The 144,179-nt window shown below is 41.4% G+C and overlaps 1 protein-coding gene across 1 annotated transcript; it reads right to left on the reverse strand.

Annotated features, from left to right (window-relative positions):
* Window positions 1-1,514: 1,514 nt before the first annotated feature.
* On the reverse strand, window positions 1,515-113,278 carry RSPO2 (R-spondin 2). The gene is made up of 6 exons (XM_087825359.1): window positions 113,150-113,278; window positions 112,533-112,780; window positions 58,403-58,591; window positions 46,563-46,706; window positions 44,368-44,556; window positions 1,515-3,508 (listed from the first exon to the last, which is right to left on the reverse strand). Exons 2-6 carry the CDS (start codon window positions 112,624-112,626, stop codon window positions 3,411-3,413), a joined length of 714 nt encoding a protein of 237 aa, XP_087681485.1. The 5' UTR covers window positions 112,627-112,780; window positions 113,150-113,278; the 3' UTR covers window positions 1,515-3,410.
* Between the last annotated feature and the right edge of the window lie 30,901 nt (window positions 113,279-144,179).

Here is a 144,179-nt window from a genome sequence, read left to right on the forward strand (position 1 = left end):
TCTTGAAAGGAGAGGAAGGAGGAGGATGTTGGTTAAGACACAGATGCATTTACAGGATTACTGATGATGCCTTTTCTAACATGGTATTATCAAGGAGTCACTGTGTACCAGCTTCTCTACAAGGAACAGAAGCACTGTTTACTTCTCTTGCTTACAGCTCCCCTTTAAAGCAAAAAGAAGCTGAAGAGGGAATCATACATCACCTGTATATGAACCACACGCTTGAGGCTGAGTGTTAACTTCTCTCCAAACGTCTCAAGCAAAATATGAAAATTCCATGTTTGCAATGACTGATATTAACATCTTGAAAAAGAACAGAGACATTTATAAAATTGGCTTTTCTTCAGTGCTGATCTGTCAAATTTTCTTTTCTCATGATGAGGCTATTTAAAATGTATAATCTTGGCAACTTTCACATATGCAGTTAACTGTGTGTTGATTACAGTCACCATGCTGTACATCAGATCCCCATGGTGTTTATTTTGTAACTGGAAGTTTGCACCTTTCGATCACCTTCTCCCATTACACCCATCCCCCACTCAAAGTTCTTAATTGAGAAAGCTGTAGTCCCATCTTTTGCTTTTATGGATGCTAAGCTACCTGAAAATATTAGGAAGAAAACCAGTTTCATATATTCTACTTACATATATTGTATGAAATATAGGAATGGTACAGCTATTTGTGGAAAACCACCAGATCTCTTTATTAGTACCCTGAAGCTATAAATTACACTGTAGTGTGTGTGTGTGTGTGTGTGTGTGTGTGTGTGTGTGATGGCCGTAAATCAATTCCCATAAGAATAAAAGTTTGGGCAGATAATGTCCAGGCATTGAGCAATAAATCGAAGGGAACTGATGCTTTCCTACACATATTCAATTTTTCTGATAAGGAGAAATAAATATTTATGAAATAATTTAAATAGCCAAGGACAGAGGTAATTAAACAGAGTAACAGGTAACAACTTACATAGTACTTAGTATATATCATACTGTGTTTACCATACTTGACACCTTTTACCTGATTTAACCCTCAAAAACACAATTCTATACATATTTTACTTAATTCAGCCCTTAAAACACAGCCCTGCAGGTAGGTAACATTATAATCTCCATTTCACAGATGAGGAAACAGACCTGGAGAAATTAAACAATTCGCCCCAGGCTGTTCTCAGTCTACACTGGAATTCAGATAGCCTGACTCTAAAATCCCCTCGTTTTTTCTAATATTTTTCCCTTTCTATTTAATTTATTGGGACGACACTGGCTAACAAAATTATCCAGGTTTCAGGCGCACAATTCCACAACACATAATCTGTACACTGACTGGTACGGTGTGTTCACCACCCCAAGTCAAGTCTCCATCCATCACCACTTACCCCCCTGCAATCACCACACTGTTGTCTCCGTCCAATCCCCCCAACAGCTGTCAGCTTGCTCGGTCTGTGAGTCTGTCTCTATTTTGCTTGTTAGCTCATAAGAACTCCACTCTTAACCACTCCCCTATCATGTAATTTATAGCTAACCTAGTTAGTATCTTAGATGCAGTTACTAGCATAGGTTTTATTAATTTTTGCCTGTTTTTCTTTTTTAAGGACCATCCTTTGGGGGTAGAGTTTTAAAGTGTTGGGCTTTTTCCTAAGTATACCTCTAAAGAAAAGCAAATTTCCCACAAATACTTTTGAAGTATTTTAATGCATGAGAAGAACATCCCAGAAACAGAACAGGTACTGACTTATTACCGGTGAAGCACGATACCAGAGCCCCCGCCCTGCTTAGTAATAGGAATATAGTGTAAATAGACGTGAAAGGAGGTGAACGCTTCAGGATTAAATGCAAACCCTAAAGTTGAATACAACATTCATATATGGCTTATCTCATAGCAATATATTTTCATAATGATGTATATGACATTTATACTTATTGGTAAGATGCTTTGGACTCAAAAGTTAACCAAAATGCCGAAGAGGTAGTTTTGCCAACGCAAGGTGAGAGAAAGGCTTTACCTTGCTTTGTTTTCCTTCCGCAAAAATCTGCAACCATTTCTTTGTGTTCTAATTTCCTTCTGGATCAGCCAGGAAGGTAGTGATGCTTTTAGAAGTAGCCAAATTCAAGACCCTTTAAGAGCCGATTCCCCCAAGGGGATGATGATGATGATTTTGCAACCACAGCTCAGAAAGTCGTCTCCTGGGAGCTTCCGCGCTGTTCCTCTGTCTCAGGTATGAAGCTGATTCTGGCTCCAAGGGGACCTGTTAAGATCTGACCAGTAGTCATAGGGATTCAGCCAGTTCCCTCCTCGGATTCTACGCATAGTCTCGTGACAGAAACTCCTACAGTGACCCGAGAATACTGGTAGGCGCCCTGCCACTGTAAGTCAGGGACTGCTCGAAACGATACACACAGATACACTGAAGTTTGAAGAATTCTCTAGCTGGCCTGTGAAGTCGCATGATGGGAACTACGAGTGGCTGCATGGATCTCCTCGTGTTTTCAGTTGTGTTCATAATGTCATCACTTCTTAGACGGCAAGGGAGCTCTGGCTTCCGCCTGCCAGATGCTGCTTTATCGGTGCGAGGAGATACTCAAATTCTTGGACACCGAACATCTGACCCTATGTACAAACTAACTTATCCTATCCTTACAGTGAGAAATAAGCCCACAAAGAAAAGAAAAGGCAAGTTCCAAGGGGCAACAAAACATTTGTCAGTTCGAGAAACTAGAACAGCCATTTACTGGACAACGGTTAAGGAACCACTAAAAACCGAGTGACATCTATTATTCAGGTATGACTTGTTACACGTACGCGAGCATAAATATACAGGAAAGGAGAGGTCTATGCGAAGCCCCAGCAGAATATGTACATATCAGAGCCGCCGTGACACTGGGCAGGGATGCCCGCAGCACATCCCCGGCTAAGACCAGTTCCATCCCGGACAGTCCGCAGGCAGCGGGCGCTGAGGACGACACGCGGGCACACGAAGCAGATATCCACACACACTCATCCCTGGCAACGTGCAAGGTGAGAGAGAGAGGGCGCAAGTGGAAGAGCACTTCGCCCGCTGGGCACGGTCCTTCCATAAATATGCGCGAGTCTGCTCCCAGCGGTGGGGGGCCTCCTGCCTCTGCCTCTGCGCTGGGGCCGGGCCTGGGGCGCAGGCTGCACACTGGCTCCGGGTCCTCCCGATTCAGGTCGGAGCTCCCGCCTTCACAGTCTCCAGCTGCGGCTCGGAGCATAAATAACAGAGGCCACGTCGTGGTGGCTGCTCCTCTTGCAGTGTCACCGGGAACACACGCTGGTCAGAGCAGCACACACGCCGCGCACCAGCGTCCGGGAGCGGAGAGTAGCTTTGTGCACTTTTGCAACAAACGACCTCTCCCCCCGCCCCCCCAAATCCGCCCGACGTGTCTTTTATTTTACTGGTTAGCCCTGTCCGTGGCTAGGAAGACGCTGTGCTGCTCCTGGGCCCTTTCTATCAGCTTCCTCTTCTTCTTTGCCTTTGGTGCTCTCTTCCCTACGGGGGGGGGGGGGGGGGGGGGAGGAAGAAAGGAAGACGTGTCAGAAAGGGCCCTTTCTCTAGGAAAGAAAACATAAAACATTAAGAGTTTTACACAAAGCCCATCTGGAAAACATCACCTATGGAAAAAGCAGCCTCAAAGAGAAAATGGTTCACATTAATTTTGACGGAATAATAATAATTTACTAAATTGGATATGCTGTCTAAAACAGAGACTGATCTTCCTGTTACAGGGAACTGGCACATTTAAACACCTCCCAGCGGCCCGATCGGTCTTGCAAATATCATCCTGCCACGAAAATCCCACTCATCCCCTCCTACCTTTAACAATGCCACCTTTTACTAGATATCTTTACATCTTTCTGCTGCTCCACATGTCAGTGGGTCAAAAGAAAATAAGCATTATCTACAGTAAATATACCAGGAGTTCCAACCCCCCCCCCTCGCCCTGCCCCCGGGAGAAACAAATGTCTCGCTTTTCACGTTACTCTCAGCTCTCCAAAGGCCAATATAGGAAATGACATATGTGGGGTATGTCTTTATTTTCTACAAAAATTCATGAGGCCATCATTCATTCTGTGGCTTAGGGCTTCTTATAGAAACCACTCCTGCCCCACCCCCACCCCCACCCCCAGACAAGTTGTTCTTATTAATTGAGAGCAAGAAAAAATGCTCGTTTCTGAAGAACCAACTGGCGGAACGTGTCTTGCAACCAGAAAATCTCACCACGTCATCCACTCTGTTCTCTTTGCCTTAGTCACTAGGAAGCTCAGGCCACAAGCTAAACAGTTGAGTTTTCAGGGGCAGTTTTCCCTTTGCCTCTGCTGTGTTTCACTTCTTGCATCTTGAGGCTATGCATCGGGGTCTTTATAAGGTCTCAGCATTTCTTTACAAGTGTGTGTATGTGGGATTATGAGAAAAAAGAGTGCAGGACATAGACATTCGCTTTAGGTCCGTTGCTCTCTTTGGGTTCTAAACACCCAGAGATCATTTTTAGAGCAGAAAATAGCTTTAAAGGTTACCTGCATTTTACAGAAAGTCAGTCGTCACTATACATCTTCAGTACAGGAAGGGTTTTCCTCAAAAGACAAAGAATCCTATTGCCAGCTCTCCTACCTCCCTACGTCCGATTGTATTGTGCAGTTGTACAAAGCTTTCCCTGTGAGACACCGTGATCTGTACCACAACTAGGACATCCAGTTATAATCCATGCTTTCCAACCTTCCCACACCTAAAAAACTCCAAATCCCAGACCTTTCCAGGACAGGGACATAGGTGGTCAGTTTTCAGTCCAGACCATGGAGAAGGTGGCTGACGTGAGACATGAAGAAACAGCCCAGCGGTCAGAGAGGCGGATACGTGCCCTAGGAAACCAGAATCACTCTGGATTACGAGAGGCCACGGGAGTTCTGGGTAAGGGAGGCGTTTCTCATTTCTGCTCTTTTTGATCAGAAAGGCTCTATTTTATTTGAGGATGGAAAACAGTCTCACTGGTAAGACTACAGCACATGGTTGCCATGTAGTCGATACTTAATAAGTGTTTGCTGAGTAAAACTTTTATCATAAGAAAAAAGATTAAAAAAAGAGTAACTTATTTTTAATTGGACACTACAGTAAAATAATCAGAATATGATCATGCCCTCGTATTAAATTATGAAGGTCCTTGAAGTTAACTTCTGGTTCTCATTAAATTCTGGCATTAACATTATAGTGGCATTTTGCCATCTTTAAACATAGTTAATCCTACCCAATGAAACTTTGGTCCAAGCCATCATTAATCAAAAAAACTGTAAAGTTACGACTGTTTAGTAACACCATATCTAATGATGAGACACACTTAATGAGGGCAGAGAGATGAAATATTTAATATAAAATAGCATATTTAAAAAGGAGCCTCAATGATAGTTATATGAAGGCTTTTCTTAGATCTATATTTTATCTAAACAAACAAAAAATCCTTTAAAGATCATTGCTGACTACATTGAAAAGTTTGGTTTATATTTCATTTCTTTAAAGGCTGGAGGTTTCTTTAAAAGCAAATAAAAATTAAGTGAATGGAAAATAATGCCAACATTCCTTGATTTTAAAATGTATTCTGTTAAGATAAAAATATACTGAGTATGTTATTTAAAGAAAGCTTTTCACAGTCACCATTTCAATTCTTCATATAAATGATTTAGTTGAAAAATCAAATGTGCACTACTTTCACTAACAGCAAATCTAAGCTAAATTACTGGAAACTCATTTTAAGACAGGGTCAATTTCATGTCATTTACCTAATACATTATTCTGATGTAATTGTCAACATCAAATGGTCTTTGGGCTTGCTGGCTGATATAATATTGTGTGTGATAGGGAAGTTATTCAATATTTGCATAAAACTGTTCATATTGTGGCCAAAAACTCAGCAATGCTTCTGAAAACTTACTTATATAAAATAATTTTTCAAATTGTACAATTATCCTATTGGCAATAAGTCATACGGTACCAGTTCCAACTAGAGATGTTCTGGGAGACCTAATTACAACCCTAAAACTTTTCCTCAGCAATCTCTTTTGAATGACATCTCTGTGCTATTGGCTCATCGCTTGGTTTTGTTCTCGGTCAGCCCCATTTCTCATGTAAGATATATTGCAAATACCAAAGAATTAAGATGGTTAGCCAAGATTTGACCACAGATAGGCCTAAATTAACTGAAAATATTTTGTGGTCCATAGTAGGTTACTTTGACTTTAAGCCCAACTCAAAGTAATAAAAGAATATTGAAACATATCCTAACATAAGGTATAAAAAGGGTCTTGCGCATATTTTCTTCTGATCTCTAAGATTTATCAAAGAAATTAATTGGTAAGATTAAATCTAACAAAAATATATAACCCTGTTCTTATTTATATATTTGAAAACATATTGAACATACAAGCACGCTCAGTTATGTTTTCACTTAACGTCTTCACCTCTGTGCATGTGAGCTTAGACTCAGAGAATGACTTCTAGGCATTCAGATTGTCGCACATTTTTCAAGAACATTCACCCTGTACAGGAAGCATTCAAAGGCAAGTTTGATGCTAGTCGCCCAAAGAGTAATTCAACTCATGGATTTAATTTTCTTGCTTTTTAGTACACAGGAGAAGACTTGGAAAATATACTCCCTGAGATCAGCAGAAAAGGTTTGAGTTTTATTAGAAGATAGTCAGCCTCCAGGTATGTCCAACGCTAATGACAAATTATATGTATCTTTGTCCTGAGTGCTTTAAGAATGCAGTTGCCTTGCCCAGCCGGGCGTGGCTCAGCAGTTGGGAATCAACCTATGTATGATCCAGGAGATCGAGGTTCGATTCCTGGTCAGGGCACATGCCCGGGTTGCAGGCTCGATCCCCAGTGGGGTGTGTGCAGGAGGCAGCCGATCATTGACTCTCTCTCATCATTGATGTTTCTAACTCTCTCTCCCCCTCTCCTTTCCTCTCTCTGGAAGAAAAAAAAAAAGGCATACTTAAAAAAAAACAGATCAAGCAGAATCTGATCTACAGAGCAGATCTTTCAGCACCGTTGTGTGAATGCAAGAAGACAACTAGCTTTCAAGCAAAAGCAACGTGGCTTCATAGAGAAAGGCCTCCCCTGGGAGGAAGGACACCTGGGAGGTAGGCACTGTCTTGTAACAGAGGTGTCTGGTGCAATATTATCCTTGTGATTCTGTTTCTACACTTACAGGATGAAGATGCTATAGTCACCTTTCACTAGAAAGTTATGAGACACCGTTAGAAAAGACCGTGTTCCTGGGATGAAAGGAAGATCAGTGAAATACCCCTGGCAAGACAAGATTATCATCAAAACGAACACAGTTAGAAAGGTATTATCAAAGCCACACTCTAACCAACATAATTACACTGACTTGCACACATGTGGAAATGGTCCAGCAGGGTAACCTATCAACTCTTCCACAGAGAAAGGTGAGCAGTGCCTTATGGAAATACTCCTCACGTCCAGCTGTAGATTACTGCTATTAGAATCAGAAACAGGAGAGATTATTTTGAACCGAGATATCAGGCAGCCTCACAAATTACATGAAGCTGTGAAAATACTGACTCCCCTGCCAGTCACACACGAATTTCATTCTCCTATAAGCTCCCAAATGCAAGGGAGTTCTTCAAATGGTTTTTGTTTTTTCTTCTATGAGGTTTAGATAAAAGTCTTTTCATCATTGGAACAATGGTTCTTGTATGTCCATCGGTGAGGCACAAAGGTTGTGAAGCATTTCCATAATGATTACTAAGTGTTTTGAGAAAGACTTTCTAATGACAGATACAATGAAAGAAAACTGAAGAAAAAAATTCAGTAGCTGTGACTAGCAAAAAAGATGAAAGCTTCTCCCTCCGTACACACACACACTGAGGGAAGTAAGCCACAATTATGACAAGTGCAGTTAATGGTAATTAGTTATAGCCACAACTAATTTCTATTAAATTTTAATAAGTTTGTGATGCTAATTTGAAACCTAAGCTTCACTGGATTTATGAAATACATTATGGAGACTCAGGGATCACCTCTAAGAGGTGTATCTTGTCACACTTCAGAGGACACGCCGCAGGCAGAACATAAAAGGTTGTATCCACATCTAAAGTCACAGGGACTGAGTCGTAGTCAACGAATAGCAACTGGGCCATTACTTTCCCTCATATGGCCGAGTGAGTAGCAACAGCGATTTATTTATTTAAGAGTGATTGATGATTCTCTGGGAAAAAAAATGCCAGCTGGTTCCTAAAATATTTTAAAAGCTCATATGAAAATAGACAAAAGACCTAAATACAATTCAGAAGAGAAATAAAAATAGCTAATAAATACATTTAAACGATCAAATCTCACAATTAAAACCACCAAATAAAATGAGTTGGCACTGCAAAGATTCTTAAGAGCAAAAATATGTAAAGCTAGTGAGGATGTGGTGAGGCAGGCATTGGGATGCAGCTTGAGAATATGTAATTGATATATACAGCCTTTCTGAAAAGCCATTTGGCAAGTGTGAAAGAGCATTAAAAATGTTCATAACTTCTTTAAAATTGAATTTTAGGGGAGAGAGAGAGGAGGGAGAGAAACATCGATTTGTTGTTCCACTCATCGCTCATTCACTGGCTGACTCTTGTATATGCCCTGACTGGGGATTGAACCCGCAACCTTGGTGTATCGGGACAAAGCTCTAACCAACTGAGCTACCCGGCCAGGGCAAAAATGTTCATAACTTTTGACCCAGATCAGGGAATCTATCCTAGGAAAATAATCTAAACTTGGGCAGAGATTTATGCATAAAGACTATTTATCATAACTCTGAAAATTACCTAAATTCCCTTCTACACTTTTTCATGACCTCCTCTCTTTATGATTACCAAAGCAGTAAAGTGTGTTTTCCACCATGAAAAAGCATTTTGTATTTTAAGACCACAGTAATTAAATTTATTTCCAAGAATAATTGCATGTCCCTAAAACTTATCATAAATTGGTGTAAGGAAAAGCCTGTAATTCCTACTGTGGAGGTAAGCAGATTCTTTAGTAGTGGCCAATCATAAATGAATCTAAGATATAAAAGTAGGAACTACTGTCCTAATGCTCAGACATTAAGAATACAGACTCGTAGAAACAGAGACCAAAGGGATGGCTGCCAGAGGAAAGGGCGTCGGGAATGAGTGAAAAGGGGAAGGGGAATATAGTCAGTAACATTATGATAAGTTTGTACAGTGACAGATGATTACTAGAATTAGTGGGGTGATCACATTGTAAGGTATAAAATGTGAAATCACTATATTGCACACCTGAAACTGTATAAGTAATATGATGTTCTATACCAACTCTACTTAAGGCTTTAAAAAATAGATGTTAATGTTAGTTCATGAAGGTTCTTTTATCTATAAAGGAGTCCAAGTAGGCAGGTATGATCACGACTGGCACCCACCACAGAATATTCTACATAGTCTAAGATAAAAATCTTCCCTGTCCGTAATAGTTCAGTATAACATATCTTGATGGTTATTGATTTACATTAGCTGAGAGTCAGAGGAGAGTTAGCTAGAACTCTGAGTAAAGCAAATGAATCAATTTTTGGCTCCTTATAGTACAAAGTTCCTTGTCATTTTTAGTAACATTTATCTGTTTCTTTGGTGTGTGTTTTTTTAAAGAAATAACACCCTTTTCACTAAAAACATTTCACAGACAGATGTCTTTGGAAAGCACTGGCAAATCCTTCAATGGCTGTTTGATGACTGTGATCAAATTTTCTTTCAGGAAAAAATAATCTAGAGACAAAACAATATTTTAAAGGGTTGAAAAAATAGCAAGCTACCTACAAAGGAGACTTTACTGGGCATCTTGAATCTCAAGTCATAACTTGAAAACCTTTTCCAAGTGGTTACTTAGTCATTTCATCTTTATAAAAGTGCATGTGTTTTTAAAATCTACACACAATCTGGAGATGACTTACAAGTAGTTGTTGGTATTACAAAACTATTGGAGAGTGCCAACCATCCAAAATAAAAAATAATTGACAAAATGCACTTCTCTAAACAAGCAAATGTAAAAATCACTCAAAATATTTACTACTATACAGATTTATGCTAATTTGTAAAAACTAGTTCAATAAACCAATTCTGTCCTACTGTTCTATCTGTAAAAGTCTGCCATATTTTTGCATAAATGCATAACCCATGAACACAGACAATGGCTTGGGGAAGGCCTGGGGGTGGGGCGGATGCAGGGTGGAGGGGAATTGATGGGGGGAAAAGGGGACATCTGTAATACTTTCAACAATAAAGATAAATTTTTAAAAAATTTATTGGGAAAAAAGTATGAAATCTCTTTCTTTGTCTTTAAGACCACTCAAGTTTTCTTACATAACACATTTTATTAGGCGTGAGGTCTGTTACCTATTTTGTTGAAAGGAAGTCCATTTAGTTTTAACATCTTGTTTCATGTTCAAAACAATGAAGTTGGAAGAAAAGCTAATTCTGAAGATCACCTGAGCCTTTAAAAGTTAATTATAGCACCACTAAGATTTCCTGCACGTGGTATTTCAACATTTCCTGATGTTATAGCCCTGAAGAAAATCATTGTTCTCAGACATATAAGAAGAATCCTAAAGGGGCAGTAAGATATTCCCAAGCCCCTCTCACCTCATTTTAAGTGGTAAGGACTACAGGACAGTAATTTCAATGAGATTTGGGTTTGTTTCATGAAACGTCGGACACTCCAGTGATTTGTTTAACATCTTAGATATCTGGTACTTCAAACAGAAAAAAGAAAAATCCGTCCAAAGACAAAAGCCCATGGGGTTTAAGGAAGGTGAAAATAAATAAACTAGGAGACGTTGTTTCAAAACTATCCAAAGCTCTTTGGATTCATTGTAAAGGACAGAGAGTGCTTCAGGGTAGTGAAGACTAAAATAACACTGCACGTTCGCTTGTGTGAGGGAATAAATACATAACTCTACCACAAGGGGGCAATAATTCACTTTTACTGTAAGTACCTTATTTTTTTTTTTTAAATATGCGAGCTTTGGGGCTCTAACTTCTTACATGCTCTTTTAATCCCAATTGGAAGCCCTTTTTTTTTTTTCTCTCTTTCTAAACAAAGTTAAGCTCTATAGTAAACTAAAGAATAGTACCAAGACCTAAGTGCAGCACAAGGAAAAATATAATTGCACACTGCTGTTAAATTAAAACTGTTTGCACACTGTTGTAAAATTAAAAACGATATTTGCCATTATCTGGTCCATAGATTTATGTCAAGTATGAAAGCTGATTGTAGGTGGTGAGTCCTGACAAAGGGTTCTGATCAGGTTGGCCTCCCAGCACCAAAAACAGCCGGCCATGTTGGGGAGGGTGGAGAGACAGCGAATATTCCAGATATCTCCTACCCCTGCACTAGCCCAACTCTGCTAAAGGGTTTAGATACAAAGCAAGCGAGGCACAGAAAAACTAGAGCGACCTATCCAAGTTCCTACAGCTAATTAGCAGCAGAGCCGGGCCTGGAACTAGATTTCAATCTCTCTCTCTCTTAGATACTTTTATAGTTTTAAAAATCACTGGGTAAGGACATAGTTATAAAGTTGTTTTTCAAGAAAGGCAGGGAAATATTAGAAGACAAATAATATTACTCTGACCAGATTCTAGGAGAAAAGTCATTGGCCTCATCGTAGCTGTGAAAAACCCGCTTTATGAACCGTTAAGTGCTGCCTAAGTAACAACTTCTCTGCGACTGAGACAGGCTGTGAACTTCCACCGCATCGACCCGCTGCTGCCGCTAACCCCTGCGTAAGGTGCAATCTAGAGAGTTTCCTCGGTCGGGCAAGTGGGACGGTGGACGTGCCTACCTTGGGCCACACGCTCCCTGTAAGTGCTTTAGACACATTCTCACGTCACTAGCATGAAAAAACTTAAGCCCTCCAACCGTCTGCCAGAACGCTGTGCAGTTATGCATCCTAAAATTACTCCAGATAGATGAAATCTGCAGAAAACCATCAGGCTCCTTTGGCGCTCCTAAATCAAGTCAGAAAAACATCAGGTTTTGCAGAGAAAATGATACAACTGTTTTCATTTGATTAGGAGCGATGGGATAACCAGGGAAGAATTTCAAGCCCCTCCGTAGCTGACTTCATACTCTAACAGAAGATACCTTTTAAGGTAATTCCATTAGAATAAGAGGATTTAATACCTTCTCCTTGGTCTTCAATCAATAACCATTAACTAAATGAAAGAAAAAAAAAGTCCAAGAAATGATATTCAGGACCGTAATCCCATGGCAAGCAGTTATTTAATTTGGATTCAACACAATTTCTGTGGAACCTGAAGACACACTTACAAGTGAAAAGAAAACCAGAAGTGGTTCCTCCGAGGCAGCTACGTCAGGGCACCGGTATCAGTCCAAGCCGACAGCTCACCCAAGTGGCCGGCCTTGCCCGAAGGGAGTGAACGCGGGACAGCACAGGGATGCATGTGCCACCAAGGCTCGTGAATGCCCCCTCCTCTGTGCCCCTGCAGCACTTGAGCCTCTCGCATTAAAAAAATTACCACCTTCTGTTTTAATTTCATGTTTGCTGATATATTAGGCAATATATTTCTGAATAATTACTAATAGCCACAATTAAGACCAACATATGCCATCGAGTCCTGGTAAGAGCCTTCAGCTACAGAGAGTCACTCAAACATTTCACCTAATAAGGGGAGTCAGAGCAGATACAGGGGCTGGAACCAAAGCCATGTGGTCTTTGTCATCCATCAAAAAATGAACTGTCTTGGGTGCCACATGGTGTCTGCCCTCAACTTCAGCTTACGCATGGTCTGTGAAGGTGCCCCTGGCCCTGAGTAAACACCACGATCTTTCTGCTTACTCCCCTTTGCCTTAATCACACATTCATTCCCAACAGAAGAATTCCATGTGCCTCGCTCCCCCTACAAGTTAACCCATAGAGTCATGGATGGCCGGGCCAGCCCAGCCCAGCCCAGCCCACGGATGGGTCACTTCCAGGTATATCCTGGAGGGGTGGGGCAGTCACTTGACGCTGGACTGGGCAGGCACCTAGAACACATGGTTAAGAACACCGGCTTGGGGACAGACAGCCCTAGATTCAAAGCAGACCTCTGCCTCTTAGAAGCTAACGATCTTGGACCAGTTACTTACTTTTCCTGAGGCTTAGTTTTCTTATTTCTAAACTGATAAAGTCAATGTTACCCACCTCAGCATTGCTGTGAGGGGTAAAGACAATGTGTATAAAGCCCGAGATACTATTCCTGGCACAAAAGGCTAAATAAATTAGAGCAGCAGATGAAGCATAGGAGTTGCCTCACATGTATTATTTCTAACCCTTCCGACGGTCCGCAAGGTAAGCATGATTTCCATTTTGCTGATGAGGAAATAAGTTTAGAAAAGTTAAGTAAATAGCTCAAAATCACATAGCTCGGCATTGATTCAAGCCAACATCTGGCAGATTCTAAAACCTATACTTTTTGGATCCCTTGTGCCCAGCAAACCTCTTTGATCTCATAATCATTTAAATGGCTGCTGAACAAACAAATTAATATACGAGGCCAAAGAGAGCCATCAACCTCCGCACCCAATTCCCCACAAAATCAGGGTTCCCTTGGGCCACATTAGGTCCCCAAAGGGCCTGGCCTACACCTGTATTTTCCACATTAATTATTTACTGGGGTTAAGGCATTCAAAGCCTCAGTTTCCTAAGGTCAGGCAATACATCTATTTTTCCAGCTCTGACAAAGAACATTTTACACAGAACAAAGTTTCTTTAAGGGTCGAGTTTTCACACTGGAAAATAATTCCTGTTAACTAAGGGCAAAGCATGAATTGCTATCTTGCTTCCAGTTAATGTATTTACAAATAAAACAGGGAAATAAACAAATCTGTTGCGGAGAAGTTGTGTGGTAAGTGGGAGGGAGGAAAGAAAGAGAGGGAGGGAGAGAAATGATTGTTACGGCTACCACTCAACTCAAAAGCAAATTGGTGTAGGGGACCATTTTATAAATATCTGCTCATTTAGAAATCAATCATTGAGGTCACCCAAATGACAGGTAAACATTTTATTCATGATAGGACGTGGTTTTTGAAGCCTAACACTACTTGTTAGATCTCATAAGCTGGTATAAAGATCTCTTTGTCACAGGTCCCCCTCCTAGGGGTTTCCATTATAGAAACTAAATCACAAAGCTCCAAAAACACGATCCTCCAGGGGAGTCTGTGATGGCGATGCTACAAAACAAAAGAGCAACATGTGCATCGTAAGCCATTTCGTCCTAAACATTGAAGTGAAGGTGAAAAGAGAGTGTGATGACCACCGTTAACAATTCTGCATTCAATACTGGAAATTTGCTGAGAGAGAAGATCTCAGGTGCTCTCATCATAGAAAAAGGCAGCTACGCGAGATGTTAATTAGCTTGACCGCAGTGATCATTTCACTAAGTATATGTGCAGCAAATCAGCATGTAAATACATACATTTTGGTATTTAAAACAAATAAAATGGCCACTTAATTTGGTCATCAGTGACTTTAAAGAGAGGACCTCAGTGATGCTGAGAGTGCAGAAACCAGGCTGGCAGTGAAGGTGAGTGAAGGCTCCAGGGGAGACAGCTGTTCTGAGAGAGGAAAGGGAGAGACGGGGTCATCGAGGCTGGGGAAAGCTGAGGCCATTGAAGGCTGAGGAGGACCAACTAGAAGGGGGGGATGACTTGTACTGTGGCTAAACTGTGGCCACATTCACATTACCAACGGGGGAAAGAAAAAGCCAAGGGGAAGGATCCTCTCAAGGCAAGAATATAGGGTGGGGAAAAGTTGGCTCACAGTCGTGCGTATAGAAAAACAATACACTAATTAATAATCAATATGGGGATGAACTTTGTGTTTCACATACTCACAACTGTAACCCTACTTCTACCCCACCCTGTGTATCGGCGACTTACCTGTGTTTTAGATTCGAGTGACACAAACCAGTGACTTCCCGCGTGGCCCACTCTGTATCTGAGGTGCGTGGACATCCAGAAGCCACAGGCAAGTTCAGTCACCTTCCCTCACCCCCTATTCCTTTTGCATACTGTCTTTCCTGGGTCTCTTGCCAAGGAGAGGCCAAAAAAATTAATGCTCTTTCCAGCAGGAAAAATTAAATAAATGTATTCTCTGTGCCAAACTTTAATAAAATAAATACTAAAGTTAACATAAAAAGCATTTTAGTGGAAATCCTCTTCCAAATTCGTCCCACATAACTCCACAAATTGTGCATTTCACAAACTGAGGGCCCCGACTGGCTGAAACACTTCTCTTCCCGCTGAGTAACGAATGCTCCCGAGCGCCGGCTAGGGTTTACTTAGAGGCAGATGTTAGATCAGTGCCCAGAAAGGGTTTGCTGAAGGCATAACGTCCTGTGGGTGAAGAGTGCTGTTCCGTGGGAATCTGACAGACTATCGACCACAACAGTTGCACACCTGTACATGTATACATTCAAAATTAAGTGCAGTAAGTTAAAATATGAAGTAGATGAAAGAATAATGAAGTATTTACATATATGTCTGGTTGAAATATAAAGCAGTACAACCTTTTTGAAAGGAGTTTTTTCCCTGATACTTTCTTCTAGGAATTTTATAGTTTCTAGCCTTACATTTCAGTCTTTAATCCATTTTGAGTTCATTTTTGGATAGGGGCCCAAAAGTGTTCTTTTGCATGCACATATTCTGTTTTCCTAACACCATTTATTCTGTTTTCCTAACACTATCCTTTCCTTATTGAGTATCCTCGCCTCCCTTGTCAAATATTGGTTGACCATATAGGTGTGGGTTTATTTCTGGGCTTTCAATTCTGTTCTATTGGCCTATGGGTCTGTTTTTATACCAGTACCATCCTATTTTGATTACTGTAGCTTTGTAATATAGTTTGAAATCAGGAAGTGTCATGCCTCCAGCTTTGTTCTTTCTCAAGATTGCTTTGGCTAGTTGAGGTCTTTTGTGGTTCCACAAAATTTTGGGATTGTTTTAGCTATTTCTGTGAACAATGCAATTTGAATTTGATAGAGAATGCATCGAATCTATAGACACCTTTGGGTAGAATGGATATTTTTAGCATTATTAACTCTCCAATCCCTGAACATGAGATATATTTCCATTTCTTTGTGTCTTCTTCAACTTTTTTCATCAATTATCTTATAGTTTTTGTGTAGAGATCATTCAATTCCTGGGTTAGATTTATTTCTGAGTATTTTATTGTTTTTGATGCTATTGTAAGTGGGATTGTTTTCTTTATTGCCTTTTATGATAGGGCTGTGGTGCAGGGAGCCAGCTGCAGGTGCCTGGGTAGTGGGCCAGTTGCAAACACACAGGTGGTGGTGGGAACCAGGGCAAGCAGCAAGGGCAAGAGCCAACTACAGGTGCAGTGGAAGCAGCAGGGGTCCTAGCTGTCAGTGTGCAGTGTGCTGGCTGTTAGTTTTCTGGTCACTGGTGCACAGCAGTGAAGGTCAGTGTCAGGAATCAGGTACCTAGCTAATAATTGATCTGCATGTAGAGATGGAGGCTGGGGTCTCCAATTCTGCTATTTTGGTGATGTGACCAATAATGATCTATTTTATAAACTGAATGGTATGGTATGTACAAGCATGATTATTTTATCATTGTTATTTAAATTGTATATTTAAATTACATGTACTTTTTGATAGGAAAAAGTAATTTATTTCCAATTTATGAAGATACCCCAACCAATTTCCTAGAATATCACTAAATTCCTTGAAAACATCTATGTAACAATCCAACCAAGACTTTCTGACTAAAAAACATTTAAGTAGCCTCACTGCCTACTTAATAAAACTTAATTCTCTCATCCAGAGTCCAGTCTCCCACGTCCTTCCTCTGCTCCCTTTGAATCCGGGCTGGCCTCACCAGCTTGCGTGTGAGAGATGACACTCTGGGACTTCTTTCATAAGAAGCCTCGCAGCTTCATGTGGATCTACCACACTGTGAGAAAACCCAAGCTAACCACACGGAGATACCAGATGGACAGGAAGATGCTCAACCAACACCAAGTGTTCCAGCCATGCCAGCCCAGGAGCCAAACATGGGAAGCCTTCTGGTGGCTCCATCCTTCAGCAGTTAACTGACAAAGGAATGAGTGCCCCCAAGAGAGAGGCTCCCAGCTGCATGCTGTCAACTCTCACATCCATGTGAAACGATAATAAAATTCTTGATTTTGAACTACTACATTTTGGAATGTTTGTCATGAACAACAGATAACCAGAATATATGCTATCCTATGGGAGGACTGCTGAAGTAAGACTGAAACACACTGCACATCCTTCTTGCTTGGACTCACATCCTACTCAAATGTTTTTGCTGGCGAGTGCATGAAAACCCATTCTAGTGGGGCTGTAAATTTGGAGTAAAATTATTTGCAAATTGTTTCAGCAGATAATGACAATTCAGGTAGCATGGTGCAGCAGTGATGATACCCTGGCTGGGTTACAAGATTATAAAGTTACATTCTTCATCCCCCAACACTTAGGTGCTATATATAGCACCTTTGGACATCAAAGCTAGAAGTCTGAGGACAGCTTGTTTTTTATTTCTGTCCTTTGGATATAAAGTGCTTTCCTTATGGATGGATGCATGCAGAATCTTCTCTTTTTATTCAATGTTTTTGGTAGGTTGTGACTATATGTAGCTCTCTCCCCTTCATGTACTGAGTTGTTTGGCTGTATAAACCCAAACCATCTTTCAACTCCACTTTTTTTATTGTTAATATTTATCACCTCTTCCATCATCAGTTTCAGTATTTCCTTATCTTCTAAAATCTATTAGTTTTCCAAGTTTTTCCTCAGTAGCATTACTCTCTTTTCCAAATGATCAATTTTGTACTTGTCACTCCCTGAGGAAAGTTTTAACTTAGTTATGTTTAGGTTGCCTTTAACTCTTTGTCTCACCTGACCTCTCTTAATCTGATGTTGTGCCTATTCATTACTTCCTAACCTATTTCTTGAATAATAAGTCCTCCCTGCATCCTACTGAGGACAAACATATTTCCTAAATTTTTTCTTCTGTTCTTATAGTGCAACTATAGTAGGAGCAGAGTCTGAACTTTGCTAAGTTTTCAATGATTTCCCTCTTATTCAATAACAGTTATTCCATAAACTCATTTTTCCCCTCAAAAAAAGGAAGTCTACTCAGATCTAAGAGATGAATTGTGGGGACTGCTGTCGGACCCCTCTCTGCCCATCTGGTTGTTCATTAAATTCCATTTTCATCCCAACACATGATTAGGACTTGATTTGCCCACCCCCCCAACCAAATCCAATGCTTAGGTGACTCTGCTATGATGCTGCTGAACTAAGATGGAACCTACTCTTAGCTACTGTCTGGATTTCTATCACACTGAAGGGAAATACATTAAATTATAATCTTTAACAGTCACTCCCATTAGGGTTCTTACATCATCCCCCTGACTTACAGCACTTAAGGGAACCACATTTTCCAGGACACAATGTACCACCTATTTCTCATGGATTTGTTTTCTGGGAGTTGGTGAATATTTGTAGAAAAAGCAATACGAATAGGCTTTGGAGAGACAGAGTGAGAGAGAAATCTGGCTTCATAGACAGGTTATCCTTGCCATGAGAGCACAGGTCTGGAAGCCAGACAGTCTGGATTCAAATCCTGGCTCTGTTACTTAGCTTGTTCAGATCACACAGTAAACACTGATCACCTCTGTGCCTCGATTTTCTCATCTGGAAGCTGGAAAAGACAACACTACCTACTCTATATGCTAATTGCAGTAATTAAATGAGTTAATATACTGAATACAATATCTGGAATATTACAAGTATTCACTATTAGTTATAATTATCATTCTATTGTTGTTATAAAGCAGAGGCCATGCAACAAAAGGACATCTATCCAGTCTTCTAACTGATATAGAACTTTCATTTCCGACTCAGGGGCCAGTTGGCTGGACTGGAGAAAGCCATTTCTAGCTTTCAGGTAGACAGTTATCAATAACATAATGTTAATGACTCTCCACTTGTGTTTTTCAATTCAGTGCTTTTGATTTTTAGTTGTTGGAATTTCCTTCTGGATTCTGATGACAGGTGGCCCATTGGTTTCAGTTTACAGTGTTATCCACTCCACCCTTATAAGTATATTAGGGAGAAGTCAAGGAGAGGGTAAATCCATCTAGACACCATTCTAAACTAATGACCATTAATCCTAAGCAGGTTAGAAAACTGTATTAGAAAGAAAATGTGCAATTCAAGAACAGTTCCCCAGTCCAATTCTATTCTGTTTACACCAATGACAAATGGCAAATTCTAAAACTCTGCTGACTAATCAAAATTATTAAATGTGGACACACACACACACACAAAAATCATAGTGCTGGACATGACTTTCAGGGCTCATCGACTCCATCCAGCTGCCTTAAAATATGTCTATATCCATTTATCCTGGAAAAGTATTTTAGAGACCCAAGAGAATACTTAAGTATTCTTAATAATCTTAAGTATGAAGGAGCCCTTGATTATTTAAACTCCAAACCCTCTGCTGTGGTTATTTAAGTATAGTTTCTCAGAGAGAGAAAAACAGTTGGCCACTAGGTCCCATATAATCTTTATGTTTTTTAAACCTATTATATCACCCTTTACTACCCTTTAAAAAATATATATGTACATATGTATAAACAGATGTACTGCTTATCTAACAAAGTTTACATAAATAATTAGCTTTCTATAAACACATACTGCCTATTCTTCTTTTGAAATGTCATACAATATTTATTTTAAACAAGAAACTAAAAATTTAGTCTTGCCAAATCCTGTGAAGACTTCTCCAACACTGCTTCTGACCTAACCCTGTGACTCCTTTACTGAAGGTACTTACATTATATACAAGTAACGGAACTGGGAGAAATGCCATTTCAAATTTTTGTTGTATGGAACATTTAAACGTGGTGACTTCCTGAAGTGAATGCTTTCCAATAATCATCTTCGTTCAGAAAAGCAATATAGCATAGAGGTTAAGACCATGCTCCTTGGAGACTGAGACCCTCGGTGTAAAAATCTTAGCTCTGCCACTTCAACTCAGCCAAAGCCTCATAGCTGGTATCTTCTCTGAGCCTCAGTTTCTCATCTGTAAAATGTTCCTACCAGGTAAAGTTGGTCTTACGATTAAACAAGAAAATCAAGTAAATTTTAGCCCGTTCACGGCACCCAGTAAGCTCTGAATATATGTTGGTCGCGGTATTAGAAATGGTGGTGGCGGTGATAATAATGATAACAAAAGAGACTATCAGTGAGGCCAAGGGAGCAAGGACAGATCTTCTTAGCCTTCCTTAAGCCAACCACACGAAACAATCTAACTCAGAGCCGAACCACAGGGAGGCCCGAGCACATGCCGGCCCTGCTGTGAGCCCGGCAGGGCTGTGCCCTCCCACCTCAGCCACGCCACGGACTGGTCGCTTTCTGACTTGAATTAGAAGTTGCTCTTCCCACCTCCGATGGATGGCCATGCTGGTTTGGATGGGATTTACTTGACAGCTTCACAAAAGTAATTTTTCATTGTTTTCGAAGGATAAGTAACATTTCAGGAGTACTCAGGTCCAACAGAGGATCACTCAACAAAAGGAAAACACCCACAGGAAAACAAATGTGCGGAGGAGATAAATTCACTTCAGGATGGATGTTTACCAAAAAGAAATTACATCCACAGTTCTCTCTCAGTTGGGGACCGATGGCAAGTTACATGCCCCCTGTTTAGCAGCTGACAGCCAGCCAGATCCTGCGGCTTGGCTGCCTCACAAGCTCCAAATACATGAACTTGCAGAACAGCACCCAAGTCAGCAAGTAATTGCAAACCGCTCTCGGCTAGGACTAGAGAGAGGAGACAAAGCTTTCAATAACTACAAGCTTGAAGAGATTATACAGATAAGTAGGTTCAGCCCTGCTAAGGTAGAAAACATTCCATTAGGGTTTCAAAATCTCTGAAGGACACATTAAACCTCTCCCCCTCCCTCCTCCCCACTGCCCACCCCCGCCTTCTCTCATCTTACACAGGATAGGTTGCAGGAAACTTAGAACAGACATACATTTTCTCTTTCAATAGCTTTTTTCTTCTTATACTTTTCTATCTACCCAAATAGATTTCCCATGATGAAGAAAACTGCGAAGCAATTCTGCTTGTACCATTAACCCTGATTTCTTTTTTAAGGAGCTATAAGGCAAAATGTATCCTGGGGAGGAAAAATGTTGCTGATGGGACCACAAGGCCCCAGCTCAGCTCTAGTATTCATAAAAAGAGCCTATCAGTCAGTAGGTCTGTCTGTCTATCTATCTATCCACCCACCCACCCTACCAGTTTTAAACCTTCTTGGTGATTCTGATGATCTCCTTGGTTTGGGAACCTCTTCTTCAGGTCAGCACCATTAAGATTGCTTTATCTATATTCTTTAAGCGGACTCACATTATCAACATTATTATTAGCTACCACTGAACATGTGTCCAAGTACTATGCCAAGCATTTCACATGTAGTGACCCATTTCGTATTCATTACGACTTTTGAGGTAGGTATTTATGAAAGTTAAGTAACTGCAAAATTCACAAAGCTACTAAATAAAGGAGCCAGGATATGAACTCCAAAGCTTTTGCTCTTAAACAATGTGTTGTATTGCCTGGTTATGGGAGAGGGTCAAGAGTTAGAAATAGAGTCGGAGTGGAGTATAGGAAACTGAGTTTGAAAGAACGAAGATAAAAGATTTAAACTTTGTAGGCTCTGTTAGCAAGATCTCTATCCCTCTAATCGCCATACTTTCCCACTGCCCCCCCCCCCCCCCCCCCGTTCTGAAGTGGCATGGGCCCTTCAACTGCCAAGTTACTGTTGATGAGCGGTATAGATCCCCTCGTACATGTGGCCCAGTCAATGTCCTGCATCTCCCCACCTTGCCATCAGGATTCCTCACGATATGCAGATGCATCTGAACCACAAAGCTGAATAACAAATACCAGTGCACTAAAATTATCCGAGCTTGGGTTTGTAGCTATTTCAAAGTATGTTGCTTCATCCCTAAATAAGTCATCTAACTCATGACGGGCCCTAAATAAAGCCTCATTAAATGCACAACTCTGATCTCACTCTTGGAGAAAACCGGATTGTTGTCGGAAGGGCACATCCACCCTGCCCTAGACCAACAGCACAGCCAGGCCCACGTGGAGGTTGGCCCTATCACCAGACACTTGGCTTGACCACCAGGTGTCATTTTTCAACCTGTGACTGTATGACATGGTTCGAATCCTAACTTCACTCACTGACATGCTAAACTACCAAGTAGGGTTTTATAATCCAATTTGTTTCTCATCATGTGGGCAGCTGTTTTAACCAAACTGGGCTAATTTGTTTCAGAACATACATAAAACCCAGCATTCCTGGACCTGGGCTGGAAACATAATAGCACTTTACCAGTGAATAAAAAAGTCTAGATGGCTCCCATAAAAACCTGTGACATGAAATTAAGCTAATTACAAGACACAAATTTAAGGTTTAAACTACTTAATAATTCTTATTAATCTTGCACTAAAAGCTGAAACCAACAATGGACAAGAGTTACTTTGTGTAACTAACTCTCTTCAAATTAATGCTATTTCCTTTATAGTAAAAAGAAATGTTAATATAAAGTGGGTCTTTATTCTTCACATATCCTCCAAATCATAGCTCTGCAGTCCTTATGGCTCCAAGATAGCCAAAGTCCAGCAATGCCCTTGGTAATCTGAGATCGGCAGTACACTTTTGACACAAGCCTCCTTTATTTTCCCCTTAAATGCTGTCAAAACACATGAATGTTATCACTCCGCATTACTTTATGTTCGGATGCTTGGCTCTCACCAAATTAACCGAATCATTTGTTTGTATCAAATCACAGAAACAAATATTGTATTAAACACAGAAAAGTAAAATAGAATAAAATTTGCAGAAGTCCAGTTACACAAAACTAGAAACTAACAACATGAAACAAACAGTTGGCTGAAACTTTAAAGTGAGGCAACCACACTAATAGAATAAACGCAAAACTGGGGGTTTTTTAAAACCATACCACTAAATAATCGTTCACTTAGAAATTTCAGGAACATGGAATAAAGATGCATATTTGCTTGTTTTAAGGTAACAGCTAGATGGAATAAAAGATTCTAGTCTTACATACTAAGTGGGTAATCTTCTAGAGTTGGCCTCAGGGAAGTAAAAAGAAAAACAGACCAGTCAGACCACGAAAGGAGTCAAGGTGGGCAAAAGGAAAGGGGTAGGGCTGGGCAAAGAGAGGGTGCAGGCAGCAAGGTAAATGAAACCATTCGGGGGTGGCGATCGCAGGCAGAATCAAGGGGAATGGGTGGCCAAGTGGAAATGGGAAAGACGGACAGAGGAGGAGGTCGGACGGTTTCCAAGCCGTGGCCAACATGACCAGGGAGGTGACGCCATCCTCTGGAACAGGGCGCCGTAGCGAGAGCGCATGCTTGAAAGGAGAGTTAGAGATCATTTTAGAAATTTCTAACTTGCAGTAGAGGTGGGGTGACCAGGTGGGTCCGTGAAGGGCAGGGGCTGGGACAATGAGCTGGTAGCGAAGAGGAGGGAAGGATTATACAGGTCATAACAGACGAACGGGGTCCTCTTGGAGAAGGGATGCGACTCGGAAACACCACGGCAGCCTCGAAGGAAGAGGCTCGTCTTCCCTGAGAAAGCACGAGGAGGAAAGGGGGCAGCTCATTTCACTGTCTGCCACGAGGAGAAACATCTTCTGGAAAGGGTCAAGGTTAGGACTGACCACTGCCCCGAGTGAGAGAGGGAGCTGGGGGGGCGGGGGGGGCGGGGCCCTCAAGCTGGCCTGAGGAGTGAGCCAAGACTGCCGGGACTCCTGTCCACCAGGTCTGTGACTTCGTCCTTAGGCCGAATCAGGCCTGGGGGACTCTGAAGTAGCAGGGATCAGACGCAGGTCCCGCCTGTCCTCCCGAGCCTGTGCGTGTTGTGCGATCACGGAAAGACCACCAGCCGCGAGGCAGCCTCCCGCGCACACGGCCCAGTGCAGTCTTCACTCGCACACGCACCCGTCTGAGCGGACGCTGAGCTCGCGAACCATGTTTCTGCCATACATGCCATACATGCTTCATACATGCCATATGAAAAATCACATGGCCTGCTTCTCCCAGCTTACAACCTAGTCCACACACTTGCCGGGCCTCATGGAGAAGTAAATATAAGCTTACACAGAACAGCCAGCTTTTCCCTGGCCAGGGGCTCAGCTGGTTGGAGCATCATCTCACACACCAAAAGGTTGCGGGTTCAATGTCCGCTCAGGGCACATACCGAGGTTTGCGGGTTAGATCCCCAATTGGGGCATGGAGAGGAGGCAACTGATGAATGTTGCTCTCACACTGATGTTTCTCTCTCTCTCTCAAAAAAAAAAAAAAAATCAATAAAAACATATCCTTGGGTGAGGGGTAAAAAAAACAGTCAACTTTTGACAAGAAATTGGCCAAAGAAATTGCATATATACATATATAAAATATACATGTATTTAAATTATCCATTCTCTTTCATGTACGTCTATGCTCATAAAAATGCTGGTCTCAAATTTGTCACCCATTTTATATATATATATATATATATATATATATATATATATATATATATATATGTGTGTGTGTGTGTGTGTGTGTATATATATGTGTGTGTATATATATATGTGTGTGTATATATATATGTGTGTGTGTGTATATATATATATATATATATATACACACACACATATACACACACACACACACATGATTTCTGGGACAGCACATATGCCAAATTTTACCTTAAAGGAAGCTTTTAAAATTTATTTTCCTAAAACAATTTTTTTTAAAAAGCTAATTCTATTTGTCTTGCTGGTGCCTTAATTCTGTTTGTCTTAGTTGGAACCACTCAAGACTCAGAAAGCTTAGAAGACAAGAACAGAAGCTAAAGCTATCATTGTACAACACAACAGGTTATAAATTCAGCATTTTTACTACAACTTTGTACTCAATTCAACCCATCTAAAAATTAAAGACCTTGGACTTGGACATGATAATCTAGTCATAAGCATCCAACTGTGATAATTTCACAACTCTCTGCCATTGTGTAAGCCTTGGACCCTCATCTTAATAAAATTACCACATAATTTTTTATATTCCGTTTTTCTAAGTTTTTAAAGGAATGCACATGCTCTTTGCCTGTCACAGGCAAAGATTACAAAGACAATTCACAAAAGAGAAATGGAAGAGGGATCTCCTCATTAATAAACAAGTATAACTGAAAACAGATGACATTTTTAAAAACATAATAAGATTATGGTTTACAATATGAGACGTAGTCCTGGCAAGGTGTGGTAAGGCTGATACTCACACTTCGCTGGTAGTAAAATGATACATACAAGTCTTGTGGAAAGCCATCTGGCAATTTAAATGTTGGCAAATGTTTCCTTTTATGCAGTAATTCTACTACTCAATCTAGTCTAAGAAAAATAATCTAAAATACAGAAAATTCTATTCATAACGATAACCACAAAAATATTTTCTTGTAAAATAACTTCAGGGTTCTTTTTTCCTGATTATAATACTAAGACAATGTTAATTGTGCAAAATATAAAAATTGTAAAAAGTATAAAGGAAGAGCATTTTTTTCACATCTCTTTTCACTCACATATCTACCGACTACCTGCCTGTATGCAAGGAACTATTACGTGCTGAGGACTGAGTAGTAGCTGTGATGGTCCCCGTCACAAACCATAGTCCCACCACTAAGAAACCACCATTAATATCTTGGTGACAACCAGTTTACTTTTCTGCTCAAATGCATTTATTACATATTTTAATTGGCTGATACTTATGACTAGATACGCTATTGATATTTTACATGCTGATCTTTTTTGTTGTTCAGGAATTACTGACAAAAGGAAACAAGTCTCTCCAAATGCAAAAAAGTCTTAAATGCTCAACTTCATAACTTAGGAATGGTAAAAAAGTAAAAAATCAAAAATCATAGGCTCATTACATGCAAAGAATCTTCTTGTTTCTATAAAATGATTATATATACTATATACTTATATGTTATATATTTATGTAACATGTAATATATTAAAGGATTATATGTAATTTAACATATGTTTTACACATTACTCAGACTTGAATATGTATAAAAAAAGTCCAGATAAGCAAAAATTATGTACTACTGTAAATCTTTCAGCTAACAATTTTAAAGCTTGTTTCAGAAAATATACAGTAATAATACAAAAGATGCTCATTATGAGATAAGGCTCGAAATGGATAAAATCTAAATATTCACCTTTGAGTTTGGAATATCAGGGCTTCCTACTGGGCCCTGCATTTGTGAGACATCTTTCTCTTCCTGAGAGGATTGTCAACATATAAGGAGACCATGACCAGGTCTCCAGGTGGGGAAATTGGAGACAGCTGGCCAAGCAGGTGGGGGGAACCAGAAGACACACAGGCATGATGGGACTAAGACCCCAGGACCCCAAAAGAGTGCTCTATTAAATGCACAATGGCTCCCTTCGAACCTCATGAATAGAGCACCTAGTATCTAAAAGGGGCTGGGAATCTGGGACAATACTACTACTTTCCTGAACCTGAAGAGCGTTAGTGCCTAGCAAGGCATCCAGGTCGGGTGAAGGAGCTGACACACTCACACTGTTATCAACAGCAGCAAGAAGCCAGGAAATGTTGGCTGTGTGCAGACACTGAGTGCTCTCCCATAAGCCTCACGAGCCTGCAAGGCGGATTCCGTCATCTGTCCCCTTTCCAGAAAAGGAAAACAGCGTCAGAGATGCGACAAGGACCAGTAGTTACCAGGCAGCAGCACTGGGGAGACCATCTCAGGTCTGTCCAACTGCAAGCCTTTGCTCTCCTTACTCCTTTGCTACTCTGCCTCCCATCATCTGAAGGTGAAGGAAAAATGAGATGGAGCAGGTGGCCAGCAGTAGAGTCCCAGGTGGTGGTGGCATAGGGGAAGCAACAGGTTGACATCAACTGGAGATGCCAGGTCATGAAGCAACTGAAGGCAATTCACAGGCGAGACACCAAGTATGTGCCCCGAGATGTCTAACCTTGCAAGTCTACATCACTCTCTGCAAGTTTATTCTCACCACCTTCTAGTAACAGTATTTCAACAAGTGGGTTTGAACCATATTATAGGGAGAGCTCGCTCCTCCCGTATTTTCAGCGGACTGGTTGAGAAAATATACATTTTGGTCATACACACACATACAGGGTATGAATGAACGAGGTATGTAAGGACAGATATTTCTTGTATATCTGCTTGAAATCTCGAACCTACGCACAATAGGATACTTGAAATGAAATGCTGTTATCAGACAACATTCTCGTAACATAAAAATTTAGTATCCTTTAAAGTTTAAATTTCAAGTTAGACTCAGAGATAAAATATTTAATAGACTCAAGAATGGAATTCTATTGCCACACATAAAAATTTTAGCTTTGCTACATTTCTTGGCATGTTTATTAAATAAAAGATTTTGCTTCTGTTTACAGTCAAGACTTTATGACTTCAGAGCTTGAAAATACTCAGAAGAAATTAAAATTAACCCAGAAATGTTCAAATCGTTTCATCCCTGGGAAAATTTCCATCTGCCCATTGTTTTCCTAGGCCAGCGCTCCAGGAACCCTCCTTGGAACACATTATCTTAAACCTTTCATTCACGAATGCCTGCAGAATTACTTAACATATTGAAAGGAAAGGTTTTCTTTTCAAAATACACAGTCTCTCTGCCCACAACACTATCGGCACAAAAGGTCATTGATTAAAGCTATAATATCCCACCCACTCAGTGAAAATAAATAAATACAATAAAACAGACCATAACTCCCCAGCCCATCAACCAAATGAATTAAAAATTGGGCAGCTCACCTGATGGTGGCTCTAGGAATGTGAAAAGTATTTGGAAGCTAAACACAAAGCATAGGTTCAGGAAAAAGGAGTCACTCCCAAGGGACATATAATCTCTGAGGAGACAGGTGACAGATGGGCCTATGGGCAGAAATAAAATAAAGATCTGGACAACCAAGCTGCGAAGGAATTTAAACATAACGAAACCTCATGTTAGCGCATGCTGGTGCCAAATGTATCCCGTGATCTCTGGGAGTAAAGCATTTTGATGAACTAAGGCCGTAAGCTGTGGAGTTGAAATGAAAACCTTCGAACCATCCACCTCTGAGTGGCTACCACAAATGTGGCCCAGACTTCGTCACAGCGCAGGGTAACGTTTGTACTTTGGCAATGGACTTGAGATTTTGTTGTTACTATGCTTTTAATTAATGGTAAGAATCAAAACAAAGCCTTGAATCAGCACAAAAAACATCTAAGACCATCTCTCCGAGAGTGAATGAAGCCAGGTCTCGGGACAGCCCGATGTGTCTGCAAAAGAGGAGCTCAGGGCTCACGAAGAAAGGAAACATGTTTGGGAGCAAAAATGAGATTATAAGTCTTGCTTGTTATTAACTCTGGCCAAGGCTAAACAAACATTTTTTTCCTTCCAGTTATTATTGAGTCATATGGCCACTGGCAGGAACTGTTATCACTTCATTTTCTGCAGAATGTTTCAGAAACTTGAAACCTCCCACACTTTCCCCATGTGGATACTCTGGATTTTTAAACAACCATGAAGTGTTTGTTTCCAAAACTGAATACATTTGATGGCTTGGTAGTACAGCTGATCCATCACAAACGGTTTAGCAGGGAGAGCGGAGGGGGTGCAAAAATGATACTAGACCCAAAGTGCACAATTATTAAAATGTTATTAGGAGACAGCTACATCGAACAGCGATTTGGGTTAAGTTTGCATCAGCATTAAGGCCATCTCTATGGTGCCTCTGTCTCTGTTTTGCTGTTTAATCACTCAATTTAGAGCACACTGGCCAGAGTAAAGTCTGAAATGCTTGAAAGTAAAGAAGTAACATTTCAAAAATCTGTCGTAATCTCTGTTATTGGCCCCCATGAAACACCTGCTCAGCTGCACAGGAACTTAAGGCAAAAGATGCTAAATTAAATGCCAAGTATTTTGCCCACATTCTATTAACATAATAAGAAAAAAAACTACCTAGGCTCTCGAAATCCAGTGTGTCCCAGGAGTTTGGTAGTAAATTAATTCTTGATTTTTCTGTGGCTGTTTTACAAAGAAAATGCCTATTTTAGGTAAATGGTTTTTCTCTAAACGGTATCTCTGCCAAAAAACTACACTTGCTTAATATCTTTCTTTTTAAATATATCTTTATTGATTTCAGAGAGAGGAAAGGAGAGGGAGAGAGAGAGAGAAACATCAATGATGTGAGAGTCATTGATCGGCTGCCTCCTGCATGCTCCCTACTGGGGATCGAGCCCACAACCTGGGCATGTGCTGACCTGGAATCAAACCACTATCTCCTGGATCATAGGTCGATGCTCAACCTCTAAGCCATGCCCGACTGGAATTAATATCATCTTTGAACCAAAGTTAACTTTAAGGGAATCTCTAATGCCACTGGATGCAAACTGACCTCCTGTAAGTCAACATAGAACATTATAAGGTAACCTGTAGCCACCCTAGAACCTTCTGATTGTGCTATTGCCACTTCATCTCCAATTTCATCTACAAACAATATGAAAGGAGTCCTGCTTTTTGCCACTGACTGGGCTCAAGGAAGAGCTCTGTCCTGGGTGGATTTCCTCTCCTGCTAGTCCACTCCTTCCTGCGCTCGGGGGCTAGTTCTTAAGTTTTCACAGTGGTGGTCATTTCTGCTTAGCAAATAAAGTGTTGGATTTTGCCTAAAAGGAATTTGAAATGTAAAACACCAGGTTTCCGAGCTCCAGCCAAGTTTTATAAACAGACGCAAGCCAGAAATGCAAATGATTTCTACAAACTTCTAATCCTGTTATCAATCCCTTGAGACACGCCCCCTTACCCTTCATCTCTCCCCTGGCTACAGTTCTACATTTTTATTGCATGTTTTCAAAAAGAAAAACACTAGTAAAGATACCCTAGATTCTGGTTTAGGAGTCCCAAGAGATGACACTGAGGTGTGGACTTGAGCAGTTTTCTAATTAAAAAGTCAGATAGTCCTTTCCTCTTAAAAAAGCTCAACTCCCGGTGTCTGCACAGCAGATGCTCTGCTCAGAGCTGCCCAGCCCAAGGCATTTAGGGTCTGCCTCCAGAAGCCCCTTCCTGAACCAGGTCTAGTAAGCAATGGAGGGTCAATATCAGAGAAGAAAGGACTTGTATATCTCCAATATGTACCATTTTACTAAAAATAAACTTTAAAAATTAAAGTGAGTTTTCAAAGGACTTGGAAACCTGAAGAACAGAAGCACAGTTTTGAAAGAAAATTCATTATATAGCAAAGCAATCTGAAATTTTTTAACAAATTGATAAAGGAGGAAAACCCAAGTACACGGAACTGTTTAGCCAGGGATGAAACACCAATCACAGCTTCTTTCTGATAAAGCTTTTTTCTTTGTTAAGGCTCAGTACAGCTCCTTTCTGAACTTCTCAAGCAGTTGGCATCAGCATTTGTCTACAGCGTCTGTGTCCCCTGCTTTCAGCATTTGGTTCTTGCTTTAATTTCATTGTGGCAGCTTTTAAACTTTTCAAATCTTGAATCCCTTCATCATTAACAGCCCACTGTTTGTAGAACACCTAATATAATGAAAAGCCATGCACCTTACCAGAAAAGTGCATATTCTACCCATTTCTTTCAAACCTGTGGGTCAAGGATGGATATCCCTGCTATAAGGAATATCAATTACCAAGAAGACAACAATTATAGACAGACTCTGGAATAACTATTTGCGATGCGTCTGGGTCTGTGACAGAGATCGTCGTCAGGATCCAAAGAAAAGGGCCAAGAACAGAGATGTTAGAAGTCCCTCTCCTACAATCTTCATCTAGAGATTATCTGCTGTGGTAGCCTTGCTCTAAATCAAACTGCGTGAAAGTCTAGGAACTTGGCTGTATAAAGCGCTCACCAGATCCTGGGTCTAGACAATGATAATAGCAGCTATAACAGCTTAATGAGTGGGGGGAAAATTACTATAACAAGGAGTAGATTCTGAAGTCACTTATGTGGAGGTAATTTCTGAGCACTATACATAACAAATGTGGACCACTTTTTTTTAATTTTGTGTTTTGGGGCTTCATCTGTGAAATGCATTAAGATAGCCCTTGCCAGATAGTTCATGGATCAGTTAAAATATAAAATGCAATGAAATTCGCATCACCACAAGATACCCCTCTGATAAATGTTCATTTCCATTGGACATGGGCGTCAATCAGACCACGACTAAGCGTAACCAGCAAGGAGTCGGCGTTTTGCCCTCACGGAGGATGCTGACTGGCTTCACAGTCAGCAGAACCCAGCCATGCTCGGATTCTAAAGTAGTCTCTGACCAAACACTCTATAAACAACTCAGTAAAACTAAGAAGTGAACTCTTTATGGGTGGTGATTAATAAATCGGGTAGGTTACGCTCACTGAAAACTGACCAAGGAAACAACATGAGAAAGGGAAGGCATTTCAATTAGGTTATGTAAAGACACAAAAGCACACAACTTTGAAGAAATGGAACATATAGAACTTGCTCCCAGGGCCACACAACTGCCGTCTCTGATCTGCGACCAATTATCTGCCTTCAGCTAAAAGGCCACCATCTGTAAGAGTGTCAGAGTGGGGATGTTCTGTGCCAGCCTCTAAAGGTCAAAATTCTATAGTAACTTTTGGGAATTGGCTCAAATCAGAAAGCTGAGATAAGCAGGAATAAGAACCTCGGGGGGGGGGGGGGGGCGGCTAGGCTCCCCACAATTTCTGAATGAAGGCAGCAAGGCCCTTCCACTTCCAGATCCAGTGCACATGCAAGTTAGAGGCCCTGGAGCAGCAGAAGGGTGCTGGCCTCTCATGCTAACAGGGAAAATGTTCTGGCTGAACAGCTCAATGTCTTCTTTCAGTCTTTGGGAACATTCTGAAAACCCTGCAGTACCATGAAATGACACCCATCTCATAATGACCTAAGAGATACAACAGAGTCATTACATAATTTAGCTATATAAGATTTCAGCAAGTTTCATTTCCTCTATATCATTGGTATCAGAAATCAGGATCTGAATTTGGGGGTCTTTTGACTTCAAAATTCTTTGACTCCTTTACAGCACTGGCTTTGTTGCCTGAAATACCAGTAGAAAGTACAATTTAAAAATTAAATTTTTCTTCTGTTGATAAAATAATATTTTGCATTTAAAATACTAAGATTTTTTTGCCCCCACCTTAGGAAAATCCAGATAAGACACCAAAGCTTTTTCTTCTGGTCAACATGAATTATATATCTTCTTTCTCTTGTTTGGGGGCGAGAATAGTTTGGACTAATAGCTAATTCCGATTTTGTTGTTAAAAGACACAGATGCTAAAACATAAAGAAAGTGTGGGTGTGTGGACAAGCTAGTTTTGAAACAAAGCTATAAAATGGACTTAAATTGTGGTTGCTTTTTGCACTTGAGCTATCTTTGTTTCTCACTGGGCTTCTATCTCCAGGAGCAGACAAATGCACTAATTTCCTCAATATGGAAAATGCCAGCATTAAAGCCAAAGAAAGTCGGGTTTAAGATAATTATACTAGATTTCATCAAAGCAACTTGGCAGTCATCAAGATTTAATCCCAGTTAGTTGATGAGATTTCATCAGGCTGCTTAAGAAACAGGGAAATAAACAAAGTGGAGAGACAATGAAAACAATGTGACAACTGTCAAACAAAATGCCAAGACAACATTGAACGTTTCCCCAAACTCGGTGCTGAAACCACTAATTCACATTCTCATTCCCACCCCCACGCACAAGCGGGCGCGCACACACACGTGAATAAGTGATCACCTATTTTGAATTTTTAATCATCTTTAAATGTGCACTCATTGCATAATATTGATTGTGGAATCATTTGTTGCTAAGTTGCATAAAGTTGCATAAAAGATGAACAGTTTGAGGGCTGTATGGTTTCTTAAAGTTTTAAAATATGGGTGCAGAAGAGGTCACCACCCTTGTTTGAACTCCTTTAAGCAAGTTCTTAATAAATGTAAGCTATTATAAAAGAAATGGTTCAAATTAGGCTACTACTGATGTTACAGTTTCGCAACTAAATAGGCTCACATGTCATCCACCTGGTGGAAAATTTCACATAGTGGTTCCTGGGCTATACAGGTCTTATGTTTCTGATAAAGGAGAAGCAGAGTGGTCTGAGCAACACAGAGTACACTGCTTCAAACAGAGCTGCAGAAGCTGGCCAAATAACTCTTAATTCAAAGCATGTTTGATGACTGTATTAGGTCAATCTGTGCACTTGGATTTGACAATTGTACCAAAGAGAGGAAGATCTGCCTCAAATGTCAACAGACACTTGACATTTGAAGCAGAAATTACTTTAAATTACTCAAGTTAGCAATACCACTCTCAACATGAGAATATAAGAATATAAGAAATCTTTGCTCACATGCAAGACATGCATGTGGTTTCCTTCTATAGGTTTTGACATAAGATGAAAAGATATGAGGGAGAAAGGGATGGGAGTCTACACAATACACTTCCTCCAAGGATTAGCCTTTGGTTGCTTTTTACTATTTCATTTCATTAAGAGGTTCATTTCCTTCAGAATTTTCAAGAAAGAGGTAGCTTGAAAAACAGTCTTCTCTATATTGGTATTTTGAAAACAGACTCTTCGTATCAGCCAGTCTATTATACATGTTCTATTTATAAGTCCAAAATAATAATGAAGGACTTATTCCTAACTCAAGTTTCTAATTTCTTGTTATCTTGAACTAAACATTCTAATAACTAAATTAAGACTGTATCAATGACTGAAAGTGACCATTGAACTATATCACCAAAAAGTCCGCCGAAAAGATGTCAGACCTGCCAGAATTTTCTCCTACGAACAAGGGAAGATAATACCTACTGAATAAAATATTAAAGAGGCAGCTCAAGATGAAATAAAGTTGTGTTTGGAGCATATCATGGGCTTTTCAACCTTATACCATATTTAACTGTATATAATTTGTATATCCAAATGAAAACTAGTAAAGTAGCTAAAGGGGAGATTTAAAAAAAATTGTTCCATCATAGAATCTTGCAGGGTCCACCATGAAAAGTAGATACATTACTGAATTCAGTTCATGCTAAGTTTCAGACAACTATTTGGAGAGAAAACAATAAAAAATAAAACGTCAATCGCCATAAAGGATATATAATGCCACAGCACAAACAATCTTAGTTGCATTACCTCTGAGGAATTTCCAGGGATTACTATGGATTGGAAGATAAAGAGACCCTATGGGAGAAAGCTCTAGGTTTGATGTCTAAGCAAACACCAAGCTTTGCCCTTAGCATCTGACATTACCATGGGGACTTCCCTCAGCCTCTCTGTCCCTTAGCTTCCAACATGTAAAAGAAGGGATATAAATGAGTGCACCTTAAAGTTGTGCTGAATAGAAAGACATACTCTTTTTTGAAAAAGGAAAACACATGCAGAATCCCCAAACATGCAAAAGGAAAAAAAGTAAAGCTACTCTCATTCAACCAGGGTGAGGCCAGATCCTTACCTGTGAGAAAACCCATATACCACGACATCCCGCCTGGAACCTAGATTGGCCCCTCTGGAATCTAGATCTAGAGCTTCCTTCTCTAAATCCTACTCTTTCTCAAGATTAAATTACTGATATATAATGGGTTTGAGAAACTGAATTTCCACAGCAAAAATGTCTTTAGTGCAGCGAAGCAACACTCTTCTCCGAATTTGTTATACATCTGTGCCCATATTCCTGACATTAGGCTCATGGCTAGGATGTAAGTGGCTGGTTCACTTGTTATCAACTATGCATCACTGTCACACCCACGCTTCAATTTCTTTTTAAATATTCACATACCCAAGCCCGAGGTTTGTAAATAAGTCACCACAAGTGGACGGAGGCTTCCTCTTCCCTGGGATGGTGCTTCAGTCCGTCTCAAATTCTCCTGCACTGGTCTAAGCCGTGGGGCCCAACGCGGTGACCAGCTCTCACTGACTCGCAAGTATACCCGACACTCCTTCTTGGCATTCGACTCCTTTTGCCCCAAGTTTCCCCATTTTGCTCCCTCTGTTGTTTCAAACGGATTCTTCGTGTTTACATATACACATAATCCTGTTCTTTCACTTCTGCTCACATGACCTTTCCCTCACCCTCTGCTCACTGTCACTTGTTCCAAATACCTGATTCCTGGTCTATATTCAGAGGTCTCGCCTCTTCGGCCACCATTCATTAACCTGCCCCAGCCATCCTGCACCCTTCGTTCCTTTCAACAAATGGGCAGTGACGGTCCCATTTTTAAAACTTAGTGGGTCAGTTTTTCCACCTACATTACCCTGCAAATGAGGTGAAGTGAATTCAACTTTGAAGATGCTGACACAGCTGTTGGCTGGGCTGCGAATTAGCCGGTGCTCCCTCTGCCTATCGAAGGTTACTGCAACCTTCTAGGTAAAGAGGGCAAAAAGGAAAGAGGAAAACACAGCAGAATTAGCAACAGAATTTCAACCAAATGTAGCTGGACGATAAAACTGTACCTAGTTGCCTAAGTGAGCATTTACTCCTTACAGCAATCCTGTGACACACTATCCTCACTTCATCTACGGCTGACCCGTGGGAAATTAAGTCGCGTTCCCAATGCTATCCAGTAAGTGACCAAGACCACCAAACATAACAAATTTACAGCTCTTTACACGACTTTTCCAATATACAATCATCCACCATCACTGAAGCTATAAAATGGAAGCAAATGACTGCTTTCCAAAGACACCCAGGTGTGTACTGGGGGGCATGGAGGGAAGGCAGGAGAAAGCCGCGAGCAGAATGGGTTCAAGGATTAGAATTAGGGGGAACAGATGCATGGTACGTTGCTTCCCACCCAATGCTACAAACAACGCAAGTGGATAACTACACACTTTCCTTCGAACCCAGCATTTAACACAGAATCCTTCTCAATCCAATGTTCCAGGCAACTGCTAGTAAACAGCATGCTTAATAAAACCACCTCAGGTATACAATTGAAATTGGACGCTGTAGGAACATTTCACCCTCGATCTGAATAATATTCGTGTACTTTAAATTTTCAGAGTACTCCAAGCTGTCTGATAAGAAAATCCCACTTTAGAAGTTAACATAAGCTAGACAACAGGGACTAATACATCCCAGCGTCTTGGGAAATGGCATGCAGAAGTAATAGTTACAGAGCAAATAGAGCTCAGTTAGGGTAAATGCAAAATGTGCCTAAATGTAGCAAAAGAAACTGCACTAATAAAACTGCGGAATGGCCTGGCTTAGAAATTTGGCAGAAAAAGATATAAGGGTCATAGCAGACTGCAAGTCAAGGCAAAATCCCGCGCTCTTCAGAAAAGCAAGCGTAACAGAGAAAAGACATAAATATCAGAGCACGTAAGTATTCTCTGGTAATTCCCCCAAACTCAGACTCTGTTTAAAGAGCTGCCCCCACACCTGGGATGTGCAGTTTATGTTCTTACACCTTAACCCGACTTCAGTCACCCCCACCTCCACGCTCAAAAGTCCCCACGGCTCTCCACTGCGTGCAAGGTGAACTCCAGACGCCTGTCCTCTCCACAGAAGCACTTCACAATCAGTCTGCAACTTATATATCTGCTGCGAGCGCCTGTGACTGCCCCTCTCAAACTCCGAGCTTCAACCAGGCTCTTCTGCTCACCCTCCTTGGACACAAGGAGCACATATTGGCATCTATACCTTTCCCCACAATATTCTAAAAAAAATATGTTTTCCTCCTCATATAATTTAAGTTTTGCTCTTTAGGAAGCACTCCCTGGCCACAACAACTAAAAGGTGATACACACACCGCACATATATATGTATCCACGATATATACGCATGCGTATGTTTGTGCATGTATACATACATACATGCAGTGCTTTTTCCCTTTAAAAGCTGTCATGCAATTGATGTTCTACTTTATAATTAATCATTTGTTTTAGATAAGAGTAGAAGGAACTATATTTATTTTCCCCTTTTCCTGGTAAGAAGCCCAAGTCCAAATGTTTAGCCCAATTATTTCAACCAGCACCTATTCGTATGCTCTATTTTCTTTATCAGTCCTGAGCTCTCATTTTAAGTTTTCCCTAGTTCTGATCTTTTAAATTTGTTTTGCTTTAGCACATTATTAAAAATCCTTTCACATTTGGTTATTAAATCCTTCAAGTAACGGGCAGGATTTAAGGGCATAACATCAATTATTAAATGTTTCTTGACTATATAAGCTCAAATACAAGAAAATAATACTGACACAGAAATATTAGGTCCAAATATTGTATACATAAGTCAACTGCAAAACAAAATCTGTTGCTTTTACATCTTTAGCCCAAGTTCATTGCAATAACGTTTGCCACCTGAAACTTTTTGCCCCTCTCTTATTGCACAAATAACTGGATCATCTTAAGCACTTCTGTATGATGACAACATGAATCACGCTGGGATTTTAGTAAAACTCTTGTCATTATTTCCATTAAAATGTGTGTGTTTTTCCCTGCGTTCTGATCCTGGAGGCTTTCCACAAGTACAGCTCTAGGTCATTCCAGTAGCGGGAGAAGTATTTACAGGAAATCTCAATGAGCAAACTGCCTGCGCCTCCTATCAACACCCGTGCAAGTCCCAGAGAGGTGTCTGATGAGGAAAATAAGTTGTTCTAAGAAATCATTAGGGGATTTATACTTGAGACTCTCTTATCTCATAAGGAAAAAAAAAAAGTCCCCTGTAAATGGGAGGGGGAGGGGAGGGGAGGGAAAGGGAATCTACCACTGACACCATGTGTGTCCTATTAAAGCTGTTTTTATTTTAGAGTGTTGTAAAAATTGTTTTATATATTTTACATTAAGATCAGAGTAGCTTACTGCTGTGTAAAATTCATAAAAGAAAGGCTCCTCTGGAATTTTCCTGTCCTTGCCTCGTTGCACACAGAGTGCCGGGCCTTCGGTGGCATATGCAGTTGAGAAATCCTTTTTACAAGTGCCCATAAAAGAGACTAGTACATGCTGCTCCAGACTATAATTAAGTGAGGCTAGCAGAGACTCCAGATGGGGAGCTGCAGAGAATGGCACCAAGGTGTGGCTTCTTTCACTCACTCCTCCCGGGCCCCTCTGGCAAGCCAGCCTGGCACCAGGACAGGCTCAAAATGAAACGGGGAGAAGAGGCTGTCGTATGTCCCGCCCTCAGCCTGCATGTGATGGGTGCTTTGCACGCCCCAAGGTTTCCACATCTCAGGCCAAGACTGCACTTAGCTCTGCACTCCCTGGACACTGCATGACCTCCCACGCACACGACACTGTAGCCCACTCTGCTCTTCCATGTCCTCAGGCCCTCGCCCTCTGAAGTGTGACAATGAGGAGATCGGAAAGAAATCACTGCTAAAGTAAAACCCCAGAAAAACAAAAACAAAACCACCGCCACCAACAGGTGTGAATAGTTATCACCTACCCACTTTCCAGCAAACAAGGGGAAAAAAATTAAAAAGTGGTGGGTGGAGGGTGCAGAGAGGGTGGGCATACTTCCCGAGACACTGCCTAAAGCTAAGATCGCTGAAGCAGGAATTTCAGACACTTCAGCTACTGAGAGAAATGTCTGCGGGCAGGTGGATCTTGGCTAAACATCAAGTTAATATAATAACTATATATTAACATTTGAAATGTGGCTGCTTCTGGGTGACTGTCCCAGTTTATAATCATTATAAAATAAACTTACAATTAGCTGCTCTGTATCTAGAGTGCCTGGGAAATGGTGTAGTACAATTTGCTTAATTTAAAGTGACCAACACAATCAATGATTTTAAAATATAACAGAGTGTTTAGCACAGCAAAGAGGGGCAACAAGAATGTCCCTTTTTTTTCGATGCTGTCTTCTTCACATAAAAATTTCAGTATCTACATTCCAGACAACCCTGAAAGTTTCAAAAGAAAAGAGGTTTGACTCTTATCCTGTCTTCCAAGCTATTCTTGAGGTTGGCACATATAAAACAGACCACAGAAACTGCAACTCAAATGTAAACAAAATGTACAGAAATAAAGAACATATGTCTAAAGCATATTTTCTTGACCCATATCCTATTGAAAATGTGCTCTCGGTTTAATCCATCACAATAGACAACCATCTTTAGTTATATTACCTAATACCTAGTCCATATGTTGCTGTCAATTTATATACAGAAAGCAGATTAAAGAGGTCTTACTTATTACTATTGCTTTTTAGAAAGAAAATGTTTGTGGAAAATCAGGGTCGAAATTACTAAAAAATATTTTCTTTTGTTTCCTACCAAGTGAAAAGCCACTTTTTTAAAAAAAAAAGTAGATAATGTAAGATCTCTTAAGAGGAATAACTTATTTCCCAATTGAAACAGTTATGTAGTAGCAGATTCCATACTTAAATTTTAGCACACTCCTGAGAAAATACCACCAGGGCTTAAAGAATTGCACTATATTGTTACTAACGACTGTGGTCTGGTGAGTTGAGGCGGCCACGAGCAAAAGGGACAGAAAGCTATCTAAGCTCTAAGCACATGTCAAAACATCACCTAAATTACTTTAACTGTCTGACTGCTTAAAATGTGTCAGAAAGAGAAAAAACATGCTGGGCACAGACTAGATGTGGGGGTGGGGCTCAGGTCCCAGGGCTCCTGTGCAGACCCGGGAGCCGGGGGACAGAGATGAACTCTGAGTGTGACTCAACGCAAGGCAGCCTCTGAAAGACTAAGGATGAGAAGGACAACCTTGAGGTCATTCTTCATTCCCCAGCACACTGAGGACGAACGACAGTAAAATTACAGAAGAGGTCTTAGCAGGGGCAACTGAACCAAAACAAAGCCAGTGAGTGGCTCAACACTTCGGCATTTACGAAATGACCTTTGGGGTGTGCGCCACGGGCTGTGTCGAGTTGGAAGATGTTGGGAGGGGGTGGGGATGGCAGGGTGCCATGTTTCTTTAAAAAGTATTTGTAGAGCAAAAGTCAGATGATGTGTCTGTTGGAGGGAGAAATACTTTAAAGTTGGCTACTTCAATGATGGACAACCGTGGCTCTATCTTTGATTTTTATTACAAGGAACAAGAAAAAAAAGGCACCAGAAAACTTGGGTTTCCTAGGCAGCAAAATATTGGTCTTCCTCTTGGCTCCACCACTAGAAACTTGCTCTGCAGCACCGTGGTCCAGTGAGAGCCTCCCTAAATTTCGGTTCCCTCCTCTTTCCTAATGTGCAGTGAGAGAATCGAGGCAGTCACGTCACACAGCCATCGAGTCGGTAGCTGAACAATTTTTCCCTTGGGTCTATCAAAAGCTCTCCGCTCAGATCTCTAATCAAATGCTACTCCCTCGATTTCCCTGAATATCCTACATTAATAGACACCCCCAACCAGCTCTTTCACTGGCTCCTTCACCGGCTTCATCTGTCTTCAAGGTCTCTACCTCCAGAGAAACTTACGCACTCACCCATTTCTTTATTGTCACGATCCCCATCAGAAAAAGCTCTATAAGGACCCAATATAATGCCTAGACCAATGACTGACACATAGCCATGCTCAATAAATATCTAATGAATAAATTAAAATCAGTTGTCATAAGACCTTACAAAATAAAGGGTCCCAAACAGACAGGACAGACTCAGGTTGAGGTTATCTTGGCCCGTCCTGTGAAGGAGTGGAAGGTTACAGCCACTTACAGATGTCAGCATTTTCCCCTGTACATGAGCATCTTCTAACTTGTACCTGCACAACCATGATTTTGTTCTTTGTTATTTAAATATATAATAGTAGCATGTTTACAGCTTTCTATTAATAGATTGCCTAATATACAACATGGTTCAGACTCAAAATTCCTCTCATTTAAAGATGCGGGTTATATGTTAATAGAATAAACTAGTCCCAACAGGGCGAAGTCCATTAATTAGTGAGCTCAGGGAGGAAGGGAGGGAAGACAGTCATAGCTGCGGTGAATACGGCCTTCGTTTTTAAGTGGTCCATTACTTTTCCCCTTGTTTCCTACATTCATTTTTCAATACAGTTTTTCTCGCACTCACTACTTCTTTTTCTTTTTTTCATGTTTTTTTAAGCTCTTCTCTTTTCCTCTCTCTACCCTCTCGGTAGCTAAGCCATAATATGTGGATGTAAAGTCTTGCACAGTCTTTGAGGGCTGACTACTTGTGAGAAGGACCGAGAAGGAAGAAGGGGTGAAAGCTGCCAAGTAGGAAAGTGTTGGCAAATGCCCAGTGCAGCTACTGAAAAACCTGGTCAGTTCTTTGGGTTTAAAACAGCACTCAAGGGCTTATAAGTCTCTTCCTCACCCTTCACATGACGACCACAGAACTTGCCCATGCCTTCTGACAATTAATCTTAGAATCATTGGATTTTAGAGCTGGACCGCATCTTAGAGCTCGCCTACCCTAATACCCTCCAATTTACCAATGAGGAAATAGAGGCCAAAAGAGGTTAAGTGACTCGCCAAGGGTCACAGAATTAATGACTTGACAGGGTACAGAGACTCAGATCTCCGGATGGCCAGAACAGAATCCTGAAAAATGAGTGTCGGCAAAGCCCAAGAAACTCTACAGCTTATTGTCATCAGAAATGAAAGAAAAGATAACTGAGTAAAAAGAAAAATTTGGGAAGGAACACCAAGTAACTTCAAATGTAGATCAATCCAGGACTTAGGATTTTTTCAGAGAATCTTTCTTTTTTTAAAGTAAATAAGCATATGACCATTAAGGGAAAAAATAGGCGGAAGCACTGTGCCATGTTGTTGTTTTTTTAAATCTTCCATCCATTTATTTTCTTATTTTTAGTAGTTTTTAATGTAATATCTTATACACTTAGTGACTGTTGCATTGCGTTGACCTTTAACTCTTGCCTTCCAGTAATGGAAAGCAGCTGATGTTAATGTGCTGGTGCTTCAGTGTGAAGGAGGTTAGGGCTGTGTTTGTGCGCAATCAGGTTAAGATTGGCTCCAACAGGAGAAAAACCCATACATATGTTGAAAAGATCTGAAAAGTGCCTGTATTCCCAACCTGATTACGACTTACATTTTTGCATGGTTTGTCAAAGCAGATCACTAAAATCAAATCAAGATGTAAAATGGGATGAAGTGGTTTTCTTCTCCGTTCTTCCATGAATCACCGTGACCTACTGAAGAAAGGAACTTTTTGCTCCCTCACCTGAGGCGAGGTGGGGCTACTCGGCTGGAAGTGATGCCAATTTTTATCAATTGCTGCTCAAGTTCCAAAATTAATTTTCTAGTTGTAATTTCTTACATTTTTAAATGGGAGTTATTTCATTGAGGAGTAATTTTCCATTTTGATCAGCAATTCTATCGTAGGCCCCTTTTTATAGAACATAAATTTCCCTATAACCTTTTTAGACCTACAAACTTTAAAGGTTATCTAAAAATTGAATTTGTTAAACTGAAAATGTAGATTCGGGAATTAAAACAATAGCCAGTCTCTCCTAATAAATAACACTTGATAAAACCTGAATATGAATTAAATCAGAGTTCATTACTGGTTATCAAAAAGGATATTAGCAGATGATATATACGCATTTGTTTCGGAATAGTTTAAGTTGCTGACAGTGCCAGGTTGTACTCTACAAGACAGAATACTGTTGTTGGTAGCACAAAAAATGAGTGCAATAAACATTACAGGTTAACAATCTAGCTGTTATCTACAACATTCTCAAGCAAGACTGGGACTAGGTGAAAATAGTTTGGGAGGGGAGGGGAATATTCTGGCTCTTGTTACACATAAGCATGTTTGTTATAGGAGCATTTTCAGGTTAATTTTTGCTATTAACGTAAACCACAATTGGGGGACCATATTGCTGGAAGAGAAATGGGGGGAGGGTAGTTATATAAACAATATACAACAAAGGAAGTCTTTCTTTCCAATACCTGAATACATCAGGTTTGTTTTTAGGCACGAGGTTGCAGGTTAAATGCTCTCAGCTATCCAAGAAGTGGCTTATTAGTTTTGTAAGAAAATATTTTCTTATATTTTGACTGAAAAATACCCAGTTTAAGCGAACAAAACCATCCTTGTTAGTGAAAAGCAAACCCCCAAAAAAACTTTGTTTCAAAGACCCAGCAAAGCAAAGCAAAACTAATTCAAGAGGAAAAGCTCCCTTCCTAATAGTAGCTTCTGAATCTGGATCTAATAGTTCTCAGAGGCCGACTGGAGTCTTCAAGTCTTAAAAGTTTGTCTTCCTCCACGGATCATAGACATTCTCTATGAGGCAGCAAAATATGGATGTAAATCCATTTTAAGCAGAGATATGTTCTCTCTGGCCTATAACCACAAAGCTGAAAAACTGTGCCCCAACAGAAAAAATAAAGGTAAACACAAGTTTTGATTATTTTATGGGGCAATTTTCCAAACTCAACGTTCGTTTTTGCTTTTCTATGTTGTGGACTAGAAACACCCCAGCTCCATCTCTGGCAATGTAGCATCCACTAGTGATAAAATAAACGGCAACAAGCGATTATGCCTTAAGTACCACAGTGACGGCGCTGAGAGCTACATTTCAAACACACTGACTCAGCTTCAGCCAGCACCTGAGCTATGTTCGCTTCTCCTAATTTGTAAATGGGCCTAATCCTGTTATTACAGAATAATTACTGCAAATCAGCACAATTACTACAAAGGCATGACTAAACACACACATACCAGTAGCTGTTTTCTACAAATTATTATCAAAACAAAGAGAACCGGCTAATTGTGGTAACATTAAGACAACGTTTATTCCTCCCAGTGTTTGGGCAAGTTTATTTTAAGTTGTCATCTTCAACTAGTAATGATGCAGATGATTTTACAGATTCCATAAACCTTTCTAATCTAAACTCTTCTCAACTGAAAGTTGGCCGCTTCCCTCGGCACAACATCTGCAAAAGCCTGATTTCATAAGACCGACTTTTATGGTACATTAGCCAAAAAAAGACACACACGCTTTTAGAAATCTCAATTTCAAAAGCTCATTTGTAGTGCACTCTTCTAAACTATCATCAAGGTATCATGAAAGTGAAGGACATATTCACCCTAGACTCTTCACGATTTAAGCATCCATCTTTAAGTACAATGTGGACTGTTACCCTCTGACCAATGTTGTTATCAGGTTTCCTTCAGGGACAGATATTCCTTCTTTTCGGGGGGAGGCCTAGGGAAGAGGTGAGTCCAGAGAGCACACAGCCCCGGGTAGCGATTTCCCACACTCACCTCCTGGACAGTGCCTCACGGCCATCTTACATCTCCTGGATTCGGCGATGGTTGGACATGGTATTGTGTCTTTCGCTGGCTTTTTAACAATTTGCCGTGTTCTGGTTTCCAGACCCCATTTAAATCCACATGTGCGATTATTTCTGCTACAAGTTCCCCATTCGCTCCAATGACCAACTTCACATCCTTCTAAATAAAGATTAAAAAAAATACAAATGCAAATAATTTGGTGTCCATTTGCTCCACTGTCATCAAAGTTATATACTCTCCCACCTTCAGATTCCAAAAATTAAGTTGTGCAGCCCACAAAGATCTATATTCACCTTTCAGGAACTCTAATTCTTTGAACCATAGGGTTACTTTCATTTACAATAATTGCCACATAAGTAACTTAAAAACTATCACTTTTGATTTGTCTTAGTTCATTTTTTGAAGAGATGCTACTGGTTCATTATAAAGACACTGAAATATATAATCTCTAAAAGACTCAATAGATAAAACCTACAGTAGAAGATACTATTCTCACATTATGATGGATGACAAAATTTTGCCCCCACTGAAGTTCACAAGTTTGTAAGTTTTATTTTGAAAGTAAGTATTTGGTGAAAACGACAGGGTGTTTGTTTTGCATTTTCTGATTATCTCAATTCTTTCAATAGATGTCAGGAAACCACATATGTATTTCCTATTCCCTAACTTGGTGCTATACATTATTATAGTTTGAAAAGTAAACAAGTATAGTCAGATATCTGAAAAATGTATGATTTTCCTAGATTACATGTCTAGCTTTTAGCACCCCCTTTCGTAAAATCATATAGCGGAAAAGTAGGTCACCCTCCAATCCCTGGGGGTGAGGTTGGGGAACAGAGGGACACAAATTGGTAAAATTAAACCTCCTCATCAAATTCACCATTAAAAAATCCCCTTCACACTATAAGATCATGACTCAGGCACAGGGTCCAAACACAGTATTTCAGCATTTCAGATTTAACAGGCATGATCATGGTTACTTTTAGATTTTTCAAAGCTATTTAAGATTTGTATTCAGGTAAAAAAAATAAAAAATAAAAAATAAAAAAAGATTTGTATTTAGGGGAATGCATAGGACTTGACTGTAATTTGTTTATATTTAAGGGTTTCATAAGAGTTTCCATTGACCGTTTGTAATGGGCGTGGGTCTGGCCTCTCAAAAGCAAACTCAGCATTCTCAATTGCTCTTCTAGTGACTTTCCTATTTTTTATTAGGGTGTTGCCTGTATGAATGTATTCACTCACACATAAATAGGAACATAAGTACACATTTCTTCATAAACCTCTTATTTAAATGTGTTCTCTGCAAGCTTTCAAATATATAATTATAGACTATTTTAGCAATATTTCTGCAGGGAAAAAGTTCTCAATTTTGTTTTTTAAGTCCCCATTTCAAGGAAATGGAAAGTCTTGCTTATAATACATAGATCTGTCGTATATCATATCAGATGTAGAACATGTCAAATAAAATTCAGGAGTAGGGTAGTATAAAAACCAAAACAATATAAAAACAGTGAAAAAGTAGTATAAAAACCAAAGTGTTTTCAAACACTCACAAAATATAAAATTTATAAAATGTGTATTCCTGATTATTATTCACAAATGGTATATATGTGTTAAATTATGCATTCTAGCTATATGAATTTAGTAAATGTAGAACTGTTTTAATGCACTTTGCAACATGCAATCATCAAAATATATTTTGCACAAAAAATTTCTTCCCAGTGATTTTTTAAAAACAAATGTCTAAGAAGATCCATAATTAATATACATAGCAAAAGTGATAGAATCATCAATTACATGATACTGCTTGAAAATGTTCTTTTAAACAAAATGTTTTTCTCTAACAAATACTAGTAATTTATTAAGATAAAAGAAACAGATGTATTACACATATGATAAAAAGATTATCGGCATATAAATAGTTTAACCTAGCAAATGTACAAGCAAACTTTGTAGCAAGATGTAATATATGAGACTACCCAATGTCATGGTGCCTAATGAATTCAGAAAGTCAGCAAAAAATGTAAATAATTTCCAGTTCTAATTAACAATAAGAGAACCAGTTTGTTTTTAATTTGACTATATCCAGCACGCTCCGCCCCTCCCCCTTAAGAAACAGGGGTAAAAATTGCAGTTTGAAAGTTACAGGAAAAACTACTTACCCACACACTCCATGGTTTCATCTAATGGTGCAAAACCATCTGGACATTCATCAAAGCATCGGCCTCTATGCAAATAAAAGCCTCCTTTGCACTTGGTACAAAAGTCTTTGCTAAAGCAAGAATCACAGTTTTCTATTCTGCATCCTAAAAACAATTTTAAAGAGAAAAAATTTCAGTCAAAGAAATGCACTTGCTTTGCAAATAAAACTTTCATAAACTCATCGGTCAGATCAATCGTAATTCTACCTTCAATATGTGTGTTCAACCCATTTGTTTCCTTATGCCGTCTCATTCTAAATCACTCCTACCTCTTGCAACAGCTCACCACATCAATAAACTAAGACACAATTCCAGCCCAGGGCCCTAGGCAGCCATGAGACCCTTCAGAAATGTTTGCAACTCCAAATGGGACTAAAAAGGATATGAAAGAAAAAGAAAACACCCCCACTACCAATTACATTGCTGCTGGGATTGAAATCTGTTCTGCCCTTCAAAAGACCTACAATGGAAAACACGAAGGGAATACTCTAATCAGTATCTTCTGTTTCAGGACAGTAAATTAAAATTCTGTTTATGTTGGTCAACGCTGGCATTTACTTTCATCAGAGGGTTTCTTAGGAGGGGTAGTTTAGGTCATTTAAAAAAAAACAAAAACATAACAATGTGCCAAAGGCTTTACATGCATTTCCATTTAGTCTTCATAATAATCCTACAAGGCAGGCAGTGCTATCCCTATTTTGCAAATAAAGGATTTGAGACTAAGAGAGATTAAGTCATGTAGCCAGTGGTGGCTGAGTTGGTTCTGAAAGCCCTCAAAACCGATTGCCTCCTAAGTCTGTTCCCCTTCCTCTATAACCCGCTGGCTGAATTTTGCTAGGAGCAGTTTGTGGAACAGAATGCTTTCAGGCCTGCTACATCCAGGTTTGAACCCCAGATCTGCCCTTACCAGCTCCACGAGTCTGGACAACTACACACCTCCCTGAGACTCTATTTCCTTCTGTATAAAACAGATACAGCACAAGGCTACTGTGAGAACTTGTAATAATACAGGTAAATTGGCTTATAATAGATAGCCTGCACATAGAAGCAATAGTGGACTAGAAACATGTTCTTTCCCACTAAACATACATTACACCAGGTGTAAAAGGAAGCAATGATTTATCTTGTATTCTAGGTCAGATTCCCTGATAGGCCAGTAGCATCTGGGCCAGAGATAACTGGCTTGTGGGGGTGGGGGGGATAAATATACTCCACTCTTCAGAGGAAAGGGGAGAAGGTTAGAGGATTGGTTAATTGGAAAGTCAGGTTTTCAACAGATTATAGTACATTATTACTTGCAACAGATTTAATTGATGGTAGTTAACAGCATATAAAGCTCTATGAAAACTCCACGGCATTGCTCTCATTCATTTAACAAGCCTCCGAATGCCAGTACTCTATTTAGAGCTTTAATGATTCTGAAAAGCTTTCAAATATATAGTTCCTGCAAGCAAAGAAAAAAATGGAATAGAAAATAGTAACCAAAACATGAAATCACTGAATATTAAAATTTTGAAAATTGAGAAAATAAAGCCAGAAAGTAGAATTAAAAGCTAAAAGACATATATATTTCATTAAAATAAATAATAAGTCAAAATAAAAGAAATGATAAATAATGACAGTTTCTGGAACCTATAAAAAGAAAATGGCAACTCTTCACCTTTCAATATTGAGTCTAAACTGGTCTTCATGTATTAAATGACCACCATGAAGCAGTTTATTCAACTTCTAAAATGATACCATATTTACAGTTGGAAAACCAACTATGTGTGGGTGAAAGTCCATAGTCAAATTATAGTATTTCTCTTTTTGGGAAGGATGGTGGGCACAGAACACTACCCCCCATAAGAGGTTCATTTACAGTCTTAAATGCTGTAACGTATATTTTAACACAACAGTGGTCTATAGCTGGTCAGTAGCTTCTTAATCATGGTGAAAATACATGACCATCATTTCCACAAATTGCTGGTTTTCTTGCCCTTTTTTTTTTTTTTTTTTTAAAGCAAGCAGCCCTTCCTGTTAGCAGAATTATTTCCCAAGAAATAATGATAAACATCCCAAAGATAAAACAGGACTAAAGGGTAAAAAGAACAAAGCACTTATATTCTGAAAAGAAGACCGTACACTTCATAAATCAATTGTTATCTAGAAAGTCTGATTTTTCTTTAAAACATGACCTGCACCAGTAAGCTTTTTGGCCAAAAACTTACAGCAATAAGCATTTGGAATTAATTTTACAAGGCCCTTTGCTGATCTTTATTGTTACCTGTAACTCTCTTCCCTCATTTTGTTCCCTGCTCCTGATACTAGTTCACAGAATGTGGAATTTCTGAAATACCTATCATTCTCTGTAAGGTCCCTTAGGACTTCTTCAGGCACAAATCCACTAGAAGAAAGCTTAATTGTTTGTCCTCAAATTCAAGTGGAATAAAAATTTGATGCACTCAAATTGTAGATTATGACAACCATGAAGGAGCACGAGATGAATTACAAGCAATGACGCAATAAGCGCGAAGCCCTATAGTTAAGTGAAAAAGGCAAGTTGCAGAGTGTCTGGCAGACGATATAATAAAACCATAAATGCGTAACAGTGTATGAAGTAGGCTGGAGAAGTTCATTTGGGAAAGGATGGTAGAATTTTGAAATATGTTAAGAGTATACATTTCTGAATTATATGAATCTTTTATAATTGTGATGCATTTCATATTAAAGCAAAGTTATTGCAATATACATTTGTGACCTACTTGAATTTACAGAAAATAGCATTTATTAGCATTCTAAAATAAATTCTTTTGATTTTAGGCAAGAATGAATAAAGGACTACTATCCCATCTCAAATTTTTCTACATTTAGGCGCATAAAATTACACCCCTTATTGATGAGGCTGCACCTGCGTCGGCCTTCAACCATCACTTGACAGTGTCCTTTGTTTTCATGTTTTATGGCACTTTTCCTTCACCCTGATCATAAGGAAAAAAACTAAACTGCTTTTTATTCAGCAAAGCATTTCAACAAAAGCTTTGATTGGTGCCAAGTCCCGACATCATCAGAAGCTCTGCTGACCCTCCTGGTCTCGGCCACTCTTTGCCACAACATCAAACCAATGCCTGCAGCCCATATACTCAGTGGCCGGAACTCACACAACTCATCTAATCATCGCAGCTTTTTAACGCTGGCAACTGCAAAAACCCTGTACCCTGGAAATCTACGTCTGGACAGGCCCCCGCACCTGAAAACCTTTCCTCACTGGCTCCAGGCCCATCCACAACCCCCTGCCCTCTTCTGCCCTTTCTCCCGAAACTACCTCATCTGCTTTGGAGAAAAACCTCTAATTGTGGGGCCTCAGAGTCCTATACTGCCCCTCCCCCACCCAAGCCTATAGCTGCTCTACCCGAAACTTCTTAAGCTTGTTATCTTTAAATAATTGGGATTTAAATCCACTCTATTAACTCATTCTTAATACAAAAGTAAAACATCCTCATTAAAAGTTCTGAACAATGCAGAAGGTTTCAAAGAGAATACAGAAATACTCTTCCTTACATTAATGGCAGGGCAGGCCCACTTCTCAGAAATAGCAACTGTATTACCTTTCAGAGAAGTCTCTCTGTCAATTTTATAAATAAATGAGTTTTAAAATACCAATGGGACCATTAAATAGACTGATAAACCTTAGAAAGCTTTATACTGTGTAAGAAAACAGGTATATCAAAGTTTACTAAACACAAGGCTTCTCTATAAAAATCTGGGCTTTAAGTCCTTGCTCAGAAATATATGACCCTGGCTTAGCCAACTTACATGCTTCTAAATTACATGCCTCCTCAAAAATGCAATCCACAAAGTGAGGACTGCCAATATCGGGTTAAGCAAAATTACTGTCCGAGGGAAACTGCCTCCAAACGCAGTCTGACGGGGCTGTCATTTGGCAAGAGGGGTTTACTCTGGCCAAGAGAGGGAAAAAAGCTGAGAACCCCTTCTGTCTTCCCGCAGTGCCCATACAGGCTCCCTTATAACATTTTCAAATTATACTGTAGTGCAGTTCAACAGTTCATTCCAAACATTCTCCAAAAATGTAGGATTGGGCCAGACCCTGAGAACATAAAATTATAATACCCATTCCCTGTCCTGGAGGTGAGAACACCAAAGAGAGGGGGCCACGTGCACTCACAGGGCATTGCAACAGAGCATAGCACTTATGTGCTGGGTACATCACTGGCAGGGAGGACGAGTCATTTCTGTTCTGCCGTTACATTGTCTTCATTTTGTTTTCAATCTGTGAGTTTCTAACACAGAACCAGACACATGGTGGGGTTTTAATGCTTGCCAAGTGAACTCATGCGAATGCCACTTAGAAATTCAATTCCTTTATATTTAAAAGCCATTTAAATGCTTTGTCTGAGAGTGCTTACATGTGCACTGTAAATATCTTTACTATAAAAAGTTGGTTGGTTGCTATCAATCTTACTGGAGGAACAAACAGTTAAACACCTATTTAGAGAGAGAAAACACCTAAATATTAGAAAAGCAATTGTAACAGAGAATGTACATGTTGAAGTGTGGCAGGTAACATGTGCTATGGAAGTTGGAACCTCAGCTGAGCAGGTTTTAGAAAGACAGAAGGAAGACAGAGTTCTGGGCAATGAAGAAAACTCCCCTGGCATGTGATGGGCCAGAAAAGTAGCTTGAGTGAACTGGAGGTTGGATGGAGGGAATGGTTCCTCAGATTTAGATTGCTGTGGGCGGGGAATTTCACTTCATACATTACTGGGTTTCAAAAAAGGAGGTAAAATGATAAATTATTTGTCCTTTGTGTGGTTTTAAGGCTTGTTCCCTCAATTTGACAGATAGGTAAAAGTCACTAGGAGCCAGGCATCATGATGGACAACCAAGGGCACAGACGGAAAAGCGCTTCAGGATCTTCAGTCTCCTAAAAGGCAAAGGCCCAGGCAGGCGATGGGGCAGCAACGTGACTACTCTGAAGCACACACAGAGCGAGCTGGAAAGTCCTTATTTCCAGGAAATTACGCTTCCTGGAAGCAGGCAGGGAGTGAAGGGAAGGAAACCCGTGGAGAGCCCTCAACACCCTGAGAGGGAAAAGTAGAACCGACAAACTGAGCTGAGAACATGAAAACTGGGAGAAGCCAAAGAGCCACCGTGACCCACTCTGCCTCTGCTTCCACAGCTCCCCCGGGCCTGGCACACTGGCAGAGTTAGTTTTATCTTAAGAGCAAGATCTAGATGACAAGAACCATCTCTTAGTTGAATATCTCAGCGTGGCCCATCGTATAAACAAAAAATTAAAACCTTGAATTGAAAGCAGAGAAAAATCAACCTTTGTTAAACCCAACTGAAAAAAAATGCAATTCTATATATTACAATCACTTATTGGAGAAGGGAAAGGAATCGTGAGGCAGAGAGAACCTTGGACCCACACCGTGGAATCCATTTCTGTCATTTCTTGGTCATCAGGATCATGGCCTTCAGGCTTCGCTGGCACACCCTGATAATCTGACTGCGTATTGCTCCTCAGCTGCCCTTTATTGTCAAACTACCAGCATCTCCGTTTAGAATGAGGGGGATGCTGAGACCCACTAGGGGCATTTAGTCTTCAGGCTCCAGTTACAGGAATCCAAGAGCACCAAGGCCGCCCCTGGAAAACTCCATAGGTTTCTCTGCTCAGTGTGTGCTAAAATTTAAACAGAAATTAAGGCGACAGGTTGTTCCAAAAGACATTTGAAATTAGACCTTTAGCAAGTTTTTGTCACATGGAAAGTACTAGTCTGTACAACTTAATATGAGGTTTCATAAAATTGTTTAAATATTTTTAGGTTTCTCTAACAACTTCAAATAATGCTGTTTAAACATTCCTTCTCAAAACTTGCCATGGTTTATAAATATCCCAAAATAAAGTTTTTAAGCTTTATGTTAACAAAATCATGTATTTCTAATATGTACTATTGCCATAATCCCATTAGAGCAGGGACTGGTGAAAACTATGACCTAAAATCTAAAATTCCATTTTTTGTAGCATGGTCTAGTTACACACAGCCCATTAGCAGCTTCATTATATTCAACCTAGAGAAAATAAAGGACAGATTCAGGGGTTTCGGGACTCAACGTTTCATACTTACAACTAAACTTTTTCAGCGATGAGGCAGGAAACTGTGGTGAGAAAATAGTGGCCTCTCAGATAGTACAGTGGTTAGCAGACAGGAGGTGAGAATCTCGGTTCACTCTGCCTCAGTATTCTCATCTATTAAAAAAGGTGACATCAGTCCCTATCTCCTAGAGCTGCTGAGCGGATTCAGAGGCTTAATAAAGGCAAAATATGTTGGCACAATATCTGCTATGTAATTAGTAGTAAAAGGATGTGAGCTATTATGAGTGTACAAATGTACCCACACGACAGTCAGAGACGGCAGACGGATGGAAGCTCGAACAAGATACAAGGATACTCTGCGTGGAGGGCAGATGTATGTGTAATATTTTTAATGAATAAATTTTAATCTCATACATATTAATTATAATTACTACAATAATATAATATATAATCATATGTATAAAAATATATATAGCATTATCTGTAGTAAATTACCTCTACCCTTGTTTAGGCGATGCAGCTAAACAAACTGAATACAATCATTTGTTGAGTACCTACGTGGAAAGTCATCTACTTCCAAATTAGGAACCAGGATTTAGGAAACTGAGATCTAAATGCAATTTTGACCTTGGGGGTGGGGGTGGAGTGGAGGTGGGGGAATTACACCCTCTCCGTGCCCATTCCCTCTACAGTCAGATAGGCGAGGGAAACACCTGACATACCTCTGTCAGATGAATGTTCAGAGTATCAAATTAAAGAACAAAAGAATATGAAAAAGGTACCACATAAAATTAGTGTCACTCCCTAGAGCCAATAAGGCTACCTTTCAGCAGGTACTGTTTGAAATGCACAGCGCCCCCTTCCGGGCACAAGGACGCTGTGCAGCTCACGAAGTGCACTAGAGATGGTCTATCGCGGCCCCTCAGGGCAGTGACCCCAAGGAGAGTAGAATCCTGGCGTTGGCAGTTATGTTACCCTCCAAACTGCAATTAGGTGAGATGAATGGGCTCCATCCAGAAATTTATATATTGTTTTTCAGACAGCTATTAAGTTCTATCTTATAGGCCAAAAGTGCCTTTTATTTCAACCTCTGAGGATACACATTGCTGTCAAAAGTAATTTTTTTCCTCCCGACTCATTTTAACTTAGTGTTACAACAGTTCGTTAAAGTGAAAAGCCGAAATTCAAACTTAAGAAATATGCTGCTGTTAGCTTCACTGTAATATTTGAATGTTTAAAAATTACCACTTGCCCACCCACACACACAAAAATCTCAAGAAATATTGAGGCTTGTGTAAAATCATGTGGTCGAATAACGAGGAACTATAAAAATGTTGGCTTCACTTCTCATGTATTCAAGTGATGCATATTTGAAATCTTTCTCAAAACAACCGAAATTAAAACTTGGATACATCGGCTGGGACTACAAAAGTAGGTGTTTTAGAGGGATTTTTTTTTTTTCCATTTAAAGGAGGTGAAATATTTTTATTCCTCAAAATAAAGTGGGAAAGAAATGAGATAACAATAAAAAATGTTTTAAAAATTGCAAACCAAAATAATATCTCTTATCAGATTTTTAGTTCTTGCCAGTAGCAGCTCTCTCGTCCTGGTTACTCCTTGTGCTTTTCCTGTTTGGGTGACTTGTCACCGTCTTATATTAGGTGGAAGCAGAGCAGTTTAATAAACTTCAGGCCCGAGTCTTAGCTGAATTTTTTCAAACATTGAAAAAGGCAGATCTCTCCACCCGACTAAATGGAAAAGCATATGTTAGCTAATATATGTCTTGCCCTCCACTCAACCTCCATCCAAAGAAAACAAGAAGAATCTCTTAATCCCTTCACACTCCAAATAGGCTAAAGCGGGAATCAGCAAACTTTTCCTGTAAAAGACCAGATAGGAAATATTTTAGGCTTTGTGGGTCCCACAATCTGTCTAAATTACTCAGCTCTGTTGTAGAACAAAAGCAGCCAGAGACAATGTGTAGATGACTGTATGGCCAGTTCCAATAAAACTTTATGTATGAACACTGAAATTTGAAGTTAATATCATTTTTATGTGTCACAAAATATTGTTCTTCCTTTGATTTTTCTCCAACTACTTAAAAGCCTAAAATCTGTTAATTAGCTCAAGGGCCCCACATAAACGGTGACAGAAGAGATTATGCCCACTGGTCTTGGTTTGCTGATCCCTAGACGAGAAATCCATGAGGCACACTGAAGGGAAAAGGGAAACAGAAAAGCTTCATTTTTGAAACATGAAATGGTAGCATTTGAGCTTAGGGAGGCTTAGTGATGTTTTCTATATACTACCTGGTTGTGTGCATAAGACAAATATCAAGTGAGAATTAGGATGCTGGGATATAGTTATCTCAACATGGGAACACTTACTTCAAGACTCCTTATCAGTTGTCAATAGGTCAAATTTCCATCCTATCTTAATAAGCTTTTAATTTCTTGATTATATATAGTTTTGACTTGTCAATGAAGGGGGTGGGTGCAGTTAAAGAAAAAATACAGTAATTTTACAAAGCCATGCGCTTGGGCTGGAACCGGCCTAACTCTGATGCCCAGTCCTGTGGTCTGATCCCTCCCCAGCTCTGTTTGTGAAGGTAACTTTGTCACGTCTGCCCACCTAGCTTGATGATAAAAGCAGCTGCAGTCTCAGCTGTGCCGCGCTGGCAGCCGACCCTCGGGCTTGCCAGGGACTTCTCAGAACATCTGCTACCTGCTCTGTAAATGGAGAGAACACTATGGGATTGCCAGGAAGCAATGAAAGGATGTGCTTTCAAATGAAAGTACTTTAAAAACTAAAGTGCAAATTAGCTGTCTTACTTGCACAAAGGAAAACAGAGTACAAGGTAACATCTGCCTTTTAAAACAAAATATTGCCGTCCAAGTTGGGTCTATACTGAAATAACAGGCTCATTCGTGAGAACCACCAAACCCACAAGAACATTAAATGTAAGCTTGAGAAATAAGATTTCCTCTATTAACTATAGGGACAGGCTTTTAACTTTCCAACCATTAGTAGCATAATTAAAAATAAAATCTTTTGTAAAGAGTATTAAAGACCATATAACTCTTAGGGTATCTATCTGATATAATTTGTCTTCCAGCTCAAAGAGCGAGAGAGCGTGCCCTTTGAGTTTTCTATAGAGGTTTATGTAGTACAATGAAAGCAGGGTCTACCTTGCAATAAGCAGTTACTGCATGGCTACTGCAGGCCAGCACATTAAACATTTGCAGTGCACAAGTGAGTCACCATTACTGAAGTTGCCCCTAGTGCCTCCCATCTGGCCTACTTCTTACATCCCTGATGGTTTAGCCATCTGGGTACTACAGATCCCAATGATCAAATTAAGATTGCTCTGCTGCACCTACATGAGGACCCTGCCATCTTTCAAAAGCACCAATGAGTCTTGTCATTTCCCCACTTTAAAACCCTTCAGTGGCTCCCCCTCACTTCCAGATTCAGATCAAACCCTTGATTTTAAAACAGAAGATCCTTCTTGATGTACATACCCATCTACTGCCTCAGCTTCATCGCCATGTGTGCCTTCCATCCTATCTTTGCTAACGTTTTCTCTGACCTTCCCATGACCTCCCAGCACCAAGATACTGTGACAACACTTCCTCTCTTGTTGTTACTATGTTCATCATAACCCCCCCTTTAAATGGGGGCCCCATGAAGAAAACAGAGCATGTCTTCTATTCTGTATTCACAGGGCCTAGCACAGGTGCTTCACACAGATGATGATCTATCTGCTGGGTGACTAATAAATTTAATACTAAAGTTCCTATCATTTTAGAATAAACACTGAAACAGAGTCCACCTTATATATTTTAACTCAAGTGCATGATTTTGTTACAAATAAAAATACTTTAGATTGCAAAAAGCTCCATTTCCAGATTAGGCACCAATTTATTATACACCACATTGAAGCTCTTATGTCTTGTTTTTCATCTCTAAGAAACAAAAAGTATTCATATTCCTTAACTGTAAACCAAACAGAGGTCAGGGCTGGAGGGAGAGACTGAACATTGCGGAAACTAGGCTTAAAATCCATATAAAGTCACAAAGAGATCAATATTAAAAAGGTAACTTCCAACAGCAGATATTACTCTAGAGATTTTTTTTAAATTGATTTTTAGAGAGAGAGAAAGGGAAAGGGAGGGAAACACTGATGTGAGAAACACTGATAGGCTGCCTCTTGCGGCCCCCCCCCCCCCCCGGGGATCAAGCACACAATCCAGGAGGCATGTGCCCTGACCAGTAGTATTCTATTGATGATTGTTTTTAAAGTCTCTGGAATTCATTCCCAACAAGCCTTTCATCAGAACACTATTTCCAATTCTTGAGTGTTACAGTAGCCTTCCTTTACTTTCTGTTCTCCAATTCATTCATCTCCCTCACTTCTGCCAGAATTACCTTAAATAAAGCGATTTCTTTAGTCCACTGCCTGCTCAGAACCCTCAGAAAATACCACATTAATTCACATGGTACGCAAGACCTTTATCAACTGCACTCAAGCCTCACTTCCCATCCCCAATTCCAACCACACCTCCCATGAGGCACATCCTACTCAATGGTTCTCCTAGAGACGGTACTGTGTTCCTAGAAGGTGTCTGGAAATGCTTGGGGACATTTTTGCTTGTCACAGTGATTTGAGGGCACACAAGACATTTAATGAGCAGGGACTAAGGATAACAAAGGCCCAACAATGTAGGACAAGATGCCTTTCCAAAATGCCAATAGCACCCCAGACGAGACTTATTCCCCACATTATTTTCACACATGTGGTTCCTTCTTTCTAGCTCTGCCTCCTTCCAAAATAGTACTGTAGTTGGATGATACAATTCCAACTCTCTTCTTATCCAAAGAGCTCAACTGATTTAATAGTCGTATACACGGTGTGTTAATGGGAGGTGATTAAATCACCCCCATAACACACTGGTTGCCTGCTGATTAGCACTTAGAGTATTAAACTCCGACTAAACTTCCTACCCGCCTGTCCTCTCGCTCCATGTTCCCCTTTCCCTTCTATCCTCTACTCCCTAAAAGTTTGAACTCCTTTAAGAAATGGATGTTCCTTTGGTATCTCATTGATTTTTTAAAATTAGAATTTCTTCTGTTTTTTGTAGTATTCTATGAATGACTTTTGGGTTAAAAGGTGAAACACTGAGCCTGCATTCCTATACATGTAAGAACGCCATCCCTTAATAAGCGAGAACTCAGAGTACTTTGAAGCAAACTAAATATTTTAGTTACATCTTTTATCAGTAATGGTGTTTTACAGAACTCCAAAATGAGTGTATTAAATTACATATTAGACTAAATCAGGTTAAAAGGGGGAAATAAGCTACAGATACTATGGGAAACTGGAGAAAATGTTCCCAGTAAGAAGGGATTTAAATTCTTTTTTTTTTTTTAAGTGCTGCGTATACCTGATCAGCTTATGTGTTGAGATGATTGTTATAAAAAAAAATTACTTCATCTTTAAAAAGAGTGTGTGCCCAATATACTTCGATACAAAAGATAAATGTAAAGTGTTCTTCTCCCGAACCACTCAATTTTTTAAAGTTTAAGCTTAGGTGATTTCTGTAGCCTGTTAAAGATATACCCTTATTTTAGTCAAAAATTTCAACTTCGCTCCCCCCGAGGTGCAGGAACAGGACAGCAGGGTTGACGCAAGTCAGCTGCTCACGTGCGCATCTGTTCATGTCCGGGGCCCGGTGTCCGTAGTAGCCCGGCGGGCAGGAGTGCAGGCACTCTCCGTACTGGCGCATGCCTTCTCTTCGAAGGAAAAAGAACAACTTCTGTTGGCATCGGCTGCACCCATTGTCCTTGGAACAAGACAAGCAACCCTTGCAAATGGGATTTGATACATAACTAGCTGTAAAAGAAAGAAAAAAAGAGCATGTTCAAATGTGAAGGTGCTCAGGCTTCTGGTCAATATGACACGCTGCGAAGACAAGTTCCTCCTGTTCTTTTATTTTTATCACGTAGAAAATCCAAACAAAATATTCTCCACCCCCCATACCCCCAGGGAAAATGATTAATACACAGCCAAGTTTGGAAATAAAGAAGAAACTCAGAGTCAGGGCTGAGGCCAGAAGCTCCAACTGACTGGCTTGTGGAGATGTTAAGACAGGCAGAGGTAGGCCTCATGGTAGGCAGGTCCTGAATCCAGACCAAGCAACATGCATGTGAAGAGCTGGAGTTGGGGGGGCTGCTTGTCCATGAAACTAGTACTGGAAGCTCCCACGCCAACTGGCCAGAGAAGATTTCAACCCTGGATTAGGAGCATTAACAGGGTGAGCAGAAGAGATGTAACCCATGAGAAATAAGTACCCACCTCTGCAAGACATCCGGGGTGGGCTCCAAGCCTAAATTATCGATGTAGTATGGAGTCCCTAAGTCAAGAGGTTACCATAAAAGCTTGTCCAAATCCAGGAAAACTCACCAAGAAAAAAAATCTGAAACGACCCTAAATTTTTTTACAATCCTGAGACCTGGGACTTTCAAGGAAAACCACCTTAAGAGCAAAATGAACTTCATTTAGAAGTTCACTTCTGAAGCAAGCTTGGCTTCATAAGTTAAGAGAGACTTTGGAAGATTTGCATACACAACAGCACGGTTTAAAGAGAAGGCTCTCAGTAGCACAGTCATCACAAACTAAAGCTGAAGCTGTACTTGCTTTCAGTTCAAAAGTTAACCCAAGTGCTCTTTATCACCATAAATCACACGCCATTGGAGAGAGGAGAATTACAGAACTAAGAGAATCAACATAAATTAAAGGCTTTTTGTTTTGTTCTGTTTTTATGTATCAGATGCCAACTTTCATCTTGACCACAAAGCTTTCAGAGTCAACAAATTGCTCTCCACATTTTTTAAAGGTATTCTTAAAATCATTAAAAGCATTGCTTTATTTACTTGAACCTTGACTGGCTTAATGGAAATGAACTGGGGAGTTCTTACCTGAGTCTGTATCTTAGATATCTTTATAACCCTAACACATGAGGAATTCTCTTAAACAAAAGTGATGTGAGCCACACCCAACCTAAGTGCTCTCTCTTCCTTTCCCTCAGTCTTCTTTGGTCATTAATAGTGCTCCTCAATTAGGAAGGGCAAGGGCACGTATAATTTTTGCAATTTGAAGCTTCATGCCCCAAACCTCAAACAGACTTTTCAGTTTAATTAACCACGTCCAGTGTCTACTACCCTAGGAGCCTCTATGCTGTAAATCAATAACTTAACAATTTAACAAAAACTTCTTCATCCGTTATATGGTGACTACACCAATCTCTGTATCTAAAGTCAGGCAAGAATAGACCTTCGAACATGACCAAGGTAATTTATTTTGTCAGGATCTTAATGAGTCAAATGGCTCTGCCTATTGCTTTGAGATTTAATTCAAGTGTGCAGGTGCGTAAACAGATCTTAATTCCCAGCTCTGATGACCATGTTTATTTGCTCTCTCTGTAAGCTTCAACTTTTCCTACCCTAAAGCCTGCTGAGATCCAGAGCCTCATCATTCCAACCAAAACACTTTTCTGAAACTGGACCCACCCAAAATTCTAAAGATGAAATATATCACTCAAAACATGAAAAGGTGTTAGTAGTATTAACACAAATCCACACATATCTCCAAAGGAATATGTGGGCATAGAAAACAAGACAAATCATGAGGCATGAGGCAGAAGCCAGGTAACAATGCCCACATCACTAACAGGTGCATCGAGAGAAAAATAGCCTAAGTAGACTCCTTACTTCTGAGTCTAATGATTTAATTTGCATTCATTTTAAATTGCAAAGTAGGTTTTGGTTTTTCTATGAATCTTGGTATTTTAAGTTTGATCCTTTGTTAAATCAAATTCAGTTATTCACATTTTATCCCATACAGCATTTTGTGTAGGTGTTGAATGCCCATCTGTTTCTAATATACGCCTAACACTTTTTCAAAGTGCTCCCCTGTTTCTGGAGTTAGCCCTTGCCAAGCAAGAAGAAATCTAAATTCCTTCTAAGTGAAGGCATCCATTCCTGACAAAAGGCACAGATTTCTAATTTTGAAAATAATGGGACTGAACAATGAGCTGTTGGCATCTTAGCCTCACTCCATATTTGCTGGTTAAATAATGTTACAAGTTCAACAGATTTTTTAAAATAATTACTATGAACTTAACTGATCAAACTTATCACAAAATTGCTAATTTTTGTCTCTGCCCAATTCCAAATTCAAGACACATATTTAAAAACAAAAACCCTATCTCTGGCACCAATAACAGGAACGTGCATGTTGGATCTTATGCAAATCAAGTTGGACACAGATCCTCCACAAGAGCTTGGCAACATTAGGGTGAAAATACAGTCCTGCAATCATGTGTAGTACCATGCCCGACTCAACTAACCAATCAAGGTCATGAACTGAGCCTCACAGGATTTGAACTAAATGAGAAATGCCTATCTTAGGACATACTGCTTGGTTTCATATTAAATCACAGTATTTCTAGAAAAAAATCACCATAAAACATGTAATCTGATCTTTGATACAAAGACAACAAATTTTCACACTCCAGATGTTCACTATCATGCCATAGACAGAAAATGAATGTTAAAATTAACAATGTTAATAAAGCTGAAACAGAGATACATTTCTACATGTCCATTAAAGTTTTAGAGAGCTAAATTAACATGAACTTAATCTAGAAAAAATTTTGAGCATAATAATAAAGGGTAAACGTTCCAAAATTTTAGAACTTTTACGATTAAACAATATTTTCTCAACCTCTTTTTACCTTTTGTCATAAATTCTTCTTCGATAGATAATACTTTTAGGTAAAAGGCTTACAAAACCAACTTCTCAAAGTACTTGCTTTGAAAACTCCACTATTAATTGGCTGTTTGAAAATGTTATTATTTAATAATTAATAATACCATTTTATCTACCTAAAATATGTTAATTAGGAATGAAAGACCCAATAAATCCTTATCCTTAGATGTGTTCCTTGGGAAAATAATGTTTCTAAAAATTTACAAGTCCCTCAAAACATGGAAATCATCTCTAGAGGTGAATATTGCTAATGACAACAGGACTAGAGGTCTTTAATCGATGATTTTGCTTCTCCTACCCAAACTCAAATTAAGCTACTAGGAGATAAAATATGAAGGGAGAGCGTTAATAGAGTCACAGATTTATTTTTTTAATACACAAAGTACAACTACTTTCAAAAACAAAACATGAAGAAAATGACCACAATTATAAACTTCTAATTACTGTGCAGTGTCAGCACCAGTTGATCCATAATCCTGAGGTTGGCACCGCAGAAGTACAATCACAATATACGATCACAATTCACTGTGGCCATAGTGTGGTTCACTGGACAGGGTATTTTTCACACAGCACAGGGAAGCAGAAAGCTTCAAGTCTGATTTAACTAAGATGTCCCAGGGAAGCCCGGAATACTCAATAACTGCAGATCAAGGAAAGGTGATGAACCAAGATACAGCTGCAAAATAAATGTGGAGTCTTACATGGGTCTGTTTGAGGGCACAACAGACCTACCAAGAGCATGAGAAACACATTCTGCTTTTTATTTAACAAGTCACAGACATCATTAACATTCAAGACAGTCTGCAAAATTGGGGGAGATTGTACGTCTGGTGCCAGGTGGGTACTGGAACTATCGGAAGGAAGATTTTGTAAAGTACTTGATTGTCTGACCACGGTGCTATACACCTAAAACTAATACAAAATAATACTGAATGTAAGCTGTAAACTGTAATAGGAAAATAAAATTTTAAAAGTTCAAGGTAAAAACCTCAAAAAAACCAACAAAATAAACAGACACACACAATTGGGGGAGATTGAAAGCAAGTACCAAAGCAAACAATCACTAGAGCCATCAGAGAAAAAATAACTTTGGTTGAACATATTTTACCTTGAAACACAGTAGTATTCCTTCAACACAGTTCACCCAAAACGTAAGCAGCTGAAGCAGATGTGGGTTGCACATCTGGTGGACAAGCCACACATTTCCCAGAGCTTCTGAACGCCCATCGATTACAATGCAAGGTGTGCAAGTGCTTTTTATCAGCAGCATCAGGTCCTGGTCCTCAGGGCTCAGCACCACAGAGCAAAGTTCCAGGGGTGCTAAAAGTAGCACCGTGACATGCCAGGCCTATGCGCTGATGGAGAGCCAGTCACACCCCAGCCTCTGCCGGAGTGAGCAGCTCAAGTAAGACATAAGAACTGCAATGAATTAAATGAGATCTAGAAATTCTTCAGAAACATGCTTCTAGAACAGCCATTAATAGCTAAATTCAAGTAGAAAGACAAGACACACATACCAAGAAGTAGCTATATATAGACCCTGATAAAAAAAATTTTTTTTAATCAGGAGCCCTCAGTATAGCATATACAATTCCCTCAGTGATGAATTTTCCTAATTAACACTCACTTTGGAAGCCAAGCCCTATAAGAATTACTCCTTTGCTCCCTCCTACAAACTCTTAGACACAAAACCAAATCTTACTGCATATCCCTACACTAGAGGTTAATTCTGACAGGTACAATTAAGGATCGGAACACTTCTGTCACAGAACTGAGCCAGTAGAGCAGACAACATATGCCACCAGAATCATGAGCTCTTCAGCTTCTAAACTGCTGACACCGATAACATTAATTAGTAGATAAAGTCAGGAAAAAATATAACATAGTTTGAGACTGCTCATTTCCCCAAAGATATATGATGTCTGAAACAAGGGGAAAATCGCATCTTATGTTGTATAAAGCAAGCCACCTGTTTAAATCTGTGAAAGAGAAAACATTTACTCCATAAAACTGTTCTAACACCAGAAGAAAAGTAAGCTTCCAGTTAGAATGCGTGCGATCCTCTAAGCCAGAGCTAGAAACTGCTGTGTCGTGTGGGTTACTCATGCCAAGTGCTGGCTTGCGCTTTCCCAGCATAAGGCCCAGTGGAAATGTTGACAGGCTGTTGGTGCTAATGGTAACCCCAACGTGAGCAGATCTAAATATACACATTTATGAAGATTCTGAAACCACCACTTTCACAGGGTTCCATGTTTACATAAGGAGATAATCCAATTATTTAAATACACCAAAAAAACAACACAACCTCAAACGGCTCACAGAGTCAGGTTTTTATTCCATAAAGTACTTAAATATTTCTTATACTAACACTGTTTCAAAATAGTTTTGCGTACTTCCTAAACAGCGTCACATAAGGGCCATAGTGTCCACCCTAACCAACTGCCGTAGGAAGAAGGCTCCCCCCCGCCTATCCAAAGATTCAACTGCTTTTTCTAAAGGGATGAGAGATAGGACGGTGTCTATCTAACTCCATTCCCATCACGTACAAGTTGTTCGACTACCCCTCACATACCACCTACTTCCTAGAATAGAAATCAGTTTGCCAACTCCTGCTTATTCCAGTTTTCATTTCAAAACAATAAGTGGAAAGGAAACTGGATGGCTTATTTGGTGTCATAAACACAGCCCTCAAGAAGAATCAGTGTCATAACTAACCAGATTAAAGGCTCCATGTGTTTTAGATGTGGAAACTTCCAGGGGTCAGCCCACTGTGTTTTAAAATTGAGAATGAGCACTCTGTTAGCTACTGTCCCAGAGAAAGGTTTCTTCAAACAAAGATAATAAAATTTTGTTTAAGTTGCCTTAATGAAAAACACAAAACAAACCCTTGGGGTTGACAAACATTCTTATGCAAGAATTATTCAGGAATAGGCTCTGATACAAAAAATAAATAAATAAAAATAAGGGAAAGCTTGATCTTGCTCGGTGTAGGTCACTGTTGGTAAAAATATCACACACACACGAATAAAAAATCAGAATAGATCACTACTAAACCTCCAGACCGCCCTGGATTTAGTTCTCAATCAGTTTTTAGATCGATGGTCTGCATTCAACATTTGCAAACAGTTTGTTTTAACAAGCTTTGTTGATTTGCTAACCTCACGGCAATCCATATGTTAAGCCCAGTTTGAAATCTAGCTTCTTAGCCGTTCTTATTCTAAGAAAATTCTGTCTATTCAGAAGAAATAAAAAGAGGAAGGTAAAAATTGCCTAGGGGGTGGGGGAGAAAAGAAAATGAGCTTTGGGGAACATGCTATCTGACAAATTGCAGGCTACATGACTTCATGCTTTTTGAAAGTCATGCTTATTACTCATAATTTCTATTTATCAAAATAAACAGATCTGAGAGTTTAAGAAAGCTTTCTGAGGTCATGCAGTTAGTGACAAATTTGAATCCAGCTCCGGCCTGATTTCAAAAGCCATGCTCTTTCTGGCCCTGGCCCTCCAGGTAGTTCAGTTGGGTAGAGCGTCATCCCGACAGGTCAAGGTTTCGGGTTCAATCCTCGGTTGGGGGACATACAGAATCAACCAAGGAAAACATAAATAAGTGGAACACAAATCTCTGTCTCTCTCTTTCCTTTCCTCTCTCTATAAAATCAATTTTTAAAAAAACGCCATGCAGCCCGGCCAGGTGTGGCTCAGCGGTTGAGGGTCGACCTGGGATCCAGGTGATTGGGGTTCGATTCCCGGTCAGGGCACAGGCCCGGGTTGTGGGCTCGATCAATGACTCTCTCATCATTGATGTTTCTCTCTCTCTCTCTCCTTCTCCTTTCCTCTCTCTGAAATCAATAAAGATATATTTTTTAAAAATAATAAAAAATAAAATTAAAAACGCCATGCTATTTCTCCATTAAGAGATATATGTACAGCACCTGGAGGGTGCACTATACCACGATTAAAACCGTGAGAACTTCCTTTCATTAGCTGTACCCCCATAATTTGCTCACTGCCCCTTTGTTCTGCTTTTAGCTACAGCAAAATAATCACAGTTACTTTTGGTGATTAGTTCCTAACATAACTAGGACTATATTAAGTCTCACAAACCAACAAGATTAAGATGTGGTCCACAAAAGTACTTCAGAATCAAACAGCTGATACATAAAAAATAAAGGTAATGGGGAAACTGAGTTACAGGTTTCTTCTGGTATGGGTTAAAGAGAAGGCTCCAGAATTATAAATGGAAAGTCTTTAACTGTTTGGGCATACAGCAAAATGCCAGCCCTTTTTAAATGAGGATCTCCACTTGACAAGTTCAAAGTAAAAAAACAACAACAACAAAAAAAATCACCCCCAAACCATGCAATTTCCTGCAAATGGGCCACTCTCCTCACTGTCTTTGAAGGCGGATCCTGTCCTGGCCAAGGGCCCTTTGAAGTAGCACAGCAAGCAGACCTATATAATTAGAAAGGCTGGGTGAGCCCCTCAAATGATCGAAACTAGACTTTAAAGATGTGCAAAAGGAAGGAGGTACGGGCTGACAGACTGACACACAGAAGAGCGCAATTTGCCACTGCCCGCTGCCCATGGTTCTCCTCCGCTCCCTCCAACTCTTGGAAGCCAGAGGCAAACGACACAAATGGGAATGGGACACTAAATAGTATTTGGTCACTTTCAAAAGGTGGCAAAACTACATGTATATGTGTATAAAGACACAGGTGTGTATATAGACCTAAGTTATGTGTGTATACAGACACACGTGTGCACAGACATATTACATATTATGTGTGTATACAAACATAGACATATACTATTTTTCTGAATCATTTGAGTGTAAGTTACAGACACTATGCTCTTTTATCTTTAAATTTGTCAGTTTTCACTATGTATTTCCGGAAAACAAGGACATTGTCTTATATCAGCCGTATTGATACAATACTATTTTCTAATCCATGGTTCGTAATATTCAATTATTCCAATAGCATCCTTTATGTCCATTTCTCTCCAAGACTACAATCCCATCCAAGATTACGCAGTGCACTAGGTCGTCCTGTCTCTTTAGTCCCCTTTAATCTGGGACAGTTCTTCTTTCCTGAGCTTGACGTTTTGGAAGACAGTAGGTCAGTTATTTAGAGCATGTCCACTTGGGTTTGTCTAATGTTTCCTCACAATGGGCCATGCATGCCCTTTGGGGAAAATGTATATAATGATGTCATGTCCTTTCCTTGTACACAAGATGAATTCGGTTGCATTATTGGTGATGTTAATTTTGTTCTCCTGGTTAAGATGGTGTCTCCAAGTTTCTACATTTTAAAATCACTCTTCCTTCTATAATAAGTAATTTTTGAGGAGCGGCAGTAAGGGTGTGTAAGTATCCTGCTCTTCATCAAACTCCCACCCACTCACTTTGGCGTCCATTGGTGATTCTTGCAGAAATCTACTATTATTCTGATGGTCATCAAAGGTGGCTTTCTGGTGCCATCATTCCTTCTCCACTCATCAGAGGGCTCTCTAGTGCTAGAAGGAGCTTTCCTTTCTCCCTCAGCTGTCTGTCTGCTTGTTTGTATCAGTTGGGAATCAGGGATTTTATTCAGTGGACTATAATCTGTTACTGTATTAACATTTAACTTCTCCTAGACTTGTTCACTGAGAATCCTTCAAGGTGCTGTGGTTTTGAAATTGCATTTTATGTGCATGGCACCAAGTGCTTGGGGTAGAGAGGAAGGAGATCTAATTTATCCTGGAAGAGCCAACCCTAACCCTAACCCTAACCCTAACCCCAATTCAGCTTTCTCTTCAAAACCCAACTCATATTGCCACCATTCTCAGCTCATTGATGCACATACTATTCCCTCTCCTTGGGATGCCCTCCTCCAGACCAGGGACAGCCTCCAAGTCAGGACGGAAGGACAGAAGACGCAGAGCACATGGACAGACAACACAGCCCCCATGAATTCGTGCTGTGGCGGGGGAGTAAAGATCAACAACAAGGCACAGTCATGGCAAGTGGCACCAGGGTGACAGAGGCCCTCCATCCCTTTACATCCCCAAACAAACTTAATGCAAACCTTGCTGAGAAGGGAAGGGAGGGCAGGGCAGAGAAGGGCTGACAGAGCTCATCTGGGGATGACAATGGAAAAACACTTAATTGACAGAGTACATGAATGTACCAGGATTAATTTTCCACTACTCAAAGGAACAAGGCCTCAAGATAGACACTAAAGTCGAGTTTGGAAAATAAAGTGACTTTGTTGCACCCCTGGGTATGTGTCTTAGGAAATTTCCACCTTCTACATACACACAGAAAAATATCTTAGAAAAATAGATGCAAAAATGTCAACAGTAGTTAACGCAAGGAGGTAGAATGAGTAGATCTTTTTCTTTATACAGTTCAGCACTTTGTACATATATTGCAATGAACTCATACTACTTTTTAAAATAGAAAACAAGGCTATTTTGGAAATAAAAGATAAATGACAATCATTCTGCCTTAAGATGTTTAAAAGAAATTAAAGAATAATTTGATCTTTAAAACAATTTTGGTACCAAAGTACAGTGGACCATTTCTCTCTACTTCTAACTTTTTACTTTAAGCTATGCAGAGTTTCACATATGACATTGAGAGAGGATTTTCCTTAATGTACATCAGTGATTTACCTGTAAGGACAAAGTAGGACATGTGCTGTTTAAACCATATGCACTAAGTGGATGTGCTCATCCATGCAAAGGAAATCATTGGGCAGAGAAGAGTTACTGTCTCTTTAAAACACACATAAAATCCTAATATGCTTAAAATACACACAGGAACCCAAAGGCCTTAATAACCTTAATTACAATTTCCTCCAAGTAGAACATTCATAAGCCTTAAATCCCTTTACTGAGTTTTATTGCCAGTAATTAGGCAAAGTACACAGAACTGGAAGAGTGTGTGTGCATGTGTATGTGTGTGTTTAAATTTAATATAATCAAGAAACATTGTGTCATTTAGTCCACCTTTTTCAGTACAGAAGGGGAATATTTAAGAAAGAGAAGGAAGAGAGATGAGAAGAATTCAGAATAGGTAGAAAAAAAGGATTTCTAGATTAGTTCAACATCCAAATAAACATAGCATTTGGATCCTATTTATATAAATGATGTGTTTTAACTATTTCTTAAACTTTCCAAAAACATATGTAGTTGCAAAGCTGAAATCAAGATTGGTTTTTAAAACTGGAGGGCTACATTAGCAAAGTGTGCAAATTTGCACGGTGCAGAACATGGACCTCAGCCCACAGCAGCAGCCTCACCTGGAGGCAGAGTCTCAGGCCTCACCCCACACCGACTGAATCCAAATCCATATTAAAACAAGATCCCCAGTCAATTCCTACACTTTGCTTCAATGCATTTAGATAAAAGTCTTAAATGTAGCGCCACCCCCCTACCCCCCAAAAAATGAAGAAAAGAAATCTCTGTATCTAAAAACACTAAAATTCCCTTTACGCCTTCCTTTACATAGATTAAGATTGAGTCAAAGGGGAAATTTATATATTTTTCTATCAGAAAAACCAAAAGTCAGAATTAAAGTAGAGTCTTTCTATTTTATTCTCTCAATCTTAAACTACAAGTTGAGAATGGGTTGACATGCAAAAGAAATGCTAAGGGTAGAAGATGAATTTCCCAGGGTTATTACTTGACCCTGTTCAACCTACAGGATGGAATACTATTGGGTCACAAAGTACCATCATAGTCAAGTGCAGGCTACATGACAATGAAATCTCCCCAGAAGTTGAAAATAAGTATACTATATGAAGGAGAACTAACAAAGATTAGAAAATATAAAAGTTAAGGTTTTCCTTCATTCATTGAAGCTCACAACCCTCATACTGGAATTTACTCTAAATCGACAACCCACACAAATCTGGCACAAATCAGAGTCTAATGGGTCTTGCCACATTGGATCAGACTCATGATCCTTCCTGTCCAGGATTCTGACGATGGCACCAAGAGACATGCTGTGGGAAGAATGGCTGTTCTTTGATGTCAACCTCAAAGGTTAGGAGTGTACCCAAAACATCCTAGTTCCCTGTAATAACCTATTGTAGATCTGTCATCCACAAATTTAGTTAAATCATTTTTGAGGTTATTTATATTTTCCACCCCTACTTCCTCTTAGAGTAATCAGTTCCATAAGCTTATAACTAGTTGGGTAAGGTGATATTTTCTAATCCCACTGATCACCAAACCTTGGAATAAGGCAGTGTTGTTACTATCAATACTATTCATATCATCCATGACGTCAAAAAATGGCCGTATCTCCTCACACTTGTATCTACAGATTCTTACTGATTTTCTTTACTCCCCATGGGCGGGCACCTCCTCTCTTGACCCTTTTAGTATGCTACTTGTATATTTTCCAATTTGTATCTTTCTCTATATATCTTTTGGGGGAATTATCAGCCTATTATAAGGAATGGGTGTACTATTAATTTGTTCAAAGATAAGGGAATGTGCTCTACTTGATTTCAAAATTCATTTCCTGATGATTTAAGACCTCAGTCAAAATTCTTAGGGATCCTTTAATCCGTCATCAGTACTAGTAACTTTATTTTTCTGATATACATACATACGTGTGCATTAAATTCCTCAGTGTGGCTAATAACTAAGCATGATTAGCCTTAAAAATATATATTATTATTCCCAGAAGGCATTGTTATGGCTATAGTACTATCTTTATTTCACATTCTAATAATATGCCACACACAATAAATAAGTGACACCACTCATGAGAAATATTATAAGAATTACTTTGAGAATTCTTTTATTCTCTAATATCTGAACCCATGTAGTAAAGTCAAAAGAACTTCAACCATGACAAAGATTCTCCCCTGGGCCAAACTCTAGTCAGGCTCCTCTAAGCCCTCTTCTCTACTAGCCTTGGGCTGGGCTTGCATAGCCCAGAGGTAGCAAGAACCCTGCTAAGTCAATTTAGAGAGAATTCCTTACCTTGACATCTGATCACATTTCTTCATCTCCCTTTCTTGATATCTGATCAGCCTGACCTCCCTTTCTCAAGAGTCATTCAAGTCAGCTTAGCAAGAATTCCCCTACTAATTTTGCGTCCACCCACCCCCTCCCTAACCCTAATCCTTGACTGTAAATCCCCAGTTTTCCTTGCTGTATTTGGAATTGAGTCCAGTTCTATATCTAGGTCTCTTTTCTCCTATTGCAACAGTTCCTGAATAAAATCTGCTTTTACCACTTTATTATCCAGCTCAAGTTCTCTTTGACAGCCCCAAAGTAAAACAAGATACCAAGGCTCAGCATCTATGAAAACTTTTGAAGGAGAAGATGCAGAAAGGAGAAGCACACATGCTAACTGCCACAACACCAACTACTCGTCCTTCCGAAATTACACTGTAACTATACTGGAAGGAAGGGGAGGAGAAGCACACGTTTTAGAGTGAGGAAGGGAAGTAGTGAGAATGAGCAAAATCGTTATCTCCCATAGTGGGAATTCAACAAATAATGCCCCCCCCCAAAAAAAAAAAAATAGGCAGAGCAAGAGCAATAAAGGCATGTTATGAACATAAATACCCGAAGATTCTACGAGTTGAAAGTAGTCAAGGGAGAGGTCGCAGGAAGGCACTGGGACAAGGAGAGTAGTTTTTATAACAACCCTGGCAGAACATGTGATCTAAATTATGTGTTATAACTTTAATAAAAACAAAATTTTAAAACAAAGGATGCACTTATTTTCCTGTAATATTAGTGTGAACAACTAGGAAATTATACTTAGGAAAATTTTAATTTTATGGGATTAAATTAGAAGAAATTCCAAACCAAAGATTCAATTACACAGCACTTACAAAGTCAAAGGGAGATAAATATACAGCTGAATGCTAATATTCTGTAGGCTCTCAGAAATGAATATTCCAATATTCAAATTCCCTGATGTTTTCCCTAATTTTTAACAATCAGAAAAGTAACAAAAAATCTTTAAAATCTGAAGTCTCATTCTGCACTATTGCCTTTTCAGCAACAAAAGAAAACTTACTTGATGTAGAGAAAAATAAAACATTATCTGCCATTAACATTTTTATTTACTTACTTGTGGATAAAGTTGTATTAATTCATACTTATATTTCCTTACTATAAGGGGACTTCACTTACATCTTGGCAGAAAGCAAGAGTTTCAAGACAGACACACAGCTCACCTCATGCTATGATGAACCCTTTTAGGGGGATCTCTTATTTTACTCAGGGGAAAATGAGGGAAGTAATTAATACAAGTTATCCTCGTGCATTCTGATATAAAATCTCGGGTTTACAAGGAAAGAACGCCTGTATTAATGATACATGGCATATGTAATAAATCCTTCTCACGCTGTCCTATATTAACCAACATTTCCCAACCTTCCCTTAGGTCAACATGAGTCCTGAAGCAGCCAACCAGATTAGGCAGGACCACATCAAGTAAAACCAGGCCACACAGAAGTACTTTCCTACATATAAGAGACAAAACAATACATGTAAGATTTCAATAGTTCTTAAGCCGCTCCAGTCTTGGCTTAAACTTACATCTTTCCAGACTTAGCAAAAATACAGACATTATCCAGACCTAAGGAGTTTCATATTCAATAAGAATTAAAATTCTTTGTTCCTCTTTGCCAAGATGTCTCAAATTCTTAAATAGGAACGGAAAGGGCACAGAGACATGATAGAAAGTCCAGATAAAGCATTAAAAATGAATCATGTATCATCAGATGTGAAGATTTTTTTTTTTTTTTCTGTAAAACATGAAGAATCTAAAAGTGCCAGTACTCTAAATGTTATGCCTTCATGGTCTTTTAGTGAATTTGGCTTTTATATTTAACAATTCACACTTTAAGAAAACAGACTTCATGCCAGCCCAAGAATTGCACATATGTTATTGCATATATGTTTAAAATCGTTTTTGAAAGCTGACATATGGTGGTATATTTAAGTGTAGCCTACACAATATAGATTATTTAAAATATAAATACAAAAAAGATGTATATAAAAGCAAACCTGATAGATTTATTATTTTATTTCTGTCCCGTAGACCTCATAGTCTCTACTGTTTTCAAACCTAACAAGTTGAATTTAATTCAAAATGTTACAATGAACTACCCAACACCGATTCTTATTTAAAAAACAAATACAGCCCACTCCACTCTTTGCCTCTTCCATCTTTATCGCCTGGGCTGTGAAGCTGGCCCCCACTCCATGGTAGCTTTTCCCTTTTGTGGGTTTCCCTCAGCTTTTTGGTCTGAACCACATTATAATCACATGTTTACATGCTGCTCTTAAACTTCCCTTTGGTAGTTTTTTGTCTTTTTTTTAACTTTTCATCCAAATCAATCTGGGTGAGAAAGAACACAATTACTTCCTTTCTTTTTTGTTTATCTTTTTGTTATTCTCTGTGATTAGAAGAATGATTAGTCTTAGAAGGTGCTAACACACTTGCTGATTGAGTGCATATGTAGATATGACAGCCACATCTTTACTGCAGATAGAGTGATCGCCCGTGGGCATATGCTTTCCTCAAAATGTTCTTAAAAAGAACACACTTCGTGCTCTTTAATACTAGTGTAGGAAGACTAACAGGTAACTTACCATGTGTACCAGACATTACTAGTTGCCTACCCTTCTTTCAGGATCCCAAGTCTCTTGAGGGAGGCCATATGCTTGGCTCAACAACTAATTTCCCAGATGCTCTGGTAGTTAGGAGGCATTCAGTGCACGCACTCTAGTCAGAGACAAGGGTATGTGTGTGTGTCTCTCTCTCTCCCAAAAGCTTTTCAGAAGCCCTATCCAGAAGACTTCTGCTTGTATTTTGGAGACCAAAACCTTACCTCCCTCCTAGCCTCCCATTCCCGCACCGCCCTGCCGCCAGATACCAGCTCCTGCCAATCTTCCCTATGCACTGCGTCATTCCCTCCAAGAACTTCTCTGCATTTCTATGATTCTGTTTCTCACTGCAGACCTTGGGCTATTCCACCAGCCTACACACTTTCAAGCTTCCAACTCCCACCTCTGTCTTATCCTTTCTCCACTAAACTTTTAGAGAGATTTAAAAATTAAATAAAAATCCTATATCATTCCCCATTTTAAAAGCCACTATAGTCTCATTGCCTAAAGAAACAAGTCCAGTCTCATCTCCAAGCTGTGTCTCATCCCTACACAAAACACCAGCCCCAGACGCTTGAGTTTGTGCTTCCACTGTTCCCCATCCACCCCATGCTTTCACCCCCAACTTCTCTGTTTTCTAGTTACTTTATATTCATAACTCAAGACTCATATCAAGCTCTATTTCACTCATTCATTCAACATTTATAATTATTTTTATGTCCTACAAACTAGGGACAAAACAATACGTAAAATGACCTGGGACCATGCAATCTCCTCCAGGATGACAGCATTCCCCTGAGATATGCTGGACTGTCTTCTTTTACTATATTTGTCACATGATGAAATTACCCAGTTGTCTATATGTCCTTCCCAGTAGACAATCAGCTCCTCCACGGCAGGTGTCACCTCCTATACATTTTGATGTGCCCCAAGTCCACCTGGGTGCTTTGCATCTCTTATAGGTGTTTGCTATTATGCAAAAATAAATCACTAAAATGCAGTGTGTTTCTATTAACAAGTTTTAATGCACACATCTTTTACTTGGCTAGTTAGAAAATAAAATGAGTATTTAGTAACATACAGTCTAACTTAACGTGCACATGCACAACATGCCAAATTTTGTGCAACATTAAATAATAAAGAGCAAAATCTCTAAGATTTTGAACAATTTTATGACAATGTTTTATAGGTCATGGATTTGAAAGACAAATCAACTGTATCTCTTTGCCAAACAAACCATTAACCATTTACTCACAGAGCTGGACTCACTGGGATAAGTAAATAAACTGATTCCCCTCCCCCAAAACCTGCCTCCTTTTTGCTACCTTGCACCCCCCCTTTCCACGTGGGTATCAGTTCCCTAGACATCCCGAGCATATTCCATAAATGAACGCCAGCTGAAATTTATGACAGCAGTTCTCCTTGCATATTTAAGGCACGTTCCTTTTTTTAAAATCATCTATTTAAATTAGATGTTGTCCCCGCACACAGGCGGGAAACGTCCAGTTCCCCAGCAGCTTGGAGTAGGTGGGGGCTGGACCATCCGCCTCCCAGTGCGCTGCAGAGGAAGAGGGGCCATGTCTTCCATCGGAAAGGTGAGGTTTGTCCCTCTCTTTAGATGGCCATAACGGTCTCGCTGCCCATGGCTCAGGAAGGAAAGGGGATGGCTTCATCACCTTCATCAAAAGGAAACTTGCCCGGGAGGTTAGCACCCCTACCAGCTTCCCTGGGCTGCTGCAGGCCCTTTGCAAACCTCCTCACATCGTCCAGCCAGCACCGTGTTCGCACGTATCCCCATACACGCTCCAAAGGCCCTGCCAAGAGCATAATCCCCTGGGGAACACAGGTGTTTAGAGCCCTAGGGAAATAAGAACCAACACGAGACACTGCGAAGGCAACGGTGTGTGTGTAGGAAGAGAATCGTGTAAAGACGTCAAGGAAGCGAAAGGTGGAGAGTGTTTTAAGAAATGATGCATGAACGAATTGTTCCAAGAGAAAGATCACAATGCAAAACTGAGTTCTGATCCATCTTCACTACACACAGGTGTGTCGCAATTATGAAAATTTCCCCCAAAGAAATGGATCACATGTAAAGATCATCAAAATTTTAATATATTTGGGGAAAGATTTAAAAAGTTCTACTTAGTATAACTTTATTGGGCTGAATTTAACTTGAGGTCAATAGGACTAACAGATTTGAGGATTTTTTTAAATTGAATTTATTGGTGTAACACCATGTATCCCTAAATATATCCCTTAAATATTGCATTTCACCTAATTTTAAGCAAGTAGAGTTCCCCTTTTGTCCTGTTCAGCATAATGAGTTCAGTGCAATGTCTTGTTTACTTGTTTATATCTAGACCAATAAAATCTAAAATCTTGGAGGATAAAAAATAAAATAAAATAAAATAAAATAAAATAAAATAAAATAAAATAAAATAAAATAAAATAAAATAAAATAAAAATAAAATAAAATAAAATAAAAATAGCATAATCCCTCATCTCAACCAGCCTGTGATCAAACACTCAGGCTCTGTCTTTAGCGCCTTCTAGAGGCAGTTTCAAGGTCATGGTCCCCCTCCTCTCCTCCAGCTAGCAGGGCTAGAGCAGTCTACTGCCTGAGCAGATTTCCAACAGTGGAAGGAAAAGCCATACTCCCCTTCCTGGCTGTAGTAGGGAAACTGGGGAGTGACTTTCTTTAAGTCCCCACCCTTGCCTTTGGGGAGGAGAAACACTCCTCCTTCATCTCGAGCCCCCAGACACACATGGGAGTTTATGGATGTGAGATCTCAAACACACAGAAGGTAGCAGAAACTGGCCCAACAGCAGCTGCACCTAGGAGAGGGTATTGAAAGGGGACGTGGGGGACATGCTTTTTACTTTTTTCTTTTTTTTTTACAATGAAGATATATTTGTGTATAACAAGTGTAACTAAAATGAGAAGAAAAGGGGAGAAAGAGGGAAAGAGAAAATGAAGGGGGTAGATTAATTGATGTCTTACAATGAAATGACTCAATTTCAGTCATCAAGTTTTCAGACTGAACTCCTTTGGTATTCATATTGCTATTTATAATTTACTCTTCAGAAACAGTGAGAACCACCCCTTTTCATGGTTACGCACAGGAATAAAATTATATCACTTGCATCAAATGCAGCAAATTCATAATTGAGAAAAAGGTCCCAGTACTGAAGTGTCCCACAGCACTTACGCCGGCCGCAGTGGCCCCAGAGACCATTCGAAAACGAAGCTTAGAAAGCACCAGCTTCTGGTTAAAGTCAATCACCCCAGAAACAACCGAGTCTTTGTCAAGGAAACTCGAGTTCAAGTGCACGAGGATCAGATAAAACACAACACATGGCATCTGAACTCAAATGATAGGCTTTGATTTTAGATTAAAAGTTAAGAAACCAGCAGAATGCAAACACTTAAGAGAAAGGATGTACAAATGAAATTAAGATTGGCTTCCTCTTAGGTGGTGACAGTTAAATAGGAAAGGGGTTATATTAAAGGTGCTGCAAAGCAGCCCATAAACATCTTTATTCATAAATTCACTATATATATGTGTGTATATATATACACACACACATATATATAGTTCTAGTCAATAAAACATTGTGTTATGGCCACAGATATTAGATAACCAAGGTTTAGAAAATATACTGTTTGGGAGACTACTGATAATAAAAGATCAACTATTAATTAGAAAAAGCACATGGCCCTCCTTGTGGTCTTTAAGGCCCGTACCCTGCTCGGGGAGGAGGAAGTGGTGGGTGGAAGGAGTTATGCGGAGCTGTGTCTCAATTACGGCTATAAAACCAGTTACCCAAATTCTTTTAGAACCTCTCGTTAGAAGCTACTCAGATTACCTAAGATAATAAAAAGCCAGGAAGCATAAGGGCTCTTTTGACCACACATTAAACATGAATTAAATTACTGAAATTTCATGGTGTGTAGTCCCAATATGGTGTGTTTCTGTGTTTAAAAGCAAAAGAATTTAACAATTTTATACACCGAGGGTGCTTCCGAAGGAAGAAAAGCAAGTTAACACATAACTCTAACATTCTCTCCATCAAAGACAATTTAGAGAAAACTTGGATTAGGTGACTGTGATAACCTAAAAATTATCTTAATCTGAAAATACACATGCACAAGATTGTTCTCTGCAGGACTGTCTGTCCCTGCACAATCCTGGGAGCAACCTAAATGCCTGTACACAGGGGAGTAAGTGAGTAATTACCTGCAACCACACAGCAGGGTGCAATGCAGTCGTAAAACAGAAGTGGGGAAGAAAGCCAAGTGCAAAACAGTATCTAAGGTATGTTACCTTTGATATAAAAAAGGGGGAAATAAGAAAACATGTCTGCTCATTTGTGTAACAAGATATATAACCAGAAGTTAGAGAGATTAGTTGCCTGCTGTAGGCAGGTGAAACGGAGTGAAAAAGGTAAGGAAATGTGAACAGGGTAGAAGGGACAGGGTGTGGGGGATACAGACACCTCTTCTGTATTGTTTTCATCTTCAAAATCATGGTAGTATTGACATACTTGAAAAATAAATAAATGAAAACAACAAAGATGGTAAAGAGGAAAACCAAAATAGGGAAACACACACAGATGAATAACTGGATTTCAAATGAGTCACAGAACTACACTGATGGGGGGGGGGGGGGCTCTAACCCAGGTCACTTGAACAGTGTTTTGACTTCATACTCTTAAGCGAAGCGCAATGAGCACTGGAGACAAACACCGATTCACAGCAGGCTTTCCACGATGCTATGTGTTATTTCTAGAACTATTCTGTTTTAGAATTGTGCAAATATTGTGGATGAGAGATTTCTCATTGTTAGAAAAGAGAGTTAAAAACTTGGACTGGATCTGAAACAAATTTTTTTTTTCTTTTACATCATAACACACTAGTGGGGCAACTGAGAAAAGTTGAGTAAGTTCTATAGATAACAGAATTATATCAATGTTAGTTTCCTTATTTTAATTGTGGTTATAAATTCAGTTTTTGTTCCTGGAAAATACATACTGATTTTTTTTAAGGAACATTATGTCTCCAATTTACTTACAAAAATTTCAGGAAAAATAGAAACGTAAATAATATGATACAGCAAATATGAAGTATGGTAAGATACATATTAACACTTGAGGAATTTGGGTAAAAGGTATATAAGAATTCTTTATACAAATTTTTAAACTTTTTTATAAGTCTGAAATTATTTCAAAATACAAAGTTAAACAATATAGCAATCCAAGTTTAGGCAGAAAAAGCAATAACCAACCAATCCATTTCAAAGTAATTAACATAATGATTACCTATAAAATAACTATACCAATTAGTACAAGTAGTTTTATGAAACTACTCCTGGTTTTTCCAAGGAATCGGATCTCTAGAGCATGTCTATTATTTCCTGGAGCTTTTGAGTAAATAATGAAAAACACCTCTGATATATTTTAGACAATAAGGCTCATTACTTAAAAGACTAACATACCCAAACATGTTGCATTTCCCTTTTAGATTTCTCAGTAGAGAAAATTATCCAACTGATTAATTCATTAACAAATAGTTACTGAACGAAAGACACTGTCTAGGTATTTAAACAGGTAACATCTACATCAGGTTCACCCAATGTTATTAGTTCAGTGCCAACAGCAAACCACCATAGAAGCTTTATCCAATGGACTTTGCCGAATGAATTGTCAATCTGGTAGGATTACCACGTGCAGGCAGAACATTCAATAAAGTCATGGTAATGAAAACAATTCTCGAATAACTTCAAGGAACTTACTGGAAATGCATCCTCCATTACAAAGGCATTTTTATATGGGAAAATACAAGAGCAGAGAGCTTGTATTTTTTTAAAAAATTAAACAATACGTGAGTGCAATCACAACAATTCGTTCCAAATTACCACGATCCAATCAATTCTTTTTAATTGAGATACAATTGACATTTAATATTGTGCAAGTTTAAGATGTACAACGTGTTGGCTTCATTCATTTATATATCGCAATATAATTACCATCAGAGTGTTAGCTAAAACCTCTATCACATCGCACAAATCACTATCCATTAGAATGGACAGATTGGAATGGATGCAGTTTTGGGAAGTGAATTCTAAGCAGCTCTTTGCAGAGCATAATAGGAACAATAAAAATGGATTAATATTTCTCTTAGGATTTCATCATTCTCAAAAATAAAGCCCTCCTTTATTGATATTTCAATTTACTCCCTGATATATTCTCATCTGGTTTTATATTCAACAGTCCACAAGCTCCCTTCTACATATTTACATACTGAGATTCAATGTAACCCTCAAACCCTTCAAAAATTCCTCAGTGGTTCCCAGTGTCTACTGATAACCTTTGACCTCTCACCCTTTATTTCCAGTCTAGCGGAAGTAACTGCAAGTTACCACAAGTGCAGTGACCTGCCATACATGTAGCCATTTGATATATTGCACCATCCAACAAATTCAAGTTCCAAGTTCCTAGCCTGACACTCAAGAGACCCACCATCCAGTTTGTACAGGACAGAGGATTTTCCCCGGATGTGAGGCTTTCAGGGCTGAAACCCGGAGTCTCAGACAAATCGGAACATTTGGTCACCCGAGCTCTGGGGCCTAGCAACTGACCTCTTAACCTCCAGAAGTCGCCTTTGCTCCTAATATTCATTTTCTCTGGCTCATCCCGCCCCCATTATCTCTACATAGCCAAGTGAAAATTGCTCAAGGACTTGTCTAAATGCCAAGTTCTCTGTAAAACGTTTCCTTTTCTATATCTCTGTAATTTTTCTTCACTGTAAATTCCAAAGCAACTCAACTGTGCCGGGTCTTCCCTGTAGGGCACAAAGAGGGGGGCCACTTACCCCCTATTCCTGAGGTTTCCTTCTTCACGCGTGTGGGGAGGTGGGGACATCTCTCTTCGTGTACTACCCACATTCTCCGCCCTCTCACTAATTCCCTAGAGGGGGAAGGGAGTGCCCTGGATGGAAAATTCGGGACAGGAACCACGCACTGCAGACAGGTGCTCTCCGCTCCCTCTCTGGAACTGGCTCGCACTCCCCAGGTACTACAGAAGCAGGCCTCCACGGGGAGTCCCGAGGCTGCCCACACAGTCAGTGCCTCGCTGGATGGGTCTGTCCGAATCCAAGGTATGAAGTCGGGAGACTCCTTTTTGCTGTACATCGAAGCCAGGTTCTCTAGTATCAGCTTTACCAGTAACAAAAATATTTGACTTTTCGCCTGAAAACCTTGATTTGTTATCATTCACAGCTTGACTTTGGCATGTAACAGGGATGCTATCTACTGGCTACCTCCCCCTCTGCACTGTAGGGCCCTGTAACTAAACCTGTATCACCTCCATAGCACATAGTACAGTGCCTCGCGGGCAGCAGACACTGCTATCTGAGTGAGCAGATACAAGTATCTTACTACTTATATATTTTTTGAATCATGATAGAGTTGAGTTAGTGCAAATCCTGGGGCTGGTCCTTAAACAAGGTGATCTTGAATAAGTCTCTTAGCATCCGAGTCAAATTTTTCCCCAGGTAAGAAGTTGCTATAGAGACCTATGATCTGCATAGCTTCAAATACTTACTCTCTGGCCCTTTACAGATAAAGTTTGCTGATCCCTTTCCTAAGGATTATTGTGAGGATTACAGATCAGACATTATTTATTGCTAGGGCCTAGCAATTAGTGGCTGTTATCAATTTAAATACTACAGTAATTTTAAAGTAATATTTTTAAAAGAAATGTTTTATGGGCATACAAAATTAACAGCCAAAAAACCCTATTCTCAAATATTCCACCCCTAAAACAGGGGAGAAGCCCATAAGAATCATAATGTTTAATTTGCCGCAAGTTTGGAGGCTCAGGAAGCATTACCTACCACAAAACTCTTATACTGCAAAGCATCTACCAGACATCTATCAGTGTTTCCAAGAACACTGATGACTCAAGAGAAATAAAAGGTGTACCAAACATTTTATTCCACTAAAAGGAATCTTGAAATAGAACTTGAGCAACAAGTGTATTTATGTATTTAATATTCTTTAATGGATGAGAAACAGAGGGTACCAATGGGAGTTATTTCAGTTTAAAATGAGCTGTGAAAACTATTACGTCTGACTGAGACAGTGTGATAATTCTTCCTGCAATTAACTTTAACTCCTTTAACATTGTGTTAAATGCCAAGGATCTAAGATAAAGACAGTCCCTGTCCTTGCAGAGGTCAGAGTCCAGTAAGGAACACAAACACGCATTTAACAGGGTTATCTGAATTCTTCTAACTGGAGTTCAAACACTTTTAGAAGAAATGACCCATCTCCCCTTTTTCTCAGCTCCATGTCATTTTTGTCTGGTACCAACGATGGAGGAGAGTGTCGCAAGGGGAAGTCCTAGGACAGATAAAAAGTCAAGGCAGTTAGGCCTGTGATGTTGGCCAGCCCCTTGGCAGAAGTTAAAAGGGTGAGGAACCTCAGCAGGATGAACTGGTTGAGGAGACTCTGTGGAGAGACGCAAGCAGTGTTCACTCAGAGGATCAAAATACACCTGAAAGTTTAGGAGGGTGCTGGCGTCTCTGCCTCTGCATGTAAACAGGATGGCCCGAACCCTACAAGTTGGCAACTTGAGACACTTCAGAAGCAAAAGTCTTTGTTCCAGCCTAGTACCTGCACTCTCATGGGCAGTGGTCATGGTGAGGCTCCTCCAAATGACTCCATGAGCCACAGACATTGACTAGTGGCTATCTAAGCAAGGGAGGAAAGCCATGATGGATGCCATGTGGTGACTGCATGTGATGCCCAGAAATAACGGGAGAAATTGACTGCTGGCTTTAATATGCCCTACTCATTAGGATGCATATGAAAATAAAAGCAATACAATACAGTGAGTGCTGTGATAGAGGCGTGTACAGCTCCTATGAAATCCAGAGAAGGGGCTCCAAATCCAGCCACTTGAAGCAAGTCAGAAAGAACTCTGAGGAAGACCAGTGTTGTTTGTTTTTAAGACTATAATGAGGAAAGCCATCTCTTGTTATGAAATGGTTCTCTTTTTTACAATTTTGTCAGCTACTCAGCTTTCCTCCTTCTGAAGGTATAACAACAGGATACATTTCACCAAGTGTTTCTAACACTCACTGAAATCATTGCATGGGACCCCTGAAGAACTGGCAAACATTTTGCTACTGAAGATTATGCTCCTGTGTTAACAGTCTTGAAAGATCAAGATGATTTTTTATGCTACCAGAGAGTGGTGTCTCCCATTTATTGAGTTTTTTGAGGCTCAACCAATTCCACTGTTAAATTATTCTTGTATTTCACAGGATATGCATCTAAGTTACACTTTCGAACTGAAACAGGCATAACTTGAACCAGCCTATTTATAGTCATGGTATTATAGGCTTGAACCTACCACCAGATTCATCTTCCTTCAAATAATGGCTATAAAGAGGGTACTTAAAAGATCCCAAAGATTTCGCATCACTAATGGATCACCATTACACGGTGCAGAAAACTTGACTCAGGAAGTTGTAAGAGTAAACAGATGAAGTCCATTATGAGCTTTCCTTTCTTGTGGTGTAACTAAATGGCTTTATTATGCTACCAACTTTACAAAAATAAATTGTGATGTTTATTACTGATTATTAAAAACACTACCCATCCCATGCACTTTGAAAAATACAGAGCACACTGTGATTCTGTTTTTTAAAAAGAGCCCAAGCCTTTTATGTTCGCAGGAGCTCTTTCAGAACAAGAGGAACACACGTATTAAGTGTCACCTGGATGAGAATAATAAATGACAGAAAAATTAGCATGTGCAGGATTGATACAATATTTGCAAATCAATAAATGTGATACATCGCATAAAAAATCAGGACCAAAAAAGACCATAATTTTGCACATTGAAAATTCAAGATGACCCTTGAATGAAAATGTAAAAACAATATTTACTGACACTGGGAATGCTAAAGATTGAAGCTTTGGTTAGTGGGCTTTGGTTCAGGTTGTTGTGTGTGTATGTGTTTCTTTCTCTCTGTTCATAAAAGAGGAGGGGCAAAGTGACCTTGAACCACGAGATACACAAAGCTGCTGAGATCATTTACATCCTTTGGAGACAGCGACTGGCTTCCTCCATCTCTAGCACACGTAGAAAAGAAGAAAAAAGATGACAGACGAAAACAGGATTGGTGCCCCACACCTTGCTCCTAACACAACCGGCCTGTAGCTACAGTGGTGGCTTAGACTGGCAGAGAGCAGTGAGGGAAGGGACAGACAGGTTGTCACCTCACACAGCAACACACAGCTTGTTCAGGCTGTAGCCTTCGTCCAGGAATTGGGACTAGACCACAGGCATAGGGAACAAATCCAAGTTCTGACCCCAACCCTGCTGTTCAGCTCAACAACGTCAGTAAATCACCTTGCACACTCCTGTCCTAATTCTAAAATTATATTTATTTTTAAAAGAAGGAAAACAGCCCGGCCAGCGTGGCTCAGCGGTTGAGCATCGACCTAGGATCCAGGAGATTGAGGTTCGATTCCCGGTCAGGGCACATGCCCGGGTTGCAGGATTGATCCCCAGTCGGGGGCGTGCAGGAGGCAGCCGATCGATGACTCTCTCATCATTGATGTTTCTATCTCTCTCTCTCCCTCTCCCTTCCTCTCTCTGAAGTCAATAAAGATATATTTTTTAAAAATTAATTAATTAAATTTTAAAAATAATAAAAAGGAAAACAAAAATAGGAATGGAAAGAAGGAGAGAAAGTTACAGGGAAAAAAACCCATCCATTGGTTCTACCAAATTTACATAATATCGTGTAAACTACATACAATCATGAAAACCTAATGATATACATAGTTCACATGTGGTCCATCCCTCTGAGAACCTACTGATTCTTCTTTCCTGCTAAATGATGAGGCCCTTGAGGATACTCTTAAAGTTTTATCATTGCACCTTAATACAGTTTCTAGTATCTGAGGGTCAATGTATTCTATATAGATGAATAAATGGTTTTATTATCTTCCAAATCAGTAATACCCATTTCCATCCTGTATCCTGCCTATATAAACTAGATAGTTGGTGAACATTTCTCCCTCAGTTGCCTGTGATTTCAAAGTGAAGATACTGAAATTTCAAAAATAAACCTTCCCCATCAATGTCTCTCTTTAAAAAATAAACATAATAAGCATCTCTTATTATTGTGTATTATGGCACAAATACTTGGTCATCACCTTCTTACGTCACCAAGTTGCGAGAATATTTCTAAACCTTTCTGGCCTAATTCTCTTCCTGTCGCCTAATACTGGGATGCTAGACCAGCTGGTAATTAACTTGTGCCCAGGTCACCGCAAGAACTTCCAGGCGCCCCCCCTGATTCCAGCTTCCTCCCCTCCAAGCCACTAATCTTCCCAGTGCCCCCCTTTCACCCCCTCCAGAAAACAGGCATACATGGAAGGTGCCCTGTCTCATTCGACTCAGTGTCCATTCACGTTGGCAATAAAAACATTCAGCTACCTCGCAGCCAGAGGTGTCACGTGAACATCAGTTTATGTTCAAAATGAGACCTCCTTGGACTCTCTGGGTTTTCTTTAAAGATAACCCATGAGTCTTTGTAACCATGAGGGAATGGGTAGCTTACTTCTTATTAAGAGGAAGAGCTTGCTATGGAGTTTTACAATCCACCTGTGTACTGTGCTCCCCAGAAGCTTGTTAATCTTTAAAAAAGGAGGCTGGATGCGCTTGGTGCTGGTGGCCTTGTGCAGAAAAGAAGGCCTGGGGTGCAGAAAAATGCAACGCCGAGTTGTACATTCTTTAGGCAATTCCATCCTACTTGGGAAGCTAAAAGCTACAACCCACTGGCATCAGCCTTCGCTGAGTCACTGTATTCTTTGTGTGCATTTTTCTAAGAGCAATCAAAATGGCAATTGCAGGACTAACTTTAGAACATGGAAGCACTGTATCTGCACTGATGTGGAATGCAGTGTGAAAAGTAATCTCTCATTAAACCAGAAACTGTGGTTTACATTGTTTAAAAAGTGCATCGGATCACTCATTCTCTGGGGATACATCATAGTGCTCCTTAAGGACAGCAAATTGAGAAAAAGTATTAGTTCCTTCCACAAAATACTTAAGAAATCCCAAGAGCTTCTGGGTTTCCCCCACACACACTTTTTCTAATTATATCAGGAATAAAATGTTCTTTAAGTGTGCCATTAGTACCACCCTTAAAATGTTCCCTTTCCCAAACTAGGATCCCAGTGCAAATAAACAAATGATAAAAAGCCATTTTTGAGACAATTTGAGAAATTTTGTTGTGGTAGATATTAAATGATGCTGGGAAATTACTGCTAATTTGGTTAAATGTGGTAATGGCCTTCTGGTTATAAAAGAACTAGGCTTTATATATAGATAATGAAGTATGTTACAGTAAAATACATGCTATCTGAAATTTGCTTTAAAATACTTTAGCAGGGACAAGAGAAAAAGGGACAGATGACGCATATATAGAATATACATGTAGCCACTTAAAAATGTTGAATCTGAGTTAACGCATATATGGGGGCATCCTCTAGTTGTGGTTCGGTTGAAATTTTTCCCAATAAAAATATTCATCATGTCTACTTCGTCCCCTTTTTATAGGCCTCAGAATAACACCTGCAGTGGTCCAGCTGAGGGCTGAGAACACAGTAGCATCAAAGGAAAGGAAGACACCCAGAGCTTTGTGAAGGTCAGTCCAGGAAGCATCCTAAATATAAGGTCCAGAAAAGATGTGCGTATGTACAGAACACTGAACAATCTTGTGATAACCTCACACGGCCAATGTTTTGACTGAAATTACCAACGTTCCCCCTATAGGTTGCTTTTCTCCCCACTTCTGCCACCATATAGGTTTTACATTAAATAATTAAAACTTATTGAAAACTCCCTCCAGGTAAACATACCTGCTGAGTCTTGACTGTTACTCGGTGGAGGGAGAAAAAGAGTTGGGAACAAGGAGCTTGGACCCTTTCCCAAGAAAACAATATAATGGAGACAAAAAAATCCAATGATTACCTGAGTTTCTAGCAGTAGCAACAGAACTTAAGAAATCTAAATATTTTTTCTGAATTATATTATCTTCAAGTTACTGCCTCTCGTAGCTGCTTCTCAGGATAAATAAGCTACCAGATAAGTCCAAGTCAACATCTGATGGTGCTTCCTACTGTGTTTCAGCTCACTTTTGTGTTTTCTTACGGTGTTTCATCAGAGTATGAATTAGTATCACAGACACAATCAGTAGTTTCGCGTCAACTACAAGCTCACAGTGAGCACTGGTTTCTCCCGCAGCCCTCAAACATCTGTGCTTCCTGGACACGGAGTCCGCCTTCCCCTGAGAGTCTGTTTCAGTTTATCTGGGTCGGGGCCCGGCCCCCACAGCGCTAACTGCTCCCCCAGGTCACTCCCGCTGTTATCGGCTTCAGGAGCCACAGGCAGAGTCTATCCATGTCCTGGCCAATGTGAGCACTTTCTTGATTTTCTTAGATGCATTACAAAGACAGACACACCAAGGCATCCTGTGAATCTGTACATGCTGTCCTCCAAGTATTAAAAAGCAACATTCTAAAAAGTTTCAAAATCTACAATATCTTATTAAAAATGAAAACAAAGTGCTTGGTACAATAGCATTCCCTTCATACCAAGTAAACCATCTCTGGCCCTTTGCTGTTCTCACAGATCTTAGTAAAGCAAACAAAGCAAAAACCCACTTCACATTATTAAAATGTATTAAAATCTATAGCAAAAAAAATGTGCTCTGTCCCCTCTGTAGAAGTCCGACCATCTTTAAAGATTCCGCTCCTGTGACACCTCCCTCTGGTCGTGGCAGAGGGGCCAGCGGCACAGCCCGGTACCTGTGGGGACAGCGCTTTCCGGTGTTGGGCTGTAAGTATTTACCAGTTTATCTCAAAAGTCCAAGCAGCCCCCAAAGAAAGACCATGTATTTTCCATCTTCACATGACCAGCATCTAGGAAGTATTCGATAAATGGTTTGCTCAGTGTCTATTAGGTATCGCCCAAGTTAGCATCCACACTCTTAAGCGGCTTAAGTAATTAAGTCAGGGTGCATGTGACAGCAAAGCCACTGTGAGGCTGGACTCCACAGTTTCCCTGACATTTCCATTCATCTCTTCCACTATGCTCCACTGTAAGAGTTTCTAGATCTTTCTGGCTCTTGACCTCACATATTACAATCACAGCCCTTCAGTGATCCGGGACGTAAATTCCAAACTACGTGTTCTAATCTGCCCTTTTTCTTGTGGCCCTTCCTCACTGCTTAATAATAGTAATATAATTGCCAGCATGTGAGAATGCACTATAAGTCATGCTGTTTAATATGCTACACATGTATTAACTCATTTAATATCTATAAAACCCTTACGGGGTACCGTTACTAATCCAAGTCTACAGAGGATGAAGTGAAGCACAGAGAGGTTATGATCTGGTCCAGGGTCACTCAGCTACTAAGTGACAGAGCCAGAATTCAAACCCGGGCAGTCTGGCTTTAGTGCATAGAGCAAAGATAGCTTCAAGCGTGTTTTCCTGTATGTTTAAGAGGGGGAAAAACAAAGGAAGGAAGGGAAGGAGTAATCATAAGGAAATAGAAGCAACGTTGTCACTAACATACCTTTCTCCTGGCACCCAGGGAACCTAGGTGACAGAGTGGGGAGCATGGGGACGTGAGGAGCTTACAGGTGGTCACTAGACTAGCGGGAGGCGCAGGACAAGGCCTGGGGCAACAGCGATGGGTAAGGGTGAAGGAAGCCTGAGACTGGAGGGCTGGAGGCAGTATTGGGGGATCAAAGGCTGTGTCTGGAGTCGGCCCAGCTTTAAATCCTGGTCCCATCACAAGCTAACATTAAGAACTTGTCTCACCTCTTTGCCCTCTTAAAACTCCTTACCTATGAGCTTCCAGATCCATACCAGCTACATACGGCTGCTGCAGGGAATAAATAGAACAATGAATATTTATAAAGCAGGTGGCTGAAACACACTACGTATATAAAAACACCACAGAAATGAGTGGTAGCTACTGTTCCTAAAAGGCAGGAGGCACTGGAAAGCCTGGGGCGAGGCTGTGGAGGTGAAAGCAGCCTCAGGCAGCCTGAGGATGGGGGGGGGGGGACCAGGACCAGGGTAGGAAAGCGAGAGCCCTTAAACCTTACGGGTAAGTGTACTCAGTTTATAGTGGGGAGCTTGTTTTGATTAAAATGCTTGCTCTATTTGTGTTATATTAATGCTCTGTCACTTGAAAACCTGTACCTTCCAACCCTCTCGTCTGGGCCCTAGAGACAGCGGCCCTTGGAAAGCGCTGCCTCCCCCGACGGAGATCTCATCAGGTTGCTCTCTCTTCAGCGGGGTAAGCTCTTCTTTCATCCGCTTTGTTCCACTAATGGTACCAAGTATGAAGTAATATTTAGTTCCTAATAAGGAACAAAAGGAAACAAAGTATTTCTACAGGTCTGTCTAAAACGTTATATTACTTGATTTGCTACACTGCTACAGGAGAATGGTCATTTTAATTTAGTTATACTTTTTACTAATATACTTAGGAAAAAAGGAGTATCTTGGAAAAAACCCAAAAGATAGTCTTAGCACCTCTTGCCCTGAAGCACGCCAACATTCCCTCCCTCCACGTTTAATGCGGATGAAAATTGAACTGATACCCATGACCACTTGGCTGAACTCTATAATCGGGCAAGCCGATCGAGGAGCACAAGAACATGGAAAGTCCGCAGGGCTGTGCAGGCGGGGGTGACGAAAGGAAAGTCTCCGAGGGGCAAGAACACTCCAGAGAAAAGTGAAATGAAAGACCCGCTGTGCACAGCATTGTTTTAATAACCAGGAATTTCGAGGGACATCACATGGATAAAACTGCGTCCGAATTATCAATAGCAACTTTAGAGAGAAAAATGCTGTTTTCCACTAAAAAAAACCCCAAAATAGAAAAGCTATGTTTTACTATCTTACAAATAATAATCACTTCTAACACGATGCCTGAAACCCAGTGGGAACTGAGTGAATGAATCCATGTCCCAGAAATAGCTGGTATGTCCCCATGATTATGCCACAATTCTAAATTACAGCCATAAAATGTCACTGATTCTGTGGTCCAGAGAAAAAGCTACGAACATTTAGGAAGCGATCAGGAAGGGGCACGTCCTGATTTTAGAGGCCAAGAAATAACACTAATACCTATGCCCCTTAAAAAAAGCTCCCAATTGCTTGTAAACAAACAAAACAAAACAAAAACACTATGCTTCCTCAAAAAAGCTGTTAAAAGTCTGATTTCATTTTAAACACAGGTTTCTCTCTGGATTACCAAGCCCATGTTTTAGACACCTGGATTCACATCCAAATGCCCTCAGCACATTCACCGCTTTCTCCTTTTATTATCTCACACGATACATTCAAGATCATAAAGAAGTATGTCTCATTCACTGTTCACAAGATACCAAAGCTCCCAAGTATTAAAACTTTTTTGCAGGGAGGGGCTCTGGGTAGAGGGAAGAAATGTCTGTTCCCCTGTAGCTGCAACACAAGCTTAGCTGAATTACACCCACCTTTTCCAGACTCTGAAAGATAGCCATCTTGTCTGTGTGTGTTACACTGATATGCCACACGCCTTAAACAGAAAAAGACTCTTTCCTACAATCTACCTAAGTGAGTTGAGGGGGAAACATGTGAACAATTTGCTAACAGCTTACTCCATTCAGCCTGCCCTGGAGTCGGCACTCCAGGATAAATATATATGTGGTTGGAATTAAACTGTGTAATATAAAACACAGCTACGTTTTAAATCTCTCCTTCCTGCCTTGCCATCTCTATTCACGGACTTGAAGAATCCCTGTATCTGAGGTTCACATAAGTAAATATTCAATAAAACATGAAATACCGCTCATCTCGGCGAGGCGAGAAGCCAAGGCGGGTGGAGCTAAATGCTGACTGACCCCTGTCCCCGGCGTGCAAATGAAGGCGCTGCCACTGGGAGGGGCCCGCACACGTCTCACAGGGTATGGAAACCGTGTGGTAACGAGCAGCCATAATTTTAGGCCTAGGGCCTTTTGAAAAGAAAACGTTTATACATTTGCAGAACAGTATCATAAGATCTCACAAATGCGAAGATAAAATGGGCTATCATTTATCATGCATTCTAATATCTGGGGTTTGACTGCCTTGTGGAATGTCCCAATCAAGAACAATTATAGATTTTTCTCACACCACATACACCAGGAAACACTTAACAAGTACTTCTTTTAGACTATTCAAGCGATTAGAAAAGAATATTGTCTATTCCGTGGCAGACAGAACCATTAAGATATGAATACGATATGATATGGAGAGAGGAAAAATAAAGAGAGCTGAGACTAGCAATGAAAATGGTCCCTGGGCATTTTTATAAGCCATCAGTTCAGGGAAGGAACAATCTTGCATCATATACAGGCATGTAAAATTTTCTCTTGGGTTAAAATTGTCCGCCCGAGACAAAAGCATCATTTGTAAACCACGACTCTCTGAGCTGCGTGAGCACACGGTGGCCTGAACCGTGCACGCTTCCAGTCCATAACTCAAGTCTGGTCCAGTGTATTGATGCAATTCTGCCAAAGTATACATGAAATGGACAAGAATTTTAATATTCCTCCGATGAATTCCCTCTCCCAATACAATTGTCAAGGGCAACCCACAGTATAGGCTTTCTAGAAATAAAATGAACCATTTGGGTGTGCAGGCAAAACCATTTCAAGTCTGCAGACATAATTGGAGGCGGGAATCCTAATCACTCCCTAGGACCACAGTGGATTCCAAGTGTCTGGAGAGAAACAAGTCAAGAAAGGTAAAAAGACAAGAGAAAAAGGGGAAAAGAGCAAAGCTGGATACTGGAAACTGCATGAGTCAGAATCAGAAAGTAGCACCTAGAGACATGAGTGTACTCAGCAGAACTCGGCGGCCGGAATGCCATTTCCTTGCCAGAGGTCACCCCATGGACGCAGGACAAGCAACTGGTAATATTTTTATCACTTTCCTGCTCTTCAGTATCACATGTAACCTATGGGCATTATCTAGAATGTGAAATATTATTAATGCATGTGAAATGTGATCATGTACCAGAAAACATTATTTAAAGCTTTCAATCATTATAAATATTTAAATTGCAGTCTTTAATACTCCTTAGGTCCGAGGCATGCCGGGTATATTAAGGAGAACTTTGGGGAATCTGTGACCTCGGGTCTTGTGAGCAAAAGTGCTCTCTCCCGATAATAGTGAAAAATTTGAACACTTCCCCACACATGCCCTTCCAAACACCTCAGGAAAGTTCTAGAAAGGCTGTTGGACTTGTGCTTCTTCTTACTCAGGAAATAACTTGGCAAAGTAAACATCTGGATGCAGTGAAAGAGGAAGTCTGTGTTTATAATACTCACCCGAAGTAATGGGACAAGTGATGGGACTGACACCATAAAGACTTTCCTTTATTGTGATGAGAAAATATCCATAGACGAGAGAGATCTGCTTTTGTGTATTAGCTAAATAATTCTGCAGAAAAGTAACAGCAGCTTAACTTTTTTGTCCTTACCGTATGCTATGTACTATGTTAGGTACTTTTTAGGTATCACTATCTAATCCTCACAATTACCCTCAGGAGGTGAGTACTACTAACACCCATTTAACAGATGGGGAAACTGAGGCCAAAAGGGGTTGAACAACTTGCTGAAAACACAAGAGCTTAGACCTAGGGGGCAATCTATTAAATACCCTACCTCTGTTTATATGCTTCATATAAACCTCTGAAAAAAAGAAAACTTGAGAAAGCAACTTCCTGAGGGACTTTAAGAAGGTGAATTCCGGGGCCCCGGGATGGGGAGCAGAGCTAACCTGTCAACATCTTTTGGCCTTTATGACCCCCATTAGGCCAGGCTGCAGGATAACTCGATAGTTACATGGGAAATAACAAAGCCACAAAGGAATAGTGAAACTACAGAAAATCTACTAGAGTCTGGAAAATAAATATATTTAAGAAAGAAATACATCAATTTTTCTAAGTTCCAACACTTAAAATAGTCATTTTCATTTACCTGGAATCTTGGTTTTCCAAAATGACTACTTCTCTAGAGTACAAACAGCCTAGGCTTTCCTACTGTCCCTTTAAAACCTTAATGTTTAGAAACATACAAAAAACTTCATCCCGTTTATCTTTCTTTTTACCCCCCAAGTCCTTTTTACCACCCCCACCCCCTGCCCAAATTCTATCTTGTACTTAGTTCAATGGTCTCAGGGGGAAAAACAAAACACTAGACTACTCGCTGCTCTACTTTTTCCACTACAGTTAGTCAACATTGGAAAATCTTCATTACCTTCCAAACCACGTGTGTTTCCAGGATATATTTGTTTTATATTTATTGCATTTTCAAATAAAATTTCCACAGCCCAGAAAAGGCCTTGCAATGAAAACAAATTGCTTTTTACTTATACACATTTAAGGGCTAGAATGTTTCCTTTCATAAGATTTTGGACTTGAGGTACAGATCAGTTCATTATAATAATTAACTTCATTTTAAAAAGAGTTTACACAAGAGTAAAACATCCTTCTGGATAATTTTCCACCTCTTCATAGGACCATCCACACTAAATAGCTACAGCTTGCCGGTTAAACATGAGTGACAAAAGTACGTGTATGTAGCTTGAGGATGCAAATATGGCAAAATGTTAGCTTTTATTCTAGTCTGTGGGTATGTGGATGTTTATTTTGTGAACCTTTTATGTTTCTGATTATTTCTAGTCTATCAAAATGACACATGAGTGGGGTGGGAGCCGAGTGGAGGGGAGCAAAGGGGGGGATGGGGGACATCCGTAATACTCTCAACAATAAAAATAAATAAAGACAAGGGAAAGCATTTTACTTTTAAAGACAATAGGAGGTACGGCGGCATTAACAAGATCCCATTTGGGATGAGCAGAGCTAAAAAGTAAATTGTAAGCATGAATAAATGAAACGGTGTCCAGGACAACCACTGCCACGACCTGGTCAATGCTGAACAGGACCTGAGACCTGGCCGGGCTGGACACTCTGCTCCCATCTCACCACCCTCTGCATTTAAAAAAAAAAAAAAAGACAGCAAAGTATACTCAATGAGATAAGGGAGAAAGGTGAGTTATCTACATCTCCAAGGACAGAATTACCTGGGGGGAAAAATGTTACTTAGCTGCTTTTTCCTAGATTCCCTTTTACCGACTTCAACCTTCGGGTTTCTTCCTGGTAGGCTAATTACAGTGATGGCTTCAGCAACATACCACAAATGAATCGAGAAGTGAAGAGCCGTCTTCCACCATAAAATCAAAACCACATGTAAGGATGTGTGCAGGATGCTGCAGGGCTTTCAGCAACGAGCAGAGCAGCTCTGCCCACTGCACCCCAGCCCCACCAATGACACATTTGGTGAAGGGAAAAACCTCACCGAAATGTGAAGAGAATAAAAGCTGGTAGTCAATCTTTTTAAAGCTCATCTGAATATTAAAACAGGATGCCTATTACTATAAAACAATGTAGACATGCGTCACTGGCAGTCACCAGGTTGAGAGCGAGCACTGCAGAGGCAGGTTAGAGGGGGGAAGAAAAAAAACAAGCCTTCAGATTGAGCAGTTAAAGTCTGGGGCGGGGGGCTCCATCAGCAGGAACAAAGGGGGCAAAGAAATTTAATTTCTCCTTTGAACCGGCTGCTTCTTGCACAGAAAATGTGGGTACTAGGAGATGTCAAATGACTTAAAAGAAATTTCAAAAATACTACCTATGGTTTAAAAGTCTCATCGATAAAAAAATAACGCATAGTGAAAACGCATAAATGTTTTGAGAGTAGGGCAGATGGGTCTGGGTCTTATCAGGGCTGTGATTTTAAAAGGACAAGTGGAGCCGCTGAACAAAATGATTTTGAGTATCATCGCAGTACATGCAGAAGGAAGGAGTTGGTCTTTAGAGACAGAGCGGGGAGTAACAATCACATGTTCAAATTCATTCTTTTAACATAAGGCCCAGAAAGACTCGGGGACTATAGTTCCAGAAGGAACTGCAGCCCAGGCCTCCTGCCTCTTCGGTCAGTATTTCCTACTAAATGATCACCAAAGAACTCATATCACATGCACATAAATAAGTTCTGCAAATCTACTGTGGTTGGTCTAGTGCAAAGGCTAACAATACTGCACTGCATTCCTAAAATCTGCTAAGAGGGTCATTCTTATGTTAAGTTCTTACCACAATTAATCAATCAATCACTATACTAAGGAGAGTAGGAGGATACTTTGGGAGGTGATAGATCTGTCTCTGGCCTTGACTGTGGTAGTGGTTTCATGGGTGTATAACTTATCCCCAAACTCATCGAATTTCATACATTAAATATGTACATATTTTGATATCAATTATAGCTCCACATCAGCAGCCAGGCTTAAGTAAATTTGTTCCCTCAAGTGTTTTCTTAGAAAATTCCATCATAGTTCTTTTGTAACTTACACCAAAACTAAGTGATGTGCATGGTAACATATTGGTCTGCATGTATACATTTTTAAAAGTATGGAAAGGTCATCCCATACACCAAAAGGTGGCAGGTTGGATTCCTGCCAGGGTACACACCCAGGTTGTAGGTTCGACCCCCAGTTGGGGAGCATGCAGGAGGCAACCAATCCATGTTTCTCTCTCACTCACGGACATCTCTTTCTCTCTCTCTGTCCCCCTCCTCTAAAATCAATTTAAAAAAAAAAAAATTTTTAAGTATGAAGAAAATTTTAGCTTTTCAGCTGGTAGAGTATTTTTAATGTGACTCATTTTCACAGTGAGGTAAACCTATTTATATCAAACTGGGTCGTACAGAATACCAGAAGACTGAATATAAGACTTAGAGTTCTAGATTAGCACTATGCTATGAACTCGTTCCTTTCTGTAAGGTGTATTTTGCGCCTTAGCTAGCAAAGCTAAGCATGAACATTTGACATCTCTAAGCATGAACATTTTCTGTTCTTTACCAGAAGCAGCTAGTTTAAGAGAAAAAGCTCCTTCCTTTGAGAAATCCAAACTTACCCATGATTTTGAGCAAATTTCCAACAGGGCTGTACCCTCAGAACCGTGTTCAACAAAGGCGGGCTACTAAAACTACCTTTCCTCAATTCCTACATAGTCTAGATACACCTTAGGGTTCACTAGAATTAAAAGAAAGTTTACCCTGTCACCATTTGGGGGAACTTCTCAAAATCATGAGTGGAGAATTTATTTGAAACCTGATGTGGGAACAAATATGAGTAAGAAGATGTCCACAGAGTAAGCAAGTGGAAAATTTAATTAGCAGCAGACAACGGTCGTGGTGCATTTGCTGAGTGCCAGGCGGTCTTCCAAAGCTTTGACATGCCCTCTAATTCTCACAGCAAAATCACAAGTTAGATAATAGTATTAATCCCTCTTAACAAACAGTAAAACTGAAGCACAGAGCTGTGATCTGATCAATGTTAGAGTAATTAAGAGTTGGAAGAATTTTTGGTGTAAAAATTTTGAACAAATAGAGAATAGAAATATGAATTTTATTGTTGAAAGGTCTTGGGACCATTTAGCACAATCCCTTTATTTTAAATAAGGAGTATGTCTGGTCAATAAGGTGACCTTAAGTTGCCCTCCCCCACACACACACACAGCCTGTAGCAGAGCTAGTGAAGACGTAGCCTCATCAGGACCAATGTGGGCAGCACCGAGAGCCACGCGCCTTACCTGTGAGTTTAGAATACAAAGAGGAACCAAAGCCCTGGATTTTACATATTCTAGGTCTTAACCGGAGTGCTGAGCCTGTATATCTAGATCTAATAGACTATAAAACCTGGGTCATCAGCTGCCACCAATCCATCCTGTTCCCAAGTGGCCTGCAGGATAGGCCTCTTGGTGGAAAGGTCCCCGTGACGGGCAGAAGCAGACTCCTCCCGCCCCAACCTGCCTGGAGAGTTTATTAGCAGCAGCAGCAATCCATGCCCACAATCTCCAGGCTCCCAAGAAATTGCAGTTTCTCTTCTTATGAGGGTTAAAAATATAATCCTTACCAAAATCCTTCCCATCACCAACTGTGCAAAGCTAGGTAATAGTCTCTCCTTAGAACAGGGATGGGGAACCTTTTTTTTCTGCCAAGGGCCTTTTGGATATTTATAACATCATTCGTGGGGCCATACAAAATTATCAACTTAAAAATTAGCTATGAAAAAAGCTCCTAGATTTACTGAATTTCAAGTCCCATCTGTGGTTGCCTTGGCAGGGCCAGACCACATGATATCGAGGGCTGTATACAGCCCGCGGGCCAAACGTTCCCCGCCCCTGCCTTAGAGCCTAGACACTTCTAGAATGCCAACAGCTCCTAACCCCAAACTATTGTTTCTCTAACTGGGCAAGCAAAATACTCAACTGAACCTTGGACATCAAGGAATTCCACTACACAAGTAATAAAAGCAGACATTCCTCCTCTGTTGCATAAGTTAGGAAATTCTTAAGAGTTCATATAGTGGGCATTAAAGGCAAGAAATGTTCAGTATTTCCCCATTATAGGCATGTAACTATAATGACTGCATATAGCCCTAGTATGTAAACTGTTATTAAATTCCATACTTTTAGTGTGAAATCACCGTGGTGAACCTTTGGGATATTTTTTCAAAACATCTGTGACTAAGGCATTTCTTTACAAGGACCACTTGGTAAATAGTGGATCTCTTACATTTAAGAGTCAAGTCCCCATTGTCATGAAATCTTTTCCTAGAGCACCATGCGCGCCTGCCCCTCTAAACCTGGAAGAATTTCCTACCTGCATCCTTCTTGAGCATCCTGTCTTGAGTTGATATTCTGATGTTGATATTCTACATCTATTCCTTCAAATAAATATTTCTTTGATACAATGTGAACAAGATCCCCACCCTTTTGGAGCACATGCCCCCAAACCTCTGGTAGGACAGGAGAGCTTGCAATGGTCGGGGCAAGCACTGCTGTTTTCTTTCTCCCCACCTTTACCGAGGTATAACAAGACAACTAGGTTTGTAATATACTTAAAGTGTACATTGTGATGATCTGATGTTTACACACTGTGAAAGGATTCCCCCATTGAGTTAATTAACACCTCCATCACCTCACGTTTACTTTTTTTCCCTGGGATGGGGGTAAGAACATTTAAGTTCTACTCTCTTAGCAAATTTTAATTATTCAATAGTGTTATCAACTAGAGTCACCATGTTCTACATTAGATCCTCAGGCCTTACTCATCTTATAACTGAAAGTTTGAAGCTTTTTAACACCCTCTCCCTATTTCCCTGACCTCTTAGGCCCTGGCAACCACTTTTCCACTGTTTCTATGAGTTTGACTTCTTTTTTCCCCAATTCCACACATAAGTAATACCATGCAGTATTTGTCTTACCCTGTCTGGCTTATTTCACTTAGCATAATGCCCTCCAGATTCACCCGTGTTGTTGCAAATGTCAAAGTCTCGGTGGCTTAAACACAAAAGCGTGTTTCATACTCACGCAGGATCCAGTGCAGATGCACAGCAGGGGGACTTCCACAGGGTCGTTCAGGCACCAAGCCCTGTTCATCTGAAGGTCTTGTTGTCCCCAGGGGCTCAGAGAAGGGGGCTAGATTCTCTGTACCAAGCTGCCTGACTCAAGAAGAGTGAGAGACTCTTCCACAGGTTTACTGGGGCCAGGTCTAAAGGCAGTGAATACGCCACTTCTGCACACTTTCCACTACAAACCTCGGGCCCTGGGCACACCCAGCTCCAAGGGACGCTGGGGTAGTCCAACTACATGCCCGAGAGGCAAAAGAAATGGGTTTTGATGAACACAGTGTTCTCTGCCACAGGAACAAAGGGAAAATTCTAGCATGTTTAAGAAATAAACAGTTGATGTAACAGAGCAGGGCTGGGACTAGATGAGGTGAGCGAGGCTCCTACAGTACAAAACACAAGGAGCCACTCACTCACGGGCTCACGCAAGTAAATCTCCAGGTTTATGCCATAACCACCCGCCCCCTACCCGGGACAATTTATCTGCAGAAAATGGGGAAAGAAATATGCTGCTTTAGATAGTTATTGGGAAAGGAGCTGGTCTTTCTAGACAGAGTAAACAGCAAATGCAAAGGTCCTGAGACAGGACCAAGTTTAATGTCTGAGAAACAGAAAGGTCAATAAGTCTGAGACAACTGGAGAAATAAGCAGGGACCAGGTCACACAGGCTGAGGCTTCCAGGCCGGGCAAGGTGGTTGGGCCTTATTTCAGGTATAAACGGAATCCACCCTGGCATTTAAGCGGCGGCATCAGACACTCTGACTGCTTTTTGTGAACAATCGCTCTGGTTGTCCTGCGGGGAGTGGGTCACAGGAAGATCAGCTGGAAGGCTACCAACGTGGTTCAGGAGGGAGATGCTGATGACTTGCTCTACAAAATGGCAATAGACGGAGAGGGAGTCAAAATACCCTGGAGAGGGGGCCCAGAAATAAATGCTTCTGGGAAGCAAGGATCAAAGGTTTAAGCGACCAAGTGGACAGTAATGATATGTGGAGCCAAGAAAAACAGACAGGAATGCTGTCTCTATTTAAATCGTGAGCTTCTTGGGGATCAGGGAGATGCTTCTTTGGTATTCTCAACAAGAATCATTCAACAGGATATTTTTTAAAAGAAAAAAATATATATTATCAAAGACTCGGGGCAATATGCACACCATCTCCCACCTACAGAATAAGAATTGGTACAATATTCTGAAGGAAAACTGGCAGTAAGATCAAAAGTATCACCTTTTTCTCTTGGCGGTTAAAACCATGGCTGAATCAAATGCCTAGACTGAAATTCTAGCTCTGCCACTGACCAGTTCTGTGACCTTGTGCAAAGTATTTCCTCTCCTGTGCCTCAAGATTCTTCACCTATAAAATGGGGGAGAAATAGAGCCTACCTCACATGGTCATTTGAAGATTAAATAAGATCAGATGTAGCCTAAAGAACTATGCTTGGTACATAGTGATTGCTCAATAAATGTAATGATTTTAGTACATGAATTGTTATATCTAGTGCTGCAAATGATCCCTAAGGAAAAGGTATACGAGGGTGTTCATAGCAGCATTATTCATAATACTGAAAAGTTAATACTGAAATGTTTAAACTGTCCATTGTCAAGAAAATAGATTTTTAAATTTCATGGTTATCAACAACTTATGATCCAGGCACTATAAATAATATCATTAAAATAGTTAAGATCATGTGCATTTTAAAAATCTTATATTTATGTAAGAAGGGAAAGAAACATCTGGAAAGATAAAAACCAAAATGTTAACTGGTTATCACCGAGTGGAAAGATGATTGCTAGTTTTGTCTTCTTCATTGTGTTCTCTGTTTTCCAAATTTCTAACAATGAGTAAATGTTGGTTTATATTTATTTTAAAAGCTCCTCAGCTAGTGACTCTTTTTTAACCAACTACTTATATGAAGCCTTTACCACTTGCTTTCAAGACAAAACACCTAAATGTCTTAACAATATGGGGGTTTATTACCGAAGAAACTTTCAAAGCCAAAGGAAAGAAAAATGGAGTATGAAGGCCATGAACTGCTAGCCTCTAATTAGTAGATATAGCTCATGTAGTTTCTTCAAAACATATGGGTGAAAGGGGAAAAATTCGTTCTCCAGAATCTTCCATCAGGAAAAGAAGCTGTGTGCATTCCTAGCCCTGTTTCCCAGGCTTGCAACATGCCCAGTTTCTCTGTTCACAGCACTTCTTGCTCTGACACACTGGGAGGGCACTTTACCTGTATGTGTTGTATTTCTCCGGCAACAGGCCTGGCAGAGTCATGTATCAAATGTTTATATTCAAAATCTCTAGCATCTTCTTTAATTTAACACTCCCATGGATGTTTGTATAAATTAAATGTTCAATTTCACTAAATAATGAAATTGTTAAATGTACATATTGTGGTGTGTTTCAATGGGCAGGACAAAAACTACACCAATAGTAGTTTTCTTAGTAGCAATAAGCTAAGTTTTTAAATGGATATAGGAAAGATATCTGTAATGGAAAGAGCCAGATGACTCTAATAAATAGAATTTATTTTTATTTTTTTTATTTTTTACAATTTTCTGTCACTAACCCACTGAAAACATGTAATATCTAGACCCTTTCTTCATATGCCTGCAAGTCAAAGACTGCACTGCAAAAAAAACGAGCCACTGATGGCTTTGGGGAGCACACTGAAAGTGGCCAGCTGCCACATAGGTCAAGCTTTGGGGAAACTTTAATCCTTCTCAGGTGACGATACTTGTATTCTACAACATCCAGTTGATCTCCTCAAATATTTTCCTTCCTCTCCTCTCTAAGCCTTCCAGAGAGTGTTTAAGTAGCACAAAGTACTGTTTTTCTACCCAATGAGCCTCAGGTTACACCAGGCTGAAGCTACTGTACGTTCACTCAGTAGCTTCTCTGAAAGCTGTTAACAGAAAACATTATCAGAAGATGTCTAATAGAAGTCAGGCTTTCAGAAGGTTTGCATTTCATTCCTGTTAGCAGGAGCCAAGAAGATTTTTTGGATGTCACTCTACCACTACTGTTTCAGTAAGCAGGAACTAGTTACTGGAAGACTGCGCCTCCTCCATCTGACAGGCAGTGGCCTGACACATGTCAAAGCATTTTATTCAGTTGTGAGGTTGATCCACTGGCTGGCCAGACACCGGTCAACTCCTTACTCTCAAGACTGGCAATTAAAGGGGAAGAATTAAGTGCATTGCCTGCCTTTCCTGTCATAACTGTGTTTCATAGTAATAAAATATCTATGGCAAAAATTAATTTTAAATTATTATTATTTTTTTTTTCGAGAGAAACATTGATTTGCTGTTCCTTTTATTTGTGCATTCGTTCATTGGTTGATTCTTGTATGTATCCTGACAGGGGACAAACCCACAACCTTGATGTATCAGGGTGATGCTCTAACCAACTCACCTATCCAGCCAAGACTGAAATGATTTTTAATAGAATTTCAGCTAATAAATGTGAAAGGAATAATAAAATTGGGGGGGGGGGGGGTCACTATTTTGCACCTCCTAATGAAAACTGATGATTCAAAGATCATCAATAGGAGAAACCACTAGGTAAAAGGTTAATAGGAACCTTACAATGGAAGGATCAGGCTGTTACCACATGAAGCCCTGATTAATCTTAGCATCACTAAGAATGGTGTAAAATGAAGCACACAGCTCCGCCTATGAAGTGTTCCAGCCAAAAGCGTTGAACCTGAATCTAATCCAACCTTCAGGAGAACTTCCAATTTACAGAAAATATGGAGGATTTAAAAAAAAGAAAAGTCAAATGACCCCCCCCCCATAAGGGAGCAAATGGAAAAATTCAGAATATCAAACATTCTGCAGAAAACTGACCTAAGGCATAAGATACAGAATCCAACAATTTTGTTTAGTTTCCTCCATTGAGGCAGGCAAGAATCTTATAATTTCAGTCCCAGTAGCTGTCAACAAGAATTTCTATTTAAATACCTATGAGAGCTCTACCTGGTTTGGCTCAGTGGTTAGAGCATCGGCCTGTGGACTGAAGGGTCCCGGGTTCGATTCCGGCCAAGGGCATGTACCTCAGTTGCAGGCTCGATCCTCAGCCCCGGTTGGCTCGAGAGTGGGAGGCAACCAACTGATGTGTCTCTCTCACATCAATGTTTCTCTCTCTCTCCCTCTCCCACTTCCACTCTCTCTAAAAAGCAATGGGAAAAATATCCTCAGGTGAGGACTGAATAAATAAACACATGTACACAGATTACAGATGTGCTCGTTGTGGCTCTTACCATGTGAATGGTCCTTAGAGGTCCCTCTACACTCAATACAGTGACAGGCTTTACAAAACTCTTGACAAATACCCTCTACTGTTGGCAAAAGACAATTCCAAATATTCAGGGCATCAAGAAAAAGTCCCTCCCATTAACGGCGAGTTCCCTAAATACAAGCTGTAGCCTTCCTATGAACTTCCTTCATTTTGCCTTCATTCCAAAAGGTAGAATAAATCACGCCCTTTCCCACGGGACAGGCTCAAGTCTTGGAAAGCAGTACCCATGCTTCTTCCCCTTCCTAGGTCCAGCCGCTGCCATTTCTTCAAACCTTCCTCTGGAATTCAACACAAAGAGGACTACTTGAAACTTGCCAAAGCCTTTAGAACTATTATTATTCACTTCAGCCACTTTCAAATCAAAATCATGTTGAGATAACCCACAGCAGCTACAAATAACTAATTATTTTTACTTCTGCATAAGGGAATGATTAAATTGCAACAAATTCATAATTTTGGACAATCAATTTTTCAAGGCACAATTTCCAAACCCTAGATCAATTTTCAGGATAGTATTATTGAAATGAGGACAAAAAAATAAATCATAATTGACAGGATTCAGTCAAGAATCACATCAGCCACTGCATGACTTATTGGCCACCAGGAGTGGTATGACTGGCTTCCCTAACTCCACAACAAACTAACCTCAATCCACTAATGGTGCCTCTGGGAACCACCACTGTCCACTATCAAACAACATTTGGTTTTTCAAATTACTTAGTCTCTTGACCCTAACGAAGTTTCTCCACTATACTAAGCTGGTGGAAGGAGGGTGACCACAAAATATCTTTCACCAGTAGAAGGAATGCTATGGACAGGACAGCTCTGATTACTCTCAAAGCATTAAACAGATGTTCAGATCCTTGGATAAATAAAAAATTCAAACTAGTTTGCTCATTCCAATCATCTAACCTACAGCTGTTCTCTGCCACTTCCTCCCAGAACTAGCACCCAAGAGTCCCTCAAAATTCCTCTATAAATCTGACCCTTAAACATACACATACACACTTCAAAGAAAATGAACCTCTAAAATATCAAGAAGCAGTGTCAAAATTGGCATTAACTTTAACAAAGTATTCTCCCACCTACAAGAAATACCCAGAGGACATGACAAGTCAAAGACTAGCACTGACTTAATTTAACTCATATTTAGGGATGGTAACCTGGGGGCCCCAGGTGCAGTCCTTCTTGATCCACTGGGCTGCCACGTGTTTCTCACTCAAACAGAGAGTCTTCAAAAACCAATCATGGCAGTAGAAGAGCTAAGAAAACAAATTCCATAGTTACCCCCAAAGGTCTATTTTTGTGGGGGTGATGGACATAGGATATGTCACTTGGTCATAGGAATAATAACCCCGCTATGATTTAACTAAACTGAAACCTGGTCTTGAAATTAAAGCAGTGTGGTAAACTAAATATGCAAGTTAATGATGATATAGCACAAATCCCTCAACATTAGAAACCAGTTTTGACTATAAGAAAGGCATCAAACATAGCAAAAAGGTGAATAGCAAGGGGCCAGAGAATTTTTAAATCATACATTAGACTTTATTACCTGAGGGGGAAGAAAACCTTTTTAAAAAAATCAAACTTTGGGTTTTTCAAATAAAATCAGACAATTTTCACCATTCTCTAAGGGCTAACACGTAGATTCATTGAAAGAAATGGGTTTCTCCATAAAAGACTAGAGTTTGGCAAACAATTAATTGGGAAGTATTAATTTGAAGTTGTTTGGGCAATTCCAAATTTTACCAGTTGCTTAATTTTTTAGGCATGCATTTTATGGAAAACATTCTTTAAACAAAACAAAACAAACAAAAAATCTAATGTTTCCCAAGTGGCTGTAGAGGCTGGAATCCATCTCCAGGTTAACGCAATTTCTAGCTCCAATACTTGCCTCCCAGATATTAAAACTGAGAAGTTGGTTAAATCTTCCTTTTTATGAGGTCTTGTCAAAAGGAGATTGGGAACCAAAACCAGAAATGCTCAGTCAGACTGCAAGCTCTCCTGACTGGTTCCTTCCCCTCCCTCTGTAAGGGTGTCGAGATGATGACGGCATTGATCTCCCCGGAGAGAGCAGAGCAGGTTTGCCACCTGAACCTAGAGGGCAGAGCACAGAGCACAAATCCTACAGAACTTCGAGAACAAAGCCCAAGGAAAAGAATGCAGAGTGTGCCCTCTGTCGGCGACAGCGTTTCCACTGCAGAGTGGCTGCTTGGCCAGTGGCATCCAGCAATAGGTGAGAGCCTAAGGGCCTCCCTGTCGAAAACGTCTAAATGTGCTGACCCAGCAGCAAGGACCTAGCAGAAGCCCACTTGGCCAGAACGGAAGAGTGCTCAGCCTGCTTCCGACCAGCCTATGAACTGGCAGCGTGAAGCACACAGTCACACCAATGCCAGCACCATATGGCATCAGCTGGAAGATTGCGACAGCGATTGCTAAAACTCTATATTATTGTTTTGTTAATGAGATAAAAATTAGACCATATGAGAAGTTTTAACAGAACCCCTTATTCTGTCTATTTATTTTGTACTTTTATAAACTTTGTAGGGAAATGGAGAGGAGAATTTAACAACTATTGTCTTTGAGTAAGGAGTATTAGCCAAGTAAGTATTTACTAAAATAAACCTTGAGATAGTGCTTCCAATGTGTCCTCAGACTGTGAAGTATACACATGGCAAAGGGCTAGAAACTCACACACAGAAAGTGAATTCAGAGAACAAATTTCTGTATCCATGTGAAGCAGCCATTTGGCATCATGCTAATTAAGACGGTTACTTCCTATTTCTTCAATCAATGCTTCTTAACCTGTTGAAGGAAAGAGATGAACTGTGGGCCACTTGGATGATTCAGCGAAAGCTCTAGATCCTCTCTCTATACTGCAAACCCCCCAAAAACAGAAAAGATTTTCCTTCTAATTACAGAAGACACAAAAACGCTGCCCCCACCTCTGGACCCTAAGTGAAGAAACCTCAAAAGAGATGTTCTGAGCAATCCTAACTCTGTTTCATATCCTCTGGCAGGTGATGAAAATGCAAAGGTTTTTGAGTAAATTGTAAGGCTTTCCCAAAACAGCTATGTAAGGGAGAAGGCTCCCTATAATTATATTTACTCTAAAGCATAAAGAATCTAAGAAATACTTACTAGCTTTTCTCTAATCCTGATTGGTTATTCTGATTGTATTCTAATGGCTAAAATACATATGCATGCGTGTACACATAAAATACACACACACATATGCATGAGTGTGCACCCACAGACACGCACACGTGTTCTGGCTATTGGAATGCTAGAAATAAAAGAGGTTCCTACAATTCAAGTACAAGAGTAAGGATTTTTTTTTAAATAATGACAAAAATTTTTAGCAATATTAATATGCTAATTTTACCAGATCACATGTATGGTCTTACACCTCAGTTACTCCCCTCGGCCCTCAGTTACTTAGTCTCAGTTATGTTATTAGCATAACTATGAGTTGTAGTTAGTTCAGAGGCTGAGTAATTAGTCTGTGGACCAAAGAACTTTTGAATGGGCCCAAAGGCGATTCCTTTCCTTTCTAGTTCTCTCTTTTCAATTTAACTGTTAGTTTTTAAAATCACATTTATTTCAGTAAGCAGCTCATCTTTCTAATAAGTCAACCCAGACCCAACCCTTTCAAAGGCAGCAAACAAAGTCTTAGTCAATGACTTTTTGTTCGGCCACAACCTGTGGGGGAAGCGCTCTTCAGGCCTGGTTTGGGGATTGTTAAAATGAACATGCCAAAGTTCTGCCATAGTGGAGCTTAAAATATAGTAATAAGACATATGGCAAAATAACCAGAATAAAAGGGAAAGTAAGAGTTATTTAAGAGAAGCACAAAAAGCTAAGAAAACTGAGGGAATACTCAAATTTGGATTCAGAGAAAAGGCAGAAAACTACAGGGAGGCTTCATGGAGGCAGTGACACTTCAGCTGTGGACTGCCACATGCTCAACAGCACGAAAACACATGGTGTGGTTGGAAGTGAAGTGATCTAGTACAGTTTAAGCATATAATACTCTCAGGGAGGTGGGAGGTTGGATACAGGCTGCAGTCAGGGGGCAGGTGGCGGGAACCCTGAATGCAAATAAAAAGGCAGTTGATACGGAGACAGCCACGGAGACAGCCGACACAGAGCAGCAACGGGTCAAGTCTGTGGATGAGAGAGGCACTGTGGCAGCAGCCGGAGGGAGAGAGAGAGGGAGGGAGGGAGGGAGGGAGGGAGGGAGGGAGGGAGGGAGGGAGGGAGGGAGGGAGGGAGGGAGGGAGAAGCGGGTGCTGGGAGATGAGGGTCAGGGGGGCCAGGGAGGAGCGGAAGGTCGGTGGATATGAGCACCGTTTCTGAAGTGCACTCACTAGGACTGAATGAACCAATAAAAGAGGAAACCGAAGATTCAAAGCCTACAGTGCAGCTTGCAGCCTTGACACATAGAAACCCATGAATAGAAATGAGAACACAGGCAGAGGGACACATGTGGGGGAGGGCACGAAATAGGAAAACAAGTTGTCAAGTTTAGGTGTGCATGGAATGAAATATCTACCCATATAGGAGGGTGCGTGGGGTATCTACCCACATAGGAGGGTGCCTGGGGTATCTATCCACATAGGAGGGTGCCTGGGGTATCTATCCACATAGGAGGGTGCCTGGGGTATCTACCCACATAGGAGGGTGCGTGGTGTATCTACCCACATAGGAGGGTGCACGGGGTATCTATCCACATAGGAGGGTGCCTGGGATATCTACTCATATGACAGTAGTCGGAAAATCAGACGGTAATATATTCTGAAGCTCAAAAAAAAAAATCATTCTGAAAAGAAAAAAAAGTTGGCGCTTGAGTTGAAGGACTCTACGTGGAAATAACAGTTCATGATATAGGGATGGGTGCAATCCCCAAGGAAAGAATAAAGAAATACTAGTCTATTCCTATTCTGAATGAGGGGACCTAAGAAAAGTGGGCAGAATGTGGGAGGCGAAACTAGAGCGGGGAGCCACTAGGCAGAGGAAGAGGCCTGTTTTGGAAAGGAGTGCGGAGACATCCCCCGAGGCGCGGGGAACTGAGACTGGAGCCCTGTTGGCAATGAGGTGAGTACTGGGTGTGGATGACAGAAAACAAAACAGAACAAAACAAACCAAAAGACCCTTTCAGCAAAGCAATGGAGGCAGGAGCCAGATTGTCACCAAGCCCGAATGGAAGGGGACTGTTAAGCAAGGGAAAGGGAGAAGTGGGGGGAAAGGAAGAGTTAGGACAAAAACATAGGGAAGGAAATGAAAGATTTTAGGGTTGGGGACAGCAGCATGCTTGAAGCGAAGGTGACCCAGTGAGGCCCTCGTGCAGAGAGGAAGAAGGGGTGGCTTTGGGAAAACTGAAAATGCTCCATCCTTTCTTACTCAATGCCTCTCCTCCTCCCCCAGTGCCCTGTCCACAATCCTGTCTGTCATCCTGCTTGAGAGAAAGATGAAAACAAGAACTGAGAAAAATAAGTGAAAATCCTTTTAGTTACAAAAACCCATCCGTTAGTCATACCATCCCCACCCCTTCTTGACACCCACCCGCACATCTAAATATACACACACGTTATGCACATATACAGTCCCTATCCCATAGTTAGAGTTATATAACTATATATTACTATATATAACCTAACTATATATGTGATATACTTATCACATATATAGTTATATCACATATATAGTTATAGTTATAGGTCTGTAATATACGCACTTTAGTATTAATTAGCACCCTCTGTATGTATTGCAGATAAAAATATGAAAAAGATGGGTATGGAACACTGTATTTACCTAAGGGCCAGTCCTAGATTGCAGCAGATCATGGGGGGAAATAATGAACATCATGATACTTTAAAGAAAAAGGGAAGTTTAAAACTTTATTTTCATCCCAGAGCTTACCACCTCCTTTAGCAGAGTGGTGATCAAGTGATATACCAAATGGTGTCTGTCATCTATTTCCTGGCCTTGGGAGGGGCAAGAGTGCTTATTTCCAGGGGGAAAAATGGATTAAAAGGCAGTCAGTTGGAAGGAAAGAAGTAAAAAGTAGCCTGGACAATCCATAAACTGGCCATTTAGTCTCTGATTAAATCAAGAGGTGGTTTTGCATTAAGGAATTAGAAGTGTCATTTCCAACTGGTGATTTCTGCAAATATTGGAACCCACCCAAGCTGGATTTCAAAAGCAGATGAAGAAAGCCAGGATTAAATGGAGGCCTGGGAGAATGTCACCTATTCTGAATCACTTCCAAATTCCAGCAGTTAAGTAAGATGTTGGTTGGGGCATGGCAACTCTCTGACCTCCGTGCACTGGGGGGATGTGAGCCAGAAAAACTCAGAATTATGCAAGGAAAAGCAGCCCATTGGTGAAAGAAAAGAAAGAACATGTTTATAGTGCGAAGTTAAACATCGCGTCAGCTTTTCTAAAGTACCCTGGAACTTAAAGACAGTGAGCACACAAAATGTACTTTGAAGCTTTTGCATTTAAGTGCAGGTTAGCATCTTCCATATGCCATTCTGTATTTTGAAAGACTGCTGTGAGGCATTAGCTAGCACTCAAAGCACCTGTAAAACCAAACATCTCCAAATCTCTGAGTTGTATTTTTAAAGATGCAAATTGATTTTTTTACCAACCTCAGTTGCCAGAAATACACTACATTGTTTGTGATCAATACTTCAGTTTGATGGGAGAAGGCAAATCTTATCTTGGGAAAATGAGATGTCTCCACACTTCAGTATGGAAAAGGCCACAGCAGGGAGCACTTGTCACACCACACGCCCTACCGTTAGACCACCAGAAACACCAATTACAGGTTTGGGGGCCTTGCTGCTTTTAAAGGGCTTTATCAAGAAGTTTTCATAAAACCCTGGTTAAAATGTGACTAAGCATATAGACAAATGAAAGAGATACAAAGATAAGTCACTACGTACCAAGCTCAAGAAATCCCGGGAACCTACGATAAAGTTATGATGCGTCTATCCACCTTGCAGTAATTCAGCCTGAAATGTGGCTCACAACCACTACAAAAAAAGAAAACAAATCTAATAACCCAGTTTACCATACAAATAAGTCATGAGACTTCCAGAGACAGGTCCAGGCAGTGGGGGTTAACAGTAGCGAATAGTGACTATGCACCTGAATGGGAGGAGGGTAAGGGGGCCAATGAGTCATGACTGTTAACAGGTAGGCAACACAGGAGTCATCAATCAGTTTTTCAAAACCTTGACCTGTGTCTCCCCTCGACAAGACATTCTCAGCATTGTTTTCGTGCCTAATTCATTTTCCAAATTATTGCTGCCAGGCCCCATTACTGTTTCTGAGATGCATTTTCATTTTATAAATGTCTCTAACTAAGGAGAAGAAATATTCATCCGTGTTGCTTATGATGGTCTCCCCATACGAAGGTTTGTCCAAAAGTCGGGGAGGTTGGCATCCTATACTCCAAATCCTCTAGCTGTATTTTGAAATAAAACATAGAGTTAAATGATATATTTGCTCTCTGTTCCAGACTGGATGCAATTGATTTTAACTGACTAAATTATCTGATCTCTGCCAAGAATTTTATTTCATTAAGAAAATGATATTATAGCGCATCTGAGATCATAGAGCAGACTAAACATAATGCCAAAGAAGTTCTGAGAATGCTCCACAGTGAAGGTCTGATTATTTGCAGATGGAATATGAAAAAAAATAAAAAAGTATCAAATCCCAGGCATTAGCCTAACCAATCCTGGTATCACTGCTGCCTACATCACAGCACAGAGCCAAGAATATAACTCATCTTCTGGGCCACGACACCTTTTTTATAAGGTACTAATCACTTTTCTTCCTGGGAAATAATATATTTAACTGCCACTATCAAAAACAAAGGGAAAGGGGGGAAATGTTGGTACCACAATAGGCTCTGGCATGTCAGCGGTCCCTGCTGACATGATTTGGCCTGTAGTCAAGCACTCACCGAGGAACTAATTTAAATCAATCTCCTTTGGGGGAGCCAATTGTTTGGTATGCGCAACAATTGGTATAGGATCAATCAGTGGACATGAGATCAATTAAAACCAGCTTAAGTTTGTGAAGAGGAACAATTCACACAACCTGAGTTAGATCTCTGTTCATTTCAGGGCTCTCACAATGCAACCCTTAAGCTTCCTTGCAAAGCAGAATAGCTACTATCACCCTACACTGTCTAGCCAGCCCTTTAAGTAGTTCCACTTTTAATTAAAAACACAGTACACCCTTTGTTGGCACAGATAGTGTGGTCACTTTTAAGGACCGCAGTTATTTTAGCCAGAAACCTGGGATTTGGGAAGGGACATTTGTTAAGGGGGAAGGGGGTGGAAATACGCTTTGATAGAATTTTATTTTCCTTTACAACCTTACCCATCTACATGTACTCGAAAGCATCTGAATTTGTTAAACTGAAAGGTTGGTTTGGCAAAAGTTACCACTGCACACTTTAGGACTGGGTTTCTAAATCTCAGCACTTGGGGACGTGGAGGGTATGAGATTTTGCTAAAGCAGCTTTAAAATAAATAGGCTTTGCCTGGGATACCTAGGGAGGCAGGCAGGACTTAGATGGTAGGGAGACCCGCGTGCAGTATCGCCTCTGGCCGCAGGAGTGCTGTACCGTCCTTCCCCACCAGGCAGCATCTCCACATCAAGTTCCACTGAAACAAATACTGGATTCTTCCCCGCTCGGCCACCACGGGACAGGCAGGCGGATCAGGAAGACATCCCTGAATTAGTGAGTCTGCTAATAAACAAGGGCTTGGCGGAGGCTTTTTGCTCTTTCTATATTTTTTAAAGTCCAAGCACTTGAGTTTTTTCAACCAAGCAGACTGCAACTTCTTGTAAGAGTAGGGGAAAGCCTCTCCAAACACTTTTGACCACAGTGTAATCAAAAATTGCCAACGCAACCAAATAATACCTCGAAAGAAAACACTGGGGTAGAGAAAGGAGCCAGTGGGAGGGGGGAGAAGAGGGAGAGAGAAAGGGACTCTTCCAAGACTAATATCAGTATCAAACTTGCATGGCCTCTGGGAGAAATTTCTCCCTAGTATTTTCATACAGAATAATTTCTAAAAATAAGCATTTTCCAAATGTCAGAAACGGAGAGAGGAGTATCCTTATAAACCACAGGTCTGCAGTGTCAATTGGAGAACAGGCCTCGGAAGTTGCAGACCACCGGTTCTCAGGAGCTCTGCCTGGGGGGGGCGGGGGGGGGCATGCAGGGCAACCTCCAGCCCTTGCGGGTAGGTGAGAACAGCCTAATGACTTCCTAAAATACTATGAAAAATTAGGGCGCAAACAGCTCTCTCCAAAATCTGGATGCAGCACTGGAGATTCCATAAAATGAGTTATAAACAAATCACATCACAGGTCTAGTGAGGCGTTTATAGCCCAGAAAAATCAAGATCTGTTAACCTCAAGCCAAATTCTAACCCCGCGCAAAAGTTCGAATTGCTGGATAGCTCTGAGCAGCTGTGCACCCCCCCCCCCCCCAGGAGCGGGTAACGCAAGGTGTAGGAGGGTGGCGCGGGGAGGGGCGGTGTTTAAATCCCGCAGAAGACTTAATTGTGTTTAGCAGCTCTTCCCCTAAAACGCAGTTGGATGCGCACAGCCACAGCGAGGCTCAGAGACGGAACTTGGCGCACTAAAGCCGCTGGAAAGCTGGCTCTCAGAAGCCTTTCCGGAGGCTCCCACTCGCCTTTTCCGCAGCTCACACAGGTGATGGAGAGGGAGGGAGCTGTTTAAAGCCGCAAGTGAATGTCATTGAGAACGGAAACCTCCCTCTGAAGTGGCTGCTTTTTTTGAGACAAGTGGGGAGGGCGAAGTCGGGCCTGTCCCCAAAACATCACTCTGCGGGCGAGCGCTCCCCGGAAAACCTGCTCACGACTCACTGCTCAGTGCAGAAAGTTTAATGAATCTTGCCGGCTAGCCTTACGTTCCGGAAAAAGAGATCAGTGTCGCCCTTTGCTCGGGAATGCGGGTCCCTCCACCGCGGTCCGCGCCCCTCCGAGCTCTCCCGCTCGCTCTCGGCTGCACGCGCGCACCCGCGCGGCCGGGCCGTGTCCTGAGCGGTCTGGGGTCACGGTCTGGGGCGCACGTGCGTGGAGGAGGCAGAGACATTAGCTGCAAGGGGGGTGCTCGAGAGGGCTAAAAATAAGCAGGGGCCGAAAGAGAGACGAGTTCAGAGTAGAAGCGCCGCAGCGAGGCGGGCGCGGATCACACCACTTAGCCCCCGGCACCCGCGGAAGCCGGGCTCACCCGGCTCTCCGTGCGATTCGCTCCCGTCCGCCGCACCTTGAGCCCAGAACAGGGAGCGCAGCGCGGAGCCCCGCGCCGGGGAGCGGGGGTGCACGAGCGCAGCGGGGCACGGTCCTGCCCCCGGAGCCCCGAGCGCGTGGGCGCCGCGACCCTCCTCCCGCGCCGCGCGCCTCGGGTGGCGGAGCACCCACCTCGCTTGCTGCGCCTCCATCGGGTGCCCTGGCAGTGGCTGTAATCCATGCAGTTCAGGATGATGAGGGCAAAGGAGAACAGGCGAAACTGCATCTGGGCGGTCGGGCGGGGGAGAGAAGCCTCTCAAAGTTGGGGAACTGGAGGGCTCATCCGAGGAGCCGGCGCTGACCGCTGCTGGGGACAGTCGCCAGTAGCCCGAGGACAGCACGGGTCAGTTTCGCGCCGTCAGCATCTCCCCGCCTTGAACCTGAGAGACCGAGAGGAGGAACGGGGTGGGTGGGGGCGGAGAGAGCCCCGGGCGGGCGGCTGCCTCCGCGCGCGTCCCAACTTGGGAAGGGGAGGGAGAGGGAGGCGAACTCCTGGCCCCGCGCGAGCCGCCGAGCTGCGTAACCCCGAGCGCACAGCTGCGCGCGACTTGGAGAGGGCGGCGATCGCAATCGGTGCGTTAGCCACCTCTGCGGTGCAGCGGGCTCGGACCCGGGGAAAGGGCGTGCGCGGCGCTCCGGGGACGGGAGGGAGCTCCGGACGCGCAGAGGGCCGGGGTCTGGGGCGCGCTCTCCGGCCCTCCGCTCGCGAGGCGGGAGACGCGGCGCCGGGTCGCGGCCGGAGCACTTACGTCGCGGGCGGGCGGGCGCGCGGGCGGGCGGGGTGCCTAGGCGCGGCGCTCCATCCCGGCTCCGGAAGCCGGCCCCGCTAGCACGTGGGCCGCGGGAAAGTTTGCCCAGACCCGCGGGGAGCGCCCGGCAGCTCGGGAGGCGGGCGGCCGCCGCCGCGGGCTCCAAGGGCGCGGAGGGTCCCCGGGCTGGCGGCGGATGCTGCGTCCCCGCCGGTGTGGTCCTCGGCGAGGGCACGCTCGCTCGCGCGCTCTGCGCCCCTATCCAGCTGGCCGGCTTCCCGAGCTCTCCCCGCAGCGACTTCACAGCGAGGGCTCGTCGCCTTCCCGGCGGAGGGAGGCGACACGCTCGCGGGAGGCCGGAGGGCTGCGGCGAGCGCCCTTCCCGACGGAGATGCGGCGGGCTGCGGCTCGGGATGCTTCTATAAGTAGGTGGTGCTGTGGTCCACGGCGTCCCGTCCGAGCTGCCGCGGAGTTCCTGGGTCCTAAAGCCAGAAACGCTCGGGCTTCCCTGAGGTCCTAAAGGGCGCTGACAGCCTCCCGCGGGCCCAGCCCCCGCGAACCCCCTCCCCGCTTCCCCGGGGCGGGCGGCTCACCCCGAGAGGCGCGGGGGTGGGGGCGCCCCCTGCCCGCGCGAGTCCCGGAGCCCCGCGGAGTCGCCGCCAGGGCGTCCTCGCGCGCGCCGCGCTCGCGTCCAACCTCAGCGCGACCTTCGGGCGTAGGGATCCCACCGACCGGCCGACCGACCGACCGACCGACCGACCGACGGCTGCCCCCGGTCTGCTGCTCAGACGCGCGCGGGCTGAACCGGAGCCGCCCTCGCACACGTGCCGCACCGGCCGCCGTCTAAGTGACGCCCTGGCTTTGTTTTCCCGCGAGGGCGGTGAGCCCGCTGACATTCAAACGCGCCCCGGTTTCGGGCGTGAAAAGGGTGTAGCCCGTAGCTTCTGCTTTTCCTCAGAAGCGTTATTTCCTGACTCTGTTTCTCCTCCAGGAAAACTTACAAAAACCTGTGACCGCTCGCTTGCAACACTCAAGAAACTGAGACCTGGCTGCTGTGCAGAAGAGTTCGCTTTCCACTGCAGTGTTTCTCATTCATAAGTCTCCTGGGTCTGGGGGACGCTCCATTTAATAAAGTGATACATTAAATATACGTGGTGTTACCTAAGGTCATCCTGGTGAAATCTGTCCTGCCTTCGTTACTGTAGCGGTGAATGTATTTACTCCTTAGGCAAAAGGGAAGGGTTTCTACTGGTAACTCTGGCAGCAGGAGCACTTGCAGATACGACTGGCCACAGGTACCAGGTTATTATGGTAGCATTTTGGACCATTTAAATTTTCTTTTCCATACCCTCAGTTTCAGATGTTCAGATACTGGAGACTTAAGCTTATAGTAGCAATAGGAATATGAGAACAGTCATATTTATTTACTGCATTACTGCCTATGCATAACTATTTTTTTTAACCAACATTACTGTTACATAGTAATATTTATGCGCTAAGAATTTCAGTGTTATTCCTTGGATGCATGTCTGAGTTGCATAAATTTGAGCTGAGGTCACTGGTTCCACTTCCTCGATAAGGAAAGTCGGCCCCTGAGTTGACAAAACACATTGCAGGGACAGTGGATCTGTTTCTCTGCTTCCAGAGTCTTTGATTTTTATCACAGAATTTGGAAGCGATTGGAAACACTTCAGCTTAGGGAGCGAGTGACACAAGCACGATGACTTGATATTGCCGTGAATATCCCTCTGCCATCATAAATACCACTTCCCCACACGCTCACAGACCTGCACACACCCAATGCGTTGCACTTCTAAAGGAGCTAAATCCACGCGGGAACAAAGTCTTCCCTAGACAAGCCCTCTGCCTTCCTGTACAGCTTTCATACCCAATCAAGTGCAGTGGTTATAATATATTAAAGCAAAAATAAGCACAAGTCCAAGTAGATCTAGCCCTACCGTTAACCAGCTGGGTGGGTCACTGTGGCCGTTTCTCTGGATCTCAGCTCCTTTTAGGAAACTAGACCAAGATCTCTTTCACCTCTCTTATATTCTGGCTTACAATCACCTTTCTCTTTCTATCAAGAAGTTTGGTGTGCAGTCTACCCAGTGAGGACAAACCTCATCCCCGATGGGTTTTCAATGTAGAAAAGTGAGAGTTAGCCACTGCCCCCTTAGTTAAATTTACACACCACTTTCGACCTTCTGTCTTCAAAGATTACGCCCCTAATTTTAATCACTTGGGTTTCACAGTTGGCATTTTTTTAAACCAGAGATACTTTTCAGTGTAGTGAGCTCCCAGATCCATTTTATAAAGAACTTTAACAGCACCGCCGGCTTTTGTTGAAGATTGGTTAATGCTCTTAAGATAAGAATGGGCTCTGGGGGAAAAAGAAGATCCTAATTCCTTTCTTCTTGGGTTTCCTCCTGGTCTGTCTCTGCTTTTTAAAGGACACCACTGATCCTCAAATAGCTGTCACATTTAGTTCTTGAGGCACTTAATCTCTTTGGGCCTAGTCTGTTGATAATGCAGATTTTCATTGAATATTTTTCCTGACTTCAAGAATCCAGGAATGTTCTCACTCCCCAAAAAATACAACTCTAGTGGATCCTAAATTATTAACTTTAATCCTGTATTTCTGCCTCCTTTCATTTCTAAACCCTGAATGTGTTGTTGGGGCTCACAGCCCAACATAGTTTCTCCATCTTGGAGGCTCTATGGACTTTTCCTTCAGAGTAAGTTCACCTGGCGGCTTCATTGAACTGGCTTTGTAATTAGACGTGTGCCTGGTGTCTGTTTCCAGAGAAGCGCATTGATGAGGTGGACTTCATGACACCCATGGGTGATAGAGAAGGTTAACTGAGGGCAGGGATGGGGGGTGATGTTACAGATGGGAGGTGACTTGTGTATGTTACTTTTTAGACTTGTAATTTATTCATACAGCTAAAATTCAATCTTTAATAAAGGACACCCAGGGAAAAGGTTCTGCCCCAGCCAGCCACTTCTCAGAGACAACCAGTTATTCCTGATTACCTTCCAAGTGTTGCGTATACTTCCAGAGGCATGTTGTGCTTATCAAGAAAACATGTGTCTGTGTGTATGTGTGTGTGTGTGTGTGTGCACATGTGTTTATACACACAGTCATGCATTGCTTAACAGAGATACATCCTGGGAAATGAGTCCTTCCTTAGCTGAGCTTGTGGCTGTGCAAACATCAACTAGAATACTGTATTCACTAATACCTTAATTGTTTTTATGCATCTTAGAGTTCATTCAGTATCAGTTCATAAAGGACCTTCCTAGTCCACATGTTATTTCATTGTATGATTGTATTTAGCCAGCTCCCTCCTGATAGACATTTAGATGGTAGTCATTCTTTTTTTGTTATAAGCAAGGTTTCAATTAACCTTTCCATGCGTCATTTTACCTTTTCATTATAAACTCCTGGAAGTAGAAAAGTTTGATCCACCACTTGAATATGTGTTATGTGTGTGTGTGCATGCGTGCGTATGTACTCTTAAAATTACCTTCCACAGAGGTTCTATCAAATTACTATGTATGTCTGGCCAGTGTGGCTCAGTGGTTGAGCATCACCCCCATGAACCAAGAGGTCACTGGTTCCATTCCTGGCCAGGGCACATGCCTGGGTTGCAGGCTCGATACCCAATAAGGGTTGTGCAGGAGGCAGCCGATCTATGTTTCTCATTGATGTTTCTATCTCTCTATTCGTCTCCCTTCCTCTCTAACATCAATAAAAACATATTTTTTTTAAAAAAAATTACTATGAATGGAAGTGTCCATCTCCCTATATACCAACATGTTTTGATCTTTGATACTCCTAGGCAAAAATGGTATCTCAGTAGTTTTAATTTGTATTTCTTTTCTTTTAAATGAATTATGTCTTTAATATACTTGAGCAAGTTATATTTCCTTTTCCATAAACTCTCCAAGATATTGGTGACCTCTTTTTATATGGTTTTTTGTCATTAATTTTTGTTTTGTAGAATACACATATATAGATATATCTTTTGTGATTTGAGTTTCATATAGTTTTCTAAGTTTATCACTTGTCTCTTTGTTTTTGATGTATGTTGAAAATGTTAAAATATTTTCATGTACTTAAATTTGTCAGTATTATCTTGTATAGCTTCTTTGCTTGTGTCAAACTTATAAAAGCTCTTCCCCTCCCTAGGTGGTTTTGCTCAGTGGCTAGAGCCTCAACCCATGGACTGAAGGGTCTCAGGTTTGATTCCGGTAAAGGGCATGTGCCTTGGTTGCAGGCTCCATCCCTGGCCCCAGTCAGGGCTTGTACAGGAGGCAGCCAGTCTATGTGTCTCACATCTCTCTCTCTCTCTCTCTCTCTCTCTCTCCTCCCCCCCTCCATCCCTCTCTCTCTACCCCCTTCCCTTCTACTCTCTCTGAAAAGGAATGGAAAAGATATCCTTGGGGGAAGATTAATTAATTAATTAATTAAAGCTCTTCCCTGTGCCAGTCTTCTCAAATTTTCATTTGGCAGTTTCCACATACTTTTTTTCAATGTAAAAAACCATAAGATATTAGTGATTTTATGGCTGTACTACATGGCTACATTAGAATACACTTAACATTTTCTGAATCTTTCCTAGATATAGTTGTTCACAGATTTGGCTGACTTTGGCTCTGACTCTCGTTTTCATTAGCTAATTGATTTAGAATTCTCTTATCTTTTATGTTATCCGATATCATAGTCTCTGATTTAAAGTTTCCCACATTCTTCTTATTGTTGAAATTTGTTGATGTTATGCTCACTCTTCCAGTTTAGAATTTATCCATTAATTAGTTTGGAATAAATTATGTCATTTTTGCCATTGTGTCATATTGCTAGTGTAATTTTTTTTCCTGTTAAATATAAGCTGAATGTCCATTTTGCTGGTTGCATGTAATAGCCTATGTTCATTTATTATATTTTGTATGAAATAATTATGTTAATTAATATGAAAGATCTTCAACAAGGTCACTGGCCGGTCCTTATCCGGGCTAATTTGTTGTTTTTAGAAGTCACACCATAATCACTTATTTAACATTTGAAAAATGTGTAAATATTTGACTCCTCCAAATGTTAGTTCTGTGTTCTGCCACTTGAGAGCTCTTCTGAAGGCTGCTGAGATAAGGCCCGCTGCTCTTTCCGCTCTGCATCCTCGTGGAAGAGGTCCAGGAGGCGCTCTTCAAAGGAAGTCCCAACTCGGACCATCTCATGAGAGAAAACTCAAGATTTGACCTAAGGTTTTAAAATTGCTTCCTTTATTTAATCTTGTGTGTTCTGAACTCTTCTGAACTAAAGTAATGTGTGTAATTTCCATTCTTTTTTGTATGAATGTGATTGCTGGAAGGAAGTGTTACTACACCCAGTTAATAACAAGAGATACCTAAAAATTCTCAGCTATTTTAACACTGGGAAATGGACCCAAGCCAAAAGTCTAGTCTTCATAAGCCCCTTCTTTTGACATTTTGGATGTCAGGAAATTAAGAGGAGTTCCCCAAAGTCAGGTTATTTCCCATCCCCCAAAACACAGGCCTTTGCGTAAATGGCCCCAGGTCCTGCTGGGGAAGGCCAGAGGGAAGAGTCACAGTGAAGGTCCTTGCTAAAGAGACGGGACCTCTTCATTCAAGGAGCCCCGGGGATGTGAACTGGGATTGGTTAAGGGGCTGTGACCCCCATTGCGGTGATTCAAGTTACATTTCCATAAACCAGACTTAAAGTTGTTCTGTTACACAAATAAAGTAAAACTTTAGCAGGCTGCCCATCTATTTCAGTTCTAGGGCGAAAAGAAGTTATAAATATCAGTAACAATTATGTAATACAGTTCTATATGTGCAGCATTGCTTGTATATTTGGTATCTTTCGCCTGTGTCACAATGTAAATTTTATCATGCTTTCAGATGGTGGAAATGAGTTAAGGCTGGAAAGTTAAGATTGGAAATATACCAGCGTCCAAATGGACCAAATGGTAGGATTTTGGGGAAATCAGAAGCACCTATACCATCTATCTCAAGACAGAGAAAGAAAGATGTGCATCAAAGATCATGAGAAGTTGATCCATGAACTCATATCAACAAATCCAGGTTTGTTTTCCCACTCTGAGGCTATCCACAAGCAGAGCACAGGGTTGGAACAGGGGCGGGAGACTGGGAGAGCAGAAACAGAAAAAGGGGATCGGGAATGACGGAGCATAAACCAGGGTGTTCAGAGAGGAGACTTCCAGTGCCCGGGAATGGCGAGCTAGATTATTTGAATCAACTCTCCTGCTGAAAACAACTAAAAATGCTGATTATAATATTTTTTCCAACAGCCACAAGCAGCTAGTAAGGTAGTCAAGAACAATAGGCCCAGCAAGAACCCAGTGATAAGTGAGCACAAAAGCCACTTTCATTCTGGGGCTGTTTGCCCAACATAAAAATGTGAATTTTCATTTTTTCAGGAAGGGTTAAGCAGGAGACCCTCCTTCCGGACCCTTAGAGTCAGCGTGGCTCAGAAGTAAAGCGGCCCTCGCCACATCTTGCTCCTGAGATTTACATCACCTGGCTGGTCTAGAGACCCTCGAGCACTGAGCTGGAATAAGGTGACCCTGGGCTGATAGGGCCCACAGGTGCTGGCAGAAGCAAATTTAAAACCTGCCCGGGAATAAAGTACCTTTACCCAGAATTCACATCAGTCCTGTGAATAATTTTCCAAATACAATAACCAGCACAAAATAAAAGATAATTAGACACATATACACAAAATAGTCACTGTGGACAAGAAACAATGGACAACATAAACAGACCCACTAAGACTTCAAATATTGGTATAACCAGGCAAACTATGAAACAACTATGCTTTAATGTGTTTAAAGAAATAAAAAACAAGCTTGACAGCATCTTCAGGGGGTAGAATGGATAGTGAGTGAGACGGGGTGGGGGGGAGGCTAAGAACAATGAAGTTTGAGGGAGAAAAAAGAATTCTCTGCATCCATACATGCTCATAAAATGAATAAAATCGTTCACAGCATTATTTCCATCAAAATGCATTATTAAGCCCTTACTCTGTAGCAGATGTTTTCGCATGTCTATTTTCCATTCTGCCTTCCTCTCAAACAGCAACTTTATTTTTCTTATTAAGGAAACACACGCAGTATGTCCATTTACAAGGAAGTCTCACCTTCCTGCAGGCTCCAAGCGTGGCAAGGTGACCGCAGGCTGGCCAGCTGGAGCATTCCATTCCCCCAGTTACTGGAACTGCTTGGGCAATGGGACCGCTTCCCAGGACAGGCCCGTGAAAGTGGAACTTTTGCTGGAACTCCCGAGAGAACTGAAACTGCTGAGGTCGCTAAACAGGTGGACTCTGGGCCTGGTGGCTACCTTGGTGCCACGAGGAGACAGCCTGCCTGTGAACAAGACCAACGACAAGAAAAGCAAAGCCAAGGAAGAGAAACAGATTCTTGACGGCGTCCTTTAAATCTAGACTCTGCGCCTGACACTTTTCCATGTCATGAGGCAGTGGTTCCCTTAAGCCAGGTTGAACTGCGGTTCTGGAACTTGCAAACAGTAAAAGAACTGCATTCAGAGCCCTGGGCTGGGCACCCAGGAGAAAATATCCGAAAGGGGGAGAAACAATCAGTCAAGGAAGGGGAATGGAAATTTTAAAAGGAAATGATTAGAAAATTCAGATGTAAGGCTGATCTGTTACCCACCCATCCTAAAAATAATCTCCTCCTACTGAATTTCCATTTCATCAATACCCGTTCCTGGCACTTCAAACATTGTACCTCATGTTGTAGCTAAGTTGGGGTATCTTCATCTCACCTACAAATCTGCATACGCTGAGAGCAAGTGATGATAGGATCTCAGAGTTATAAAGTACGTCCGACAGACTTAGCAGGACTTTCTATTTTCATAAATTGAGGTAGAGATCATATCTGCTTTATCTTGGTATCCTAGATATATTTGGGAAGCAATATTGATTAATGGAAGGGATGAGTTGATGAAATGAAAAGAGAAAAGGGAATAGGAAATAAGAGGCATGAAGAAAAAGTGAGAGATATAATAAATAAAAATGATGTATTTTGGGAAAGGGTGAAGCAGAGAAGTTGGAAGACAGAAGAGAGAAACAGAATACGAGCAGGTAGAAGAAATTAGGAATAATGAGCATGTTTGCGTGTGTCTCCTGTTGTGGGCTACATTATAATGCTTTTCTTTTAGAATTTCGACCCTTCTACATTTCCTCTGCTTATGCAAATAATAAAATTTATATTTTAATATCGTGAGTACACATCAAACAACGAGAGAAAGACACTGGATGTGTTCTGATGGCAGGGGAAGTCCTGATTTCAGTGGATGGATGGAGAGTGGAAACACCCTGGACGGACTGGTGATGGGTTTATGGAAAGTTCTTCGTGGTCACCCTGCAAGATTGATGTGGTTTTCAGTAATTCCTTTTCCCTTTCCTTTAGGGTAATTATTCATCTTACCATGGAGCCTGCAGTGATTCCTGTGGGAAAAACACACTTCCCTGCCTCATTGACACCAGTCTTGGCCATGTGATTCACTTTGGCCAATAGCATGTGTGACCCATTAACACATCCAGGCAGAAGCTTTAAGAGCCCTGCAAACTTCTCTAGCTCTTTTTCTTTAAGTGCAAAAATGACATGATTCTAATAAGAGCTGTTCCCTTATCCTGGATCCTGGAATAAGAGGACACGTGCAGCAGAGCCACAGCTGACCCTCAGACGCCTTTGCTGTTCTAAGTTGTTGAGATGGAGGGATCATTTGTTACCAAACAGAGCTGACTTGTGCATCATTAAATTGCCTTTGACACATAAGCATCAATTATTTTTTAAAGAAAACTCCTGAGTTACTTTGTTTCCAGGGTTACATGCCCTGAGATAAAACTGATTTAGAGAAAAAAATACAATGTTTGAAATAGAATTTTGTCTATGCTTCTAAATTTCTTCTTTTTTATTTCTCAATACCTGTGTAGGACCTGAAAAAGAACCACAAAAATCGAACCGTAACCTTTATCACTCATATAACTCACAGATTAACATTGCCTGAGAATGCAATAAAAGAGAATCTCCATAAATTCTCCCAGTAGAGCTTTAGATCGCTTTGCTCTCATGGCAGGAAGAAATAGAGTTTACTTTTAAATGTTAAAAAAAAAAAAAATTATAAGGCTGGCTGTGTGTATAGGGAAGACCACCCCTTTCCTCACCACCACCACCATAAAAATATTTACAGACTATAAATATCTTGGTTTCAGGACCTAACTGGTCATCTGATAGTTCAGTAATAGTCTCAGTGCAGAAAGAAAAATATGTTTCTTGGTTTTAGAGGAAGGAAAAGGAAAACAACTCCAATAGTTGCATTTTTTAATTCCAAGCTACAAAGGAAATGTTTTCTTTCAGGAAAAACCAGTGAAGCAAGACTCGCCTGAATTTTTATATAAGGCTCCCCCGCTCCCCCCAAAAGCAGTGGACTATAAGCTACTGCCACTTCAGAAAAGGGGGGATTTTCACTTAAAAAGCTGATAATAAGGAGCGAGAGTGCTACCAGCAATGCAGTATGTATGTGAGTAGGCATAGAGTTAGCCAACCTGCGACAAAGCCCTCCTCCTCAAAAAAATTAAAATTACTTTCCCTCTATATCTAAAAAAGATGATTTCATTTCCCTCTTTCTCTTCAAATCATGGGGGGAAAAAGAAAGTAAGAGCTAGAGAAAAAAATTAAGGGATGGCTTTTATAAGTCATTTGAGTTTCAGTTTCAGGGACATTTTTCTATTTTTTTCCCCCCTAAAGTCTAGATACACATAAAAATAATAAGAAAAATATGCTGCTCGCTGCATCCCCAATCCTCATCTTTCAAACTGGACCTGTCTGCGAGCGTCAGCTGGAGCCTGCCAACTGCCGAAGCCCTGCCCCTGCTGCAAAGCCCTGGCGCGAGAATATCGTATTTCTTCTGCAGGGTACCCATTGCAATTTGCTGATATTCTTAAGGTGAGAGGGCAAATGCAGTTTGTCGACTGGATCCACCAACTTGGTTTTGGAAGATGTTGACTGTTGGGTGTTCAGAAAGAGATTTTTTTTAGATTTCAAATGTTTTCTGTTTGTTTGGATTTTTAAAAAGAAATACTCATCCATCAAATGAGTGGGTTAGATTTCCTTTCCTGTTTGGGAAAGAATCTGTCCTTTCCCCCCTTTTTGGTGGCAATTTATTATTGTTACAAGATTAATCACTGGCCATAAATCTCATGTATCTAAGGTACTTGGCCGGCTCTTTGCTGCATCACTGTAAAATAGTAAATCTAATATAACAGATTGTGTCATCCAGTGTATGCCTTTTTGAAAGTGGAAGCCAAATGTAAGTAAATTGAATTGGCTGACTTCTAAGAACCAGAGAGCTTATGAGGTAGTTTGGACTGAGTACAACCTCAGCCCACCTCCATCCTGCTCTTCCCCCTTTCAGAAACCAAGCTAATTGCAAGGCCCTGACTGCCCAGAGTCTGGTCTTTGTTGACCACGAAGGACCATTATGCAGCCTAATGAAATGGAGTTTGGAATCTTCCACTGCTTTTCTTCCATCTCTCTGCACAGATAGGTGTATCAGCTTTGCCCCAAATGCAGCTGCTTTTCAAGTATGTGTTTCCTCTGACCCCAGCAGTTCCCCATCAACTCCAGTCAGACTTCTCACAGGATTTTGGAAGAAGGGAAAGTATCTTCTTCTTCCTTGGGTGCCCCCTCCCTGCTTTTTTTTAACCAGACCTTTCCATCATGTAGAGGTCACAAACTCAACCAGCTATTTGGGGTTGAGCAGGTAACATAAGTGAGTTACATGAGTAGGAGGAGACGACGGTGAATTACGAATTACATGTCCCATTTAGAGAGGCCAGTCACTACTTAGTTCTGGCCAAATTTTTTTCACTTAAGCATTTGCTCTACTAAAGCCAAATCTTTCCTTTTTTCAAGAAAAATGGCCATATCAGTCAAGATCTAATCAAGAAAATTATACAGATCCAAAATTTTATGACATATCCTAATTTCCATGTGTAGCTAACTTAAAAAATTTTAAATACATACACACATTGTTTACCAGATTAAGACTGTAGGCCTGAACTTTGTGATGGTGAGTGACATTTCTCTAGACATGTAAATGGACAAAGTTAGCCTCTTAAAATATTTTACTGAAGTTACAGTCTTAACTTTTTAGGATTGTAGGACACCATCAGCTCAGTAACCTGACTATTTAACTGTGTGATTTCATTTATTTATTCATTCATGCACCAAATATCTACGGAATGCCTGTGCTGGGGGGAAGAGGGGAATGTACAGAGAGAAATAAGACATGGTACCTGCCTTCAAGGAGCTTACAAGCTACCCAGGGAGTCTAACATGTAAAGTTCGTATGGGTGTAGGAATTTGTTGAATGTAAAGAGACAAGCTGTCATTGGGTTGTTTTTAAAATCAGTTCTCAAAATTAGTCTGGAGCTGCTCCGCCTTCCCCCTCACCCCCGGCCCAGCTCTCCCACTCCTCTTGCTTATGCTGATGCCTGTGAGTGCTGAAGGGCCTGGCTGTGCCCGCCTCTGCTTCGCTTTCACCAGCTCTGCGACTACCACATGGCGCCTGTCAAGAAGGCAGCTATATGAGCGTCACTTAAGTCAGGGAGACAGTGTTTCTGCTGCTCTTACTCTTAATTGTCCTGATTTCTCCTCGATCCTTCACACCCCTCATTCCCTCACCTTAGAATTCCTTGCAGTTACAGGCACAGCAGAGCAAGATGCCTGGCATTGGGTGGGCAGTTAGACAGCCATGAGCGAGCAAGGACGCTGGGCCAGGGGCAGGTCAGCAGGGTGGAAAGCAGCAGGCGCCCAGCAAAGGACAATTGTAGGTGGGACCCTGCCCCAGGGTGGCCTTTCCTCCCCTAACATATCACTGGTCATGTGGTTTGGACCCCCTCACCCTTCCTCCCTGGAGATGACATCTAGGCCTCAGTTGTGTTTCAGCTCCAGGCCCAGAAAAGCAACAGAACCAGCCACAGCTGACCTCAGAGCAGCTGCTTTGGATAATGACACCCCCCCCCCCCCCCCCCCCCCCCCCCCCCCCCCCCGGTGCCAACCAATCAGTGGAGGCCACAACCCTGAAAAATCACACCTGGAAAACTGTTGAATATTAAAGTGAGATCTTCCCCCGGGACCTCCCCTAAGATCTGCACCCTTAAAACCTTGAGGACTGGGCGGGGAGTGGGGCAGGATGGAATGGGTCATTGGGGAGAAAAAGGGACATCTGTAATATTTTGAACAAAAATTAAAAAAACCTTGAGGACAAGAACCCAGCTTGCTCTCCCTCCAGGGAGCACACTGGTGTCTTCCCCTTCCCCTTCCCCTCCCCCACCCCCTCCCCCCAGGAAGCCTTATTAGCTTCCTCACTCCCAAACTCCAAGGGCCCTTCCTTTACCTCTTTAACTTGTTTTCTAAGCCCATTTCTTCTAGGAATTATTTTTTCTACTTCTGTGACTTACCCAATAATTATTCTCTTACAGTTTGGGTCTTGCACTGAATTCTTTCCTGGCCAGAACCCAAGTACCGAGGTTGCTGAACCCACCAGACTAATACCCAGTGCCGTTCCCACCGCCTACAACAGCATGACTTTTAAGGCACTAGAAAATAATGGAATGAAATTTAATTTCCTTTTTAAAAAAGTGTGTCATTTGCCTTTTGAGACATCCTGCCTTAAAACCTAAGATGTAAATAGGTATCTAAATACACCAGACGGAGGAATGGCATTAGGCTAGAAGGCTGTTCAGATGCCTGGGAATTATTCTCTGTATAATTAACAGCCAAGTTTGAGAGTCTCTCTATATAGTTGGAAATCAGCAAGCCAAGAGTTATTACTCATAGGACAGAAACTATCACATCGTCTAGAATAAATTAAAAGCTATATTTTAGGGACAGTTGGTGCTCATTGAGCATGTTTTATGTTTTAGGCACTATGTTCAAAGACTTTTGCTGTCTTATTTAGTAACTTAATTCTTATAATTACTAGGCAGTGTGACCACCTTTGCAGATGAGGAAACAGACTTAGAAAGGCTGAATAGTCTATGCAAATCACACATTAGTCAACGGCAAAGCCAGAACCTAAATGCAAATCTGTCTAACCCTGGGCCCTTGCCCTTCCCACTAATCACAGTTACTTTAAAGCAGATGCTGAGCAGATACTTGCTCACTTAGTTATGACTTTACATTTACAGATCCCTTAGCTGCCACCTGTTCTTTAAGCCAAAGTAAAAAAAAAAAAAAGCCAGTCCAACAGGCATGGCTCAGCGGCTGAGCATCGACCTGTGATCCAGGAGACTGTGGTTCGATTCCAGGTCGAGGCACATGCCCAGGTTGCAGGAGGCAGCCGATCAATGACTCTCTCTTATCATTGATGTTTCTATTTCTCTCTACCCTCCCTTCCTCTCTCTGAAATCAATAAAGATATATTTTTTAAAAATGCCAGAGAACAACTAACAACTTCAAATACAGTTGTATTTGATCATTTTTTCTTAACAAAACTACAATACTATTTCAGCCAGGATCATGTCAGATACAAGGTGAAATGCCTGTGAATTGCTTTCCCTGGTAATAAGTACAATCATAAGATAATAAATGATTATTGTCCGGTAACTTACTGCATGAATAAACTGGCATCACTAAAACTGAGGATGGATGAATCTGACATACAGCCATTTCACAATTCAATTACTCTATCAAATTACATGTGTAAAAAGCTAATCACACATCGCCTTCTCAGGTTCTCAGGTCTACACTGAGGAACACAGATTCTACAGTCAATAGGAAGGTTGAAGAGGGTCTGGTAGGGACCAGGTTCCTTCCCATTCACTTCTCAATCCCATGAGTCCATAGTCTAGAACTCGAATGAAATAGAGCTTTGACATCCCTAACGTGACCACAAAAGAAAGTAGGGAAATAAATGTTAGGACTTAATTTTTAGTGTAAAAAGCTCAACAGGAAAAAAAATCAGGACGAGAGTAGAGCCTGGCCCCTGCCCTGTGACTCTGAGCCAGTCCCTACATCACTCCTCCCTCAGTAGATGACCGTTGACTTGCACGATGTGGAATAAATCCAGCCCATAACGGGCCCTCGCCTGGTCTCCGTCGTGAAGGAGCCCACAGGGAGGGAAGACCGGCTTTCTGCCTGGTGTGCCCACACTTGCCTTTGGACACTCTGCTTCCAAGCTCTGTTGATCTGTGGTGATAGAAGAGGCTCTAATTGAACTATTTCCCTGACCCATTCCAGAGCCCCCATCTTTTGCTTCCAGCCCTGGCCCCTCAAAATTAGAAGATGTTGATGATATTTTTCAGGTTATTTGTCCATTTACTTTTTAAAAAGGAACAGTTTAGCCCCCTTGATATCTATTGTTAATTTGGTCCCCTTTGCAATGAATCTAGCAAAAATTTATGAACGTTTGTAAGATACAGGTAACCTTGTTCCAGATTTTATATACAGCTTCCCTAGTTTTGTATTCCTTTGCTCATTTCTGTTGAGGATGGGAGGATTCTAGGACACCTGTGTTCATGCTACCACTTTCACCTGAAGTCTTTCACTGCGATTTCTTCTATGTTCCCTTGCTTAGAAAGTCATAACCCACCCTGCACTCCTTTCTGGAATTTTGATTAAAATATCAGTTTACATCAGTGGGACTTTTCTGCTGCTCAAGGAGGGCTTTTGTGCCCAGAAAATATTTTGTAGAATTACAGAAGATTTAAATATTCAATATAATGAATTGCCCAATTTAAAACCCAAATTTTCCTTAAGGTTTTAAGTCCACCTAAGAGATTATTTTAACTATAAATCTAGTAAATTTTTTGTAAAACAAGAACAATAATTTTCAGGAGAATCTTCAATTAATGTTTGGTCCACTAATGTCGAATGAACTAAATTCCACTTAAACCATTTAATTTATGGACTTAATTAATTTTCCTAAGCACTTAAAACTTCATTTTAGATTAATATATTTTATTTTAGAGAACTTCAAATGCATGACCAGGCAGGTACACAGCACTACTAGGCAAATCCTTTCTAGAGTTTATATGACTCTTTTGTCTAATAAATTTCGTGTGTGTGGAGAGAGAGAGAGAGTCTCAAATTCTTATTCACATTTCAATAGTCTTAAATTTTAGGCAACTTCTCTTGACAAAATGTTATATGTCAATTAGATCTCAATAAAGCTGGGGTGGGGGAAGGGGGAGAGGAAAGAAGCACCTTAGGAGGCAAAGGTGGTTCCAGGTCTATATTGGGAAAGCAATTTCCCCAGAAATTTATTTCTCTCTCACGGGCAGAAGATTATCATTTCATGCTCCAAAGGAGCTGGGATCCTATAAAGAAGAAAGAAAGGGAAGGTGGCAGACCACCATTTGTCTGTGCAGTGATGAGAGTTAGAAGAAGGGAGAAAACTCTTGGAAAGGGTTTCATGGCGGAAGGGAAACAAGAGGTAGATGGCAGAGGTTAGGTATCCAAAGAAGACAGGGGTGGGGGGGTGTTACTCCACCGGCATAAACAGCACCCCCAAAGCGGGATGCAGATCTCAGGGACCAGCCTGACCCGTGCAGACAGCAGATGAGGCGAGACTGTGCCTGGGAGCAATGAGAGCAGCCTGAAGGGTGGAGCGGGTTCGAGTTGCGAAGATCTGGGACAGGAAGGCTTTGGATCTGACATGGAGCACGGTAAGGATCTACTGGAAGTTTGGAAGTAAGAGGAAGGGCGCTTTTAAGTAATAGTTTAAGAAAGCTTTCTGTGGTTGCAGAATGTGGTATAGATTAAAGTGGGAAGAGATTGGATCTATTTGCTTATGAAGTCACCGAAAAACATTCGAGTGCTTTCACGGCAACAGTTAGGGCTGTTGCCCAACCGAAAGCCTTCGAGTTACCCGAACACAAGTGTTTCCTGACTAATGGCTCACGACCTGGCGATCATCCACGACGTGCTCGCTAACCCCCCCCCGAAAATGTGCTCACCGACAGTCAGTGTCAGAATAACACTGTCACTATACTTTCAACATATGAGGCATTCTTTACTTTGGATTGTGGCAATTGAGCTTTTGAGGAGGAAATCTACATGGTGATTTTTGAAAAGCAGGCCATTTTTATTTTGGTCAATATCTTTACAGTTAAGTGTTGATGGCATCCATGTGTGGAGAAGTGTGTGAAGACTAATTTCTATGCCAGTGTCCTTTTCAAACACTGTGCATCAAAAGCCGGGTTTAATGGCCTGCCTGACTCACCCTCCTCTCCTTCCCCCTCCCTCCCTCTCCTTCCCTGGGGCAACTCAGGTTTCTGCTCCAGGCAGAAGCTTGGCCCCACCCCCAGTGCGGAGACCAGTCTTCCTCCCTCCCATTAGCCCGAGATTCTGGAGCCTTAAGCAAGTAGCTCAGTGACTCAGCAACCCAGAATGAAGTCAGCCTTGCTTCTGGACATAGTTAACCTTTGAATCCCTTTCTAGTAACTAGGTTATCATAGTGTTTTTCCTTGTAGAACATCCTGTTGTGATGTCTGATTCAGAGCCCATTCCTCCGTAGCTGAAGTCCTACCTGGGTCATCCTGTTTGCCCGCTAAAAGGCCAGTGTCTCAACCCTGAGTCCGAAGCCTTCTGCTCTCTCCTCTCTGCCAAGCCTTCCCGATGCTTCTCTTCTCGTTGACATTTCTAGCTATTGCTAGTTGTCAAATCCCCAGCAGCTCACTTGCCAGTACTTTCCTCCTGCTGTTTCCTATTGCTTAGCATTGTCTGGTCTCCGGAACCAAGCCTGTTGAATAGCTAGTTACAACCCTGATTCCAACTTGTCCTTCGTTTTTATAAATGTTCACATCTCAGGACCAATCTTTCAGCCTTTTGTTTGTGGAAAGAAATCCCCCCCCAAATATTAATACATATTTTTCTGTATATGTTTCCTTTCCCCTAACATTCCAAGAAGGTAGCCAGGCACCCTTAGTATTTCCTTGACACACAGAATTTTGCTGAGAAGGCAGAAGCAGCTTGAAGGAGATGGCTTTTTCATCTTTTGGAAAGACTTAACTGAAGTATTTATTTTAAACATCCTGAATGAGTAGAACAGAGAAATGTGTATTCCGTGGCAAGTAAGAGGAGTGGGGACCTAGGCCCATCCCAAGGGAGCACAAGTCAAGTGGAAGCTGACGAGACCTCCCAGGGCTGGATGCAGTAGTTACCAAGAAATCGAGGCCCAGGAACACCCAGTGCCTATTTCCCACACCCTAGCGTGGTACAGATGGGCACAGCTGCAAACAATGAAAGGACTGTCCTAGCTGGGATGGAGGTGTCTCAGTAACAAGCAGTGTGTGGACTGGTGGCAGGAGGGGAGCAACAGAAATGAGACTGATCATCCCTCCTGCCTATTGTGATAGGGGTTTAAAGAGGAATTCAACTTCATTTTTTCAATCATCCTAGATAACATAACTATAAATAAGACCTAAACCTTGTCTTCAAAGAATTTCAAGGTAAGTATGGAAAATAAAACAAGGTCATTTATATTAGATATATAGTAGTACATATATAACACAGCATAATAAAACACTATAACATACTATCTATGCCATTAGAGGTGTTTAAAAAATTACCTCTGATTGGAAGATTCAGAAACATCTTCATGGAGACCTACAGAGATTGGTACAATTTACGTAAGCAAAAAACCCTCAAGTTGGGAAAGAACAAGAAATTAAGCAACATTCAGTGGGAAGTCCATTTGGCTGGAACTTACGATGCCTAATGTGTCATGGACATAATAAAGTCAGAGATGAAACAGGACAGGACATTCTGTTCCGCCAACAGGGAGAAAAGAGTATGCAAAGTGATCGGAGTAACTGTGTTAGCAGTGTGGGAGACTTAATTCCACACAGTAGAGCCACCCCGCACTGTGTCAAGAATTTGTTAGGACATAGAGGCAAATGAGCGATATTCTGTCCCATTTACAACAAATAGTAGGATCAATCCACGTAAAACTGGCAACAGCTAAATTGTGAGATTTTCAATCTGACCTGGGAAAGTTAGACTTAGTAAATATAGGGATCAAAAGTGAGGTTCAAAAATTACAAATAGAAAAAGCTATAATTAGCATATTTGATATGGAAAAACAAACGAACACCTAACCGGTGAATCAAATTTCATTGTAAATTTTTCACAGGGCAAAAGGTCTCAATAAAAATACCAAAATAAACTAATAAAGAATAAAAATGGAAATATTGGACATGATCATCTGCACTCTATAGAAAACTGATCAAGGAATTAATTTGATTTGGTGCAATTCGCTCCCGAAAAATAGTTTCTCAAGGAAAATATATCACCTTTGGAAAAATTCTGATGCAATTATTTACACCGGCTCTATGGTGTGAGATGGAAGCGCCATGGGGTAGGGGTTTTGTTTTGAGCACTGCTAAGTCATCAGCACTTAACACAGGAGAGGCCACGGATTACCTTTCACCTTTTATTTCATTCAGTTGACAAGGAAGTTACTGAGTATTTGTCAGGTGTCCTAGATAGAGCTGTGAACGAGAGGCCTTGCCCTGGACCTCAGAGATCTTACAGGGTCTCAGGAGCTCACGGGGACGGCTTCCAGGATGCTCTGCTGCCCAGAGCAGCCCACTGGGACTGAGTCCACGTGATGTTCCTCTGGGTCTCAACACGTTAAAGCTGAAGCCATCTTCTCCAGCTCAAGCGTCATGATGAGCCATGTGGAGCAAGGTCTCGTCATCTATTTGGTCTTTATCAGGTTCTCCTCTTTAAAAAAACAACAAAAAAGCAAAAAACCTGGCAGCATTTTCATCATTTTTCCCCCCTCTCTGGAAGTATTTAGATACAACTGTGTATCAAATTATTCTGATCCCCAACTTAGTAAAAGATTGAAAAGTGATACTCTCCAACGGGTAAATTAGAATCCGGGTGTCAAGGCCAGCCTCACTAAGAAGGTACATAACTGCCCCACCCCTTCAGAAATTATCATACTAACTGCTCATAGCTTTGTATTTTGCCATTTAATAGCAATGATGATTTTAATACTTAAAATCAACGTAATCCTTGTTTCATCTTCCCATATGTTTGTCAAAAATATCCTTTCCTTCATATCTACCAAAATACAGTTGCTAGACTTGAGAAATGTTAAAAGTTTTTCTCTTCACACCCTTAGGACGGTTCCAAAAAGAAACCTGTCCTGGGACCGGTGCTGACAAGTGCTCAACTACCTGACTGTCTCTCAAAAGAGAAAACATGGCTGGGGTTGGGTCCCCCTCGGAACACCAAAGCTCAAACGGACTTACGTTCTACTAAAAACACTCCCCGACCGTTTTCATTCGGAGAGAGGCCCTCTGTGGGCGCACTGAGCGTACTCGGAGCTCTTCAGTCCAAGGCTGTAAACGATGTTGGGGGTGAGGAAAGCAAAGGAGGTCCCCACACAGCTTTCTTCGCCCTCTGGACCCCCATCTTCTTCCCGTCCCCAGCCCTCTGCCCCGATTCCCACCACCACCAGCTCTACCCCAGCTCCCAGCTCGCCCATTTAACACGTGCGCAGAGCACCCAGTCGCTAAGGATGCTGGCTGCCGGAGGGGAAGCACGCTTGTCCCTGTTCCATTCCCCTGGTCAAGGGCACCTTGCCATTGTGTGTGCGGGGTTGGGGGACGGAGGTGTGTGTGCTCCAAGCTCAGGGGGCACTTGGGAGACAGCCTGGGTGCCCATCATGGTGCATCAGGCTCGTAGCTGCAGATCCACGAGGAGGGTGAAAACATTTTAACAAACCACCCTTCTCCAGTTCCCCTTCATTAGTTGCCACATCACAGTGCTTGGAGGGGCCAGAACATGCCCTTTATTAATCCCATTTCCAAGACTCAATCCCTTTAGAGCAAGGCCTAAATCCCACCCAGGGTCTGACACAATAGAATTCTCAAAAGCAAAACTTAGGGAAAGAGCAATAAATCAGGACGTTGCTCCGCCCGGAGTCTTCTCCATCAGATGTAGTTTCCAGGCAAACAGGAGCAGGAGCAAGAAACAAGTGAGCTCAGGTTCCCCTGTGATGTGATTACTACCTTGGGGGAAAGAGAGGGGGGTGGATAGAGAAAATCTGACTCTACCTTGGATTTAAAAAAAAAAAAAAAGCTGGCATTTTGGCAGCCCATCTACAAGTGCCTTCTGAATGCCAAGTGCACGGGAGAACCCAGCCAGAAAGAGACCTCCGGTGCTTTGTGATAAGCCACTGTTTCACTCGCTCTGCCTTTCAATAGTGTCAGGTGAACGGAGCCCGCTCTGCAACCTTAGAACGGAGGACAGCGGCTGCGAGGCAACCGAACACCCGCCCGCCGCCCCGCGCGCCAGGAGGGGGAGGCGGCGGCTCTCTCCTCTTTAAAGAAAGATCTTGCTCCTCTGCCCTTTTTCCTAACCTCCCCTTTTCTGCTGCGCGCTCCAGTCGGGTTTATCAGCCCGCGGGCCAAGTTGGACCAGCTCACGCCACACCTTCGCCTGGGCAGCTGCCCCCTCGGGGGTTCCCAGGGTGAAGAGTTTGACTTCAGCAGCATCAGTCCTCGCTATACGTTGCAGAGGGTTAGGGCACCGGCTTGGGAGTCAGGCACGCTGCGCTTGGACGTGGGCTGTGTGTGCTGGGCAACATACTTTGCCTCCCTGAAACTCGGCTTCCTCATCTGAAAAATGGGCATCAGTACACCTGCCCGTCAGGGCCCGGTTAGGGATAAGATAATACATAGAATTCTTACCATAGGGTCCAGCACATAGAAGGCGCTTACAGCAGGTACTGAATGCAAATATGCACACAGCAGGTATGCAGACACATGGAATTATTTTACCTGGAAGGTGCCTTCGAGGCTTCCTCCCACTGACCTGTCAGGTTCAACCTCTCACCTCCGGAAAAGTCTTGCCCAACTTTGCAGAGTTCAGTGCTTCTTGGTCTGTGTTCCCGAAGCAAAATGTTTGAGCATCTGCCCAGCCGGTGTGGCTCAGTGGTTGAGCGTCGACCTATGAACCAGGAGGTCATGGTTCGATTCCCCGTCAGGGCACATGCCAGGGTTCTGGGCTCGATCCCCAGGATGGGGCGTGCAGGAGGCAGCCGATCAATGACTCTCATCATTGATGTTTCCATCTCTCTCTCCCTCTCCCTTCCTCTCTTTGAAATCGATAAAAACATACAGGTATTTTAAAAAACTGTTTGAGCATCCACACTGCGGCAACTCCTGCATGTTGAATGTGGCCATTTCTTTGTCAGCCTGTCCTGCCATTCCCTTGGAAGGCAAAGGAGAGATTGTTCAGTGTGATGGTTACAAGCACAGCCCCTGGGGCCAGTTTGCCTGGTACCAAATCCCATTCTCTTTTTGCCAGTTAACTGTGTGCCTTGCTGACACCGGGAACAATAATAATAGTACCTACCTCCCAAGGTTAGTGTGAAAGAGTGCCCAGCGTGTAGAAGTGCTATCTTTTATTATTATTATCTCCCAGTGCTTGGGAGAGAGCAGGTGCTTGAGGCCATGGGAGTTGGAGGAACCAGAGAACCATTGAAAATTATAAGGATCCACACATTTAATGGGGGGGGCGGGGTAAAACATCATGTAGTGTTTCAAGAATGGCTAAATTGGTCCCAAAAGAATTAAAAACAGGATCTTGAAGAGATATTTCCTCGTACGTGTTCCTGTAGCACTATCTACAAAGGCCAAAATGTCAAAGCCACTGAAATGCCCATCAATGGGTGAGCAGAGGAAGAAAGTGGATATACTTATGATGGAATATTATTAAGCCTTAAAAAAGAAGGAAATTCTGTCACATGCTACAACATGGATGAACCTTGAGGACATTATGCTAAGTGAAATAACCCAGTCCGCAAAAGGACAAATAATATATGATTCCACTTACAGGAGGTACTTACTGTATACTCAAACCCATAGAAACAGAAAGCAGAGTGGTTGCCCAGGGCTGGGGGAGGGTAAGTGGGGAGTGTCCAGCGGGTATAAAGTTTCAGTCACTCAGGACAAGAAGTTTCTGGAGGCCTGCTGTACAACAGGTGCATATTCAGTTGACCCTGAACAGCCCGGGTTTGAACCACACAGGTCCACTTATTCAGAGATTTTAAAAAATAAATACTTGTACGCTTTTCGATCCCCGGCTGGGAGTCTGTGGATGTGGTGGGCTGCCTGTGTGCATTGATCCACACCATTTCACACAGGGGACTTGAGCATCCGTGGATATGGGTATCTGCCTGGGGTGTGTGGCCCTGGAACCAATTTCCCACAGTTACGAGGAATAACTTCAGTTTTGGGGGAGTCAGAAGTTATATGCAGATTTTCAACTACATGGGGATCAGTGCCCCTAACCTTTGCATTGCTCGAGGGTCAACTGTAGTCAACAATATTGTACTGTACACTTAAAAATCGTTAAGAGGGTGTATTTATATGTGGGGGGGTTTTGTTTTTGGCCACAATAAAAAAAAAATTTAAAGCCAAGAAAAGAACTAAACCGAATGTGTCAAGCTCAGCACTACAAGCCTATATCTGCCTCGCCCCACCTCTGAGGTAAGCGCTGGTGTACACGGGGCAGTGAGAACTGTCACCAAGTCCGGGTTCTTTCAGCGCATGTGTCTCCATGTCCGTATGACAGTGTGTATTTTTCCTGAGCATCTGCTAACATCATTGGAGAGACCTGAGGCATCTAAGTGGGAAAAACCGTACAGGATGAATGGTGTCTGAGGTGTTAACGCTTTACTTTCTCAAAGCTCAAGTCGTAGTCTGCTTTCCAAACACGTCTTCTGCTAGGTACCCTGCTTTACCTTTCCTCGTGGGTGTTATCTCCACTGGCATCCTATCGTATGTTCACTGGGTGATTGGTCCATTGCCCACTAGTAGAGTATGATTCCGTGAGAGCATAAACTTGGGTTTTGCCCACTGCTATATCCCCAGGATCTGGGAGAGCTCCTCACACGTGGTAGATGCTCAATGAACATTTGCTGAATGAATGAATGAATAAATTAGTCCCGTGAGGGGAAGGACAGGAAAAATATGTATCATTCTCAGCTTGGCCATCAAGGTTGAGGTACTTAACTTGAGTAGGAAATTGTCTCTGGAAGGGTAGCATCCCTTTATCTCTCTGCACTGCATTACTTTATCCCCTCCAGCCCAGGGCTGCAGACCTCAGTGCCACTCTGCAACACAGCAAATATGAATTTGTTATGATTCTCTAACTAGATATGATCAGGACACACTGAGTTTTAGACAATTTTCTTAGCTAGTTAATTCCAGGAATTGACGTTAGTTGCAAGAACTCATTAGACATAGGGGGTAGGAGAGAGTGAATCACTCAGGTGGGGCCAAGAAAATAGGAATAATTATATCCTGAGTCATTTCGGTACATTCGCAGATAACATCGCTTGAAACTGTGCTCGGGAGCAACAAAAGGGAGGAGCCTGAAACACACAGGCTTAGAGCATTACCCAGGTATTCATTCACTCCGCTTCAGAGATGGGGTCCTCGCCAAGTTAAAACTCTTCCTCTTTCTTTGTCAGTTAACCAAATTTTCCACCAAAGATGTCTGCTGGTTGGTCAAGGCTTAGGATCCTGGGATTGCAAAGTCACTCTTTAAGTATCCTGAGGTCTTCTTTACATGCCAGTGAGGATGAACCACACTTTCTGCATTTTGACCGGTGGAGTCCCTCTGTCTACAACCATCACGTCGGCACTGCTCAGACTGAAGCCCAGTGCCCTCGAGCCAGCATTTTGATCTGTAGCATCTAGTGTCATCCCTCTTTGTGGCCGAGAAAGGATTATTTTTACATGCTTCATTTAGGACTTCTTATGAAATGCTGGGTCAGAGCCCTTTCTAGAATGATAATTGGAGAAGCTACCAAAGCTTCAGAGGGAGAGGATACCAATGCCATTTTTTCTCTTTATTTTTCTGTGAAACAATCCCAGGGAGGAGGTTTGGGGAACTTGGTTGGGCTTATAATCCCCTTGCATCAACAAACAGCAACCCAAACTGTCCATAGCTGACTTTGCACAGAAGTTCCAAAACCAGAAACCAAAATAACTGCCAATAAGAACCTACTGACAGCGAGATTTCACGGCATTTTCCCTGTTGTGTAACCCAGGCTCCCTTTCACCTTCCCGCCCAGAGATCATTCTATGGGGAGGGATCGTGTTCCTCGTTGTGACCCGAGCAAGGGCCCTGTGAATGCATCTGTAGTTTATAAGACTCCTCAGGCAGATTGGATGTGGCAGGAAAAGACTTTGGAGTGATCAGAGCGGGAGACGAGATCCGAGACTGTGAGTTCTCTCCCAGCCTCATTTCTGAACCGGGTGGCCCGAGGAGAGCTCAGGGTCCAGGGATTTCCACAAAGAGTGAACACGTTTACACAAGTGAAACCCAGGTCAAAAGCACGATCAGCTGCAGTATTCAAAGGGGAAATGGAGTCAAGGCAGGCCAGCAGGAAGCTGCCAGCAGGAGTGAGTGAAAAAGGAAAACTATTTTCTCACAGGGTGGCAGTGGGCAGACCCGTTGAAGAGCACTCTCTGTAGATAGATAGATATAGATGATATCGATATAGATATACACAGTTACAGGCATGCATATATATACATATGTGCCTATCTATGTAAATACATACACCCACACAGCTGACAAAAGTAAAGGTTTAATGGGATCAAATGTCCATCTTGTGTTTCTATACAAGAATTTGGGACTCTGAGGTTCTAAGATAGCATTTCTCAGTGCCTCCAAAAACCCCACCTCTCGGTATACACAGAGAGGACTGTAATTGAAAGTGGCTTGGGCTACATGGAAAAGGCAGCTTGAGGCCCCTTTTGACCCTGTCCTGCCACCTATGAGCTAAAAGGCTCAATATTTTATCAAAGCTGAAATCCAGCCTGTTGGGGAAGTTCTGCCTTGGAGAGGTGTCCCAGGCACGTAAACAGAAAGGGAACTGAGAACCTCCCCCGTCTTCTCCCTGTTCCATCTCTTCTGTTCTCTGCTCTACATTTCAATGTTCCCAAGAATAAAAGGATTGTTGAATAGGGTCAGGTTCGGCACTAAAAACAAACAACTATGCTCCCCCACCTGAAAGATCCCACTTACAACTTTCCCTTATCTTTCTTCTTCCTCCAGGAAAAGAGAACAATAGTAATTAAAGTGGAGGCCTTAGGAGGCCCAGGGCACATGGTGATCACCATGTGCCTGGAAGACAACCAAGCTGCAGATTCCGTATCTGCCCCGAATGCACAGCAGCTACCCTCTTGCAATGCCCTAATCAAAACCTGCCTGCCAGCTGTAACTGCTGGGTCCTCCTCTGAGCCAAAGCCCCGGGAGCTGCAGCACTTGGGCATTTTCTCCCCCGAACCACATAAACACTGGTGCACATATCAGCGGTGACCGGCATGCCATGGCAGAGGAGCACACTGCCCTCTCCGGCTTTCAGTTTGATGTTTCTCAGATTCTAACTGACTTGCAACCAAGCAGAAGGAGTTCTGCTTCGTTTCTGGGTTACACAAAGCTGGAGAGCCCTGGCACATGGGCTGTGGCGCTCTCGGAGCTCGGGCTTGGGGCGAGCGCGCCCATTCCCCACTCGAACTCCACCGTGGGACAGAGAGAAGAGGCCGGGCTGGGGGCCTTGCCCTGCCCCTTGAGGCCGTGCAGCGATAGATGCCGGGTAAACCCGGTCGGTCCTGCCGCCAGATGCAATGTACATGTGTTGTCAAACTAGGATTAGTTTGTTATTTCCCCTTTAAGTAGGTTAAGCTTTTTAAAGCAGGGGTAATTAAGATTGTGATTAGACAATGAATGAAAGGAGTCACGGGGCTTAATGAAGATACCATAGCTACCCCCAAATGGGAAGGATAACACGTCTGCTTTTGTTGGTACGAGGAAAGAAAAGGGAAAGATGGCAACAAAAGACACACGCACACAGCTATCGGCCGTCCTCTGATAGAACGGGGGGCACACCTGACCGCCGAGAACACGACCGGCACTGTTGGAACTCATTTTTAAAAAGGACTTCCTCCCCTCTGCTTATTAAATTCTCTGTGGCTACTAATTTTCAAATACTAAAAGATATACACGGTTTCGCTGACACACTTTCTGATCGCAGGTTCTGGGCGTGTCTGCTGGAGAGAACTTACTGGGAAATAGAAAGACACAGGGGAAAAGAGCCAACTCTCTCTCAGCTGATTCTGTTTATAAACTGTTTTTCTCCCTGCCTCGCTCCGTCCGCCACACAGCTGCCAGGCTGATGGCTCTCACAGGCCAGCTTGTCCTTGCTGCTCCCCTGTCTAACTTCCTTCCTAGGGGCACGGAAATCCCACCCTGAGGAGTCCCTCGTGTAAGTAATACTTGCACCTTTTCAAGACAAGAATGTTCAAACCACGATTGTGTATTGACTGGTAACACATTTAATGTCTATCATTAGTGGATTGGTTAAATAAACCCTGGTTCTTCCACATGGTTAGAAGCATGGAGCCGTGGGAAAGAATGAGACAGATCTAAATGTGCTAAATGTGCCGATAGGGAACCATCTCAAGATACAAAGCAAGGCTCGAGCAGTATGCTCCTGTGTGTGCAACGAAGGACGAAGAAAGGAGCTCTTTATACACAGACCACTCCTGCAAAGATACACAAGAAGTTAATGATCATGGCTGCTTCCCGGGAGGGTGGCTTTGGCACCTAGGATCTGGGGTGCCAAAGATTCCTTTTATTGCCTGCTCATGTAGATTTTTAAAATCGGGTGTAGACATTACTTTTGTAATAAGAAACACAAAGTTTAAAAGCAAAACAAAACCCTCTAGGTAATGAAAGCACTTTATCAGCACCTAATGAAAGCACTCCATCAGCTGGCCCCAGCCTACCTCTGAGGCCTCCCTCTGCTGACTCGGGTCACACCAGGCCATTTGCCACTGCTTGACCTGCTCCCGCTACCTGAGTGGCCCACATACGCACACCGCTGGGTCTCCTCACCTGTATACTGAAGAGAATAACAGCGCCCGTTACATTGAGTTTTTTGAGAATTAAATGAGATAAAACACAAGGGCTTATACTAGTGTCTAGCAAATAAGTTCTCAATAAAATGTTAGTTGCTATTATTTTGTTTTATCCTAAGGCAGTTTTTCTCTATAGAAAGACTTTGCTCCCCTCTCAGCCTGGTAAAAGGCTACTTATACTCTACGTCCTAGTTCAGATGTCATCCTCTCTGTGTTCTTCAAGCCTGAGCACTGTGTTCATATCTGTGTACTGTTTTTCATATTCTGTCATGATTAATCACACACAGGTCTGCTTCTATTCATACCTCCTAGGGCATAGAGAGCAAGGACTGTGACATATATAATTTTATAGAATCCAATCTAGTTTTTCAATAAATATTTAGAGAAATTAAGCGTAATGAAAGCAGTACAGAACTCCCCAGAAGACGCAGCATGTATATATCCCAGCAATCGAAATCCTCTCGCAATGTGTCTGCTAATGGTCCCCCCACTGGGTGACACCAGGGGAACCTTCTGGGAAATAGGGATTAGCATTTGTGCCAAGATTCCTCCACAGTGATCTAAGCACTTCACACCATTTTGGCTGTCAGGCCTCACTGTTCACTGCTCACCCTTCTTGCCAGAAGGCTGGGCCAGCTTTTAGTACTTAGTAATATAGATTGTGAGCTAAAGCTTGGCCAATGTCTAATTTAAAAGATGGACTGCGCATTAAAAGCCCTAGAAGACCAAAAAAAAAAGACTTGAATAAATCATTACAAGACGAATCTCTTGGCTGATGATCATTTTGGATTTGAGTTTCTAATATTAACACAATAGCATATTCAATTGTCCTCCATGCTTATGTGGGAAATAATATATTATTCAAAGATATAAAACACAATTCCAGAGTTAAAATGTCTGAGGAGGAAAGGTTTTATATACATACTTATATATCTCTATGGATAGTGTGTTATCAGAATCCTCTGGAGGTACCTGCTTAGGACTCAGGCCTCAAGCTCTACCAAGGCTACTAAATTAGAGTCTCTGGCAAGGAGGACCCTAGAGTCTGCTTTTCCGTAGAGCAGGGGTGGAGGGGTGGGGAACGTCCAGCCCACTGGCTGTATACGGCCTGCAGAAATCATTTGGTCTGGCCCTGCCGAGGCAACAGCAGGTGGGGCCTAAAATTCAACAAATCTAGGAGCTTTTCTCATAGCTAATTTTTAAGTTGATAATTTTGTATGGCCCACAAATGATGTTATTAAATATCCAAATGGCCCTTGGCAGAAAAAAGGTTCCCCACCCCTGCCATAGAGGGTGCCTTGGTGTCTCAAATGCATTAAACCCGAGAGCCGCTGATTTATGATAGCATTCAGGAAATTCAGCTCGAACAAGAAAGTAGAGCAAATGTAAAGATCTCACAAAACATCACACTTGACTGAACCACCAAATACCTACTGCAAGCTGCTCCCATCCTTGTGCTTTTCAGTCAGGGATTCCATGTCTCTGCCTTTGCCAGGCACCTTACACAGCGTCATGCTTGCAAAGATGTCAAGGACAAAGCAGGTTTGGACAACTGTGGGGAATGGAAAAGTGGGTAACCAGTGACTGATTCTCTTTCCCTCAGGCTCCACATCAAGTTTCCTAGTTCTAATTAGTGCTACACCTTCCTGCACCTCAAGCCTGATTAGGAATGAAGGTCATGGGAAGGCAAAGGGAAAGCAACATGGTTTATCTTGGGTCTCAAGACCCAAATAATGAGAACTGGATCTAAATTGTACTTTACCTCCACACCCATTTGTTTTGCATTTTTAAAGCCTTTCTTTTGAGTAGATTCAATTGCCTTTCCGGTTCTTCTTGACATCACCCTGTGAGCACATGGCATAAAGGTAGGAATAAAAGTAACATGCTCCACTCAGTACATTCTTCGCCCGCCACGGGAGACAAGTCAGCTCAGCATGACTTGGGAGTCACTTTGCTTTATGGAGGCATCTATATGTTAACAGAGATTTACTGCAAAGCTAGAGTCTCTAGTGGGAAGAGCATTTGTTTTCAAGCCAGTACCTATGTTTGAAGGTTTTTGTTGCTGTTATTTTAATTCTCACATGAGGATATGTGATTTTTAAAAATTGATTTGAGAGAGGAAGGGGGGGGGGGAGAGAGAGAGGGACAGAGATTGTTTGCCTCCCCTATGTGCCCCAACCGGGGATGGAACCTGCAACCCAGGTATGGGCCCTGGCTGGAAATTGAACCCATAACCTTTTGCTGTACTGGACGATGCTCCAACCAACTGACCTACCCGGCCCGGGCAAGTCAGCCTCTATGTTTAAGACTCACTTCATCTTCTCTTAGGTGTACAACCTTGAAGCAAGTCACTTCTTTCTGAACCACAGTTTCCTTATGTGTAAGATGAGAATAAGAATTCCCGGTTTCAGATTGTTGACATAAGGATAAAAGAAATAATACTGAAAAAGCACTTAGAATATTGTCTTGTATATAGTAGGTATTTAATAATGTCACTAATTTAATCATTACGTAACAGAGCATCTGTGATTTTCTGCTATGTGCTATCAATGAACTGTGTTGCTATGGGAAACACTAAGCACAGTACAGATCATGCTTAAGCTTGCTACTGTGCTGCTTATCAAACTGCGGTGAAAGACACAAACTACACCGTATAAAATGTATTTAAGTAACATAGAATATACAGTAAGGCAGTATGTGATCAATTGCTAGAATAAGGGTTTAATTTAAAAATGCAGTAAGTAAGAGAAATGAAATAACTGAGAGCAGAAAAGCAATATGCTCAGATCACCTTGATTATTCCTGAGGCGTTTATGAAAGGATGGAGCTGGTAGTTATTTTAGAAAATGAGGGTCAAGGAAGACCTCTCTCAAGAGGGAATGTTTCACCAGAGACCTAAATGAAGAGAGAGGGTGAACAAGAAAAGATCAGAGGAAAGGGGAAGGAGCAGCAAGTGCAAAAGCAGGAATGAGCGTGGAGCACAAGGTCCCGCAAGAAAACCAGGCTGGCTACGGCGAGGTGAGCGTGGGCAGCAACAGCGAGAGACACAGTCAGGGAGGAAAGTGGAGGCGAGGTCACACAGGACCTTCTCATCTATCAAGAGAGAGAAGTATGCTCTAAATTGTGATGCAAGCCCATCGAAGGATTCTGAGCAAGGGAGTAGCATGATTCAATTATTTCCTTTTCTTATGTGTAGACAACAGACTATGAGGGGCGGAGACTAAATATGAGACCAGTTAGGGGGTTAATACATTGGTCTAGGAAAGATGACGATGGCTTTAGCTGCTGGAGATGAGAAATGAAACTAAAAATACAGTCACTAAAAGAAGAAGTGAAGAGATTACCAAAAGAAATGATGAAAAATATGGCAATCTGCTGGACAATACAGTAAAGAGGGTAAAGAAGAAGTAAACTGGAGCCAAGGCGAGAAATATGACGGAGAGATTATTATTTGGGTAACAGAGTGTAAAGACCCGGAGCCTGGAGCCTGCACACTTGAATTCGAGTTCCAAGTCTATCAATTATTATCCATGTGCTGTTGGAAACGTTACTTAACATCTCTAAGCTAGTTTCCTCATTTTAAAAATAGGAATAATGGTATCTACATCATAAGAGTTGTGAGAGCCAAATTAGAAAACATACCAATTTCCTGTCACATAGTAGGTCCTTCAAAAATATTTCTTCTTTCTCTAATACCCCTGGATTGGACCTAAACTTCATCACCCTCTTTTAATAACAGCATATCCCTAAATACCATTATTTAGAAACATGTGTAACTTGTTCATGGAGACTTTATTTTAGTGGGTCAATAACTATAGTATGTTTTTGTTAATTATTAGAGTCTCTGATTATTTAAGGAGAATTTTAAAAACTGGCCTAGCTTTATGGCATTTTGGGAGGAGATTTCCAGGCAAACGGGGTGGCGTGGTCAGATCACCTTAAGGGGAATCCCTGTGCCAAGCCCTGTTCACCAGATGGCTCAGTCTTGGGGCCCCTGACACTGTGAAC

Source organism: Miniopterus natalensis, chromosome 16 (assembly GCF_054644295.1).
Source record: "Miniopterus natalensis isolate mMinNat1 chromosome 16, mMinNat1.hap1, whole genome shotgun sequence".
Classification (NCBI taxonomy): domain Eukaryota; kingdom Metazoa; phylum Chordata; class Mammalia; order Chiroptera; family Miniopteridae; genus Miniopterus; species Miniopterus natalensis.

Coding starts and splice junctions, on each gene's coding strand:
- RSPO2 (XM_087825359.1), bottom strand. CDS start 112,626: ATGCAGTTTCGCCTGTTCTCCTTTGCCCTCATCATCCTGAACTGCATG. Junction 46,707..58,402: donor GGACATGAACAGATGCGCAC/GTGAGCAGCTGA, acceptor AATTGTTTTTAG/GATGCAGAATAGAAAACTGT. Junction 44,557..46,562: donor TGAAACCATGGAGTGTGTGG/GTAAGTAGTTTT, acceptor ATCTTTATTTAG/AAGGATGTGAAGTTGGTCAT.